This window comes from Coregonus clupeaformis, chromosome 40, assembly GCF_020615455.1.
Source record: "Coregonus clupeaformis isolate EN_2021a chromosome 40, ASM2061545v1, whole genome shotgun sequence".
Classification (NCBI taxonomy): Eukaryota; Metazoa; Chordata; class Actinopteri; order Salmoniformes; family Salmonidae; genus Coregonus; species Coregonus clupeaformis.
In genome coordinates, this window is record NC_059231.1 from 13,563,069 (window position 1) to 13,707,247 (window position 144,179).

Here is a 144,179-nt window from a genome sequence, read left to right on the forward strand (position 1 = left end):
GTTAGGTTAAGGGTTATGAAAAATAGGATTTTGAATGGGAATCAATTGTGTGTCCCCACAAGGTTATTAAAACAAGACTGTGTGTGTGTGTGCATGCCTGTGTAGTAGCTTATGAACAAAGATAATGCATACAGTGGAATCAGCGCTGAGGCAAGGTTAATTGACTTGGGCAGCACTAAATCTTGTGTAATGTTTACCCAGAAGGTTTTTAATGATGAGGAAATGGTGGGTGTGCTTTTAGACAGAATGTATTATTTCCCCAGCCTTCAACAGGAAGTTGATCCCTGCTCTTCCTGTTCTCACTGATTACCCACTTCCTGTCCAGGCCAGGGGTAGAGCACAGGCAGCATCTCAAATGGCACGCTACTCCCTATGTATTGCACTACTTTTTTTCAAAAGTAGTGCACTGATTAGGGAATAGGGTGCCATTTGGGATGCAAAACACAGTTTATCTTTTTTTTTTTAAACAAACCACAAGGACCACTAGCTAAATGGTGGTGGTGGTTGGTTTAGTTCAGGAAGCTGAAACCTTACCCCAGCCTTTTGCCCACCATGTCTCTCCTCTCCTCTCCAGTTCAAACCTCTCATCCCTAATGATCCTCTCCTCCTTCTCAGTCAGAACCCAGAGTCCAGGTCTGCATCCCAAATGACTCCCTATTCCCTGCATAGTGCACTACTTTTGACCAGGGCCCCTAAGGGAATAGGGAGCCATTTGGGGGACACACATCTCGTGGTTGTGGCCTAGTGAAACTGAGGCAGTGGATTGCCAAGGTTTTCCAATTAAGTTGCTGCTGTGTTTTGAGGTGACCTCATGCTTTGGCACGGCGCCACCGGATCCTCCAGTGTAGGAGACTAGGACTGCGTCTGAAATGGCACCCTCTTCTCTATATAGTGCACTACTCTTAACCAGGACCAATTGAGCTCTGGTCAAAAGTAGTACACTATATAGGGAATAGGGTGCCATTTCAGACACTGGATAGGGTGGCATTTTGGATACACCCTTGGCTGGGCGCTGCATGGCCTGGTTTGGCTGGTTACCTGCCAGTTGCTGGAAAAAGGAGGTGCCATGCAGATGTGTTTATAGTTTGATAACACTTTTAATCAGACTGGCGATTTGAGGAGAATGCCAGCTGGCCTAGTTGGCATAGGGTCAGGGTGGTCTCAACGGTTAATGCTGTCTTTTCTGGCAAGATTGATGTGTTTCTGGTCATGGATGATGTAGATGAAATTGTTGTCTATTGTACAGAAATGTTGTAGTAAAGGTTTAGTTATTGCTTATTACACTACTAACAGCTATATGGTTACAGTTTTCTATACCATATCGACCTGCTTCTATACTGCTTTACTGACTGTGACTGTACTTGATGTCAGACAACCTGAGTCGGTATAGAGGTCTGAAAGTATATAAAGGAATAATTAACTAACAGTTCCTCGTGGGTGAATTCAGAAGCTCTATACAGTAGTAGCATAACTTTGTAGTGAAATATGAATATGTTTTGAAACCTCTTCTAAATCTCTCTTTAACATTCCTGCATCGTTATCCTGCCACACTGATCTGTGTTCTGTGTGGAAAACTCATTATGGAGTCAAATGGGGATACGCCTAACCCTTTAAACTGGTGAGTAAGTTTTGATTTGTGAAGTGATCTTAACTTCCTTTCCCCGTTCATGTAGCTGTTTAATGATGTAGACTGACAAGTCCTTCCTGACTGCAGTAGTGTAGCCTGACTCTCAGGTAAAATAAAAAACAGGAGCCCACTACTGAGACTAACAAAAAACAGTGTTATAGAGCAGTGGGATAAAGATTTGTTTTACAATGGACATTTGTGTGAACTGGACAATAAAGTATTCTTCTTCTTCATAACTAATATAAGGAATATCCTCTGTCCTCACATTGTAGAGCATTGCATCATACATGCATGTGTTCATTTATGGTCTAATTCCTGTAACCGAAGCTAGTCTATTGGTTCATATTTATTATGTCAGAGACAGTAGTGTTGTCACTTCATCACAAAACACAATCTCTCTCCTTGTCTCTCTCTCTCCATTTCTCACTCTCGCTCTCGCTCTCTCTCTTCCTCTTTTCTCTCTCTCTCGTCTCTCCCGATCTTCATTTAAACCCTCTTCCAGATCGAACAGACATGAAGTTCCATAATGTGTTTCATGGTTTAGGTTGTAGGGCGTTAAAAAGGCTCACCCACATTTTTGAACAATGACAAAAAGAGAGAGTGGATCTTGAGATTAAGCACCACATCATCCCTTCCTATGAAGGGTCCTCCAATCAGAAAATCAGGGGCTCCTCCCAATGAACACTGTCCTGGCTGTGGTGACTGCTCAGTGCTCGGAGAGTCATCAAGGGTCATAAACACAGAAATACATTTAAAAGTGAATTATAGGATCTCCATGGTCTCCAGTCAGCACGTATGCCCTCACGCACAAGGTCTATTTACCTTTGGTCAGTGTGGGTGAATGAGAGGAGTGAGAAGAGCTCTGTCAGGTGAACTTGGTCAGTTTTAACACCATTAGGGTGGAGCTCATGGACACTGGGCTTGTGTCCCAAATGGCACCCTATTCCCTATATAGTGCACTACTTTTGACCAGAGCCTTATGGGGCTATAGGGAATAGGGTGGCCTTTGGAACACAACCTGCCTGGGCCTGTCTCTGTTCTATTGTACTTCAGTGACATTATCATTGTTTGGATAGAGGGAGGTCTCAGTGGGTCATGGAATGTACAATCATTTTGTGGCTATTGTTGCTGGAGCACAAGAGAGTGGTTTCCTCTAGTTACCACAACCACAAGTCAAAATTGGCTATATCTTAAAAATTCATGAAAACAAAAATGTGCTTTTTGGTCTTAATTTAAGGTTAAGCATAAGGTTAGCAGAGTGGTTAAGGTTAGGTAGAAATATAGGCAGGGTTTATGACTTTGTGGCTGTGGTAACTAGTGACGACCCAAAAGAGCTACGTTTTGAACTTTGTCCTTGTTATTATAGTTGCCAAAAGCGAGGTTGGTGTTTGGTTCATTCTGTGGTGTTGCTGCAGAGCTAAAATGAGAGTACATGAGGTGCCGCTCTCTCTCTGTTTCTTTCCCTGTTTCTCTTGCCTTCTCTGTTTCTCTGTTTCTCTCACTCTTTAGCTCTCTCTTTCTCTCTCTTTGTTTCTCTCTCTCTCCCTCTCCCTCTCTCTGTCTGTGTTTCTTTCTCTTGGACTTGGAACCAGCAGGGCTTCTGAAAAGGGTGGCGACTTCCTTTTGGATAAACATGTCATTATTCTGAGAGAACACATTCTTTCCCATCGCAAGATAACCAAGAGGGAAATGGTTCATGATCGTACATAGGCGGGTCCTTCAGATTTGACCCTCTAGATTAAACCTTTTAACTGCACCAGAAAATTGCTGCGTCCTAAATAGCATCCTATTCCCTATATAGTGCACTACATTGGGCCCTGGTCAAAGGTAGTGCACTATATAGGGAATAGGATGCTATTTGGGGCACATACTTTACAGTACCTCAACCTCAGGAAGAACCACATGAACTATGTACAAAGACTACAGGAATAGTTTCTTGCAGCTGAGGAGCTTGATTCATACACGCTTTTATTCATGGTCAGGACTTTATATTTTCCTGTGTTTTTGAATTGCTTGTAGGGTATTGTTTGTGTAGGCTGACTATTTACTCCACAGTTGTTGATATAGCTGTACTTCTTGCAGGCCTGCCTGCATATCATGACCAGTTATGTGCTCTGAAATCTAAACCATCCATACTCAACATGATGCCCCATGTTACATTTCATAACATGGTGTGAACAAATCATTTTTCATCTCCCATTTACTTTTCGTGCAAATGTTCATCCGGCACCAGTGTGAGGCTGCTTGTGTTTGTGAGTGAGCACACCCAGCTCAGCTCTCTCACTCTCTCTCGCTCTCTGTCTGTGTGTGTATGTCTGTCTCGCTCTCTCTCACCCCCTTTATAACCCCTCTCTCTCCCCCCTTTCCGTCTCTTTCTGTCTTTCTCTCTCTGTCAGAACCACAGTGCTGTTACAGCTAGCCTGCTAGTGCTATTGAACTTGGCAAGTGTTACTGTGAACTAGGTTCTGGCCCCCTGATTGCTAGCATCTAGGCGGGCGGATATGGTTCCTCTCCTTCTGGATAGTTACTTACGGGCCTGGGTTATGGTTAGGGTTGTAAGGGTCTGGGGTTGTCTGTCAGGATCTGAGCAGACACCTCTAGCTTGGTCCCGGGGGGGTTTGGGTGTTCTGGCAGTTCCGGACTCCAGTCTTACTTAACATTGCAGAAATTATGCTTTAAAACTTGTTATAAGCATGTATGAGCCTTAATAATGCATCTAAGGGGCTTGGGCTGTCAGGCTAAGAGCAGACAACTCTGGCTTGATCCCTGCGGGTCAGTGTTAGGCTTAGTCCGGTCCCCAGTCCAGCCCTGGCCTTTGTGGATGTTTTGTTGTTTCAGAGCATGGCTTCATTGGGTATTTAAAGGAACTGCTACGTAAGAACACTCTACCAGACTATAAGACAGGAGAAGGATACTTCACTGTGTTTGGAGTGTTCTTCCCAGCTGCTACAGATTAATTACTATTACTACAGATGTAGAATCTTAATTTGAGCCAGTTTGCTACAACAGGAAATGTGAATTATTATGTGGATTATAATTAATGGACATACAGTGGGGAAAAAAGTATTTAGTCAGCCACCAATTGTGCAAGTTCTCCCACTTAAAAAGATGAGAGAGGCCTGTAATTTTCATCATAGGTACACGTCAACTATGACAGACAAATATAGATTTTTTTTTCTCCAGACAATAACATTGTAGGATTTTTAATGAATTTATTTGCAAATTATGGTGGAAAATAAGTATTTGGTCACCTACAAACAAGCAAGATTTCTGGCTCTCACAGACCTGTAACTTCTTCTTTAAGAGGCTCCTCTGTCCTCCACTCGTTACCTGTATTAATGGCACCTGTTTGAACTTGTTATCAGTATAAAAGACACCTGTCCACAACCTCAAACAGTCACACTCCAAACTCCACTATGGCCAAGACCAAAGAGCTGTTTAAGGACACCAGAAACAAAATTGTAGACCTGCACCAGGCTGGGAAGACTGAATCTGCAATAGGTAAGCAGCTTGGTTTGAAGAAATCAACTGTGGGAGCAATTATTAGGAAATGGAAGACATACAAGACCACTGATAATCTCCCTCGATCTGGGGCTCCACGCAAGATCTCACCCCGTGGGGTCAAAATGATCACAAGAACGGTGAGCAAAAATCCCAGAACCACACGGGGGGACCTAGTGAATGACCTGCAGAGAGCTGGGACCAAAGTAACAAAGCCTACCATCAGTAACACACTACGCCGCCAGGGACTCAAATCCTGCAGTGCCAGACGTGTCCCCCTGCTTAAGCCAGTACATGTCCAGGCCCATCTGAAGTTTGCTAGAGTGTATTTGGATGATCCAGAAGAGGATTGGGAGAATGGCATATGGTCAGATGAAACCAAAATAGAACTTTTTGGTAAAAACTCAACTCGTTGTGTTTGGAGGACAAAGAATGCTGAGTTGCATCCAAAGAACACCATACCTACTGTGAAGCATGGGGGTGGAAACATCATGCTTTGGGGCTGTTTTTCTGCAAAGGGACCAGGATGACTGATCCGTGTAAAGGAAAGAATGAATGGGGCCATGTATCATGAGATTTTGAGTGAAAACCTCCTTCCATCAGCAAGGGCATTGAAGATGAAACGTGGCTGGGTCTTTCAACATGACAATGATCCCAAACACACCGCCCGGGCAACAAAGGAGTGGCTTCGTAAGAAGCATTTCAAGGTCCTGGAGTGGCCTAGCCAGTCTCCAGATCTCAACTCCATAGAAAATCTTTGGAGGGAGTTGAAAGTCTGTGTTGCCCAGCGACAGCCATAAAACATCACTGCTCTAGAGAAGATCTGCATGGAGGAATGGGCCAAAATACCAGCAACAGTGTGTGAAAGCCTTGTGAAGACTTACAGAAAAAGTTTGACCTGTGTCATTGCCAACAAAGGGTATATAACAAAGTATTGAGAAACTTTTGTTATTGACCAAATACTTATTTTCCACCATAATTTGCAAATAAATTCATAAAAAATCCTACAATGTGATTTTCTGGAGAAAAAAAATCTCTATTTGTCTGTCATAGTTGACGTGTACCTATGATGAAAATTACAGGCCTCTCGCATCTTTTTAATAGGCATATACATTACTCTGACTGAATTTCCACGTGGGCGAGGATATTGGAAATTTAATCAAAGCCTATTAGATGATAATTTATTTATAATTAGAACAAAGGAATTTATAACTGACTTTTTCCAACATAACATAGGTACAGCGAATCCCCTTATTGTATGGGACACCTTTAAATGTGCCTTTAGAGGCCATGCAATTCAGTACTCATCTCGAAAACAAAAGCAATTTAGGTCAAAAGAGTTTATACTAAGAAAGGAAATAGAAAGTCTAACAGAACAGATAGATGGCAATAAAAACTGTAACATAGAGGCTCAGAATAAATTAGAGGAAAAACAAAAAGAAATGGAAAAACTTATTCAAGAAAGATCAAGTGTAATATATTATAAAAAATAAAGCAAACTGGATGGAATATGGGGAAAAATGCACAAAATTCTTTTTTAATCTTCAACATAGGAATGCTACCAAAAAGAACTTAATGAAACTGGTTACAATTGACAGAGTCACCCATAATTCACCTAATGATATTTTGAAGGAAGAAACAAAGTATTTTAAGCATATGTTTTCTTTTCAGTCGCCTCCATCTCCTCTAACTGAAGCTAATTGTAGAGATTTTTTTCCTATTGATAATGTCAAATTAACAGCCACACAGAAAGACTCATGTGAAGGTGAAATTACAGAGGAGGAACTTCTGGATGCAATTAAAGACTTTAAGTCCGGGAAAACTCCAGGGTTGGATGGCATACCAATCGAGGTATACCAAACCTTTTTGATATACTAAGAGGACCGTTATTAGCATGTTTTAACCACTCCTATGTAAATGGTAGATTATCTGACACTCAAGAAGAAGGTCTGATCTCATTATTACTGAAACAGGATACAAGTGGAAAATATAAAGATCCAGTCCATTTACAAAATTGGAGGCCCCTTACACTTCAGTGTTGTGATGCAAAAATCCTAGCAAAATGTATAGCGCACAGAATTAAAAAGGTATTGTCGGATATTATTCATTCTAATCAGACAGGTTTTTTACATGGAAGATACATTGGAGATAATATAAGGCAAGTATTGGAAACAATAGAACACTATGGAAAATATGGGAAACCAGGCCTGCTATTCATAGCAGACTTCGAAAAGGCATTTGATAAAGTTCGACTGGAATTTATATATAAATGCCTGGAGCATTTCAATTTTGGAGAATCTCTTATAAAATGGGTCAAAATCATGTATAGTAACCCTAGGTGTAAAATAGTAAATAATGGCTATTTCTCAGAAAGTTTCAAACTGTCAAGAGGAGTGAAACAAGGTTGTCCACTATCGGCATATCTATTTATTGTGGCCATCGAGATGTTAGCTATTAAAATCAGATCCAATAATAATATCAGAGGATTAGAAATACAGGGCTTAAAAACAAAGGTGTCATTGTACGCAGATGATTCATGTTTTCTTTTAGATCCACAACTAGAATCCCTCCACAGCCTCATAGAGGATCTAGATACATTTTCTAACCTCTCTGGATTAAAACCAAATTATGACAAATGTACTATATTACGTATTGGATCACTAAAAAATACAATTTTTACATTACCATGTAGTTTACCAATAAAATGGTCTGATGGTGATGTGGATATACTCGAATACATATCCCAAAGGAAATAAATGATCTCACTTCAATAAATTTTAATAGAAAGTTAGCAAAAATAGATAAGATCTTACTACCATGGAAAGGAAAATACCTGTCAATTTGTGGAAAAATCACCCTGATTAACTCTTTAGTATTATCCCAGTTTACCTATTTGCTTATGGTCTTGCCTACGCCTAGCAAACAGTTTTTTAAATTATATGAGAAAAAAATATTCAATTTTATTTGGAACGGCAAGCCAGACAAAATTAAAAGAGCATATTTATATAATGAATATGAATTCGGAGGACAGAAATTATTAAATATTAAAGCATTAGACCTATCACTAAAATCTTCAGTCATCCAAAAGTTATACTTAAATCCGAACTGGTTCTCAAGCAAATTAGTAAGATTGTCTCACCCACTGTTCAAGAAAGGCCTTTTTCCCTTTATTCAGATTACAACCTCTCACTTTCAGTTATTTGAAAAGGAAATAATCTCCCAAATGTCACTATTTCTAAAACAAGCCATAGAAAGTTGGTTGCAATTTCAATTTAATCCTCCAGAAACGACAGAACAAATAATGCAACAAATATTGTGGTTAAATTCAAATATACTAATTGACAAAAAACCTTTATTTTTTGACAGAATGTTTAAAAAAGGTATAATCTTCGTAAATGATATCATCGGTAGGACTGGTGGAGTTATGTCGCACATGCAGCTAACAAAAACATATGGAAATGTCTGCTCTACCCAAAATTACAACCAAATAATTGCAGCCTTACCGCAAAAGTGGAAGAGGAAAGTTGAAGGGGGAGAAAGTAAGGAACTTGTCTGTCGGCCTTGCATTAAAGAACATAATTGGTTAAGGAAAACTGTGATGAATAAAAAGTATATCAGTTTCACTTAAGGACCAAAGGATTGACAGCAGTCCCATATAGATTGCAAAATAGTTGGGAAGAGATCTTTGACGTACCGATCCCATGGCATAGTGTTTATGAACTGACACGCAAAACGACACCGGATTCAAAAATTAGAATCTTTCAATTTAAATTATTATATAAAATTCTTGCTACCAATAGAATGTTATTTATATGGGGGGATACAATCTTCCCAGCTCTGCAGATTTTGCTGTGAAGAGATAGAATCATTAGATCATTTGTTTTGGTTCTGTCCATTTGTAGCTTGTTTTTGGACACAGGTCCAGGAATGGCTAAAGGATTGCAATATTTACCTGGAACTAACCTTGCAGATAGCATTACTGGGTGATCTGAAAAGTCATAGTCAATCAATCAATAATATAATAATACTTTTAGCAAAAATGTTTATTTTTAATTCACAATCTGTAGAAGCAATGAGAATAGAAAGGTTCAGAACTTTTGTAAAACATCACAGTATGGTTGAAATATATATGGCAAATAGAAATCCTATATGGATGGTGTTAAGAGATAGATGGGAGGTATTGAATAGAGTTGAAGGATGGGACTAATAACAAATAACAACAAATAATAACAAAGATAGCTAATAATGTAAGCATACTGTGTCCATAATAAGTATATAGGTTGTATGTTGGGAGCTTTTGGGAAAGAGCACAGTTAGAAAGATATGGCATTTAGAAGCAAACCGGATGGACATCATGAAAATGATCGGAGAGGTTGAGAGTAGAAGAAGTTCAGGAGCAAAATAAATAAATAAATATATATATATATATATATAGATATAGATATAGAATTATTGTAAAATTAACTCTGTCCATAAGGTGTAGATAGTAAGTATAGACCGGAAGTAGAGGCCTGGGCGTTGTTGTTCACTAATTTACTCCAAGTAGGGAAAGGATGGTGGGGTTGAAAAGTAATAAAGGGGAATATATATATAAAAAAATTTAAAAAAACATGGGGGGATTGGAAGTGATGCAGACAATTACATTGATAGAAGATACAATCTATCTGCAATATTAAGCTGATCCATCCCCCCGGAAAAAAAAAAAAAAAAAAATAGTATTGAGAAACTTTTGTTATTGACCAAATACTTATTTTCAGCCATAATTTGCAAATAAATTCATTAAAAATCCTACAATGTGATTTTCTGGAGAAAAAAAATCTCTATTTGTCTGTCATAGTTGACGTGTACCTATGATGAAAATTACAGGCCTCTCGCATCTTTTTAAGTGGGAGAACTTGCACAATTGGTGGCTGACTAAATACTTTTTTCCCCCACTGTATTTGTAAGGATTGATACATTTTTCATAAGGGAAATCAAGTCTGAAATTTCTAAGTGGAAATTACAAACTTCAGCAGCCTTTCTAAACCTCAAATAAAGTTACCCTGCAACAGGGTATAGCCGTATTTACAGCTGCTTACATTTTTACTAGGGCTGTCAAACAATATATTTTTTAAATTGTGTTAATCGCAGGATGTTGTGTGATTAATCGCGATGAATAGCAAATTCAGAATTTGATCAAATTAAGCTGTAATTTACTATTTTTCATTTTAAAAAACATTACAAAAATATTGACGTTTTGATGTTGATTTTATCTAAAGTAACAGTTGGCAAAATTAGGTAAATTAAGAGCACACTTTCTTTAACCAAAATGTCAACTTGTTTTTACATTGCATTGTTGGTTTTAGCTGTATAGATTGTATTTTTATTTTTTCAGTGTATTTTGAACGCTTTCAGACAATGCGATTAATCACGATAAAATTAAATATGCACTAAAATAAAATAAAAGTAAAATCGAGTAAACTGATTCACTCTGACAGCCTTAATTTTTACATTTTGTAATTTAGCAGACACTCTTAGCCAGTCAGTCAGTGCATTCATTGACACATGTCACGTTCTAGTGGTTGAAAGGACCGACTATAAGCCATACTGTAAAGGCACATCTGTAAGGTGTCCTGCTGTTCATTGGTCATTTAAATTATCACTGCTCCTTTTATAGCCATTGCCTTGTTAGGTGTGAGCTTCCACAATGCTTGAATACCTGTGTTTTATGTAATTCTAATAGTACTCCTGTCCGTGGTGTGTAGGTCTGACGGCTGGCTTCAACATGAGCTCTGATTTGCAGAGACCTGAACACAACATCCCTGTGGGTACTCTGGCTGCCGTCTGTACCTCGTACTTGTCTGTTACCTCAATTACCTCAACTAACCTGTGCCCCCGCACATTGACTCTGTACCGGTACCCCCTGTATATAGCCTCCCTACTGTTATTTTATTTTACTGCTGCTCTTTAAATATTGTTTATTTTTTACTTATCTATTTTTTACTTAATACTTATTTTTCTTAAAACTGCATTGTTGGTTAAGGGCTTGTAAGTAAGCATTTCACTGTAAGGTCTATACCTGTTGTATTTAGCGCATGTGGCAAATACAATTTGATTTGATTTGTTGTTACTACCAACTACTGTCTGTTTTTTCATATATTTTCCCCTAACCCTACCACTCAATCAATCAATCAATCAATCAATCAATCAATCAATTAATGAAATTTTATTTATAAAGCCCTTTTTACATCAGCAGATGTCACAAAGTGCTATACAGAAACCCAGCCTAAAACCCCAAACAGCAAGCAATGCAGATGTAGAAGCACGGTGGCAAGGAAAAACTCCCTAGAAAGGCAGAAATCTAGGAAGAAACCTAGAGAGGAACCAGGCTCTGAGGGGTGGCCAGTCCCCTTCTGGCTGTGCCGGATGGAGATTATAACAGTACATGGCCATTAAGGCCAGATTTTTCTCCAAGATGTTCAAACGTTCATAGATGACCAGCAGGGTCAAATAATAATCACAGTGGTTGTAGAGGTTGCAACAGGTCAGTACATCAGGAGTAAATGTCACTTGGCTTTTCATAGCCGGGCATTTAGAGGTTGAAATAGCAGGTGCGGTAGAGAGAGAGTTGAAAACAGCAGGTCTGGGACAAGGTAGCACGTCCGGTGAACAGGTCAGGGTTCCATAGCTGCAGGCAGAAGAGTGGAAACTGGAGCAGCAGCATGACCAGGTGGACTGGGGACAGCAAGGAGTCATCAGGCCAGGTAGTCCTGAGGCATGGTCCTAGGGCTCAGGTCCTCCGGGATGGGAGGGAGAGAGGGAGAGAGAAAGAATTAGAGGGAGCATACTTAAATTCACACAGGACACCAGATAAGACAGGAGAATAACACCAGATATAACAGACTGACCCTAGCCCCCCCCCGGCACATAGACTATTGCAGCATAGATACTGGAGGCTGAGACAGGGGGGGGTGGAGACACTGTGGCCCCATCCAACGATACCCCCAGACAGGGCCAACCAGGCAGGATATAACCCCACCCACTTTGCCAAAGCACAGCCCCCACACCACCAGAGGGATATCAACAGACCACCAACCTACTACCCTGAGACAAGGCTAAGTATAGCCCAAGAAGATCTCCTCCACTGCATAAGCCCGAGGGAGTGACAAACCGGACAGGAAGATCACGTCAGTGACTCAACCCATTCAAATCAAATGTTATTTGTCACTTGTGCCGAATACAACAGGTGTAGACCTTACAGTGAAATGCTTACTTACAAGCCCTTAACCAACAATGCAGTTTTAAGAAAGACTACCAAAAACAATCACAAAAAAATACTATATAAAATAATACAAAATAAAAGTAACAAATAACAATAGCGAGGCTATATAAAGGGGGTACCGGTACCGAGTCAATGTGCGGGGGCACCGGTTAGTCGAGGTAATTGAGGTAATATGTACATGTATGTAGAGTTATTAAAGTGACTATGCATAGATAATAAACTGAGAGTAGCAGCAGCGTAAAAGAGGGGTGGGGGGGCAATGCAAATAGTCTGGGTAGCCATTTGATTAGATGTTCAGGAGTCTTATGACTTGGGGGTAGAAGCTGTTTAGAAGCCTCTTGGACCTAGACTTGGCACTCTGGTACCGCTTGCCGTGCGGTAGCAGAGAGAACAGTCTATGACTAGGGTGGCTGGAGTCTTTGACAATTTTTAGGGCCTTCCTCTGACACCTCCTCCCCTAATTGGAGTAAACTAATGGACGACAATACGTTGACTTCTACTTCCAGCTTTTACATGCTATTTACAATTTATGGACACTGTATATTTTACATTAGTTATCTTTTTTTATTTGTTTTTAGTCCCACCCTTCAGCTACCCTCAACCCCAATCCAGTTTTGAACCTTTCTAATCTCATAGTTTCTACAGACTGTAAATTAAAGATTAGCATTTTTACTAAGAGTATTATTATATTATTTATCGATTGACTATGGCTTTTCAAGTCACCCAGCAGTGCTATTTGCAGAGTTGGCTCCAGGTAAATGTTGCAATTCTTCAGCCATTCCTGAACCTGCGACCAAAAACAAGCTACATATGGGTAGTACCAAAACAAGTGATCTAATGATTTTGTCTCTTCACTCCACTCTCTGGTGGAGTTATGTCGCACATGCAGCTAACAAAAACATATGGAAATGTCTGCTCTACCCAAAATTACAACCAAATAATTGCAGCATTACCGCAAAAATGAAAGAGGAAAGTGGAAGGGGGAAAAAGTAAGGAACTTGTCTGTCGGCCCTGCTTTAAAGAACATAATTGGTTAAAGAAAATTGTGATAAATAAAAAAGTATACCAGTTTCATTTAAGGACCAAAGGATTGACAGCCGTCCCATATAGATTGCAAAATAGTTGGGAAGAGATTTTTGACATACCGATTCCATGGCATAATGTTTATGAACTGATACGCAAAACGACGCCAGATTCAAAACTTAAAATTGTTCAATTTAAATTATTATACAAAATTCTTGCTACCAATAGAATATTATTTATATGGGGGATACAATCTTCCCAGCTCTGCAGATTTTGCTGCGAAGAGACAGAATCAGTAGATCATGTGTTTGTACTGTCCATTTGTAGCTTGTTTTTGGTCACAATCTGCAGAAACAATGAGAATAGAATGGTTCAGAACTTTTGTGAAACATCACAGTACAGTTGAAAAATATATGGCAAATAGAAATCCAATATGGATGGTGTTAAGAGATCGATGCAAGGTGTTGAATGGAGCTGAAAGATGGGACTAATAACAACTAACAACAACTAATAACAACAAGATAACTAATGTAAAGCATACTGTGTCCATAATAAGTATATAGGTTAAAGGTTGAGAGCTTTTGTGAAAGAGCACAGTTAGAAAGATATGGCATATAGAAGCAAACCGGATGGATCATGAAAATGATCGGCGAGGTTGAGGGTAGAGGACGTTCAGGACTAAAAACAAACAAAATATAATTATTGTAAAATTGACTGTGTCCATAAAATGTATACAGTATGTATAAGCTGGAAGTAGCGTTTCAAGTTAATTTATGGAATAAGAGTTTATATGCAGTTTCACGCCCGGTTTGAGGTGGGGATGTCTGCTTTACCTTTTTTAATTTTCTTGAAGAGTGATGTTGTTCACTAGTTTACTCCAATTAGGGAAGGGGTGGTGGGTTTGGAAAGTAATAAAGGGAATATATATATTTTTAAAGGATATATATATATATATATGTATATGTATGTACAGTGGGGAGAACAAGTATTTGATACACTGCCGATTTTGCAGGTTTTCCTACTTACAAAGCATGTAGAGGTCTGTAATTTTTATCATAGGTACACTTCAACTGTGAGAGACAGAATCTAAAACAAAAATCCAGAAAATCAAATGGTATGATTTTTAAGTAATTAATTTGCATTTTATTGCATGACATAAGTATTTGATACATCAGAAAAGCAGAACTTAATATTTGCTACAGAAACCTTTGTTTGCAATTACAGAGATCATACGTTTCCTGTAGGTCTTGACCAGGTTTGCACACACTGCAGCAGGGATTTTGGCCCACTCCTCCATACAGACCTTCTCCAGATCCTTCAGGTTTCGGGGCTGTCGCTGGGCAATACGGACTTTCAGCTCCCTCCAAAGATTTTATATTGGGTTCAGGTCTGGAGACTGGCTAGGCCACTCCAGGACCTTGAGATGCCTCTTACGGAGCCACTCCTTGGTTGCCCTGGCTGTGTGTTTCGGGTTGTTGTCATGCTGGAAGACCCAGCCACGACCCATCTTCAATGCTCTTACTGAGGGAAGGAGGTTGTTGGCCAAGATCTCGCGATACATGGCCCCATCCATCCTCCCCTCAATACGGTGCAGTCGTCCTGTCCCCTTTGCAGAAAAGCATCCCCAAAGAATGATGTTTCCACCTCCATGCTTCACGGTTGGGATGGTGTTCTTGGGGTTGTACTCATCCTTCTTCTTCCTCCAAACACGGCGAGTGAAGTTTAGACCAAAAAGCTATATTTTTGTCTCATCAGACCACATTACCTTATCCCATTCCTTCTCTGGATCATCCAGATGGTCATTGGCAAACTTCAGACGGGCCTGGACATGCGCTGGCTTGAGCAGGGGGACCTTGCATGCGCTGCAGGATTTTAATCCATGACGGCGTAGTGTGTTACTAATGGTTTTCTTTGAGACTGTGGTCCCAGCTCTCTTCAGGTCATTGACCAGGTCCTGCCGTGTAGTTCTGGGCTGATCCCTCACCTTCCTCATGATCATTGATGCCCCACGAGGTGAGATCTTGCATGGAGCCCCAGACCGGGGGTGATTGACCGTTATCTTGAACTTCTTCCATTTTCTAATAATTGCGCCAACAGTTGTTGCCTTCTCACCAAGCTGCTTGCCTATTGTCCTGTAGCCCATCCCAGCCTTGTGCAGGTCAACCATTTTATCCATGATGTCCTTACACAGCTCTCTGGTCTTGGCCATTGTGGAGAGGTTGGAGTCTGTTTGATTGAGTGTGTGGACAGGTGTATTTTATACAGGTAACGAGTTCAAACAGGTGCAGTTAATACAGGTAATGAGTGGAGAATAGGAGGGCTTCTTAAAGAAAAACTAACAGGTCTGTGAGAGCCGGAATTCGTACTGGTTGGTAGGTGAACAAATACTTATGTCATGCAATAAAATGCAAATTAATTACTAAAAAATCATACAATGTGATTTTCTGGATTTTTGTTTTAGATTCCGTCTCTCACAGTTGAAATGTACCTATGATAAAAATTACAGACCTCTACATGCTTTGTAAGTAGGAAAACCTGCAAAATCGGCAGTGTATCAAATACTTGTTCTCCCCACTGTATATGTATGTATGTGTATATGTATGTGTATGTATGTACACTACCGTTCAAAAGTTTGGGGTCACTTAGAAATGTCCTTGTTTTCAAAAGAAAATCAATTTTTTTTGTCCATTAAAATAACATCAAATTGATCAGAAATACAGTGTAGACATTGTTAATGTTGTAAATGGCTATTGTAGCTGGAAACGGCTGATTTTTTTATGGAATATCTACATAGTGTACAGAGGCCCATTATCAGCAACCATCAGTCCTGTGTTCCAATGGCACGTTGTGTTTGCTAATCCAAGTTTATCATTTTAAAAGGCTAATTGATCATTAGAAAACCCGTTTGCAATTATGTTAGCACAGCTGAAAACTGTTATGTGCTGATTAAAGAAGCAATAAAACTGGCCTTCTTGAGACTAGTTGAGTATCTGGAGCATCAGCAATTGTGGGTTTGATTACAAGCTCAAAATGGCCAGAAACAAATAACTTTCTTCTGAAACTCATCAGTCTATTCCAATGAAGGCTATTCCATGCGAGAAATTGCCAAGAAACTGAAGATCTCGTACAACGCTGTGTACTACTCCCTTCACAGAACAGCACAAACTGGCTCTAACCAGAATAGAAAGAGGAGTGGGAGGCCCCGGTGCACAACTGAGCATGAGGACAAATACTTTATAGAGTGTCTAGTTTGAGAAACAGATGCCTCACAGGTCCTCAACTGGCAGCTTCATTAAATAGTACCCGCAAAACACCAGTCTTAACGTCAACATTGAAGAGGGGACTCCGGGATGCTGACCTTCTAGGCAGAGTTACAAAGAAAAAGCCATATCTCAGACTGGCCAATAAAAAGAAAATGGGCAAAAGAACACAGACACTGGACAGAGGAAGATTGGAAAAAAGTGTTATGGACAGACGAATCGAAGTTTGAAGTGTTTGGATCACAAAGAAGAACATTTGTGAGACGCAGACCAAATGAAAAGATTCTGGAGGAGTGCTTGATGCCATCTGTCAAGCATGCTGGAGGCAATGTGATGGTCTGGGGGTGCTTTGGTGGTGGTAAAGTGGGAGATTTGTACAGGGTAAAAGGGATCTTGAAGAAGGAAGGCTATCACATCATTTTGCAACGCCATGCCATATCCTGTGGACGGCACTTGATTGGAGCCAATTTCCTCCTACAACAGGACAATGACCCAAAGCGCAGCTCCAAACTATGCAAGAACTATTTAGGGAAGAAGCAGTCAGCTGGTATTCTGTCTATAATGGAGTGGCCAGCACAGTCACCGGATCTCAACCCTATTGAGCTGTTGTGGGAGCAGCTTGACCGTATGGTACGTAAGAAGTGCCCATCAAGCCAATCCAACTTGTGGGAGGTGCTTCAGGAAGCATGGGGTGAAATCTCTTCAGATTACCTCAACAAATTGACAACTCGAATGCCAAAGGTCTGCAAGGCTGTAATTGCTGCAAAGGAGGATTCTTTGACGAAAGCAAAGTTTGAAGGACATAATTATTATTTCAATTAAAAATCATTATTTCTAACCTTGTCAATGACTACATTTCCTATGCATTTTGCTATATTTCCTATTCAAACTCATTTCATGTATGTTTTCATGGAAAACAAGGACATTTCTAAGTGACCCCAAACTTTTGAACGGTAGTGTATATATATGCGAGAATAAGTGATGCAGACAATTACATTGATGGAAGTTGCAATCTGCAATATTAAAGCTGATCTACCCCCCCAAAAAAAATGACAAAAAAATAAAAATGTATTATACTGTTCTTTTACATTTTTTCCAAAGATAATGTTATTTTATATCAATTAGTGTATTTGAGTTTAACCATAATATTTGTTCTGTCTTTTCTGGTTGTGTCACGATCGTTGAGAGACGGGTCAGACCAAGGTGCAGCGTGGTATGTGTACATGTTTATTAAGACGAATAAACACTTGACAAAATAACAACACAACTAAAACGTGAAGTCCTCTGGGCTATACACACAACAAGCCATACAGGAACACAAACAAGATCCCACAACTAAGGTAGGCAACATGGCTACTTAAGTATTACATTTACATTTACGTCATTTAGCAGACGCGCTTATCCAGAGCGACTTACAGTTAGTGAGTGCATACATCATTTTTTATACTGGCCCCCCATGGGAATCGAACCCACAACCCTGGCGTTGCAATCACCATGCTCTACCAACTGAGCTACATCCCTGCCGGCCAGTCCCTCCCCTACCCTACCCTGGACGACGCTGGGCCAATTGTGCACCGCCCCATGGGTCTCCCGGTCGCGGCCGGCTACGACAGAGCCTGGATAAGTATGATCCCCAATCAGAGACAACGAGCGACAGCTGCCTCTGATTGGGAATCACTCCCGGCCAAACATAGAAATACAAATACTAGATCATAAACATAGAATCTAATAACATAGATCTCAACTGAAACTCACACCCTGACCCAACCAACAAGAGTTCTCTAGATCAGGGCGTGACAGGTTGATAGAATTGAAATTGCAACCAGCTTTCTATGGCTTGTTTAAAAAATAGTTCATTTTCAAATAACCGAAAGTGAGAGGTTGTAATCTGAATAAATGGGAAAAGGCCATTTATTTTTACACAGGGTGAGCCAGTTTTACTAATCTGCTGGAAAACCAGTTCAGATTTAAGTACAACTTTTGTATGACTGAAGCCTTTAGTGAGAGGTTCAATGCTTTAATATTTAATAATTTCAGCCGTCTGAATTCATATTCATTATATAAATAGGCCCTTTTTCATTTTGTCTGGCTTGCTGTTCCAAATAAAGTGGAATATTTTTTGCTCATATAATTTTTTTTAAACAAGTCGTTTGATCTAGGCAGGGCCATGTCTGTTGTTAGTATCAACACTTATCACATTGAGGTGTTCCAGGACTTGTTCCTCTGGCTTTTTTTGCTGGGAGGTTGAATTAAAAAAAAATCTTGATTCCCACACCACTCCCAACACTTAAAAAAAAAACATTGTTACATAATCCTCTATTTATAGTGATGATAAACCACTGATGGTATTGTTGGCCACTACAGGTGGTTCCTGGATCTGGTCTTTGTGTTCCTTCTGGGAGTCATCTGCACCACAGAGGCACTGCGCTATGACTTCTTAATAGCGGAAAAAGTAAACTCTCTCTGTCTATCCTCCTGTCCTCCATACAAAAGGGCTGCCCCCTTTTTATAAGGGGCTTTCCTCATGTTAAACATAGTGACTATTTCCTTTTGAAAAGGTTACTCTCTTTCCTATGGTTGAAAGAGTTTAGAAGTATTCATGTCCAATGTAGGTCATACTTCCTACACATTCTTCAAAATATAGAAAATATACACAGACATAGGCTAAACAAGAATTGTCTGTGTATGCTTCCTTATATCCTAACTGTGTGATAGGCATAATGGGAATCAATCTGTAACTAGAAAAGTACATTTTCTGAAGAAATTCTGGTGTGCTTACTAGCTTGTTTGAAAGTATTTATGGCTGTGAAATACGAATTTTTTTATTAATACATTTTTATTTTACTTTGGTCTCTTTTCTCTCCTGTTCTCAAAAAAATCGGCCATCAAACTAGCTAATTTATTTTAAAATATATTTTGGAAAATTCACTCTCCCACGCTCCTCTGCCCCCACGCGAACTGCACTCGCCCTCCTGCTGCTTAAGCTACCGCTGAAGCAAAAGCAGAAGCTACCGGCGCTTAGTAGTAGTATGAGTAGTGGCACACTGGATACTTTTGAGTTGTATGTCGTCGCTCACTGTCAGAGACAGGGAAGAGTTCAATTCAACTGTTTTTAAATGGGCATACAACACAGATCATGCAGCAGAACAAACTCCAACCACAGTTAAAGAGTTGTTGTTTTTTAATACGGAGCACCTGCCAAGGTCTGTGCACGGCCCTGCTGTACAGCTAAGGGTCAATACCCTCGCACCCACAGCCCCACACTATCCCCAGTAACAGCTGTCCCTACACCAGATACAGAAGGGGGTGGTAGGGGGTGTGGGCACTTTGGGGTTGATTCACTGGACAGGGGGTGACACAGCTCAGCTCTCTGTGGTAGGGGTTGGGGGTTGGATTAGTGGGTGGTGGTGTGAGAGGAATGGGCTATCTGTTGCTGATGTATAGCTACACATTATCTACAGCAGAAATACTACAGCGCTCAGCACAAATATAAAGCACACACATTCTGTACACCAAGTTCTTTGCAAGCAGATAATTTTTTGTGATAAAAAACAATACAATTCATGGTAACACTTTATTTAAAGCCTGCAGGTAAAGTGTTACCAAATTAATATATGAAGTTGTTCTAATTTCCAAAATGCCTACATTGTCCAGTTTTTTTCAGTTTCTAACCTGTTTTCATAAGGGGCTGGTTGAGCAGAACTGAGCTGGGAGTAGTCAACTAATCTCTTTCCCGGTTTTGTTCCAACTTTCCAGGTCTCCTTGGTGGGTTTCCTGTTTTTGCTGGGCCTCTACATCTCCTCGCTGGCCTCCTGTACGTGGCACCCAGGATCCTCCAGGTCATCGCCAAGGAGAGGGTCATCCCAGCCCTGGCCTTCCTTGGACAAGGGTTGGATCTGCTTGGCAGGATGGATGGATGATCCATGAATCCCAAAATATTAAGATAAATGGATCAGGTGCTTTATGTTTCAAGCGTCTCAGTGTAGGAGTGCTGATTTAGGATCAGTTTAGCCTTGACATAGATAGGGGGGACCTGATCCTATATCAGCACTCCTACTCTGAGACAGTTGATACATACAGCTCCTGATAGTAATTCTCACATGAACAGAAATAACAGCCCACTTAAACCCCATATCAGCAAGCCACTTAAAGTACACTCCACTAACGTAAGTGCAAAAACATATTTTGCTGCTAACAGTTTTCTGTCACATAACTTAAACTGAAGTTTTTCTCTCTTGGCTATGAATCAGAACCATCAAACACAATATAGTCTGTATCGAGTGGGGGGGGGGTGGTACCAGTACGATTGGTGGGTTCCACATGAAACGGTGAGAGAAGGGCCTAAACTAACCTCACAGAGAGAGAGAGAGAAGTGAGGGAACTGAGGGGGCATCCCAAATGGCACCCTATTTCCTATATAGTGCACTACTTTTGACCAGAGCCCTATGGAGACGCTATAGGCTCTGGTCAAAAGTTGTGCAGTATGTAAGGAATAGGGTGCCATTTGGGATGCAGGTCGAGTGTAGCGTAGCGGTCTAAAGGTTGGTCGTGCCTTATGAAACGCAGCACACTGACCCCCCCCCGACTCCCCCCTTCCTCTCCTCGGCCCCCACGCCTCTCAGTACTGTTTGACCTGTAGTGTGTGTGTGTGTTTTCGCGCTGGAACCAGGCCCTAGACATCTCGCCCTGAATCAAAGCCTTAGGACAAATGCAGGAAGGGAGATGAAGGGAGACAGACAGGGCCGGCCCAGGTTGCCCTGGAACAGTGCCAGAGAGTCCCAGTGGTGGTTAAGGCAGGATGGTTGTAGTGTACAAGGCCTTCGGAAAGTATTCAGACCCCTTGACTTTATCCACATTTTGTTACGTTACAGCCTTATTCTAAAATGGATTCAATAAAATAATTTCCTCAGCAATCTACACACAATACCCAATAATGACAAAGCGAAAACAGATTTTTATTTTTATTTTGCAAATGTATTCAAAACAAAAAACAGAAATACCTTATTTACATAAGTATTCAGACCCTTTGCTATGAGACTCAAAATTGAGCTCAGGTGCTTCCTGTTTCCATTGATCATCATTGAGATATTTCTACAACTTGATTGGAGTCCACCTGTGGTAAATTCACTTGATTGGACATGATTTGGAAAGGCACACACCTGTCCATACAAGGTCCCACAGTTGACAGTGCATGTCAGAGCAAAAACCAAGCCATGAGGTCGAGGGAATTGTCCGTAGAGCTCAGAGACAGGATTGTGTCCAGGAACAGATATGGGGAAGGGTACCAAAAAATGTAGGCAGCATTGAAGGTCCCCAAGAACACAGTGGCCTCCATCATTCTTAAATGGAAGAAGTTTGGAACCACCAAGACTCTTCCTAGAGCTAGCCGCCCGGCCAAACTGAGCAATCGGGGGAGAAGGGCCTTGGTCAGGGAGGTGACCAAGAACTCAATGGTTACTCTGAAAGTGCTCTAGAGTCCCTCTATGGAGATGGAAGAACCTTCCAGAAGGACAACCATTTCTGCAGCACTCCACCAATCAGGCCTTTATGGTAGAGTGGCCAGACGGAAGACACTCCTCAGTAAAAGGCATATGACAGCCCGCTTGGAGTTTGCCAAAAGCCAGCTAATGACTCTCAGATCATGAGAAACAAGACTCTCTGGTCTGATGAAACCAAGATTGAACTCTTTGGCCTGAATGCCAAGCGTCACGTTTGAAGGAAACCTGGCACCATCCCTACGGTGAAGCATGGTGGTGGCAGCATCATGCTGTGGCGATGTTTTTCAGTGGCAGGGACTGGGAGACTAGTCAGAATCGAGGTAAAGATGAACGGAGCAAATTATAGAGACATCCTTGATGAAAACCTGATCCAGAGCGCTCAGGACCTCAGACTGGGGCGAAGGTTCACCGTCCAACAGGACAACGACCCTAAGCACACAGCCAAGACAACGCAGGAGTGGCTTTGGGACAAGTCTCTGAATGTCCTTGAGTGGCCAAGCCAGAGCCCAGACTTGAACCCGATCAAACATATCTGGAGAGACCTGAAAATAGCTGTGCAGCAACGTTCCCCATCCAACCTGACAGAGCTTGAGAGGATCTGCAGAGAAGAATGGGAGAAACTCCCCAAATACAGGTGTGCCAAGCTTGTAGCGTCATACCCAAGAAGACTTGAGGCTGTAATCGCTGCCAAAGGTGCTTCAACAAAGTACTGAGTAAAGGGTCTGAACACTTATGTAAATGTAATATTTCAGTTGTATATATTTTTTAATAAATTAGCAAAAAAAATCAGTTTTTACTTTGTCTTCATGGGGTATTGTATGTAGATTGATGAGGGGAAAAAACAATGTAATCAATTTTAGAATAAGGCTGTAACCTAACAAAATGTGGAAAATGTCAAGGGGTCTGAATACTTTCTGAATGCACTGTAGACTCAGCACAGCAGCAATGTATTGGTCAAAGTGTAGTAGGACAAATTTGATTGTTTTGTATTGTTTTAATTTAGTTATTACTGTGTTGCATAAAATATGTAACATATGTAGAATGCAGACACAATGATTAAGTTTGACTCCTGAGAACTATTAATATTAATTTTTTTCTGACTATTATTATTATTATTATGACTATGTTTTTATTTTCACACACTGCATCAATGCCCCCCAGCGTTTCTCTTGCTCTCTATCTCCAACTGATGTCTAATTCCTTCTATACTAAATTCTGCAACCACTGGATTGCACTGATTGGTGTAGGCCAGTTGAACATGTAGTGTCACATTTCTGCCCTATTGTATCTAGATGTATTTTCTTGATTTACAATGACCTGCTTGCTTCCCTAACTCAAGACTGTGACAGAGACATACTGTAGATCACACATGCGCACCACTTGTACCACAGGTGTCATGGGTAGTGAGATGGTTTTCATATTTTACAGGTCAAACAAAGATCTCCTACTGTATATTAGAGTAGATTTTTATTCTGGAGTGACACAGAGCGACACATCTTAACTCAAGTTTTGTGTTGAAATGTATGGTTTATAATATAGTAGTATACATTAAATTACAGTATGTTTTGTGAATTTACCTACAGGAGCTGCAGCTCGTTTCAGCTTTTTCAGATGGGTTAGGACCAACCTGAGTAGCTTGGGAAGGTATAAAGCTTCACTCCAAATGTTGTAATCTCGTGTATTCAGCTCTCTAATTGTATGATATTTATTAATGATGTCTTGCAGACCAAGTATGTAGATCATTGCTATATTCAATCATGTATGAAATAGAGCAGACTGAAGCAGTGAAATCAACGTCTTTGTAACCAAGTTCAGGAAAGATTCAGGAACTCAGGAAATGCTCGTTCAATATGAGCTCTGAGCAGCAACAACAACCGAGAGCCCTGAAACAACAGTATCTTTCCCTGCACAAGGTCAGGTCAGCTGCTTGCTTGTGATACAGTATGCACTGCAGTACCCTCTGGAGCTGTTTACCACTGGTTCTGGCATCAGAGTAGGAGTTACTGACATTGGTTACATCTCAAATGGCACCCTATTCCCTATATAGTGCACTACTTTTAATAATAATAATAATAATATACCATTTAGCAGACTTTTAACCAGGGCCCATAGGGCTATGGTCAAAAGTACTGCACTATATAGGGAATTAAGGTGCCATTTTGGACAGGGCCCTGGTCAAAAGTAGTGCACTATCTAGGGAATAAGGTGCCATTTAGGACACATCCATATTGTAGTGCAGTATGTTTGTAGAAGTGTCATAGGCCTGCCATTTATGTTGAACTGATCATGAGTACCAAGAACCATACCATAAAGGCTTGTAGTACATGCTTTTAACAAGTAATAACGCATCATACCTGCAGGCTTTATGTAAACTGTTGGTGTCATTAGTACCTAGCACAATTGCCTACATTACAAATGCTCATAATTCATGCTTATAACAAATAATAAAGCATCATAGCCTACTAGAAGGCATGGAAACTAAGCAGCTGACGGAATAAACCTGGACTTTGCCTCTCGGGACCGCTACCATCAGTCTTCTTTTATCGAACCAGACAGGATGGCACACCTACAACTCAAGTGTTCATCAAAGCTCTGGATGGCTGGTCCCATCACAGACCATAGTAGCCTGGTCCAAGATCTGTTTGTGCTGTCTTGCAATCTCGTGACAATGACCATAGGTGTTGGCAAAACAGCATTTAACAGATCTGGGACAAGGCTAAAGTAGTGTCTTCTTCTAGGCCTTATAGACAGATTATAAACAGTCAGACTGAAAGCTGAAGTTCTACTCTACTGACATCTGGATTTTTACAGGTCTCTGTGACTGAGTGAGGCAATCCATGGAATGTTTTCTTCCAGTCTGTTTGACCTCATTAGAATGTCTTTCTTCATCTGCTTGTATGTAGATGGTTGGGAATGTCCCCATTGCAAGCAACTGTAACAATTTGCAACTTTGTTAACTTGCAACAATGTAACATTTGTAGGCCTATCAAGTCGACGTGTCATCTGAGAGGTCTGCACTCCACACTTGTGGACATGCATGTAAAGTTTACTATAGTATCTTACATTGAAGAAATCAATGCAAAATAGCAGATTCAGAGATTGTTGATATTCTGAAGTGTAGTTGAGTGTAACAATAGCCCACATCCCGCGGAACCTCAGCCTACTAGGGCGGAATTGGGTGGAAACCACTATCGCTGATGTAGGTGGGAGGAGCTAGGCGCCTATGATGTGATAACAGGCTTCTGTTTCCAGCACCACTGCACCACTTTACGGTCTACAAACGTATTACCCGACATAGGGTCTCCGAAGGTATTTAAAATTATACATTTCTGAAAAATATAGTTTCCGATGGTGGCTGTGGGCGATTCGCCGCTACTTGTTTGGAATATACGCCTACCCGCCGCCGTTTTCGGGTCGTTTTAATAATGGAAACGTGTTATTTGAGTCACGTGGTCCTAGCCCGTCTTTCTCTGGTGGTCCTCTTGGTCGTTCTGAGACCCCTCAATGCGTGGACTTACACCTCCAGCAGCAACGATATGGATAGGACACTGGTATCGGGGGGATACTTTTCTCCCCGGGTTACTAACTCTGAAGAAATAACTGCCATAACTCCCTTACCAAAATACTTGTTTACTTCTCCGGCAACTTCAACGGACTTAAGAGAGATATCATCACCATCAACTGGAACAGAACTCCACCACAGAGTCAGGCATTCTGATGAGAGTGAGACACGGGCGTTGAGTGAAGACAAATTAGGTAAGGTGTAGTATGGTACAGACATATGGAAGAGTGCACCCTTGTGTTTCGAAAATGGGCAAGAGTTCTATACACTGTCCCATCCCGTGGCAAGGGTCGCGCGCGGTAACAATATTTAAACCTCAGTCATGATTTGATCATTGTATGTAAAAGCTATAACGGATGGTTTATTAAGTTTATAGGATTCTTGATCAACATTCCCTGGATCCACTTGGACTAATTAAAAATAACGGCATTTAGGCTGAAACCCCCAGAACAAAATAAGAAAAAACATAGATACATTTAAAAGATGGATACAATGATTGCGTAATTTGCTGACAGTCAGAAACCAACATTGAACTTTCTAAATCAGTAGGTTATATAAGGCCCTATCTGTGGGCTATCAGAGTTGTACTTGGAATTCCCCACCTGAACCTGGTGGTTTTTCCACACCGACACATGCTTCTAACCATGTTTTCCCCCTCCTGTTTGATGGTTTTTATAGGTTATTTTCTTGCAATCTAAGCGCAGCCATCCCCTCAAAGAAATCAACTTGGCCATGGACCCTGTCATTCACCTATAGGCTTATGGACATTTGATGTAGCCTAATCTAAGCCATAATAAGGTCTTCTGATAATAGTATAATTCATCATAGTGATCATTTGAGCCATTACACTAAAATATCCTAGGCAGCTGATAGCCTACAGTAGATTAGAATAATATACCTTGTATTGAACAACCAAGGTTGACCTTTCAAACCAATCAATGTATTTGTTGACTCATGTTTCATTACTCTGCCAGAAATGTTGTCTACCTCCATAAATTCGTATGAGGTATTGCCAGTGAGTGCATGTGGAGAAAGTGTTAACTCTTTCCGAGAATTATTTGCCCAGAGTTCATTAGTTATTATAGCTTCCTTGTAAGCGTACTACGGCCACTGCCAAGAGGTCTGAACCTTTATGGCACAGGGGGCAGTGTGCTTGCCTATTAACTGCAGGGTTGCTGGTTCAAGGCCAGTTCCCGTTGTCCCTTCTCAATCACTACATCGGTGGCATCAGCTGGGATAACCATAATGTCTCTCAGGCCTTAACTGGAAGTGTGCCTCAGTATGCATTGGGGTTTGTGAGAGAGGTCAATTTTCCGCATCTCCAGAAGGTGAATAGTGTCATGTATAGAAGTGTAACAGAGTGCATTCTCTTCTGTGCCGAGCAGGGCGCAAACCAGCAATCATCTGCACAACAACATGCACTAGGCCTACACAACTCAAAGCCAACCGCCTTAGCCAGCAGAGCAAGAGCCACTCCGTGAGTGACAGTTGGCTTTAGATCTCAGGGAAGGTGTGATGTCACAGATGTACTCCAGCCAACATGCTATGGGCAACTTTCACATCCACTTTATAAGTCACTGTCAAGAGGTCTGAGTCTGGACCTTTGTGGCACAGCCTGGAGACAGCATGCTTGCCCTGAAACCGCACGATCGACGGTTCAAGTATAGTTCTGATCTCAGCATTAGCTAGCCACACTAACTGGAACAGAGCTAGTTCAAACCAAGATTCATCATTAAATGGCCATTTGAATCAAATTACAGAGCAGACCTTATTTTATTTGTATCTTTATTTAACTAGGCATGTCAGTTAAGAACAAATTCTTATTTACAATGACGGTGGGCCAATTGTGTACCGCCCTATGGGACTCCCAATCATGGGCGGTTGTGATACAGCCTGGAATCGAACCAGGGGGTCTCTAGTGATGCCACAAGCACTGAGATGCAGTGCCTTAGACCGCTGCGCCACTCGGGAGTTTATGTTAACAGCTTCCCAATTACCACCAATAGCTTTACCAAAGTAGCCCTAATCTCAGGTTGTATTTTAAGTGGACTATCCCTTTAATCATTTGAGGATTCCCCACCAGTCAAGGAACAGAACATATCTGCGTCACAAATGGCACCCTATTCCCTATATAGTGCACTACTTTTGACCAGAGCCATCTAACTAAGGTGTTTGCTCCCGAGTGGTGCAGTGCTCTAAGGCACTGCATCGCAGTGCTAGCTGTGCCACTAGAGATCCTGGTTCGAATCCAGGCTCTGTCGTAGCCGGCCGTGACCGGGAGACCCATGGGGCGGCGCACAAGCCCAGCGTCGTCCAGGGTAGGGGAGGGAATGGCCGGCAGGGATGTAGCTCAGTTGGTAGAGCATGGCGTTTGCAACGCCAGGGTTGTGGGTTCAATTCCCACGGGGGGCCAGTATGAAAAATAAAAAAATAATGTATGCACTCACTAACTGTAAGTCACTCTGGATAAGAGCGTCTGCTAAATGACTAAAATGTAAAATGTAAATGTATTTCTCAATGAAAAAATGTGCATGAAAACGAGTCGTATCTCGTTGAATGACAACAAAGACTTTATTGAAGAATCCCTACTGTTGACCAATCACCGACGAAGGGGCGTAGACTTCTGCTCCGAACTTCGGTTTGCCTCCAGAATTGTTTGTGTGTTCACGAACAGCCGAAAACCCCCTCCAAAAAGAAACAAAAACGTCTCAAAATGCCATCATAATATATGCACAAACTCTTCCGAACTGTTTCGGCTGGGAAGCATGTAGGCGCCTTTACTGTCAGCCCTAGCTATGGAAACACAATTACAATAGAGTTTGTATTAACATAAAACACTGGCAACACACTGGTGTGGCGGTAAGTCTCCATGGAAATGTGGGACTAGTGCACTATAAAGGGAATAGGGTGCCATTTGGGACATCATCATCATGAACTGGGAGCCACAGAAGTTAAAAAAATTTAAAATAAACACACACAAGCTATCTTGTTGGTCCTGCCATCATCAATAGTGCTGCGTTCCAGTCTGCTTTTGATTACAGTGTACTAAATGCAGGGCTAGGCCAGCCAGCTAGGCCAGTGGACTCCATCCAGAGAGCTTTAGTGTAGAGGCAAATGGCCTAATTCTCTAAGAATGCGTCACATATGACACCCTATTCCCTATATATTGCACTACTTTTGACCGGGGCCCATACAGTGCCTTCAGAAAGTATTCACACCCCTTGACTTTTTACAGCCTGAATTTGAAATTGATTAAATTGAGATTATTTTGTCACTGGCCTACACACAATACCCCATAATGTCAAAGTGGAATTATGTTTTTAGAAATGTTTACAAATTAATTGAAAATGAAAAGCTGAAATGTCTTGAGTCAATAAGTACTCAACCCCTTTGTTATGGCAAGCCTAAATAAATTCAGGAGTAAAAACTTGCTTTACAAGTCACATAATAAGTTACATGAACTCACTCACTCTGTGCAATAATAGTATTTAACATGATTTTTGAATTAATACCTCATCTCTGTACCCCACACATACAATTATCTGTAAGGTCCCTCAGTCGAGCAGTGAATTTCAAACGCAGATTCAACCACAAAGACCAGGTAGGTTTTCCAATGCCTCGGAAAGAAGGGCACCTATTAGTAAACATTTAAAAAGCAGACAACGAATATCCCTTCCAGCATGGTGAAGTTATTAATTACACTTTGGATGGTGTATCAGTACACCCAGTCACTACAAAAATACAGGCGTCCTTCCTAACTCAGTTGCCGGAGAGGAAGGAAACTGCTCAGGGATTTCACCATAAGGCCAATGATGACTTTAAAACAGTTACAGAGTTTAATGGCTGTGATAGGAGAAAACTGAGGATGGATCAACAACATTGTAATTACTTCACAATACTAACCTAATTGACAGAGTGAAAAGAATGAAGCCTGTACAGAATACAAATATTCCAAAACATGCATCCGTGTGCCACAATGCACTAAAATAATACTGCAAAAAAAATGTGTCAAAGCAATTAACCTTTTGTCCTAAATACAAAGTGTTATGTTTGGGGCAAGTCCAATACAACACATTACTGAGTATCACTCTCCATATTTTCAAGCATAGTGGTGGCTTCATGATGTTATGGGTATGCTTGTAATCGTTAAGGACTGGGGAGTTTTTCAGGATAAAAAATAAATCCTAGATTTCCACCAGACACTGGCAGATGAATGCACCTTTTAGCAGGACAATAACCTAAAACACAAGGCCAAATCTACACTGGCGTTGCTTACCAAGAAGACAGTGAATGTTCCTGAGTGGCTGAGTTATAGTTTTGACTTAAATCTGCTTGAAGATTTTATTTTATTTTATCCAGTTGAGAACAAGTTCTCATTTACAACTGCGACCTGGCCAAGATAAAGCAAAGCAGTGCGGAAAAAACAACAACAACACAGAGTTACATATGGAATAAACAAAACGTACAGTCAATAACACAATAGAAAATCTATATACAGTGTGTGCAAATGTAGTAAGTTATGGAGGTAAGGCAATAAATAGGCCATAGTGCAAAATAATTACAATTATAATTTAGTATTAACACTGGAGTGATAGATGTGTAAGCTGCTCTGACAACTGATGCTTAAAGATAGTGAGGGAGATAAGTGTCTCCAGCTTCAGTGATTTTTGCAGTTAGTTCCAGTCATTTGCAGCAGAGAACTGGAAGGAATGGCGACCAAAGGAGGTGTTGGCTTTGGGGATAAGCAGTGAGTTATACCTGCTGGAACGCATACTACGGGTGGGTGTTGCTATGGTGACCAATGAGCTAAGATAAGGCGGGGATTTGCCTAGAAGAGATTTATAGATGACCTGGAGCCAGTGGGTTTGGCGACGAATATGTAGTGAGGGCCAGCCAACGAGAGCGTACAGGTCACAATGGTGGGTAGTATATGGGGATTTGGTGACAAAACAGATGGCACTGTGATAGACTACATCCAATTTGCTGAGTAGAGTGTTGGAAGCTATTTTGTAAATGACATCGCCAAAGTCAAGGATCGGTAGGATAGTCAGAGGGCATGTTTAGCAGCATGAGTGAAGGAGGCTTTGTTGCGAAATAGGAAGCCAATTCCAGATTTAACTTTGGATTGGAGATGCTTAATGTGAGTCTGGAAGGAGAGTTTACAGTCTAACCAGACACCTAGGTATTTGTAGTTGTCCACATATTCTAAGTCAGAGCCGCCGAGAGTAGTGATTCTAGTCGGGCAGGCGGGTGCAAGCAGTGTTTGATTGAAGAGCATGCATTTAGTTTTACTAGCGTTTAAGAGCAGTTGGAGGCCACGGAAGGAGTGTTGTATGGCATTGAAGCTCGTTTGGAGGTTTGTTAACACAGTGTCCAATGAAGGGCCAGATGTATACAAAATGGTGTCGTCTGCGTAGAGGTGGATCTGAGAGTCACCAGCAGCAAGAGCGACATCATTGATATACAGAGAGAATAGAGTCGGCCCGAGAATTGAACCCTGTGGCACCCCCATAGAGACTGCCAGAGGTCCAGACAACAGGCCCTCCAATTTGACACATTGCACTCTATCTGAGAAGTAGTTGATGAACCAGGCGAGGCAGTCATTTGAGAAACCAAGGCTATTTAGTCTGTCAATAAGAATGCGGTGATTGACACAGTCAAAAGCCTTGGCCAGGTCAACGAAGACGGCTGCACAGTACTGTCTTTTATCGATCGCGGTTATTATATCGTTTAGGACCTTGAGCGTGGCTGAGGTACACCCATGACCAGCTCGGAAACCAGATTGCATAGCGGAGAAGGTACGGTGGGATTCTAAATGGTCGGTGATCTGTTTGTTAACTTGGCTTTCAAATACTTTTGAAAGGCAGAGCAGGATGGATATAGGTCTGTAACAGTTTGGATCTAGAGTGTCACCCCCTTTGAAGAGGGAGATGACCGCGGCAGCTTTCCAATCTCTGGGGATCTCAGACGATACGAAAGAGAGGTTGAACAGGCTGGTGATAGGGGTTGCGACAATTTCGGCGGCTAATTTTAGAAAGAAAGGGTCCAGATTGTCCAGCCCAGCTGATTTGTAGGTGTCCAGATTTTGCAGCTCTTTCAGAACATCAGCTATTTGAATTTGGGTGAAGGAGAAGCAGGGGGGGGGGCATGGGCAAGTTGCAGCGGAGGGTGCAGAGCTGGTGGCCGGGGTAGGGGTAGCCAGGTGGAAAGCATGGCCAGCCGTAGCAAAATGCTTGTTGAAATTTTCGATTATCGTAGATTTATCAGTAGTGATAGTGTTTCCTAGCCTCAGTGCAGTGGGCAGCTGGGAGGAGGTGCTCTTATTCTCCATGGACTTTACAGTGTCCCAAAACCTTTTGGAGTTAGTGCTACAGGATGCACATTTCTGTATGAAAAAGTTAGCCTTTGCTTTCCTAACTGATTGTGTATATTGGTTCCTGACTTGCATATCGTGGGGGCTGTTCGATGCTAATGCTGTACGCCACAGGATGTTTTTATGCTGGTCAAGGGCAGTCAAGTCTGGGGTGAACCAGGGGCTATATCTGTTCTTAGTTCTGATAATTTTTGAATGGGGCATGCTTATTTAAGATGGAGAGGAAAGCACTTTTAAAGAACAACCAGGCATCCTCTACTGACGGAATGAGGTCAATATCCATCCAGGATACCCGGGCCAGGTCAATTAGAAAGGCCTGCTCGCTGAAGTGTTTTAGGGAGCGTTTGACAGTGATGAGGGGTGGTCGTTTGACCTCGGACCCATTACGGACGCAGGCAATGAGGCAGTGATCGCTGAGATCCTGGTTGAAGACAGCGGAGATGTATTTAGAGGGTAAATTAGTCAGGATGATATCTATGAGGGTGCCCATGTTAACGGATTTAGGGTTGTACCTGGTAGGTTCCTTGATAATTTGTGTGAGATTGAGGGCATCTAGTTTAGATTGTAGGTCGGCCGGGGTGTTAAGCATATCCCAGTTTAGGTCACCAAGCAATACGAACTCTGAGGATAGATGGGGGGCAATCAATTCACATATGGTGTTCAGGGCACAGCTGGGGGCTGAGGGAGGTCTGTAGCAAGCGGCAACAGTGAGAGACTTATTTCTGGAAAGGTGGATTTTTAGAAGTAGAAGCTCAAACTGTTTGGGCACAGACCTGGATAGTATGATAGAGCTCTGCAGGCTATCTCTACAGTAGATTGCAACTCCGCCCCCTTTGGCAGTTCTATCTAGACGGAAAATGTTGTAGTTGGGAATGGACATTTCAGAATCTTTGGTGGTCTTCCTAAGCCAGGATTCAGACACTGCTAAAACATCAGGGTTGGCTGAGTGTGCTAACGCAGTGAATAACTCAAACTTAGGGAGGAGGCTTCTGATGTTAACATGCAAGAAACCAAGGCTTTTGCGATTACAGAAGTCAACAAATGATAGCGCCTGGGGAGCAGGAGTGATACTGGGGGCTACAGGGCCTGGGTTAACCTCTACATCACCAGAGGAACAGAGGAGGAGGAGAATAAGGATACGGCTAAAGGCTTTAAGAACTGGTCTTCTAGTGCGTTGGGTACAGAGAAAACAAGGGGCCGATTTCCGGCCGTTGTAGAATAGATTCTTCGCATTATGTACGGACAAGGATATGGAAGGATATGAGTACAGTGGAGGTAAACCTAAGCGTTGGGTAAAGATGAAAGAGATAGCATCACTGGAGGCACCGATTGAGCCGGTCTCCGCGTGTGTTGGGGGTGGGACAAAGGATCTACCTGAGACAGGTTGAGCAGGACTAGGGGCTCTACATTGAAAAAGTACAGTTAGAACTAACCGAAACAGCAATAGGCAAGGCGATAGGAGATAGGTATAAAGCAGTCACAGGTTTTATTCGAGAGAGCTAAGACAACAGCTGGTAATGGCGACGAAAGTTTGAGCTGAGGCTATACAGATCAACAGGAAGGGGTACCGTATAAAGGAACAGTCCAGCAGGCATCAGCTGTGTAGCTGAGTGATCATAAGGTCCAGTGAACAGCAATAAGTAAGTCCAGGAGAAGTTCAGTGGCTGCTACGCTACAGGCACGGCTGTTGATTGCGTGTGCTAGCGGGCCGGGGCTAGCAGATGGATCTTCGTGGTCGTCGCAACGGGAAGCCTGTTGAAACCACATCAGACGATTATGTTGGCAGACCAGTCGTGATGGATCGGCGGGGCTCCATGTCAACACTAGGAGGTCCCGTCCGGTTGACAGAGAGGTAGATAGCCGGGAGATGTGCCTGGCTCGAGGCTAGCTCAAGGCTAACTGGGGTTAGCTTCAGGACAGTGGTGATTAGTGGTGATTAGCCAACAACGACAACAGCCATTCGGTTGCAGCTAGCTAGTTGCGATGATCCGGTGTTAAGGTCCAGTGATTCAGTGATTCCGGCAGAATCCAATATGCTCTGGCTTGATAGCGCGATGTGCAGACTGTGCAGGCTGGCCGATAATTGTCCAGGCTAGAGCTGGCTGGTAGGTAGTGCAGGCCACGGCCACGGCCACGGACAATGGTGCAGACCGCTAACGGTGGCTAATAGCAAGTAGCTAGTTAGCTGGCTAGCTGGCTAGTTTCAGCTAGAGGTTCTGGATAAAAATGTATAAAGAAATAATAGATTCCGTTCCACATTGGGTGAGGCGGGTTGCAGGAAAGTATATTTAGTTAAAGGATGGAAAGTGAGATTGAGAAATATATACAGTGGGGAAAAAAAGTATTTAGTCAGCCACCAATTGTGCAAGTTCTCCCACTTAAAAAGATGAGAGAGGCCTGTAATTTTCAACATAGGTACACGTCAACTATGACAGACAAAATGAGGAAAAAAATCCAGAAAATCACATTGTAGGATTTTTAATGAATTTATTTGCAAATTATGGTGGAAAATAAGTATTTGGTCAATAACAAAAGTTTCTCAATACTTTGTTATATACCCTTTGTTGGCAATGACACAGGTCAAACGTTTTCTGTAAGTCTTCACAAGGTTTTCACACACTGTTGCTGGTATTTTGGCCCATTCCTCCATGCAGATCTCCTCTAGAGCAGTGATGTTTTGGGGCTGTCGCTGGGCAACACAGACTTTCAACTCCCTCCAAAGATTTTCTATGGGGTTGAGATCAGGCGACTGGCTAGGCCACTCCAGGACCTTGAAATGCTTCTTACGAAGCCACTCCTTCATTGCCCGGGCGGTGTGTTTGGGATCATTGTCATGCTGAAAGACCCAGCCACGTTTCATCTTCAATGCCCTTGCTGATGGAAGGAGGTTTTCACTCAAAATCTCACGATACATGGCCCCATTCATTCGTTCCTTTACACGGATCAGTCGTCCTGGTCCCTTTGCAGAAAAACAGCCCCAAAGCATGATGTTTCCACCCCCATACTTCACAGTAGGTATGGTGTTCTTTGGATGCAACTCAGCATTCTTTGTCCTCCAAACACGACGAGTTGAGTTTTTACCAAAAAGTTCTATTTTGGTTTCATCTGACCATATGACATTCTCCCAATCCTCTTCTGGATCATCCAAATGCACTCTAGCAAACTTCAGACAGGCCTGGACATGTACTGGCTTAAGCAGGCGGACACGTCTTGCACTGCAGGATTTGAGTCCCTGGCGGCGTAGTGTGTTACTGATGGTAGGCTTTGTTACTTTGGTCACAGCTCTCTGCAGGTCATTCACTAGGTCCCCCCGTGTGGTTCTGGGATTTTTGCTCACCGTTCTTGTGATCATTTTGACCCTACGGGGTGAGATCTTGCGTGGAGCCCCAGATCGAGGGAGATTATCAGTGGTCTTGTATGTCTTCCATTTCCTAATAATTGCTCCCACAGTTGATTTCTTCAAACCAAGCTGCTTACCTATTGCAGATTCAGTCTTCCCAGCCTGGTGCAGGTCTACAATTTTGTTTCTGGTGTCCTTTGTCAGCTCTTTGGTCTTGGCCATGGTGGAGTTTGGAGTGTGACTGTTTGAGGTTGTGGACAGGTGTCTTTTATACTGATAACAAGTTCAAACAGATGCCATTAATACAGGTAACGAGTGGAGGACAGAGGAGCCTCTTCAAGAAGAAGTTACAGGTCTGTGAGAGCCAGAAATCTTGCTTGTTTGTAGGTGACCAAATACTTATTTTCCACCATAATTTGCAAATAAATTCATAAAAAATCCTACAATGTGATTTTCTGGATTTTTTTTTCTCAATTTGTCTTTCATAGTTGACGTGTACCTATGATGAAAATTACAGGCCTCTCTCATCTATTTAAGTGGGAGAACTTGCACAAATAGTGGCTGACTAAATACTTTTTTCCCCCACTGTATACGAAAAATACAAAAAACTGGCTATTTACATGAGGACACTACAGAAAACACGACCACACTGCTATGCCATCTTGGATAGAGTCACCTGAAACGCATGTCACAACTGCTTCAAGCCATCAATAAAAGAAAGACCTGTTTGTAGCTTTAGCATGACAGTTTACATCGCGTCACATGTAAACCGTGACGAATGGACTGACATTTCTTCTCACACAAAATATATGGCAAGACATGAAAATGTTTGTGTGTCGTTGCTATGTGTTACATTCAGGATGTTATCTAGCACAGACAGCGCTCAGCTCTTCCTTGGCAGTGGCAGTAGGTTATTGTTCCAAAGCCCCCAGCAGCGGTGTTGAGTTAGTGGAGACGTGCCAGGCTGACAGACAGACAAACAGGCAGGCAAGCAGGCTGCCGCAGAGTAGAGGGGTGAAGATTTCAGGCCCCAGACCAACTATAAACCCAGCTTTAGGCCTAGGTGGAGTTTGTAGGCCCTAGTAGTAGTGGTGATACGGACAGGAACACACCACAGCCTGTTTTGTTCTCATACCATGAAATAGGCTACATGTGCCAACTGCATGTGTAGGCCTAGAACTGCCATATATTAGTAGTAGGAGGCCTAGTCATGTATCTTTACAAACAGAAACTTAATTGGCAAAAAAATAAAGCAATGAACTTACCAATTAATTTTCAGATTTAAATGACTACAATGAGATATTAAAGATATTCTCCGGTAATTTTGTATACTTTTTAGCCAGAAGTTCTGAAAGCAGCGCCCAAAAGCCAAAAGTGGTCCCCGAAAACTGCGTACTTGTCATGAGCACTCTCTCTCCCTGGTAGCAACATTAATTGCATTCAATTATCTTCCACTCTGCTCACCTCCCTCTCTCTACTCAGCCTAACTAGCTCCACCTGCCCTGCTCTGCTCTTGTTACCTGGCCAGCTGCACTGCATTTCCCACTCACCATCCTCACCTTGCCTCACTCTGTTCTAATTACTCTGCCAGCTGAACTGCATTTCCCCACTACCTCTCCCAGTATATCAAGCCCTGTTTTTCAGCCAAGCCCTGTCAGATCGTCTTCAAACCCGGACCAGTAACCTGCCTGTCTGCGCTCTGACTCCTGTTTGTGATACCGATCCTTTCTTGACTGCCTCCTTGTTCTACTGCCCCGTCTATCCCAACCTGCCTTCTGGACCTCGACTACTCTCCGATCTTCAGCCCCTCCGGTAACTCGTTTCTGCCTTCTGTCTCTCACCACGATATTTGCCCAGCCCTGATCTGTACTTCTGCCTGCCATTCATATTGCTGTTGTGTGTGTGTTCCCCCAGGTCTCCGACCACCAGATGAGCGTGCCCAGACGTTTCACCACCCTCAGCCCGATACGCCGCTCCATCACTGGGGAACACACACACTAAGCACTTGGACTGGACACCCCCGGACATTTGGTGACCCCCGGAGCACAGGTACCCACAGGAGGACCCTGAAAGACCCCTGACACCCCTGGGACTCCTTTTCCCGCCTGTAACCTTGAATAAAGAACTCTGAATTTGAACTTGCGCTCTTGGGTCCTCTTCTGTTCGTGACAGAACGATCTGACCATCATGGACCCAGCGCACTCCCTGACCACGATGGAGGAAGAGCCAGAGAGGACTGCCCTACAGCGACTGGAACGCTCTGAGGGAGACATAAATCGGATGGCTGGCGACATCGCTTCCCTTCTCCAGCTATTCAACCAGCAGCAACAACAGTTCCAACTGCAGCAACAACAGCTAGCCCAAGCCCTGCAACTACTCTCAAGCCCGGCTACTCCACCTGCACCCCCCCTGGTCCTTTTGTTCCTGTACCACCGATACTCCTTCATCCCTCCGCTGGAGGTCCCAATGCTGCAGGCCCGGCAGTGCTGCCACCAGATCCCCACGCTCCTGAACCAAGGATTGGGAACCCGGAACGTTTTGATGGCAACCAGAAGCAAGTAAGACCATTCTTGAGCAGCTGCCGAATCCAGTTTGCACTACAGCCCAGGACTTTCTCAACAGAGGGAGCCAAGGTGGGGTATGTCATCACACATCTCACCGGTCGAGCTCGGTTGTGGGAACGGCGGAATTCGACCGGCAAACCCCAGCCTGTGCCTCCTTCAGTGCCTTTGAGGAGGAGATGTTAAAGGTCTTTGACCTAGGCTCGCCCACAGCCGAAGCGTCACAAGCTCTGCTCACCATCCGTCAGGGCAATCGGACAGTGGCAGACTTCTCCATTGACTTTCGTACCCTGGCCAGTCAAGGCTCGTTTAACCCAGAGGCACTGGTGCAAGCCTTCCTCCATAGCCTGGCGGACTATATCAAGGACGAGCTTGTTTCCCATGACCCGCCCTCAACGCTTGATGCCGCCATTGACCTTGCCGTTCGCATTGACCGCCGTATACAGACCCGGAGGAGGAGAAGGGGCCGTCTCAGTCAACCTGCCATCCGTACTCGGGTCGATACCGCTTCTGTCCAGCCCCTGCCTGTCAAGTCCCATAGCCAACTCAATCAGCCTGAGCCCATGGAGATTGGCCGTGCCTCTCTGACTCCCGAGGAGCGTCGGCGCCGTCTAAGCTCCAACCTTTGCCTCTACTGTGGTGGCGAGAATCACCGTGTCGCTACTTGTCCGGCAAAAGCCGCAGCTCACCAGGTGTAGGGGAGATCCGGGTGAGCTCAACAAGCCTTCAGTCTCCCTCCATCCGAAAGACCCTGCTTCATCTCCGCCTTCAGCTTTCTGACAAGACTCATACATTGGCCGCCCTTGTGGATTCCGGAGCGAAGCAAACATCATGGACCCTGAGCTTGCACAGCAACTGGGCGTGAACCATCATCAACTGACACAACCCATTCCTGCACGAGCCCTGGATGGGCATCATCTTGGCACTGTCACTCATATCTCCGCCCCTGTGACAATCCTGCTGTCAGGAAACCACCAGGAGTCCATCCAGTTTCACCTCCTACACTCACCTGGCCAACCACTCATTCTTGGATACCCGTGGCTCCGTCAGCACAACCCCCACATCGACTGGGGAGACAGGAACAGTCCGTGAGTGGGGAAGGAGTTGTCACCAGACCTGTTTAAGGGGGGCCACCCTGCCCGTTCACCGGGGAAGGATCTAGCGCTACCTCCGACATATCCAATGTTCCGGCCTGTTACCACAGCCTGAAAGAGGTGTTCAACAAATCCAAGGCGACATCTCTACCCCCACACAGACCCTATGACTGCGCGATTGATCTCCTGCCTGGCACAGCACCTCCCAAGGGTCGTCTGTATTCACTGTCAGCCCCGGAAAGAAAGGCCATGGAGGACTACATTAATGACTCTCTTGCCTCCGGGATAATTAGACCGTCGTCTTCCCCGCAGGAGCGGGATTCTTCTTTGTCGGCAAGAAGGACGGTTCTCTTCGTCCATGCATAGATTACCGGGGTCTGAAACGACATCACGGTTAAGAATCGCTACCCACTGCCCTTACTTTCGTCTGCCTTCGAACTGCTGCAGGGAGCCACTGTATTCACTAAGCTGGACCTTCGCAATGCCTACCATCTGGTGCGGATGAGGGAGGGAGACGAATGGAAGACAGCGTTCAACACACCAACCGGCCACTATGAATATCTCGTCATGCCCTTCGGCCTCACCAATGCCCCAGCAGTTTTTTCAAGCCCTAGTGAATGATATCCTCAGGGACATGCTAAATACGTTCGTATTTGTGTACCTTGACGATATTTTAATATTCTCAAAGACTCTGTCAGAACACACGCACCACGTCCGGTTGGTCCTGCGCCGCCTGCTGGAGAACTCTCTTTTCGTGAAGGCAGAGAAGTGCGAGTTCCATGCCAAGACCGTTTCATTCCTGGGGTATGTGGTGACCGAGGGCAGCATTCAGATGGATCTCACGAAGGTGTCGGCTGTCACTTCCTGGCCAGTTCCTGAGTCTCGGAAGAAGTTGCAACAGTTCCTGGGCTTTGCCAACTTTTATAGGAGATTCATCAGAAACTATAGCACAGTGGCTGCACCCCTCACGGCGCTAACCAGCACTAAACAACCGTACCAATGGACATCAGCTGCTGATAAGGCCTTCAATATCCTCAAGACATGTTTCACTTCTGCTCCCATCCTCCAGATGCCAGATGCAGCAAGGCAGTTTGTGGTGGAGGTAGATGCTTCGGACGTGGGAGTGGGTGCAGTGCTTTCTCAAAGAGCAGCTGAGGATGGCAAGATGCACCCCTGTGCCTTCTACTCCCGTCGGCTAACCCCTGCCGAATGCAACTACGACATTGGGAACCGCGAGCTGTTGGCTGTCAAGCTCGCCCTTGAAGAATGGCGGCACTGGTTAGAGGGGTCAAAGGAACCATTCGTAGTGTGGACAGACCACAAGAACCTGGAGTATATCCAAACAGCCAGGAGGCTGAACTCCCGTCAACAGCGGTGGTCTCTGTTCTTTACGCGCTTCAATTTCACGCTCTCCTACCGCCCGGGATCTCGCAACATCAAACCTGATGCTCTTTCCCGGATGTTTCAGAAGGACGAGACCACCGCCACGACAGCTCCCATTCTTCCCAGCCACTTGGTCGTAGCGGCCCTCACCTGGGAGATCGAGAAGCAGGTCATGGAGGCTCTTCGGGACCAGCCAGGTCCAAGCACCAGCGCCCCCAACCGTCTGTTTGTTCCAGCAAATCTCAGGTCACCTGTGATTCAGTGGGGGGCACGAATCCCGTCTGGCCTGTCATCCCGGCATCACTCGCACCCTTCATCTGGTCCGCCAGCGTTTCTGGTGGCGGGGGATGAGACGGGATGTCCGAGAATTCATCCGAGCTTGTCCCACTTGTAACCGAAACAAGACTCCCAACCAGCCTCCTGCTGGGTTGCTGCAACCCCTACTCATACCCAAGAGGCCCTGGTCCCACGTTTCACTGGACTTTGTTACGGGCCTTCCGCCCTCTGACGGACACACAGTCATCCTTACCATTGTTGACCGCTTTAGTAAGATGACCCACTTCGTGCCCCTTCCCAAACTACCCTCTGCTAAAGAGACCTCCCAGGTGGTCCTGGAACATGTGTTTCGTATCCATGGCCTACCCCAGGATATAGTGTCAGACCCGGGGCCCGCAATTCTCAGCAACCTTTTGGAAGGAGTTCTGTCATCTCCTTGGGGCCACCGCCAGCCTATCGTCTGGATTCCACCCGCAGTCAAACGGCCAGACTGAACGCATGAACCAGGAGCTGGAGAAGGCACTGAGGTGTGTGGCTTCCCAAAATCCCCCGGGCCTGGGCTCAACACCTGCTCTGGGTGGAATATGCCCATAATTCACTCACCAGTTCCTCCACCGGGCTCTCCCCCTTTCAGTGTGTCTACGGGTATCAACCTCCACTGTTTGCCAGCCAGGAGGCGGATGCCACCTGTCCGTCTGCTCTTGCGTATGCCCGCCGCTGCCGCCGCACTTGGGCCCAGGCTCGCACTGTGCTCCTGAAGTCTGGAACCAGCTACGCCGTCGGTGCCAACCGACGGAGGACCCCAGCACCTACTTACCGGGTTGGTCAGAAGGTCTGGCTGTCTGCCCGGGATCTGCCGCTGCGGGTTGTATCACGAAAGCTGGCCCCTCGCTTCATTGGTCCTTTTCCTGTGCAGAAAGTCATCAGTCCAACGGCGGTCCGACTTCAGTTGCCCGCTTCCATGCGGGTCCACCCCACCTTCCACGTCTCCAAGGTCAAGCCGGTCCATGAAAGTCCCCTGGTCCCTGCAGCTCCGGCGCCACCTCCTCCGCGCCTCGTAGATGGCGGTCCTGTCTTCACCGTCCGGCGGCTGCTCCGCTCTAGGCGAAGGGGTAGGGGTCTCCAGTACCTCGTTGATTGGGAGGGATATGGTCCAGAGGAGAGGACCTGGATCCCGGCCAGGAGGATAGTGGACCGGACCCTTATCACTGACTTCCACCGACTACATCCTGATCAGCCTGCAATCCGTAGGGGCCGTCCAAGAGGGGTTCCTAGCCGTCCGGCCCGCCCTGCTCCTGTCTCAGTGCCTGTCCTGTCTCCCGACCGTGACCCTCCAGCTCCTTCTGAGGATGAGGAGATTCACTCGGACCGCTCGGAGGAGTTCTGACCCGCCGCCTGCTCCCCTCCACCCTCCCGGCATGATGTTGTTCTTGGGACTTCTGGGGCCGTCCCTTGGAGGGGGGGTCCTGTCATGAGCACTCTCTCTCCCTGGTAGCAACATTAATTGCATTCAATTATCTTCCACTCTGCTCACCTCCCTCTCTCTACTCAGCCTAACTAGCTCCACCTGCCCTGCTCTGCTCTTGTTACCTGGCCAGCTGCACTGCATTTCCCACTCACCATCCTCACCTTGCCTCACTCTGTTCTAATTACTCTGCCAGCTGAACTGCATTTCCCCACTACCTCTCCCAGTATATCAAGCCCTGTTTTTCAGCCAAGCCCTGTCAGATCGTCTTCAAACCCGGACCAGTAACCTGCCTGTCTGCGCTCTGACTCCTGTTTGTGATACCGATCCTTTCTTGACTGCCTCCTTGTTCTACTGCCCCGTCTATCCCAACCTGCCTTCTGGACCTCGACTACTCTCCGATCTTCAGCCCCTCCGGTAACTCGTTTCTGCCTTCTGTCTCTCACCACGATATTTGCCCAGCCCTGATCTGTACTTCTGCCTGCCATTCATATTGCTGTTGTGTGTGTGTTCCCCCAGGTCTCCGACCACCAGATGAGCGTGCCCAGACGTTTCACCACCCTCAGCCCGATACGCCGCTCCATCACTGGGGAACACACACACTAAGCACTTGGACTGGACACCCCCGGACATTTGGTGACCCCCGGAGCACAGGTACCCACAGGAGGACCCTGAAAGACCCCTGACACCCCTGGGACTCCTTTTCCCGCCTGTAACCTTGAATAAAGAACTCTGAATTTGAACTTGCGCTCTTGGGTCCTCTTCTGTTCGTGACAGTACTACCTCACAAATGTTCATATATGTGACCGACCGGCTTGATTCGGTCTTATGTAGCAAAATTTGAAATGGTGTTTTTTTATATTGGATAAAAGTAGAGACTCAGAGCTAGAAATTGGTATATCATACACTACAGTTGAGGAACAATGGGAAAGTAATTCTGCTTTGAAAGTTGATAAACTTGGAACCTCACTTTTGAGAAAATGGCCCTTGAATGTTTTGGTAAAGCTACTGGAGAGCTCTTCTTTGTCTACACCCATTCAGCATATTTCACACCCTATTAAGCCTTAGCCCCACCCATCTCTTTAAGGATTCACGTGAGGCCATGTACTAAACAACCAAAGATTTCAAGACTAAAGGCTGGTTTATACTACAGGTGTATTCATAAATTCAATCTGGAGTGCCAGAGTGCACCCTGGGCGTTCGTAAACTCAGAGCGTTGTCAGATTGTCCAGTTTGTAAATTCAGAGCGTTTCGCTCTCGGAGCGTTCAGAGCACACACTGGACACTCTGGCCGAGGAGTAGGGTTGATCCGAGCGTTCTGACCTAACAACAGCAGTCAAGCGTCCAAGCTACAGTGGGGAGAACAAGTATTTGATACACTGCCGATTTGGCAGGTTTTCCTACTTACAAAGCATGTAGAGGTCTGTCATTTTTATCATAGGTACACTTCAACTGTGAGAGACGGAATCTAAACATTGTATGATTTTTAAGTAATTAATTTGCATTTTATTGCATGACATAAGTATTTGATCACCTACCAACCAGTAAGAATTCCGGCTCTCACAGACCTGTTAGTTTTTGTTTAAGAAGCCCTCCTGTTCTCCACTTATTACCTGTATTAACTGCACCTGTTTGAACTCGTTAACCTGTATAAAAGACACCTGTCCACACACTCAATCAAACAGACTCCAACCTCTCCACAATGGCCAAGACCAGAGAGCTGTGTAAGGACATCAGGGATACAATTGTAGACCTGCACAAGGCTGGGATGGGCTACAGGACAATAGGCAAGCAGCTTGGTTAGACGGCAACAACTGTTGGCGCAATTATTAGAAAATGGAAGAAGTTCAAGATGACGGTCAATCACCCTCAGTCTGGGGCTCCATGCAAGATCTCACCTCGGGGGGCATCAATGATCATGAGGAAGGTGAGGGATCAGCCCAGAACTACACGGCAGGACCTGGTCAATGACCTGAAGAGAGCTGGGACCACAGTCTCAAAGAAAACCATTAGTAATTAAAATCCTGCAGCGCACGCAAGGTCCCCCTGCTCAAGCCAGCGCATGTCCAGGCCCGTCTGAAGTTTGCCAATGACCATCTGGATGATCCAGAGGTCTGATGAGACAAAAATAGAGCTTTTTGGTCTAAACTCCACTCGCCATGTTTGGAGGAAGAAGAAGGATGAGTACAACCCCAAGAACACCATCCCAACCGTGAAGCATGGAGGTGTATGGGAAACGTATGATCTCTGTAATTGCAAACAAAGGTTTCTGTACCAAATATTAAGTTCTGCTTTTCTGATGTATCAAATACTTATGTCATGCAATAAAATGCAAATTAATTACTTAAAAATCATACAATGTGATTTTCTTGATTTTTGTTCTAGATTCCGTCTCTCACAGTTGAAGTGTACCTATGATAAAAAAAATTACAGACCTCTACATGCTTTGTAAGTAGGAAAACCTGCAAAATCGGCAGTGTATCAAATATTGTTCTCCCCACTGTAACTGGCTAACGTTGGCTTGCTTGCTAGCTACTTCCAGACACATGAGAAAACACCTCACTCTGACCATTTTACTCGCTCTAGCAGAGCTGGTTAGGCTGTTTTTTGTTAACCAGAGTGTTGGTGACTGTAACTGTGCTGCTGGCAACGATTTAATTCCGCTTTTCTGCTGACGTTTACTGACACCGGCCATATTCAACGGGTGTTGAGTGTTCGTAAATTTGTCTGTTATTCTGCACTCTGGCACACTCAGATGAAAGTGCGTAGATAGCCAGAGCGAATTTACCAGCTACGTCTATCGACATTTGTCGCAGTGACATCATGAACATTGTATTGAAATGGTTACTTGCATAGTGCAGTCTTTTGTTTAGACATGTACCTAGCTAGCTAAACAATTAACCATAATCCCAACTCATAACGTTACTACCCTGCATGCATCTGCATGTAGCTAACCAATCAGGTTCAATGTTAGCTAGCTAACATTAGGCTATAACTAGCAATGCAAATGGCTCTGAGATATGAATAATATTACTACACAAATCATACACGTAACATTAGCTAGCCAGGTAGTGTTAGCTAGCTACCTAACAGTACGCTTTAACTTGAAATAAAAACAACTTTCTGACTAAATTAGAAACGTGTAATATCTGAAAATGTAGCTTGCTAGACTATCTTACCCGTATACATGGATGGATGCTTCTCCCTCTCTGTCACGGATGCCATGGTTGCCCTTAGTATGAAGATGTAATCCGGAGACAGGTGTTTTATACAGCCTCCTGTGTGTTCTCTTTTCAACTCCCTCTGCATATTTGCAATCAAAGGCCAGAATTTTCTCCATCTCCTTAGCTATCATACTCTAATTCCACCGGGCCTTCCACTGATTTCAAAACTCAGTCCTCCAGAAAGTGGAGAGCAACACTTTGATATATAAAAAAAAAGCAGCGTTAGAAAGGATTACCTACAAATACTGACCAGCTCATGTTATAGACAGAAGCGTGCTACATGGCAGACCAATCCGAACTCATCTCTCGGCATGTCCAGCCCAACCATTATCTCAGCCAATCATGGCTCGCGGGAAGGTTCCTGTCTTTTTCCATGGCTAAACCAACTAGGCTCGTAATTTAACAATTGTATTTGTATTTACAGATAGCATACACGTTTGTTATTAAGGCACATGAAAGTTCACATGTTCCAGAAGGCATTTCTGCCAAAAAACGCATTTTGATTTTTAAAAAAAAGTTTACGTTCAAATGGCTCTCCTGTGAATTAGTGACGCGCGACATACGTCTAGTTTCCTGAAACGAGTCACATATGTGCACCCCGTCATTGCTCTCGCTCTACTGTGTGTGCGTCTTGCTAGCTGTCACTCAAATGGCGAAGGGCTGCCCACGTAGGGGTACATCTAGGGAAGATGACGCCGCACAGCTTCCAAAAACAGTCACTTTCAAACTAGGGATTTCGTGGCTAATTGTGGGAATACAGTAACTCTGCTCATAGATTATGCATGTATGAACTACACATTGACACATCCATCCCAAAGCGGGAGGTTTAAAAAATACTTACTAGTCGCCAAAGTAGTGGAGCATGTCTTTAACTGACTGTTTTCAAAAAGCCCCCAAAAACTGTGAGCCAGAGAGCAAACTCTGCTTCAAATGAACCCAGCCAACATCTGCAGTGTGACAGTATTATAACATCTATGGCTTCTGACATATCAGCTTTAGGAAGGAAATGGTAAAGTCCCAAAGGCCAGAGTCACCTCCATATTTAGGGCCCAGGCTTTTGTTAGGGTAGACAGGCCTGGCTGCCAATTGTTCTCCACCCAAAATCAGTACAGCTGCAGGCATTAAATCCTGCATTTGAAGAAAGATACAAACTCTCTGGGGCCATCTGGTGGTGCAGACATTTACATTTTTGTTTTGGATGTCTTTCTCCCCAACTCTTTATGTAGGCCTATGTTTCACATTGCTTTCCTTGAATACAGAAAACACATACCTGACATCCTTTTTTAATTTTATTTATATATTTATTATTCAAAGCCACTGAACAAAACACACATCTCTCCACGGACTCAACCAGCTGGACAGCAGAAGGAACCCTTGGTTTGTCGATGGAGCAGAGGAGCTCTACCATTGTAGTGTCCACAGAGGCTACCACACAGTGGAAGGACCAGACCAGACTAACACCAGACCACCTACCAGAGGCCTACTCTGGGCTCCCAGCACAACTCAGGGCTTTGACTGAAACCAAACGCTCAGTAGAGTTCAAGTCTGTGTCTGTTACTGAAGCCAGACTGCCTCAGGACAGCCCTGATGCTGACAGCAGTCTCAGGCAGGACCAGTCAACAGATGGAAACACAGTGGGTCTCAGAGAGGACCAGTCGACAAACCGAGGCACCATGGGTCTCAGAGAGGACCAGTCGACAAACCGAGGTACTGTGGGTCTCAGAGAGGACCAGTCGACAAACCGAGGTACCGTGGGTCTCAGCGAGGACCTGTCCACAAACCGAGGTACTGTGGGTCTCAGAGAGGACCAGTCCTCAAACCGAGGTACTGTGGGTCTCAGAGAGGACCAGTCCACAAACCGAGGAACTGTGGGTCTCAGAGAGGCCCAGTCCACAAACCGAGGTACTGTGGGTCTCAGAGAGGACCAGTCCACAAACCGAGGAACCATAGATCTCAGAGAGGACCAGTCCACAAACCGAGGTACTGTGGGTCTCAGAGAGGACCAGTCCACAAACCGAGGAACTGTGGGTCTCAGAGAGGACCAGTCCACAAACCGAGGTACCGTGGGTCTCAGAGAGGACCAGTCCACAAACCGAGGAACCATGGATCTCAGAGAGGACCAGTCCACAAACCGAGGTACTGTGGGTCTCAGAGAGGACCAGTCCACAAACCAAGGTATTGTGGGTCTCAGAGAGGACCAGTCCACAAACCGAGGCACCGTGGGTCTCAGAGAGGACCAGTCCACAAACCAAGGCACCGTGGGTCTCAGAGAGGACCAGTCCACAAACCGAGGCACAATGGGTCTCAGGCAAGGACAGTCAACAGATACTCTCAGGCAGGACCAGTGGACCGACCTAGGAACCATGGCTCTCCCCATCCCTGTCCACACTGACCGCACCTACATCTCCTCCACTATGAGTCGAGCGGGAGAGAGGACCTTACTGTCTGTGACCTCCAACAGCACCTCCATGTACCCTGAGGACTCTACCTGGGGCCTCCCGACCGGCCGCACCGGCGCCGGGGCTGGGGATGTCACCGACAGGATACCCTCCACCGGACCTGACCATGGGCATGACGCTACGTCTGGGTCTGACTCTCACCCCCACTCCAACACAAACTCTTCACAAGGTAAACAACCCTCTGAAATTCCCTCTCTGTGTATATGTATGTACAGTATGTATATGTCTACCGGGGAGAATGGGATATGCAAAATACGAATTTCCATTTCTCATGTAGTAAATGGACAATAAAGTTATCTTCTTCTTCTTCTCCCTCTTCCTCTTCTTCTACTTCTTCTAAACAGAGTGGCCTGGTAGTTTTTCCTCCAGAGGGACCAACCCGCTGACTGGACCCCCCAATGTGACGACCCAACAGCAGGACCTCACCTCTCTGGTTTCGGAGGGAACCCCCCACTCCACCCCCCCTCTCAGCGTGGTTGATAACCACAGCAGACGGGACACAGACACAACAGACTCCAGTCAGCCCTCCAGAGGCAGGACGTCCCAGACAGAAGATGGGGTCCCTGATTCTTCACAGCCCCCCATCCTGTTTTCAGAAGGACCCAGCCATCCCAGCACCAACACCTCTCAGGGAGGAGATAGAGATACTCCCTCCATCCTGGTCACCGGGTCTGGGACTTCCACAGAGTCCTCCACAGGTCCCCTCAGCACCCAGGGGGGCCAGGGTGAGACAGAAGGGGTCTCATCGCTCCACACAGAGGACACTACCATCGTAGGTCTGGGTCTAACTACTGCTCCCCCGACGCTACGAGAAAATGCCACCGCCCTGGACGACTCCCTGTCCCGGTTCCTCTCAAGCCAGCCTCCCTTTGTCCCCAAGACGGAGCGGCCATCGCCAGCGGTGACCACAGAGGTCCTGGTGTCCAGCACATCCATTACCGTGACGATGACGTCACAGGTCACTGAGGAGGAGCTCAACAGAGTTACTACGGCAACCAGCACCACACTGACCCCCCCTCTGGCTACGACGAGGATGGTTCAGCTTAGCACCGCCACCTCCGTCGAGGCCCAGACTCAACCCACCACCATCCCTACCACCATTACCACTGAGACTACTCTGGGTCTCCAGACCTCGGCTTCCACCCCCCAGTGCTCGCCTACCCTTCAGACCCAGACCCAGGAGCCCTCAACGGGGGTGAGCTTCACCGAAGTGACCAGCTCCACCGATGTAACCACCTTGCACCTGGAGACCAGCACTGCCACACCAGGGAACACCACGGCCCACAACGGCCAGGCCTTCACCACCACCACTACTACAGCCTCCTCTTCCTACAGCCACAGCACCACCAGGAGCACGGTGGAACTGCACACTACAGGGAAACACACTGACAGGGGGACCACTGAGGTAGAAGTGACCACAGCTCCAATGGACATCAGATCTACACCCCAGACACCAGGTTTGTCAACAAAGCTTTGATTCTGCTAAAGTTAGTTTTGCCCTGAATTTAGCTGGAAAATTGGAATTAAGATGTGTGTATTCCCAAAACCTAATGACTGTTGTTTGGAACAATGAAGAAAATCCTAAGCAACTATGAACTGCATTGATATGAGATGCAGTACATCAGTCTGAATCCATCTCTCTTCTTTAGGTAGTGCCTGTGAGCCCAACCCCTGTCTGAACGGAGGTGGGTGTGGAGGGACCTATGGAGGGAGGGAATTCACCTGTTACTGTCTGTCAGCATGGACAGGACCTACCTGCAGTGAGGGTGAGCTCAACCTACCATTCCCAGCCATATGTTAATATGTGCGACTATCCCAGAGTCCCGGTAAGAGGACTGATAATGACCAGCAGGAGACAGGAATACAATCCACACTTCATTGCCTCACACCAGACACACACACAGCAAACAGGGATAGAGGAGGAAACTAGTGGTAGTGAATAGGGTATGTAATATTCATATGTGCCAGCATACTGAATTGTAATTGGATGCATTCTACCGTCGTATCATACTGCGCTATGATTGGTTAAGACCACCCAGGTGGTGAGGTCATCTTCAAGATGATCATGGCTGGAGACACATGAACATAAATGTCCTGTGGGAGAGAGGCAGGTTGAGGTTTCCAGGGTAAGAGTAGTGAAGAAGTTGTAATATGCTAAGGCAGTGAAGAAAGTGGAGTAAGATGGGTCAAGGGGGAGGAGTGGTGAGAGTAGTAGGTATGTACCAGTACAGAGGGATAGGCCAACAAGTGATATGTTTCAGTAAGATTGGATTTTTAGCATTTATAGCAATGGTTATTAATTGTACTGCAGGGATGGAACCTAAGTCGAAGAAAATTGAGGTTGTGGTGGCAGCTGCAGAGAGGTATTTGGGTATGTAGTGTTAGATGGTAGGGTATTTCTTTATTTTATTTTTCAAGCAAAATATAAGGGAGTTGTACTCTAGTCTAGTAAGTGGCAGTAATGCAACAAATTGGATGCCAACCGCCGTTAAACCTCATCGAAGAAGAAGAACACATGAACATGCCAGTTATAGCTAGCTAATAAAGAGCTACATTTATAAAGATCCTGTCGTGCTGCATTTTATTATTTTGTACAAAGCATACAAAACAAGACATGGTGTCAGAGTAAAAGGACTAAAATATGGATTTTGCTGGAGTTCCTTCACCTCGAATGGATTGGGGGTCTACAAATCTACCCGATGCATGGCGTAAGTTCAAACAGCATGTGGAGCTAATGTTCACGGGTCCTCTGAAGGAAAGAGGAGAAGAGGAAAAGTGCAGCTACCTGCTCCTCTGGATCGGTGAAAAAGGGAGAGACATTAACAACACATGGACACTTACCGAGGCTGAATCAAAGGTACTGAAAACATACTACGATCGTTTTGAAGCATATGTGGTGCCAAAGACCAATACAATTTTCGCTAGGTACAAATTCCATGAGAAAGTACAGGGAGCTAGCGAATCGTTTGAACAGTTTTGTCACTGAGCTGCGTCTGCTTGTGAAAGACTGTGATTATGCAAACAAGGATGAGAGGGTCAGGGACCGTATTGTATTTGGAATACACTCACCGCGAGTGAGAGAGAAACTTTTGAATGTTGGGTCTGCGCTAACGCTGGACAAAGCTAAGATCTCACGAGCTAGCACAGGTTCAGATGAAAAGCATTTCGGGCGGCAGCACGAGCGCATCACGTGAACAATCAGTGCACGCAGTCAGGCAGACATCAAAGCACACCTCCGGTGCCCAGAGAGCATGTTTCAGAACAGAGCAACACAAACTCCAAACGCCCCAAAACATGTGGATATTGTGGATGCTAAGTGCATGGCGAACAGGGAAATTGCCCAGCTAAAGGCAAACAGTGTACTAAATGTGTAAAATGGAATCACTTCGCAAAAATGTGCAAAACAGTACATACAGTGAGTGAAGATGAAATGTCAATCAAAGAGTCAAATGCTGATGAACTGTTTATTGATTCAGTGACACAGAAAAGTCAGAGACAGAGCAAGCCTTTGTTGACATTGAGATAGGAACACAAGGCACAGAGCTAAAGTTCAAACTAGACACTGGTGCACAAGAAAACATTATTCCTCTGATTAAGTACCAAAGCGCATACTGACAGGTTATGGTGGTGAACAGCTCCCAGTAAAAGGCACATGCACTAGGAAAGTGACATGATGTTGGACTTTTACATTGTTGACACTCGAGCACCTGCAGTGCTAGGTCTTAAAGCATGTTTAGACATGGACCTCATCAAGCTAGTTTTATCAGTGACAGCACCAGTAGAGATAGAGAATGTCATGGAGGAGTTTGCTGATGTTTTTACAGGAATATGACTATTCCCAGGAGAATGTACCATTCACCTTGACCCAGACGCAACCCCTGTGGTCTACCCACTGAGAAAGATTCCCCTTGCTCTCCGCGCCTGTCTGAAGAAAGAGTTGGAGAGCATGGAGCAATCTGACATCGTCACCAAGGTTTTTTATTTTTTTATTTCACCTTTATTTAACCAGGTAAGCCAGTTGAGACAAGTTCTCATTTACAACTGCGACCTGGCCAAGATAAAGCAAAGCAGTGCGATAAAAACAACAACACAGAGTTACATATGGGGTAAAACAAAACATGAAGTCAAAAATACCACAGAAAAAATATATACAGTGTATGCAAATGTAGCAAGTTATGGAGGTAAGGCAATAAATAGGCCATAGTGCAAAATAATTACAATTAGTATTAACACTGGAATGATAGATGTGCAAGAGATGATGTGCAAATAGAGATACTGGGGTGCAAATGAGCAAAATAAATAACAATATGGGGATGAGGTAGTTGAGTGGGCTAATTTCAGAAGGGCTGTGTACAGGTGCAGTGATCGGTAAGGTGCTCTGACAACTGATGCTTAAAGTTAGTGAGGGAGATAAGAGTCTCCAGCTTCAGAGATTTTTGCAGTTCGTTCTAGTCATTGGCAGCAGAGAACTGGAAGGAATGGCGGCCAAAGGAGGTGTTGGCTTTGGGGATGACCAGTGAGATATACCTGCTGGAGCGCATACTACGGGTGGGTGTTGCTATGGTGACCAATGAGCTAAGATAAGGCGGAGATTTGCCTAGCAGTGATTTATAGATGACCAGGAGCCAGTGGGTTTGGCGACGAATATGTAGTGAGGACCAGCCAACAAGAGTGTACAGGTCACAGTGGTGGGTAGTATATGGGGCTTTGGTGACAAAACGGATGGCACTGTGATAGACTACATCCAATTTGCTGAGTAGAGTGTTGGAGGCTATTTTGTAAATGACATCGCCGAAGTCAAGGATCGGTAGGATAGTCAGTTTTACGAGGGCATGTTTGGCAGCATGAGTGAAGGAGGCTTTGTTGCGAAATAGGAAGCCGATTCTAGATTTAACTTTGGATTGGAGATGCTTAATGTGAGTCTGGAAGGAGAGTTTACAGTCTAACCAGACACCTAGGTATTTGTAGTTGTCCACATACTCTAGGTCAGACCTGTCGAGAGTAGTGATTCTAGTCGGGTGGGCGGGTGCCAGCAGCGTTCAATTGAAGAGCATGCATTTAGTTTTACTAGCGTTTAAGAGCAGTTGGATGCTACGGAAGGAGTGTTGTATGGCATTGAAGCTCGTTTGGAGGTTTGTTAACACAGTGTCCAATGAAGGGCCAGATGTATACAAAATGGTGTTGTCTGCGTAGAGGTGGATCTGAGAGTCACCAGCAGCAAGATCGACATCATTGATATACACAGAGAAAAGAGTTGATCCAAGAATTTAACCCTGTGGCACCCCCATAGAGACTGCCATAGGTCTAGACAACAGGCCCTCCGATTTGACACATTGAACTCTATCTGAGAAGTAGTTGGTGAACCAGGCGAGGCAGTCATTTGAGAAACCAAGGCTATTTAGTCTGCCAATAAGAATGCGGTGGTTGACAGAGTCGAAAGCCTTGGCCAGGTCGATGAAGACGGCTGCACAGTACTGTCTATTATCGATCGCGGTTATAATATTGTTTAGGACATTGAGCGTGGCTGAGGTGCACCCATGACCAGCTCGGAAACCGGATTGCATAGCGGAGAAGGTATGGTGGGATTCGAAATGGTCGGTGATCTGTTTGTTAACTTGGCTTTCAAAAACGTTCAAAAGGCAGGGCAGGATGGATATACAGTGGGGAGAACAAGTATTTGATACACTGCCGATTTTGCAGGTTTTCCTACTTACAAAGCATGTAGAGGTCTGTAATTTTTATCATAGGTACACTTCAACTGTGAGAGACAAGTTGCAGCGGAGGGTGCAGAGCTGGTGGCCGGGGTAGTGGTAGCCAGGTGAAAAGCATGGCCAGCCATAGCAAAATGCTTGTTGAAATTCTCGATTATTGTAGATTTATCGGTGGTGATAGTGTTTCCTAGCCTCAGTGCAGTGGGCAGCTGGGAGGAGGTGCTCTTATTCTCCAAAACTTTTTGGAGTTAGTGCTACAGGATGCACATTTCTGTTTGAAAAAGCTAGCCTTTGCTTTCCTAACTTCCCTGAAAAGTTGCATATCGCGGGGGCTATTCAATGCTAATGCAGTACGCCACAGGATGTTTTTGTGCTGGTCAAGGGCAGTCAAGTCTGAGGAGAACCAGGGGCTATATCTGTTCTTAGTTCTGAATTTTCTGAATGGGGCATGCTTATTTAAGATTGAAAGGAAAGCACTTTTAAAGAACAACCAGGCATCCTCTACTGACGGAATGAGATCGATATCCATCCACGATACCTAGGCCAGGTCAATTAGGAAGGCCTGCTCGCTAAAGTGTTTTAGGGAGCGTTTGACAGTGATGAGGGGTGGTTGTTTGACCGTGGACCCGTTACGGACGCAGGCAATAAGGCAGTGATCGCTGAGATCCTGGTTGAAGACAGCGGAGGTGTATTTAGAGGGTAAGTTAGTCAGGATGATATCTATGAGGGTGCCCATGTTTACGGCTTTAGGGTTGTACCTGGTAGATTCCTTGATAATTTGTGTGAGATTGAGGGCATCTAGTTTGGATTGTAGGATGGCCGGGGTGTTAAGCATATCCCAGTTTAGGTCACCAAGCAATACGAACTCTGAGGATAGATGGGGGGCAATCAATTCACATATGGTGTCCAGGGCACAGCTGGGGGCTGAGGGGGGTCTGTAGCAAGTGGCAACAGTGAGGGACTTATTTCTGGAAATGTGGATTTTTAGAAGTAGGAGCTCAAACTTTTTGGGCACAGACCTGGATAGTATGATAGAGCTCTGCAGGCTATCTCTACAGTAGATTGCAACTCCACCCCCTTTGGCAGTTCTATCTAGATGGAAAATGTTGTAGTTGGGGATGGACATTTCTGAATTTTTGATGGCCTTCCTAAGCCAGGATTCAGACACTGCTAGAACATCAGGGTTGGCGGAGTGTGCTAACCAGTGAATAACTCAAACTTAGGGAGGAGGCTTCTGATGTTAACGTGCAGAAAACCAAGGCTTTTACGGTTACAGAAGTCAACAAATGATAACTCCTGGGGAGTAGGAGTGATACTGGGGACTGCAGGGCCTGGGTTAGCCTCTACATCACCAGAGGAACAGAGGAGGACTAGAATAAGGATACGGCTAAAGGCTTTAAGAACTGGTCTTCTAGTGCGTTGGGTACAGAGAATAAAGGGGGCAGATTTCCGGGCGTTGTAGAATAGATTCAGGGCATTATGTACATGGAAGGATATGAGTACAGTGGAGGTAAACCTAAGCGTTGGGTAACAATGAAAGAGATAGCATCACTGGAGGCACCAATTGAGCCGGTCTCGGCGTGTATGGGGGGTGGAACAAAGGAGCTATTTGAAGCAGTTTGAGAATGACTTGGGGTTCTATATTGAAATTGTATAATAAGAACTAACTGGAACAGCAATAGGCAAGGCATATTGACATGGGAGAGAGGCATAAAGCAATCACAGGTGTTATTAGAGAAAGCTAAGACAACAACTGGTAATGGCGATGAAAGTTTGGGCTGAGGCTAAACAGATAAACAGGACAGGGTACCGTGTAAAGGAACAGTCCAGCAGGCATCAGCTGTGCAGCTGAGTGATCGTAAGGTCTAGTGAACAGCAATATGTGAGTCCGAGAGCAGTTCGAATTGGTGCTAAAGCACAGCGAGCAGGAAGCACGGCTGTTGTTGTTTTTTTTTTTTTTTTCTCGGGGGGAATGGATCAGCTTAATATTGCAGATAGATTGTATCTTCTATCAATGTAATTGTCTGCATCACTTCCAATCCCCCATGTTTATTTTTATTTTTTATATATATATTCCCCTTTATTACTTTTCAACCCCACCATCCTTTCCCTACTTGGAGTAAATTAGTGAACAACAACGCCCAGGCCTCTACTTCCGGTCTATACTTACTATCTACACCTTATGGACAGAGTTAATTTTACAATAATTCTATATATATATATATATATATATATATTTTTTTTTTGCTCCTGAACTTCTTCTACTCTCAACCTCTCTGATCATTTTCATGATGTCCATCCGGTTTGCTTCTAAATGCCATATCTTTCTAACTGTGCTCTTTCCCAAAAGCTCCCAACATACAACCTATATACTTATTATGGACACAGTATGCTTACATTATTAGCTATCTTTGTTATTATTTGTTTTTATTTGTTATTAGTCCCATCCTTCAACTCTATTTAATACCTCCCATCTATCTCTTAACACCATCCATATAGGATTTCTATTTGCCATATATATTTCAACTGTACTGTGATGTTTTACAAAAGTTCTGAACCTTTCTATTCTCATTGCTTCTACAGATTGTGAATTAAAAATAAACATTTTTGCTAAAAGTATTATTATATTATTGATTGATTGACTATGACTTTTCAGATCACCCAGTAATGTTATCTGCAAGGTTAGTTCCAGGTAAATATTGCACGGCTGTTGTTTGCGTGTGCTAGCGGGCCGGGGCTAGCAGATGGATCTTCGTGGTCGTCGCAACGGGAAGCCTGTTGAAACCATAGACGATTACATCGGCAGACCAGTCGTGATGGATCGGCGGGACTCCGTGTCGACTCTAGGAGGTCCTGTCCGGTTGATAGAGAGGTAGATAGCCAGGAGATATGCCTGACTCGAGGCTAGCTCCAGGCTGATTAGCCAACAACAACATTCATTTGGTTTCGGCTAGCTAGTTGCGATGATCAGGTGTTAAAGGTCCAGTGATTTAGTGATTCTGGCAGAAAATCCGATATGTTCTGGGTCGATAACGCGCTGTGCAGACAGTGCAGACTGGCCGATAATAGTCCAGGCTAGAGCTGGCTGGTAGGTAGTGCAGGCCACGGACAATGGTGAAAAACCGCTAACGGTGGCTAATAGCAAGTAGCTAGTTAGCTGGCTACTCCCGTCCGGTAGACAAAGAGGTAGATAACCGGGATATGGGCCTGGCTCAAGGCTAACTGGTGCTTGCTTCGGGGGCAGTGGTGATTAGCCTACAGCAACATCCATTCGGTTGCGGCTAGCTAGTTGCGATCCGGTGTTAGGGTCCAGTGATTCAGTTATTCCGGCAGAAAATCCGATGTTCTGGGTGAAAACCGCTAACAGTGGCTAATAGCAAGTAGCTAGTTGGCTGGCTAGCTAGTTTCAACTGGAGATTCTAGATAAAGGTGAGTAAATAATAGAATCCGTTCCACATTGAGTGAGGCGGGTTGCAGGAAAGTATATTTAGTAGAAGGATGAAAAGTGTGATAGGGAAATATGTTCAAAAAATAAAAAAAACTGGCTATTTACACGGACACACAACAAAGAACACAACCGCACTGCTACGCCATCTTGGAACAGAACCGACAGATTGGGTCTACGCATTAGCGGTGGTGGAGAAACCACGCACAGGCAAGCTCAGAGTATGTCTCGGCCCAAGAGACTTGAACAAGGTTATCAAACGGCCCCATTACCCCTTACCGACGCTAGATGGCATCACACACAAGCTAGCGGGAGCACGCTACTTCAGTGTCATGGACGCCAGATCAGGCTACTGAGCTATCAAGCTCACAGAAGAGTCATCTAAGCTCACAACGTTCAACACACCGTTTGGACGCTACAGGTTTCGTTGCCTGCCTTTTGGGATTATCTCAGCCCAAGACAAGTTTCAGCGAAAGATCGACGAGGTGTTACGAAGGCCTCGACGGAGTTGTGGCAATTGTGGACGACATCCTTGTCTATGGTCGAACCAAAGAGGAACACGACAGAAACCTCAGCGCGATGCTGCAAATGTCCCGCGAGAGAGGAGTCCGGCTCAACCCTGAGAAGAGCACAGTCTGCGCTACAAAGGTCAGCTACTTCGGACATCTTCTCACAGCGAATGGAATCAAGGCAGATCCGCAGAAGATCTCAGCCATAAAGGAAATGGAGCCACCCAAGAACCACGCAGAGCTGGAAACAGTGCTTGGCATGGTCAACACCTTAGCGAAGTTCGCACCCAGCCTCTCCAATGCTAATGCACCCCTGCGTCAGCTACTAAAGCAGTCCAGTGAGTTCCTCTGGGACAAGCAACACGACATGGCTTTCCCGAAAGTGAAAGACTTGATCACGAGAGAACCAGGACCAATCCTTGCCTACTACGACCCTATCAAAGAGCTCAGACTCCAGGTGGACGCGTCGAAGTATGGACTAGGTGCAGTGCTACTGCAAGAAGGAAAACCATTCGGCTACGCTTCCAAATCTCTCACAGACTGTGAAATCAACTACGCTCAAATCGAAAAGGAGCTGTATGCCATTCTGTTCGGATGTAAGCGTTTCCATGAGTATGTCTATGGACGACAAGTCATTGTGGAATCAGACCACATGCCCCTTGAGTCAATCATGAGGAAACCGTTAGCCGCAGCCCCGCCAAGGCTACAGAGAATGATCCTTCAACTACAAAAATACGACTTCACAATCACTCACCGTCCAGGCAAAGACATCCCTGTAGCAGACACAGAATCATTTTCAAAGGAGAGAAAATGATCATTCCTACCAGTCTCAGAGAAGAGATTTTGACAAAGATCCATGCTGGACACATGGGCATGGAAAAGTGCAAACAGAGAGCACAGGACATTTTGTTTTGGCCCAGAATGTGCAAACAAATAGAGGACATGGTTGGTAAATGCCCCACCTGTCTTGAACGACGCCCCTCAAACACCAAAGAGCCAATGTTACCTCACTGTATCCCAGACCGACCCTGGCAGGTCGTGGCAACTGATCTGTTCACCTGGAACAACGAGGACTACATTATAACAGTGGACTACTACAGCAGATACTTCGAACTAAACAAGCTTCACAGCACCACATCTGAAGCTGTGATACACAAGCTGAAAGCAGTCTTTGCCAGGCATGGCATTGTAGAGATTTTAATATCTGACAATTGCCCATGTTACAAATCAAATGAGTTTGAATCCTTCACAAAAGCATGGGAGTTCACACACTTCACCACAAGCCCACATTACCCTCAAAGTATTGGCCTTGCTGAAAAATCTGTGCAGATTGCTAAGTCACTCATGGACAAAGTAAAAGCAGACAAGCGAGACCCCTACCTCAGTCTCCTTGAATACCGCAACACTCCAGTTGACAACTTCAAATCACCAGCCCAGCTGTTGATGAGCCGCAGACTTCGCTCAAGCCTTCCCAGCACCAACCAGCAGCTGCAACCTGAGGTCGTCAGCTACAAGGAAATGCATGCAAAACTTGCACAGAGACAACAACACCAAAAGCGATACTACGACAGGTCAGCCAGACCACTGCCACCACTGAACGACGGAGAGTCAGTTAGAATCCAGGAGCATGGCCACTGGAAGCCAGCAGTCGTCATCCAACCAGCTGACACTGAACGTTCATATCACGTTCGCACCGCAGAAGGAGCGGTGTACCGCCGCAATTGTCGTCACCTACTGAACACAAAAGAACAACACACTTTCGAGATGAACTGTTCCCCTGAAAGAGAACGGGATGGACTAAACACAGACACAACACAACATACACCATACTTACCTGCAACACCACAAGAACTGTTGACTGACACAGAAGCTTGCTCAGCTTCATATCACACAAGGTCAGGAAGAGAGGTCAAGCCTAGAGCTGTCCTAGACCTGTGAAATGTAAAAGGGTGTAGGCGGATCGCTGCACTAAAAGAGTTCCGGACTGTAAACTTGTTATTGAAAAGTTAACTTGAAATGCTTTGGTATTGTATTTGAGTTGAGATGTCATTGCTACAGTGAAAAGCTGAGTTGCTGAGAAATATTTGTTCTAAAAGTAACAGTATGCTGAATCATTGTTTCAGTCTGTTATGTTGATGCAGTTGGTGCAGTATAAATGGTTACTTACCTCGAGTTCAAACTACAGAGCATGTATGCAAAAGAAACGCTTAAAATATGTAGAACAGGGGGATGTAATATTCATATTTGTCAGCATACTGAATTGTATTTGGATGCATTATACTGTCTTATCATACTGTGCTATGATTGGTTAAGACCACCCAGGTGGTGAGGTCATCTTCAAGATGATCATGGCCAGAGACACATGAACATGCCAGTTATAGCTAGCTAATAAAGAGCTACGTTTATAAAGATCCTGTCGTGCTGCATTTTATTATTTTATACAAAGCATACAAAACAAGACAGTGATAGTGGATTTCTGTAATGGAACAGAAAGGGTAATGTATTACACAACAGTAATAACGATGATGGCTAGAAGCGAGGTAGCATGTAGCATAGGCTAGAGGTAATAGCACAGGTATATAACAGTATAGCACCATTGAACATGGCATAGCAGGTAGCAGGTATTAGCATAGCATACCAATAGGCTTAACACAGTGCACAGTAAATACAAGGCAACTAGCGTTAGCAAGGCTAGCAGCATTTACTAGTATGGCTAACATAGCAGACAGGCTAGGCTACACAATATGCTAAGCTAGGCTAGTAGGTATGGGCCAATAGGTACAATATAAACAACACCATTAGCGGTAGTGGGTTAGCATGCTATGTGGCAAACAAGGCTAATATGTAAACAGAAGCCATGTTGGATAAGGCCATGGGGGCTGCCATCTTAAGTTGCGTGAAACAATAACAACAGGCCCATAAAGGTAATGAGCCTATGCTGTACTGCCTGACCTGAACATAAGCAAAATATTATATATTATATATTATTATATATTACACATGAAGGTTTCAATACACCCAAACCCAGTGAAGTCCACTTATTCTGTCATGTATGCGCTAACACAGGGAAAGTCCAGTGGAGAGAAGGGAGGGTCCAGAGGTCCTGCTGTGCGATGTGCAGGGCAGAGGTTTATGAGAGAGGTCCTCACTCTGCCACTGCTTTCTGGAGACTGAGTTCAGAGACAAAAGCAGATAGGGCCTGTGATTGGCTGGCCCCAGTCAGCTGACTTGTTCAGGCGAGTTAGATAAGGCGACCCTAGCAACCTGGCCTAGTAACAGAGGTGTGAACAGCCTGTTTACAACCCATAGGGGGATGGATGCCTATTGCAGCAGCTAGAGAGCCCTGAAGTTTGTCTCTTGTCCCAAGACCAGAGAGAGGTTTTAGTGAGGGTTTAATGATTAAAGTTTTGTACAGTTCAAATCAAACAGTTGTGTTGACCTGATCTCTGTCATCTGGCCTCTGTCAGTTGTCCTCTGTCAGTTGTCCTCTGTCAGTTGTCCTCTGTCCATGTCCTCTGTCAGCTGTCCTCTGTCTCTGTATCTTTGTTGCTTTGTTTGTCCAGATGTGAAAATATGTGTATATTGCTGATGGTATTCACTATAGTCATCTTGTCCTTTATGTTCACACTGCCCTCTCTGTCCTTTGTCTCTGCTGTGTCCAGATGTGGATGAGTGTGAGAGTGGCCCCGGCCCCTCGGGCCCCTGTCCCAGTGACTCTACGTGTGTTAACACCAGGGGCTCCTTCAGCTGTGAGTGTCCCCTGGGCCTTGACATTGAGAACGGACGAGACTGCACGCGAGGTACGGCTAAACAAACAGTACATACAGCCTTTATTTACAGTCTCATATGACGATAAAAATATAAACAATATTTAGGTATTTATTTTTGGGGTGATTTTAAAGTAAGACAGTTGCACTGCTAATCATACAACTAAACATACATACTTTATTTAGAAGTCTCATATCATATGACAATATAAACAATATGTAGGGCCTTATATTGTTATATTAGATCAGGTTATGGTTTAGGTTATGTCAGGGATCATCAACTAGATTCAGCCACGGGCCTATTTTTTTCATAAGCAGATGGTTGGGGGCGGAACATAATTACAAATAATTTGTTGACTGCAAATTGACCGCAAGAAGCCCAAACAGAAATAATATTTCACTAAAACATAATCATACTTGGGAACAGATTTCCAAAATTAAAATCACTTGGAGTTGATTTCCTGGTGTTTTTACAGTATTTTATGTCCAACAATGAAAATTATAAATAATGCAAAATATTTATTTTTAAAAATGTGCTCAGAAAACTTGTGGGCGGGGGGCAAATAAAACCGCCCACGGGCCAAATTCGACGCATGGGCCGCCAGTTGGGGGACCCTGGGTTATGTTATTAGGTAATGATAAGACACTACTGATCGTATTGATGTATTTATTCACAATAAAGGGTTAGCTATATTTAATTAGTTGAAAGAAACGACTGTAAACTTTAGAGACAGTGTCTTGAACCTTAGTTAACCACAGTGTCCGTTTATCTCTGCAGCAAAGACATTCTTAGGGACGTTCAGTGTCAACAACTCTTACTATGACCCACTGCTCTCCAGGAGCACCACACTGCATGAGATCCAGAGAGAGATCAACCAGCTGGTAAGGACAGGGACACGGTGGGAAGTAGAGTTGCAAAAGGAGGGAATATTCCCTGTAACCAGTAATTTTGGAATCTTTCAAGAATGTTGGTATGTTTGCTAGATTTCCGGGAGTTTTGCAACCCTAGTGTGGAGAGAGGTATGACTCTATCACTGACATTGTATATTGTGTATTTGTTGTAGTGAGGTAGCAAACCTCTTCAATCAATATAATAGATGTATTAGGAATATAATAATATTTAGCCCACACCCTTTTCTCCCCTATATTTTATTTATTTATTTTTTTTACAGCTCAACGCCTCACTATCAAATCTGCGTGGTTACCAGCGCTCTACTTTGAGTAAAAAGTGAGTTTCTTATTCCCCCGTATGATTGGCTTTGCACTTACCAATTTCTGAATGCATGACAACATGCATGACAACATTGTATGTAAAGTGTAATCAAAAATCAAGCAGGACCAAGGAATATATTTAAAATGTCTTTATTGTAATGGATGTTCAATATAACAACAACTCTGACGCTTTTCGGATTTTAAATCCAGTTTGCTGTGATGTGTGTTCCAGAGGGGAGGACGGGGCCCGTATCTCTGCTGTCAACATGTTCTCCCTCTCTACTGACGTGACCAGCTCTGAGGTCTACCACAGCATACAGAGATCTCTGAACAACTGTAACAGCACTGCTGGACACTGCAGAGTGGTGGTCACTCACCAGCTCTCTTATCAAGGTACAGCACTCTCTACCTCCCTCCGTCTTGCACTCTCATTTTCTTTTCATTTTTTCATTTAGCAGACGCTCTTATCCCGAGCGACTTACAGTAGCAATTAGGGTTAAGTGCCTTGCTCAAGGGCACATCGACAGATTTTTCATCTAGTCAACTCAGGGATTTGAACCAGCGACCTTGCGGTTAATTGCCCAGCACGCTTAACCACTAGGCTACCTGCCGCCCCTCTCATCCTCCTCCATACATCATCCTCAGTCCTCCTCCCTCGTCTTCATGACCAATCCTCTCCTCTTTACTCTAACCCTAACTCCAACCCTGAATGACTATAACAGCACCGCTGGTCACGGCAGAGTGGTGGTCACTCACCAGCTCACGGTAACAGCACTCTCTACCTCCGTCTTTCTCGCTCAACTTCCTCCATCCTCCGTCTTCCCCTCTCTTTCACCCTCAGCTTCATGACCCATCCTCACCTCTTTCCCCCTAACCCCAGTCTTAAAGGAGTAGTTCATCCTAATTTCAAAATTACATATTTGTTTTGTTACCTTGTAAGCAGCCTGTGGGGACAAAAGCAGAACGCAATCCATGCTTTGGGTTTGTGTACACCGTCATTGCCACCATCTGCTAACTTTAGCATTTTGTAGCCCAAAAAATGATGGAAGTCAATGTATGACATTAGCATGTTTTACATTTCATACCTGACCCTGCTACAACCATCCTAACCTACCCCTCTCCTAACTATGCCCCTCAGTTGAGAGTCTGTGTCTGGCCCAGAACACCCAGTGTCACCTAGAGCGTTCCTTCTGTACCGACTCCAATGGGACAGCCTACTGCCAGTGTCAACCAGGGTACTTCAAACTCAACCCTGAGGACCAGTCCTGCCTAGGTGAGGCCTGGAACGGGGATAAGGTGGAGGGTAGTCCTCCGTCTTGCATAGGTGAGGCCTGGAAGGGTGGAGCAAGCAGATGTTAGAGCAGGGGTGTCAAACTCATTTTAGCTCAGGGGCCACATGGAGGAAAATCTATTCCCAAGTGGGCCGGACCGGTAAAATCATGGTATATATAACTTAAAAACAACAACTTCAGATTGTTTTCTTTGTTTTAATACTATCAACATAAAACATAAAGCTGGAGCCTGAGGACAGTGTGTCCAAAATAGTACAAGCACAACATCACTATTAATCATAAAACACCTGAAGTTTATTTGAAAATTCTAAAGAAAAAGAACACACAAAAACACAATGCCTCAGTGATTCACATAACTGTTTCACAGATCACAGAACTATATCAGGGTGTCATTTCTCAGGCAGAAATGTAGATACAAATAATGAAATCCTGTTCCCCAAACAAGTGCAAGAACCACAGAGTCAAGAATAGGTTAAATATACAAATAAAATAAAAGCAATTAAAAACAATAGCACATCAACATAAAAACATACAAACATAAAGCTGGAGCCTGAGGACAGTGTGTCCAAAAGCACAACATCACTATTAATCATAAAACACCTCAAGTTATTTTAAATTCTGAGGACAAACAACACACAAACACACAATGCCTCAGTGATTCACAGAAGTATATCACAGATCACAGAACTATATCAGGGTGTCTCATGCAGCACTTTAAGTGGGGTTGCATAGTTTATTTGACTCCTGATACCTGGCATCTTTAGCTTTCACCAGCGCATCAATATCAGGCGTCACATCCTGAGTGGCAGCCAACTTCAGGATGTGATTCAAGTGCTTGTGCGTGAGCCTTGAGCGCAGCTTTGTTTTATTTATGCTCATTACAGAGAACTTGCTCACAAAGATATGTGGTTCCAAACATACACAACAGTTTTGCAGCGAGGGCTGTCAAGTTGGGGTAACCTGGCAAGAGATTCTGATAAAATGTGTCCAAGCCAGCTGCGGCAAATTTGCCCTTCAAATCCGAAAGTCACACTGCAAGTCTATTATTTCAAGTTGGATGCTGACGGGCAGATGAGAGGGATTCACGGTGAATGGCGAACAAAAAACTTTTAAGTCTTTCTCCAGTTCACCAAAAATCTGAAAGCGTTGCTCAAACTCCCTTAACAGTCCCGTTATTTTATCTTTGAACCGCTTCATGTCTGCCACATGTTGGGTCGCGCACATTTTTCAGACAGGGGAAGTGAGCTGCATCACCACCGGCGAGTTGCGTCTCCCACAATGACAGCTTCAACTTGAAAGAACGTATGCTGTCATAATACTGCGTGGCAACTTTGTTGCGCCCTTGCAGCTGTTTGTTCAAGTTATTCAGGTGCTCTGTAACATCCACCATAAATGCAAGGTCCTGCATCCATTCTGCGGAATTAAATTCTAACACTGGTTTGCCCTTTTCTTCCATGAACTGTTCAATTTCTTCTCGTAAATCAAAGAAACGCCTCAGCACAGCACCTCGGCTTAACCATCTTACCTCAGTGTGGTATGGCAGGCCATAGATGTGGTCTTTCTCTCTGAGAAGGCTGTCAAACTGACGGTGATTCAGGCTTCTGGATCGGATGAAATTAACAGTTTGGATGACCACCTTCATGACGTTATCCATCTTTAATGACTTGCAACACAAAGCCTCCTGGTGCAAAATACAGTGAAAAGTCCAAAAATCACATCCTCAATTTGCAGATTGCACTTTCTCTCTGAACTTTGTCACAACGCCTGCTTTTTTCCCGATAATTGAGGGCGCACCATCTGTAGCCAGGCTGACAGTGCGGGACCAGTCCACTCCGACCCTGTCCAGCGCGCCGACGAGTGCAGTGAAAATATCAGCTGCTGTCGTTGTATCTGTCATCGGCACCAACTCCACGAACTCCTCGGTGACGGTCAATGTGTCATCAACTCCGCGGATGAAAATGGCCAGTTGTGCAACATCTGTAATGTCCGTGCTTTCATCAATTGCAACCGAAAACGCAATAAATGACTTTACTTTTGCTTCAACTGGCTGTCCAAATCCACTGAAAGATCGGAAATCCTGTCTGCAACTGTGTTTCTTGTCAGGCTGATATTTGCAAAAGCCTGGTGCTTTTCAGGGCACACAATCTCTGCTGCCTTCATCATGCATGTTTTTACAAATTCACCCTCACTAAATGGTTTTGAAGCCACTGCGATTTCATTAGCAATGAGGTAGCTAGCTTTCACTGCAGCGTCACTGATGTCTCGGCTGTGAGTAAACACAGACTGCTGTTTCTTCAGACCCACCAACAGTTCATTCACCTTCTCTCTTCTCCTCTGTCCTTGAAAGTTGTCATATTTGTCGGCATTAAGACTCACATAGTGGCGACGAAGGTTATATTCTTTCAGCACTGCAACATGCTGTGAACACACCAAACATACAGCTTTCCCATTCAATTCCGTGAATAAATAGAAGGATGACAATTTTTCTTGGAACACTCTGCACTCTGCGTCCACTTTTCTCTTTTTTGACAGAGACATATTGGGGCAATGAGGGTGCCGAAGCACATAATGTTAAAAGTAGAAGCCGTAATAAATATCGCGGGCAAAACAAAGTAGCTCATCCGGACTGGCTGCACTTGCTTGACCTATTTGCTCTGCCCCGGTATAAACAGTTTGCTTGCTTAACACAATTGCTATTGCGCCATCCAGTGGACACAATTGGAACAGCAGTTTCTTTTATTGAAAAATTGCAGCTCATTTTTATACTTTACAAAATCATCTCGCGGGCCGGATTAAACCCGTTTGCGGGCCTGATCCGGCCCGCGGGCCGGACGTTTGACACCCCTGTGTTAGAGCATACCATAGCAAAACGCTTTGCAATGCAAAACAAATAACAGGTAGTCCCTCTCGGTTTCAGTGCATTTTCTTCCGTTTGGTGCCTAGTGAATATGACTCAGCCTCGGTCAAACGTATCTTATGTCAAATTCACTTTATTTATTTTTATGTCATTTGAGCAGGCAGCTTTTTCAAAAGAAAATGTATTATAAAACAAAAATGTTATTGCTTTGAAATGATTGTAAAATTACATTCCTCATCTTACAGAATGCGGTGATGGTCTGAAACGGGTAAATGGAACCTGTGTCAGGTAAGCAATGACAACTCTAATCATCTAATCCATTGGACCATTCCATTAATACATGTTATGAATGATTTATTGGTCTTATATTTGCTTGTTTATATCTTTCAGGTGCACATTTGGATTTGGAGGATTCAACTGTGGAAATTGTAAGTAATAGACTTGAATGACTTAAATGATCATTTAAAAAGTGTGAGAAATAGATACAGTGGAGAATCAAGACAACATTTGAATCACTTAACTCATTAGCTGTTGTCATGGTTATTCTTTTAGCACTCACAATCACAATGTAGACCTCCAGTTGAATCATAAAGTTTTGTTTTTCTACTAGTCTACAAGCTGATAGCTGTGGTGGTATCACCAGTAGGGGGTACCCTACTCCTTGTTCTCATCATCGCACTCATTGTCACCTGCTGCAAGTAAGACTCCATGACACTATTGCTGTAGTTATAACCATGTAATAACACAGTAGTAAGATGACAACCCCTAATTCCTTATTCTCTGTCCATGTTGTGCCATATTTGAAAAACGTTATTGTTCACACAATTTGTAATAACTGTTATAAGTGTTTATAACCATGTAATAAAATAAAACCAAATTCTTTCACTGTCAGTCAGCGAGCTGCCACATTGAGTGAACGTATAATACTTTGTGTATCTCTTTACAGGAAAGACAAGAATGACATCAACAAGATCATTTTCAAAAGTGGCGATTTTCAGATGTCGCCGTACGCAGAGTTCCCAAAGAGTAACCGTGTTTCTATGGAGTGGGGGAGAGAGACCATCGAGATGCAGGAAAACGGTAGCACCAAGAACCTGCTACAGATGACAGACATCTACTACTCTGTATGTATAGAAACTACTACTCTGTACGTATAGAAACTACTACTCTGTACATATAGAAACTACTACTCTGTACATATAGAAACTACTACTCTGTACATATAGAAACTACTACTCTGTACATATAGAAACTACCAACCTGTACATATACAAACTACTACTCTGTACATACAGTATACTTCTATGTACTGTATGTATAAACAGCCATTCTCTATAAGCACAGACATCTAGCGGTACATAAAGAAACACAACACAATGTTAACAAAAGACATAAACATATGACATTTCTCCAGAAGACAATAGACAAACCAATTAGACAGAAGGGCCACTACGTTTGTTATTTTTGGTCCACCACATCAGGTAAGGATTAGCATACACTTCTCTCTCTCTCTTCCCTCACTCCCCCCCTCCTCCTCCGTTGATACTGACCACCCCATCACATTTCCCTGTGTTGCAGCCTGCGTTGCGTAACTCTGACCTAGAGCGTAACGGCCTCTACCCATTCTCTGGCCTGCCAGGCTCCCGTCACTCCTGTATCTACCCCGCCCAATGGAACCCTTCATTCATCAACGACGACTCACGACGTCGGGACTACTTCTGACGCCCAGCTACCCCGCCTCTGGCCCTGTCTAGCCAGCCAACTCCGCCTCTGGCCCTGCCTAGCCAGCCAACCCCGCCTCTGGCCCTGCCTAGCCAGCCAACCCCGCCTCTGGCCCTGTCTAGCCAGCCAACTCCGCCTCTGGCCCTGTCTAGCCAGCCAACCCCGCCTCTGGTCCTGTCTAGCCAGCCAACTCCACCACTGGCCCTGTCTAGCCAGCCAACTCCACCACTGGCCCTGTCTAGCCAGCCAACTCCACCACTGGCCCTGTCTAACCAGCCAACTCCACCACTGGCCCTGTCTAGCCAGCCAACTCCACGTCTGCCGCTGCCATAAGCCTAATTTACACACCTTCCACTTCACTTCAACGTCCATACAAGGTCCGCATCCGCGTACCTCCTTGGAAAAGTGGCCTGCGGACGTGGAGATTTGTCCGTACGGACAAGAGTCAATTTTGCATCATTTCATTCGAGTGGACCTAGCGGATAGCTCAGAAGTGCAAGGTGTAAATAAGGCTTTAGCCTGGTCCCAGATCTGTTTGTGCTCTTGCGTACTCCATTGCTGTCCTTGTCAAGACAAACATGGCAATGAGTGATAAGGAGTTGGCATGGTAGCACAAACACACTGGCACGCAGGCTACCTCTGCCTGGCCTCCAGCCAACTACATCAATGATTAAGTGCACCAAAAATACATCACACTGATTTGATCAGTGCACATTTGATCATATGATTTGATCGTATGTCAAAAGCAATAATAAAAGCAATCCATAAATTATAAAAGTTACCATGTATACCATGTATTCATAATGTGTGGATGCATGTCTGTCTGTTCTGCGAAGTGTGTGTGTGTGTACTGAAAATACAGGTTGAAAAGAGAAAGCTGCAAAAACTTGTTTTGTGTGTGTCAAGTATTGTTACATTGTGTAAAGATATTTAACGGCATGTCAGATGGAAAAGAATACATGTCAAGAAATCAATGTGCTGTATTTGTCAGATGAGGAATAGATGCACGAAAGTGGTTTCATATGACATATTGAATGATGGTCAAGTTGCGGTCTGTTGATCGGAACAGTACAACAGTTTTTGTAATTTATTGAATGTATTTCAACGGTAAAAAATGTTTGAAGACATTTTCAACATGTTGCATTGTCAGAGGGACTCATACCCCACCCTATTCTGTAGGGACAAACATCTGAAGTTTGGAACACAAAAGGCTGCGTGTGCGTGTGTGGATGTGTTTACCTATACTTGTTGGGACACAATAATAGTAAACAAACAAAAATTTGACCAACTGGGGATATGTTGTTGGTCCCCACTAGGTCAAATGCTATTTCTAGGGGGTTTAGTGTTAGGGTTAGAATTAGGTTTAGGGTTAGGGTTAGCAGCTAGGGTTAGGGTTAAGGTTAGGTTTTCAGGTTAGGGTTAGGGTACGGGATAGGTTTAGGGTTAGGGTTAGGGGTTAGGGAAAATAGGATTTTGAATGGGACTGAATTGTGTGTCCCCACATGGTTAGTTGTGCAAGACTGTGTGTGTGTGTGAATCTAGGATGAATTCAGTTCAATAACCATGCTAAGTATCAGATCTCATTGATGGTTTGCATAGAGACGTACTATATTTGTAATTAAGCCTGCTATTTTTAGATAGAGTACCCTTTTATATCTTTGTTGTCTTCCTTCTAATATGAATGGTCTTTTACCTCTGGCGTTTTAGTCAGACATGCATATTTAAAAAATAAAATAACATTCTGTACAACTGCCTGTCTGTTGTCTCTTTAAATGCGATCATTGGGGGAAGTTGTGTTTGCATGATCACACTCAAGCTCAGGGCCCATATTTATAAAGCATCTGAGAGTTAGATTATAATGAATACGATTATATGGTTAGCTGGGACCTGATCCTAGATAAGCAATCCTACTCTGAGTCGGTTTATGAATACAGACTTCATGTGGACTATGTCCCAATTATCTGCTACTTCCTCCCAACGTGTACACTTGTTCACTTCCCTTCACTGATTTGAAAGGATGACTGGTATAAGAAATATGGTGTAAAAATTCCCACTAGCCCATGCCTCCACCAATCCACTGCACAGTCAGATGAGGGTCATCACTGGGATCCTGCAGGGAATTCTCTACTTCCTTTGTGCTCTGTGGATCTTCATTGATTTCTTCAGCTACCAATTCTCTATAGCCTTGACTATTATTATAGCCTGTCCATAATTATTGGCACCCTTGATAAAGATGAGCAAAAAAGACTATAAAATAAATAATGCAAATACTGAGCTATATTGTATGGTCTAAAATTGGGAAATTATATTATTTAATACTAATACAATTGTTCAGAGAAAGAGATTTTGTTTAAGAAGTAATTTTTGGCACCCATGTTTTCAAAACTCTAGCACCCTCCCCTTGCAAGGATAAGGACACTGAGCCTTTTTCTAAAATGTTTTATGAGATTGGGAGGGCTCTTAGACCATTCCTCCATACAGAATCTTTCCAGATCCTTGATATCCTTCGTCTGCTATTATGGACTGCCCTCTTCAATTCAAACCACATTGGGGTTCAAGTCAGGAGACTGAGATGGCCATTGCAAAATGTTGATTTTGTGGTCAATTAACAATTTCTTTGTGGATTTTGATTAGTGCTTGGTGTTATTGTCTTGCTGGAAGATAAACTTGGGGCCAAGTGTCAGCCTCCTGACAGGCAACCAGGTTTTTGGCTAAAATGTCCTGGTACTTTGTAAAGTTCATGATGCCGTTGTCCTTAACAAGGGCCCCAGGACCAGTGCAAGCAAAATAGCCCCATAACATCAAAGATCCACCACCATATTTTACCATAGGCATTAAGTTTTTGTTTGATGCTGCTGTTAATCTTTCAGTTGTTTTTCTCAACAATGTCTCCAGAAATAACAGCACTAACAGCACTGTAGGGTTGTTGAAGGTGCTGCAACGGCCCCTGATAAATCACCCCCAAAAAATATTAATGATTATTATTTATTTTCTATACAAAAATGAAATACAATTTCCACAAAATGATTGAACTAGGCCTTTATTACTAATGACCCCCCTCGTCGACAGCACCCCCAACCCCGCGGCCATAATTACACCTCAACGAATGGCACTGCTTCTGGCTCAAATGGACTGTATTACACTGGTTTCTGTGTCATGGTGGGTGAGCTGGGCCACTGCATAGACACATGTACAGTGAGGGAAAAAAGTATTTGATCCCCTGCTGATTTTGTACGTTTGCCCACTGACAAAGACATGATCAGTCTATAATTTTAATGGTAGGTTTATTTGAACAGTGAGAGACAGAATAACAACAACAAAATCCAGAAAAACGCATGTCAAAAATGTTATAAATTGATTTGCATTTTAATGAGGGAAATAAGTATTTGACCCCTCTGCAAAACATGACTTAGTACTTGTTGGCAAAACCCTTGTTGGCAATCATAGAGGTCAGACGTTTCTTGTAGTTGGCCACCAGGTTTGCACACATCTCAGGAGGGATTTTGTCCTACTCCTCTTTGCAGATCTTCTCCAAGTCATTAAGGTTTCGAGGCTGACGTTTGGAAACTCGAACCTTCAGCTCCCTCCACAGATTTTCTATGGGATTAAGGTCTGGAGACTGGCTAGGCCACTCCAGGACCTTAATGTGCTTCTTCTTGAGCCACTCCTTTGTTGCCTTGGCCGTGTGTTTTGGGTCATTGTCATGCTGGAATACCCATCCACGACCCATTTTCAATGCCCTGGCTGAGGGAAGGAGGTTCTCACCCAAGATTTGACGGTACATGGCCCTGTCCATCGTCCCTTTGAGGCGGTGAAGTTGTCCTGTCCCCTTAGCAGAAAAACACCCCCAAAGCATAATGTTTCCACCTCCATGTTTGATGGTGGGGATGGTGTTCTTGGGGTCATAGGCAGCATTCCTCCTCCTCCAAACACGGCGAGTTGAGTTGATGCCAAAGAGCTCCATTTTGGTCTCATCTGACCACAACACTTTCAGCCAGTTCTCCTCTGAATCATTCAGATGTTCATTGGCAAACTTCAGACGGGCCTGTATATGTGCTTTCTTGAGCAGGGGGACCTTGCGGGCGCTGCAGGATTTCAGTCCTTCACGGCGTAGTGTGTTACCAATTGTTTTCTTGGTGACTATGGTCCCAGCTGCCTTGAGATCATTGACAAGATCCTCCTGTGTAGTTCTGGGCTGATTCCTCACCGTTCTCATGATCATTGCAACTCCACGAGGTGAGATCTTGCATGGAGCCCCAGGCCGCGGGAGATTGACAGTTCTTTTGTGTTTCTTCCATTTGCGAATAATCGCACAAACTGTTGTCACCTTCTCACCAAGCTGCTTGGCGATGGTCTTGTAGCCCATTCCAGCCTTGTGTAGGTCTACAATCTTGTCCCTGACATCCTCTGAGAGCTCTTTGGTCTTGGCCATGGTGGAGAGTTTGGAATCTGATTGATTGATTGCTTCTGTGGACAGGTGTCTTTTATACAGGTAACAAACTGAGATTAGGAGCACTCCCTTTAAGAGTGTGCTCCTAATCTCAGCTCGTTACCTGTATAAAAGACACCTGGGAGCCAGAAGTCTTTCTGATTGAGAGGGGGTCAAATACTTATTTCCCTCATTAAAATGCAAATCAATTTATAACATTTTTGACATGCGTTTTTCTGGATTTTTTTGTTGTTATTCTGTCTCTCACTGTTCAAATAAACCTACCATTAAAATTATAGACTGATAATTTCTTTGTCAGTGGGCAAACGTACAAAATCAGCAGGGGATCAAATACTTTTTTCCCTCACTGACCCTTATACATTGTTAGATTAAGATGTCATGTCATGTTGTGATAAATAAGGAGATAAAGGGCCAGCTTCATGGACACAGATGTAGTCTATCTACCCCAGGACTACATTGGATTGAATGAATTCTATGATGATAACTTGACTTCATAGACATGGCCTAAACTTCCCTGGACTATGGTTAATAATCTTCATCTGAGAATACTAAATCACAATCTGGGTCTGTGAAACTGGTCCATTAAGTAGGCTTTAATGTGAAAATTATTCTTTCTCTTTTACAAATGAGTCATCATAGGCCTATATATATATATATATATATATATATAAAATGTAGCTATTTATTTAAATATCTATTTATTTTAACAATTATATATATATTGACTGTTTTTGGTTCATGTTTCTGAATTATGATTTATATCTACACGTATAGCCTATCTGAGATACAAACAGGTTACAGTGCATTTACCAAGCCATTAGGTCGAAGCAATTGTCCGTAGAGCTCTGAGACAGGATTGTGTTGAGGCACAAATCTGGGGAAGGGTACCAAAAAATTGCTGCAGCATTGAAGGTCCCCAAAAACACAGTGGCCTCCATCGTTCTTAAATGGAAGAAGTTTGGAACCACCAAGACTCTTCCTAGAGCTGGCCGCCCGGCCAAACTGAGCAATCCGGGGAGAAGGGGCCTTGGTCAGGGAGGTGACCAAGAACCCGATGGTCACGCTGACAGAGCTCCAGAGTTCCTCTGTAGAGATGGGAGAACCTTCCAGAAGGACAACCATCTCTGCAGCATTCCACCAATCAGGGCTTTATGGTTGAGTGGCCAGACGGAAGCTCTCCACAGTAAAAGGCACATGACAGCCCGCTTGGAGTTTGCCAAAAGGTACCTAAAGGACTCTCAGATCATGAGAAACAAGATTGTCTGGTCTGATGGAACCAATAATTTTTATCAATTTTAGAATAAGGCTGTAACGTAACAAAAAGTCAAGGGGTCTGAATACTTTCCGAATGCACTGTATGTACCTTTGAACATGTTTTCATACATCAGACCTGTGATATTCCTTTTAGTTTTTTCATCTTTATCCTTCTTCTGTGGACTATGATGTTAGCATAGATTTTACTTAAACAAATATTATCTGTTTAGCAATTATGAAGATAACATCAATTTTCTTGCTGTAAATTGACCTATATTACCATATATTATACATGATTGTGTGTTTGATTATAAATGTTAACTTGTTAAAAAAAACTTGTTTGAAATGTGTGACTTTTATTGCGTCATATTGTGCTTTTGGTTCATTTGCAACAAATGTATCTTAAAAAATGTAATGAAAAGAAGTTTGACTTTGTGTTTCTTTACTTTCTTTGTGTGCTCAATAAATAAATAATATAGAAGAGTGTAGGCTATGTTGCCAGGGGTGTAATCATTAGTCCAAACAGTTGCAAAACGGAACATTTTACAACTAAAACGAGAGTTTCTATTCGACAAATTCAGGTAGGTCACTAGGTCCCTCCCCGTTTCGTTCCGTTTGCTTCAGTTTAAGACACGTTTTGCAACAGAATCACTGTAATGAATATGCCCCTGTATTTTCATTTTGGGCTGATGGAGACTTAAGGCAAACAATAGATCTTAGTGACAAGGAGAACTATACTATCTTATATATAAGATAGTGGACCCTACAGTCTATGTCCGCGGGAAGGGAAGCATCAGGAGTCAGGCAGGATTCAGGTGCAAAATGGTGGTATTTATTTAAAAGTGTTGCGCGGAAGGAATAACGATGGATCCAAAATATGTAGCCTTACAAGACATTGACGAACACTGACATATACTTGACTTTCAAAATAATAAATGAATTCCTCACACAGCTGAGTTAAAGAGACCCCTGTACTGCAACAACATGTCACTTAAACCTAAACTCTACCTGACATCCAGGCTCTGTCGTAGCCGGCCGCGACCGGGAGACCCATGGGGCGGCGCACATATAGGCAGCCCATAAAGGCGTTTCCACCTCCATTTCTCGCATAATTATTTTACCTATACAAAAAGATCCCACCATGTCGAACGAACAAATTATCTGTCGGCATTTCCTGTTTCCGTCATGATTTTTTACATGGTATGATTTTACACAGCATAAAAACTGGATGAAAACTTGGTTAGAGCAGGGGGGTTTTCTGGATCAAACAGGGGCTTAGGTGGTGGGCGTGGAAGAGGGCGTGGCAATGGGCTCATTGGTCTATGCATGCAAAATTCTGTCTGGGCCTTGGCCATTTTTTTTGAGTCCCTCTAGAACATTTTGCAGTTTTAAAGCCAATTTCCTGCAATTCTATACATTTTGACATAGAGGTGAGAGAGAGTTTTGCAGTTTTCAAGTTAATTTCCTCCAATTCCATGCATTTTGATATGGCTAATGCTGTGTTCTTATGCTCAAGCATAACACAATCCATGGGGGCCTGATTGTCTAGCTTTTATTTTGGTGATTGTAAGTTCTCAAATTATTATAGGCTATTATTTAAACAAAATATTGGACCACTGCCTTTTCTACACACAAAAAAAATCACCCAGTGACCCACCTGGACCCCTGCAGCGACCCACAAGTGGATCCCGACCCACAGTTTGGAAACCACTGGGCTAGGCTATGAAAGAATCGAGGATTTGAAGCGAAATTGTGATTGATTGATTCTAGTTTTCTAGAAAGTAAAAACTGTTTAAACGTTTTCATACGACGGAATATTATTGGTCCTGAATGGAACGACATTTGCATAGACTTGCCCCCACGGAGGAATCCACGCCCCCCAACACTCACTCGCTTTCTCACAGCTCCTCAACACACAATCATTGCATCAAACGCAGATCAGCAGCAGCCGTTCCATGGCAGTTGGAAATAAATATGACCACGGAGAAGGGACTGTCAACCGAAAGATCTTCTTATAAACTATCTAGCCAGACTGTTGCGGTTAATGGTTTATATGTCAAATGAGGGAAAGGCTTAGCTTGTCACAACATAAATCAAGGCTTCAAGAAGAATCTTTTCGTGGATACTGTCAATTTTCATTCAAGGTGAATAGCAAAAAGATGGTCGATACGTTATTTTCATATTGACGTTCCGTGCCCATTTGTGTGTTCCAGGAAGCTTTTCAAGCTGTTTGATTTATGCTAGCAAACGGTCTTGTTAGTAAGTCGATTAGGTTTGATGTCTCTGACTGCAGTTAGACCATTTTAAATATCAGCACAGTTCCCACCTCGTCAGTTCATTGACTTGTTTGAGCTATCAATGAAGATAGCTAGCTAACGTTTAGTCTTCATTTTAGTCATTTAGCAGACGCTCTTATCCAGAGCGATTTACAGTTAGTGAGTGCATAAATTTTTCATACTGGCCCCCCGTGGGAATCGAACCCACAACCCTGGCGTTGCAAGCGCCATGCTCTACCAATTCAGCTACAGGAGGCCTTTGTCTCTAAGCTAATGTACCCAGCTGCCTAGCTACTGTCTGGATGTTTTCCTACCCATAATTTGCTGTTTTTATTTTCAGTTTGGTGGATGAAGTGCTGACAGTCTTTTATTTTTTGGTCTAGGGAAAGTCTGAGGCAGATCTGGAATCCTCTGGTGTGACAGAGAAGAACAGTGACATAATTGGCTGGAGGGAATGGCCCCAGCCCTGACCAAGCTCTCCAAAGAAGACCACGGAATCCACCTGGGGTCCAGCAACATGGATGCAGATGGGGCAATGCTCAATATCGAGTGTGATCCTCAGTTGAAACTGATGGAGGACAGTTATGCTCAGAGGGTGTGGCTGAACTTTTCCTCTCTACCCTTTCTGGACACTTGTTGCTCCAGCAAGAGTCCCCTTGACTTTCCCGAGTCGCTCCTGTCCCCTCTGCTACAGGCCTCGGCTGGCCAGTACAAAACTGTGCTTCTTTCCAGCCCCGGTTCCCTGCTCAGCCTCCTGGCCCTCAACAAAACCCTGAAGCATTCCCTGGTGGCCTGTCCAGGTGCACAAGACATATATTTTGTTCCCATCCCTGAACACAATAGCCAAGGTGTGGCTCAGCAGCAACAGCAGTGTCAACACAGTGGCCATGGACCAGATGGCTATGATATCCCCCAGTCCCCTTCAAAACACGGCCCGGGGGATCTCATGTCCCAGTACAACCCTGCTGTCCTCACACCCCTCATTGAGAGGCAGGAGGAACGGGGCTCCAGCAGCACAGTCACAGCTCCAGCCCAGCTGTGGGCCAGAGGGGCTAGGAGCCAGGTCCAGGAGCAGCCTGTGACTGCATTGGTGGAGGAGGTAGTGAGAGAGCAGACCCACTGGCATCTCTCCCAACAAGCGGCTCAGTTAGGACGGGCTGGGAGGCTCCAGAGGAGACTTCAAGCTCTACTAGGGGACCACGCCTCTCGCCACTGCAGCCTCCAGCTGGAGGGTCTGAAGGGGAGTCAGGGCAGGGAGACCCCAGGTCCCCCCTCACCCCCTGCTGACACCAAGCCCTTTGATACAGCCATGGGGCAGAGACAGACGGGTACACTGAGCCGCAGGACCCAGGGCCCTGCCCTACTGCAGACCTCCTTACCCCCATCTCCCTCCACAGACATCCAGGAGTTTACCCGCTATGCCCAGGTTGTGCTGCGCGGGGTGCAGGAGGCTGTAGACTCTGATGCCACAGAGAGCAGCTCAGATGAAGAGTTGGAGCCTCAGCAGAAATGGGGGACCACATCTCGATCAGTGTGAGTACAGACATTCTGGTAATGTGCTGTAATAATGTTGTAGACCTGTTAATTACTTATGAGAAACAGGAAGTATGTTGTTCAGTTGAATAAGAATGATAGGGAATTTTATTTCATGCTTGAGTGGGATGCTAAAACATTGTTGAAGTCCTAACTGTATGCAACAGGAACCAAGGATTTTCATAGTTAACTGTGTCTCTGGATGAGGTTTGTTAAAAGCTGTTAGCTGAACCTGGAGCTGGCATATTTTAAAGAGCTGTGGTGTTTTCCTGGATACCACAGTGGGTTATCACAGCTAAATAAACAGGGTTAAGGGGAGAGTTAGGCTATGAAAAACACATGCCATATGTGTGTCAGTGAGTGAATTATAAATGGAAAAACAGACCTGGGTCTGGCATCATCCTAGCATCATCCTGCTGGGTAGAACACAGAGCTAGAATGATTCCAAGTCTATGCTATTCATTCTATTTCTATGGGGTAGAATGGTCTCTGTGGCCTTTCATTAGCTCCTCCATGGAGAGAGGTTATGGCATGCACCTCCCCCGGGAATATCTCTCCTCTTCCGAGACTGAATGGGCCATTCTTGGCCCCTCTTTCTGGAAAATGTGATAACAATGGTTACAACGCTAAAATTGGGAAGTCGTACTCACTCTTGATTTCTGTCCTCTTTCAGTTTCTTATATGTTCATAATTTGACGTGGAATTACTGTGGCAGAATAGGATAATTCCTTGAAAGTGAAATGAGGGGCACACCCTGTAATACAGGGATGGGCAACTTTGATGGGAGCGGGGGCCACAACAAATCTGAACTCCTCCTGAGGGGCCGCAGTGGCTTGCGGGTCTGTGTACCCCCATCCATACCCACACATGCAGTCAGTGTTGGCCCTAGCCTTTTGGGGGCCCTAAGCAACATTTCCTGCAATTCCATTTTTTTCTCCATAGAGAATTGTGAGAGTGACTAACAAAATCAATGGTGGACCCCCGGTCAATAATTGGACAATGATTACTATAAGTTTAGATATCTGGCCGCTAGACCAGGAAAAAAAAGTCATGTTAGCTGACATGGGCTAATTGAGTAACTGTCATAACAAAAGAAAAACTGCTGATGCACAACCACCATTTTTAAATTGCATCTTGTAGTGTATTCTGCTATTCTAACTCTGAACAGTAAATTGAGACCTAAAAAAAATGTGTATATATTATTTAAAAAAACAAAAACAACTGAGGGGGAATTGATCCATCCCAGCTGTAGGCTTTACTTTATGCCCCGACCTACAACTAGAGGAATAACAGTGTTTAAGAAAGCAGAGCTTAGTTAATACATACAGGCTGGCTTTTTCCTCAGTTGGGATCAGGGCTGAAAACGTGTGTGTAACTGCAAGAATAATGAAATGCACCACCAGTATAGAACAGCTCCAGTGCCACTGTGTATTTAGCTTTGTTGAGCTGGCCTGGCAGAGAGTGGATGGTTGGTGTTTTCCATTGGGCGGCAGCAGTGTCTCTGGAGAATGGAGATAGTGCCCAGGTCCTGTGGGCTGTTTGTTTATGTTGCAACCCGGGAGGGAGTGCTGCTCCTCAGCAAGAGATAGAGCCTCTCCTCTCCTCTTAGACTGCTTGACTGGGGATGGGGGTGGCTGCTTTTTACACTTTAGCGGTGTGGAAAGGTTCCACCACCTAGCTTACAACTCAAAGGATATCAAAAGTCATTTTTCACTTTCCTTATTGTGAAATGAAACCAAACTTGAAGTGGTTTTAGTTTGAGAGGCGACAGTGTTACAGAATTGAGCCTGTGTTTGTTAGTGTGGGGGTCTATCTATATCTATGCCCCACCAGTCACCAGCCGACCCAGCCGCCCTTTAGTTGTCCACTCTGTTTGAAGTGGCTTGCTCCTGGCATTCTCAGGGCCGCTACATAGAGCCATGGTAACTAACCTAACTGGACTGTGGAACTGCCTGCCAGAAACCAACGTCTAGCCCTGCACTACAGTAATAGTGGAATGCAGTCAGAAGCTCCATGGAAACCTACACACAGTTTTCTAATTATTTATTTGTGGCCTAGATATACTTTCTACTCATCTCAACAGAATAAAAATAATGCTCCCTCATTATCTGCCGTGTAATATGAAAAGGCTGATATGCAAAAGTAGCATTTTCATCTAGTGCTTTAAAATGTAGGTCATAGTGTAGGCTATTTGTTGACGGTACTGTGTAAACATGAACCATATGTCCTCAGCCTCTGTACTCTTGTTGTGCTGGCCTATCTATGTTTTAAAGGTCAGTAAACATACACACACTCCAACCGTTCAACCTGTTTCAAGGAAAAGGTTGTATTTTATTAGATGAAGAAAAAACCTACAGAAATGAATAATCTAGAAAAATATGGAAGTGTTTAGGGCAAACATCCCTATTAAGCCCACAAAATCCGCTTTTCAGACATTCTTTAAATATACTGCCCCAATTTAAGTGAGAACATTTTAGTTAAAATGATAATCTCTCATTTGAAGTGTCAATAATTCATTTATACCAATTTCTAATGTTTTTATTGTTTAATTTGTCAAAATATGTTGAAAGTCTGGCATTGACTTAATGGGTACCTAATGTAACCTTTAAGCCCATGGGTGTTCCAAATAAGCCCACTTCAGATTTGTTGATGAATAAATATATAATTTATATTTAAAAAATCTTAACAATACAAACTTGTTCTTGCCAAATCTGTAATCTCTTAGCTCTCAATAGCTATTTTCATTTAGTCTCCACTCCTATCCTGCCTGTAAATGGCATTTGAAATGGGCGTACCAGCCTTTTTGCTGTGTTGTCAACGCAGAAAAAGCTAAACTTCTTTGGAATGTAGCCAAAAAATCAAAACTATAGTGGAAATGACTCTTAAATACTTCATCTTTCAATATGTGTTGTCATTTAGTCTGTATCTCTATCCTATGGTGTGCTGTTGGCATTTGAAATTGGCCAAAATTGTAGATGAAGATTTCTGAAGACCGACTGACTAAAAGAAAAACAGTTTGCAGGTTCAATACTAATGTTCAAAGGATTGTAAATGAGTCAATTTCAGGATTTACATTTAAACAATAACTTTAATTGATTTTCAAATGTTAATCACATTTAGGCTAGTAGTTTGAAAACGTTGTAAAAACACATTTTAAAACCATTCAGTTCATTGTGGAGTAACATTAAAACATACAGTTCATTGTGAGGAGACATCTGTCAAAACATCTTGAAGCTCATGTATCATTAGCCTATAACTTAAGCAAAATAAAGAAGAAACATTTCTGCAATTTCTACTTTCTCCTAGGCTAAACGTAGGCCTATGCTCTTTGATGTGATTTTATCGTTTTAGTTATCTTAGTAGTGTAACAAAACAGGTTATAGGGTGGTCTAAGCTTTATTTTGTTTGTTTGTTTCAATCTTTTGCCCATGTTGTGGTTGTCTTTGCTTGCCAGTCTTATGCAAACAAGTCTTTGATGGCTTTTATCTTGTTTTTGTACAGATTTTCAATGACCTCATGATTGAGCAAATATAATGGTCCAGGTCCCTCCAGCTCTGCTTTGCAGAGGATGAAATTGAGGTCTACATCCTCAATCTTGTCCCTGGATGGGAGGAAGTTGTTTGGCCCTCTGTCTAGGAACTTCATCACGTACCGTTCACCCTCTGGTGGTGCTGACTCGTTAAGTGATCGTGCGATGTAATATGCCGCTGATTTCGTGAACATGACAGCATAGTACACATCGCTCTCCACTGTGAAGGTTGTGGTACAGGTTTCTGTATTCTCATTTGCCTCTTTGCTCGCTGCCTTATTGCCCACTGCCTCCGATGCATTTGCCTTCTCCAGAAGAGCCTTCTTGGTCTTGCCATCCTTTGGTTGTTTCTTTTTTGCTGCCTTCTTTTTCTCACTTTCCCCTAGCTGCGACAAGGCTTGTTCAGATGTTAGACTCCATATTTTAGAGTGTTGATTCTCTGTCTTTTGGCAGGATTGCTCTTCTTGGTTGGCATGATGCATTGCAGGAAGAAATCTTTGATGCCAATGCCTGATGAGGGTGAAGGGCTTGAAGTTGCAGACTATGCAGACGTTGATGGCTGTGGTTGTGACATTTCATCATTTGCAGGCATTGCAACCTCAGTATTGGTGATGTTGAGAATGTTGGACCCAGCAAGAGTTCCTACACTGAGGATAATCTGGGACATGGATTCTTCGCCCACAGATGTTGCGCATGGGCATGGTTGTGCAGTTGGAGATATAGAGGTGGCACGGGGTCCCACTGGAAAGTTTAGTGCTGTTTTCCTGGCTGGGCGAAGTTGTGCAGGTGGAGACAGAGCGATCACATGGGGTCCCAGAGGAGTATCGTTGCTTGTCATAGTTTCTGCCAGATGCTGTGGTTATGATTGGCCATCTTCCATGGTGAACGGTGTGTAGTCTTCTGTGATAACCCTGTCTGGACAGTAAGGATAAATGACAGTGCTTTTAAACCCACTCTTCAGATTCTCATCCTTTAGACCTATCTCCAACACCGCCTTCAGTTCGGATGGGAAATCCTATTTTCGGATCTTGTCCCTGGTCACATGAGAGTGCCACCGCAGCTTTGTTCTCCACTGCCTCTTCACCTCCCCAAAAACAGCTCTGTCGAGTGGCAGAAGAATGTGGGTTAGGTGAGACGGCAGTCTCAGCAATACCACATTGTTCTGTTTCGCCTTTAAGGCAAAGCTGAGGGAGATGTGGGAAACATGTCCGTCAAATATTAGCATTCGTGGAAATGCTAAGTTAGACCACCTCTCAGAATCCTTGAGGAAGAGGTGTGAGAAGTAGTCCTCGAATACAACCCTCTCCATCCATCCATATTTTCAGGCTTATCCATGACATCGGCTTTAACCATCTCCTTTTCAAGGAGTGCAAACCAGCTTCTGAGAATGGCTGGGTCGGATGTGGCTTTTGCCCTTGCCTCTGGGAACTGTTCCGACTTCCTTATGGTCAGTTCCGGATGGTCCCGCATGAAGCGTTCTAACCATTTTCGGCCGGGTCTTTGGTCCTTGAAGGGGGTTTGAAGTTCCTTTGCTATCACAAGCTCTTGAACGAGATGGAGAAGATCTGTCCGGGTAAAGCCCCAACGCCACTGGCAAAGGACCTGAAGAGATGGAGAAGATCCGTCCGGGTAAAGCCCCAACGCCACTGGCAAAGGACCTGAAGAGATGGAGAATGACAAAGCATTAGTCCTGGACGCACGTGTAAGCGCACACACACACACACACACACACACACACACGTTTGCATGCACACACACACACACACACACACACACTTATTTATGTGTGCACACACACGTTGCACACACACTTATGCACGCACACACAAACACGTCACAGGCACAGATTGAGAACCACTGGATTAGGCAAAATCACATTTTTCATGACCTCATATTGGGCTACCCACTGTTTCATGTTATCTTTTTCTTAGCCTATCAGTCACTACAGTATAACCCTACCCGAAGACACTCTGAAATCCCTGCTCTACCGCTGGACTCAGGTAGATCACATGTCCCTATTGTGCATCAATGCTCAGCTGCTCCTTCACTCTCTGCCTCAACGACTTCCTGTCTACTCCATAACGTTTTGCCAGAAATTAGAGATTTTGCATTGTTCCCTTCCCTGTACAGATGGCATGCTTCTATCATGCGTGGGCATGAACTGGAGTTTTTTCGTGTTTTAGTCATCTCAAACTAAAACTCATCTGAAAAGTAGGCCTAAAGATAAAACAATTGTTGTTAATGTTAGGATAGAATATAGGCCTATCCAGAATGAATTGACCTATGTAATATGACTGATATTTAAATATGGGTATTAATTATCTGAATTATGGAGCTGATTTATCAGGTGAGGTCAAAATTAGGGAGGTATATGGTTCAAAGGTCAAAAGGAAGAAAATCCCCATTGAAACACAGTCAAGTGGCCTTAATGGGAGCAGGTGGGCTTAAAGGGAACATCAGTCAATTTATGGTTAAAAGACAGAATATGTTATTCTACGCACATGACAATAAAAAAACAACTATATGAAATAAATCTATATACAGTGGGGAAAAAAAGTATTTAGTCAGCCACCAATTGTGCAAGTTCTCCCACTTAAAAAGATGAGAGAGGCCTGTAATTTTCATCATAGGTACACGTCAACTATGACCGACAAAATGAGGAAAAAAATCCAGAAAATCACATTGTAGGATTTTTAATGAATTTATTTGCAAATTATGGTGGAAAATAAGTATTTGGTCAATAACAAAAGTTTCTCAATACTTTGTTATATACCATTTGTTGGCAATGACACAGGTCAAACGTTTTCTGTAAGTCTTCACAAGGTTTTCACACACTGTTGCTGGTATTTTGGCCCATTCCTCCATTCAGATCTCCTCTAGAGCAGTGATGTTTTGGGGCTGTCGCTGTGCAACACGGACTTTCAACTCCCTCCAAAGATTTTCTATGGGGTTGAGATCTGGAGACTGGCTAGGCCACTCCAGGACCTTGAAATGCTTCTTACGAAGCCACTCCTTCGTTGCCCGGGCGGTGTGTTTGGGATCATTGTCATGCTGAAAGACCCAGCCATGTTTCATCTTCAATGCCCTTGCTGATGGAAGGAGGTTTTCACTCAAAATCTCACGATACATGGCCCCATTCATTCTTTCCTTTACACGGATCAGTCGTCCTGGTCCCTTTGCAGAAAAACAGCCCCAAAGCATGATGTTTCCACCCCCATGCTTCACAGTAGGTATGGTGTTCTTTGGATGCAACTCAGCATTCTTTGTCCTCCAAACACGACGAGTTGAGTTTTTACCAAAAAGTTCTATTTTGGTTTCATCTGACCATATGACATTCTCCCAATCCTCTTCTGGATCATCCAAATGCACTCTAGCAAACTTCAGATGGGCCTGGACATGTACTGGCTTAAGCAGGGGGACATGGCTGGCACTGCAGGATTTGAGTCCCTGGCGGCGTAGTGTGTTACTGATGGTAGGCTTTGTTACTTTGGTCCCAGCTCTCTGCAGGTCATTCACTAGGTCCCCCCGTGTGGTTCTGGGATTTTTGCTCACCGTTCTTGTGATCATTTTGACCCCATGGGGTGAGATCTTGCGTGGAGCCCCAGATCGAGGGAGATTATCAGTGGTCTTGTATGTCTTCCATTTCCTAATAATTGCTCCAACATTTGATTTATTCAAACCAAGCTGCTTACCTATTGCAGATTCAGTCTTCCCAGCCTGGTGCAGGTCTACAATTTTGTTTCTGGTGTCCTTTGACAGCTCTTTGGTCTTGGCCATAGTGGAGTTTGGAGTGTGACTGTTTGAGGTTGTGGACAGGTGTCTTTTATACTGATAACAAGTTCAAACAGGTGCCATTAATACAGGTAACGAGTGGAGGACAGAGGAGCCTCTTAAAGAAGAAGTTACAGGTCTGTGAGAGCCAGAAATCTTGCTTGTTTGTAGGTGACCAAATACTTATTTTCCACCATAATTTGCAAATAAATTCATTAAAAATCCTACAATGTGATTTTCTGGATTTTTTTTTCTCAATTTGTCTGTCATAGTTGACGTGTACCTATGATGAAAATTACAGGCCTCTCTCATCTTTTTAAGTGGGAGAACTTGCACAATTGGTGGCTGACTAAATACTTTTTTCCCCCACTGTATGGTGCACTAACATAACATGAAAAGTATAAATGTATCATGCAGAGAAGTAATTGGCTATACTCATTTACATCCACCCCAGACAGTGTGATATTTTTGCTAGCGTCCCCTTTAAGCCCACCAGGTAAATATTTTAATTTAAAAAAAAATAAAGATAAACATACACATTTATTGTCTATTTAACAGTATAATAATATAAACTGCATACAAAAATGTAAACTATACCTGCTTATCATGCTTTGTCATTGCAATGAACCATACTATGCACCTACTGTATTGATGCTGCATGTGGTATGTTTGCTAGCATGCTAAAAGTCATATTTTGAATTTTTTTTTTTTTACTGTCTTTATAATTTAAGTAATATTGTAACATATGTCTTATTCAAAACACTAATCACTTACATTTGTATAAGACATGAGTACTTACCAAAAACAGGAGTAGAAATATGCAAAAATAATTATCTTCTGAGGGTACCAAAATCACCTAGGTTTTTTTGCAACTTCTTCTGGGATCAGCAGGCATATGTCACACATATGCTTTGATAACTCAATATTGACAAATCGGATTGGCTTACAATAATAAGTGTCATTTATGTAACAAGCAGCTTCTTTGGAAGAAACATCACAGCAAATAATTATTATGTGTTTGTTTAGTTTTTTGACTCAGAAGTTGGAAGTGGGCTTATATGGTACGTGGGCTAATAGGGACGTTTACCTTATGTCTGGTCATAGGCTCTGTCTGTCTCTCTCACTCCTCTCGCTCTCTCTCTCTCTGTCTGTCTGTCTGGCTGTCTCTCTCACTCCTCTTGCTCTCTCTGTCTGTCTGTCTGTCTGTCTGTCTCTCTCACTCCTCTCTCTCACTCCTCTCGCTCGCTCTCTCTCTCTCTGTCTGTCTCTCTCACTCCTCTCGCTGTCTGTCTGTCTGTCTCTCTCACTCCTCTCGCTGTCTGTCTGTCTGTCTGTCTGTCTGTCTGTCTGTCTGTCTGTCTCTCTCACTCCTCTCTCTCACTCCTCTTGCTCGCTCTCTCTCTGTCTGTCTGTCTGTCTGTCTCTCTCACTCCTCTCGCTCTCTCTGTCTGTCTGTCTGTCTGTCTGTCTGTCTGTCTGTCTCTCTCACTCCTCTCGCTCTCTGTCTGTCTGTCTCTCTCACTCCTCTCACTCTCTCTCTGTCTGTCTGTCTGTCTCTCTCACTCCTCTCGCTCTCTCTCTGTCTGTATGTCTGTTTCTCTCACTCCTCTCGCTCTCTCTCTGTCTGTCTGTCTCTCTCTCTCTGTCTGTCTGTCTGTCTGTCTGTCTGTCTGTCTGTCTGTCTGTCTCTCTCACTCCTCTCGCTCTCTCTCTCTCTGTCTGTCTGTCTGTCTGTCTCTCTCACTCCTCTCGCTCTCTCTCTGTCTGTCTGTCTGTCTCTCTCACTCCTCTCGCTCTCTCTGTCTGTCTGTCTGTCTGTCTCTCTCACTCCTCTCGCTCTCTCTCTGTCTGTATGTCTCTCTCACTCCTCTCGCTCTCTCTCTGTCTGTCTGTCTGTCTCTCTCACTCCTCTCTCTCACTCCTCTCGCTCGCTCTCTCTCTGTCTGTCTGTCTGTCTGTCTCTCTCACTCCTCTCGCTCTCTCTGTCTGTCTGTCTGTCTGTCTGTCTGTCTGTCTGTCGTCTGTCTGTCTCTCTCACTCCTCTCGCTCTCTGTCTGTCTGTCTCTCTCACTCCTCTCACTCTCTCTCTGTCTGTCTGTCTGTCTCTCTCACTCCTCTCGCTCTCTCTCTGTCTGTATGTCTGTTTCTCTCACTCCTCTCGCTCTCTCTCTGTCTGTCTGTCTCTCTCTCGCTCTCTCTCTGTCTGTCTGTCTGTCTGTCTGTCTGTCTGTCTGTCTCTCTCACTCCTCTCGCTCTCTCTCTGTCTGTCTGTCTGTCTGTCTCTCTCACTCCTCTCGCTCTCTCTCTGTCTGTCTGTCTGTCTCTCTCACTCCTCTCGCTCTCTCTGTCTGTCTGTCTGTCTGTCTCTCTCACTCCTCTCGCTCTCTCTCTGTCTGTATGTCTCTCTCACTCCTCTCGCTCTCTCTCTGTCTGTCTGTCTGTCTCTCACTCCTCTCGCTCTCTCTCTGTCTGTATGTCTGTCTCTCTCTCACTCCTCTCTCTCTGTCTGTCTGTCTGTCTGTCTGTCTGTCTGTCTCTCTCACTCCTCTCGCTCTCTCTCTCTCTCTCTGTCTGTCTGTCTGTCTGTCTCTCTCACTCCTCTCGCTCTCTCTCTGTCTGTCTGTCTGTCTGTCTCTCTCACTCCTCTCGCTCTCTCTCTGTCTGTCTGTCTGTCTGTCTCTCTCACTCCTCTCGCTCTCTCTGTCTGTCTGTCTGTCTGTCTGTCTGTCTGTCTGTCTGTCTGTCTGTCTCTCACTCCTCTCGCTCTCTCGCTGTCTGTCTGTCTCTCTCACTCCTCTCGCTCTCTCGCTGTCTGTCTGTCTGTCTCTCTCACTCCTCTCTCTCTCTCGCTGTCTGTCTGTCTGTCTCTCTCGCTCTCTCGCTGTCTGTCAGTCTGTCTCTCTCACTCCTCTCGCTCTCTCTGTCTGTCTGTCTCTCTCACTCCTCTCGCTCTCTCTCTGTCTGTCTGTCTCTGTCTCTGGCTCTCTCTGGCTCTCTTTCTTTGTCTCTCTCTCTGTCTGTCTCTCTCCCTTCTCCCGCTCCAGTAGGCATGGGTGTGAGTGGAGGTGGCAGAGGGAGAGGGCTGAGGTGGGCAGCAGGTGGACCTGGCTACAGCTGTATGTCGCAAAGCTTGAGGGACGCATCCAACAGCTGGGGGACCTGCACAAACATATCACCTCCACCAAGGTAAGGCCCAGGTCCATAGGCCCCTAATGGACCCTGGCCCCTACACACACACACAAACACACAGACACACACCCCCCTCATTCCCCACAGATCCCCTAGGCTCTAGACCAGGTAGAGTGAGGTTGTCATATACAGTTGAAGTCGGAAGTTTACATACACTTAGGTTGGAGTCATTAAAACTCCTTTTTCAACCACTCCACAAATGTCTTGTTAACAAACTATAGTTTTGCAAGTTGGTTATGACATCTACTTTGTGCATGACACAAGTAATTATTCCAACAATTGTTTACTGACAGATTATTTCCCTTATAATTCACTGTATGACAATTCCAGTGGGTCAGAAGTTTACATACACTAAGTTGACTGTGCCTTTAAACAGCTTGGAAAATTCCAGAAAATGATATCATGGCTTTAGAAGCTTCTGATAGGCTAATTGGCATCATTTCAGTCAATTGGAGGTGTACCTGTGGATGTATTTCAAGGCCTACCTTCAAACTCAGTGCCTCTTTGCTTGACATCATGGGAAAATCAAAAGAAATCAGCCAAGACCTCAGAAGAAAATTGTAGACCTCCACAAGTCTGGTTCATCCTTGGGAGCAATTTCCAAACGCCTGAAGGTACCACGTTCATCTGTACAAACAATAGTACACAAGTATAAACACCATGGGACCACGCAGCCATCATACCGCTCAGGAAGGAGCGTTCTGTCTCCTAGAGATGAACGCACTTTGGTGCGAAAAAAGTGCAAATCAATCCCAGAACAACAGCAAAGGACCTTGTGAAGATGCTGGAGGAAACAGGTACAAAAGTATCTATATCCACAGTAAAACGAGTCCTATATCGACATAACCTGAAAGACCGCTCAGCAAGGAAGAAGCCACTGCTCCAAAACCACCATAAAAAAAGCCAGACTACGGTTTGCAACTGCACATGGGGACAAACATTGTACTTTTTGGAGAAATGTCCTCTGGTCTGATGAAACAAAAATAGAACTGTTTGGCCATAATGACCGTTGTTATGTTTGGAGGAAAAAGGGGGTAGCTTGCAAGCCGAAGAACACCATCCCAACCGTGAAGCACGGGGGTGGCAGCATCATGTTGTGGGGGTGCTTTGCTGCAGGAGGGACTGGTGCACTTCACAAAATAGATGGCATCATGAGGAAGGAAATTTGTGTGGATATATTGAAGCAACATCTCAAGACATCAGTCAGGAAGTTAAAGCTTGGTCGCAAATGGGTCTTCCAAATGGACAGACCCCAAGCATACTTCCAAAGTTGTAGCAAAATGGCTTAAGGACAACAAAGTCAAGGTATTGGAGTGGCCATCACAAAGCCCTGACCTCAATCCTATAGAACATTTTTGGGCAGAACTGAAAAAGCGTGTGCGAGCAAGGAGGCCTACAAACCTGACTCAGTTACACCATCTCTGTCAGGAGGAATGGGCCAAAATTCACCCAATTTATTGTGGGAAGCTTGTGGAAGGCTACCCGAAACGTTTGACCCAAGTTAAACAATTTAAAGGCAATGCTACCAAATACTAATTGAGTGTATATAAACTTCTGACCCACTGGGAATGTGATGAAAGAAAGAAATTTCACATTCTTAGAATAAAGTGGTGATCCTAACTGACCTAAGACAGGGAATTTTTACTAGGATTAAACGTCAGGAATTGGGAAAAACTGAGTTTAAATGTGTTTGGCTAAGGTGTATGTAAACTTCCGACTTCAACTCTACCTGTCTGTCACTTGACTGTGTTTTATATCTTCTGTACAAAGCCTTCTGAGGTTCATTAAAATTGTGTGTTTTAGATAAGGATGTGCATGATTCCTCCTCTAGTCAGCCTCTGCCCTTGTGGAATTAGATACGCCTTTGTGTGTATGTGTGGTGTGTGTGCGTGTGTATGTCTGTATTGTGTGTGTGTGTGTCACATCACAGTATGGACCTCTTCTTGTAAAGTGCCTGTGGTGTTTTTAATCGCTCATTAATTTCCCCAAATCTAATTCACTCATTGTCACTCAGATATCATCAGCAGTCATGACAGCCGCTTCCTCCTGCTGTCTCCAGACAGCTCTAAACACCATGACCTTCCTCACGACCTTTCCTATGAACATGTGTGAATCAGTGGTGGCTGGTGGCACTTCATGGGGTCATAGTAATGGCTGGAATGGTTTCAAACACATGGTTTGCATAAGCCATATGAGCCGTCCTCCCATCACCAGCCTCCTTTGGTGTGTGAATATGCCCTTGTTGTGGAGTTGATAGTAGTGTGTGTGTGTGTGTGTTCGTGCGTGTGTGTGGTCCCAGGGGGGGGTGGTCTTGGCGGATTCCCAGCCGATGACAGACGGGCAGATTCAGCAGACGTTACTAACGGAGACGGCAGGGCTGTCATTCACGTCAAGGGGCAGCGCTAGAGACCCTCCCTCTGACATGGAGAACGAACCCAGCAGCCCCACACGCCTTCTCAGGAACATACAGAGACAGGTATATTTTTAAAATGTTATTTAACCTTTACTTCGACAGTAACATCTAATGATTTAGCATTAGTTATGTCACAAAGATCAGAGGGCTTTTTACCCAGCAAATAATCAAACCAATAATTGTTATTCGTCAAAAGGGCCAAAAGTAGCCATTACTGCTGTTTCCTGGGTTAGTGGTTAATCACACACAACAATCTGTGAGAGTCCTGCTGCTGTTGATAGGACAGCTCCACTCCCAGTACATCTCTGGTTGTTATGTAGGGGGAAGTCTGGTTGTAGCACTGCTGAGGGGTTGTGACAGGTCATTCTCCAACCAGAAAGCCTCACATCACATTAGATTACAGGTCTGCGGAGTCAGGACTTGTATACCATACTGCTTAGTAGGTGGGACTGGGGGGGGCTATGTAGACATATAGGCCTATATGTTTCAGTTCAGTAGATACTGTATATAGAGGATGATCTGTTGTTGTCCTTGTCCCCACAGAGTGTCCAGCTGAGCCAGATTGTCAACAGCCTGATGCCTCCTCTGAACCTCTCTCCTTCCTCCTCTCTCATCTCATGCCGGTGGAAAGGACAGAACAAGAGAGCCTTCAGCAGGTAGACTCAATAAGCCCCATCAGCCCACATTGTCCTCTCCTGTGCAGTTTAGTTTAGTTTATTAGGATCCCCATTAGTTATTGCTCATGCAGCAGCTACTCTTCCTGGGTTCCAGCACCTATGGTAGATGCGTAGCCAAGCCAGCCCAGTACAGTACGGCACGGTTTGGCCCAGTAGTGTGAAAAGGGTAATGGTGACCTTGACCCACGATGATGTCAAAACAGATACAGTACCAGTCAAAAGTTTGGATACACCTACTCATTCCAGGGTTTTTCTTTATTTTTACTATTTTCTACATTGTAGAATAATAGTGAAGACATCAAAACTATGAAATAACACATATGGAATCATGTACTAACCAAAAAAGTGTTCAACAAATCAAAATATATTTGATATTTGAGATTCTTCAAAGTAGCCACCATTTGCCTTGATGACAGCTTTGCACACCATTTTCTGTAATTAATTGGCTGCACTTAGCTAATGACAATCTTTCTACTGTAATAATTATAAAAACTGCTCCCAGTTCCACTGTTGCTTAACACGTCAGAGGAGCCAAGAAAATACAAATTAGGCATAAGCTGTCAATCAAAAGCCAGAACAAATGGTATTATATAAAGAATAGAAAGACTTTGTGGAATTTCAGTCACTGTCAAACTAGATCCTGTAGGCAGGCCTGTTTTATTTGTATTTAAAATGGAAGTGATGGGACATTCATTGACATTATGGTTCCTAGACAGCGCTGTTTTTAGGCACAACCACTCCCTCGAACAGGCTGGGGTAGTGGGGTTCTTTGGGTGGTATTAACTACCCCCAAGAAGGCTGTACTGTAGGACTTCACAGAGCTGCTGTTTTGTATTTCTGTCACAGGCAGCACAGCAGAGTATGTTTGTTTAGTATTTATCCAAGCCATTTAAAGCCTGTTCCAGAGGACAGGGAGGTGTGGTCGAGGAGGGCCAGGGAGGTTACTGTGATCTGGCAGGATAATGAACAAAATCAGTTCACTTCCTGTAACCAAGGGAAACATATCCCACCAGAGCTGGAAATGACAGGCCCCTAGTGAGTGTTGGACCAGCAATGTTCTAAAGCCAGTATCTGCTAGTCTAGGCTCAGTCCCAAATGGCACCCTATTCCCTAAATACAGTGGTGCACTACTTTTGACCAGGGCCCATAGGGTAGGAAATATATAGGGAATAGGATGCCATTTGTGCCGAAGCCCTACTCTACAGCCCAGAGAGGACCACAGATCTCCTATCCATCACTAGTGATATTAAACATGCTCTAGCTATCCTTAAAACAACCCATGGAAAAGTTTCATTATGTCCGGCTGTGATTTGGATCAAAGTCATTAAGCTCAAGTTCTAACTTCCTCTTGCCTCCTTTTTACTCTCAATAATAAAGTCTTCACCTCCCTTGTTCTGAACTGACTCCCACGCTGCCATGGATGTCATGGAATACGGATTATATCTGACTGGGACCGCTGGGTTGGATTGTTTGTGTTTTGAATCGTTGTGATTCGTTTTAAGGGCGTCTGTACACTGAATGTTCAATGTAAAATCTGGGCAGCTCTCTACCTATAGGACTGTTGCATTTGTGTGTTGAGTGAATAAAGTGGTGTGTGTTTAGTGACTTAGGTTGCGTTTCAAATGGCACCATATTCCCTGTAGTGCACTACTTTTCACCAGAGCACTATGGGTGCCATTTGGGTCATATACTAAGTGTCTCTTCTGTTGTCCCCTGCAGTGGCCTGGCCCTGGGAGGATGTGACCCTTTCTCCCAGAAGGGACTCAAGAGGAGGAGAGTGAACCGCAGGAGACAACGCCTCCTCCAAATGGACGCCACCTGTGTCTCAGCCCGCACCCGACCCCTGGTGACCTATCACAAACCACAACTCTTCATCAACACCAGCCACAGACAGCAGGTAGCCACCCTCAACACCATGCGCGCACACACACACACACACACACACACACACACACACCTGCTGCCAATAATGAAATGTTAGATGACTGAAGTATACTAAATTAAAGAAGGATAAGAGAGTAAATCAAAGTGGCTTTCTTTTTTATGCAGAGGGACTCATCTTGACATTTGAGAATGACATATAGAATCTCTTGCATATTAGTGTTTTTGTCAAAGTGCAAATATAATCAAGTGCTGATATTAACTCTTTGTGAACGAAGATTTACTAATCTGTGAACTGCTGTCTTATTTAAAGTGGAGTATTAATTGTAGCTGTAGTCTTTGGAAAGGGACCCTGTGCTGTGTGTCATGATGTCCGCTGTGTCCCTGGCTGCTCCTCCAGGTCACAGTGACTCACACAGCAACTGCATAGTAAGGCTACATGTTAGCAGAGCTGAGAAACCAGCTGAGGTGGGGTTAAGTCACAACTCTATGTTTAAACATGTACACACATTCACCTGGGTCCTTCCTTTGCTAATGGGTTTATGAGGTAGTCTTTGGTAACTGTCTCTGACAGTAGCCTATTGCTATCTTCAAGAGCCAAAGGTGGTTTGAGTTAATAAAAATGTCCTGCATTAAATCAGTGGTATCCACACCTGGTCCTGGACGTGTAGAGAGTAAGTTATTCTAGTACCTGTAAATGTCTAGGCTTTATTCCCTCCTCCTTTCTCTCTCCTGTAGGACCTAGCCTCCCTCTCCTCCTCCTCCTCCTCCTTCTGTCTCACCTGTGCCTCCTGTGATCCCCTGGCACTGTGTTCTGACCCAGCCTGCTCCTCCAGCAGCGCCCTGACCTCCAGGACCAGTCACACTGTGCCACACCCTGCTCTCTCTCTCACCTCAGGTAGGCACATCTCTCACTGTGCTGGACAGACATGATGATACTGTATGTGTTCTTGTGTTAGGCTAACTGTACTGTGCCACACCCTGTTCTCTCAAACCTCAGGTAGGCGCCTCTCTCCTAAAACCCCACATCTATAGAAATATGTCTGCTTGGGTTAACTGATGCCAGTGATTACTGTTGTGTTGTAATTACTGTGTTGTTCATCATATTGAGCTGTATGCTTCAACTCTTTTGTCTGGAAATAGCTATAATATTCTGTTGATGGTAGGTAGCTGAGGGTGGAAGGTACGATACAAAACATTATATTGTTCATTTACATTGACCAAGATAGGTGTGAAAAATAGAATACAGTACAGTGTATTCTGAGAAACATTCTGTTACCCTGCCCTCATCTAGACAAGCCCTGTAAACAACTTTCCCAGGTCTGTGTTTTCCTGTAACTATTCATTGTACTGAGGAGATGACATCCCACGCACCCTGACTCTCAGAGCAGCTCTCTCCCTGTTGCCTGAGGAATGTAGACTGTAGGGTTATTAAGACCTGACAGGACTGTCAACTCAACAATGCAGCTGTCAGCTGAGCTCCACACAACTGTACTGTACTGTGAGGGAGTTATTACTAGGAACTGACTAGGAGAAGGTGTATTGGCTCTAGTATGTAGTGAGGTAAATGGAGAGATTGTCATGCTCATTGTTAGATCCATATTCTTCTAGAATATTCTAGTCTATATTCTTCTTCTCTAACCTAATCTAGACCTGATCAGACCAAACTAAAGCTGGGCAGAGTGAATAGCATCTAACCTGCTGGCTGACTGTGTCTCCTCTCCCTATCTAGTGTAAAGACTCCTACTGATCTGCTAGTTGAGATGATTTGGCAGTAATTCTCTTTGGCATCTCACTGGGGGACATTCACAGCAGCATGCTCTGAGTCAGCCAGTCTAATAATGAATCTCCTGTTGCTGCTCCTCGCTGCTTGCTCTGTTGGCTGTTGCCTGCACAGAGGTTAATGATCCTAAACAATCCCAATGATTCTCGCTGGGCTGAAGGGAGGGGTTCTGAGGCAGTGGGCCGTGGCTGGAGTGATGGGCTGGCTAGAGGGGCTGAGGAGAGCGGTTGAGGGGCTGGGGCACTGGGCTGTGGCTGATGAGGAGAGCGCTGGGTCAGTCTTAGAGATGTAACTCACAATGCTCCACTCGATTTCCTGTCAGCCTGAATCACACCCCACGGACAAAGATTGAGCTAAAAACAAACAGCACAAACACCATAAGGAATATTCTACTGACAATTATTATGTGGAAGATCACCATTTCTCTTTTTCTCTTTCTGCCTCTCTTTCTCTTTCTCTCCCTCTCTTTCTCTCTCCTTCTCTTCTTCTCTTGAGAAGAGAAGGGAGGAGATGTGTGAGAGGGAGTGGAGGGGGAGATGTTTTGAGCGGGAGAGATGAGAGAGCTGCAGGTATTGTCCTGCTAATCTGGCCCTGACAAGCAGGAAGCACAGTGGTGGCAGTTTGAGGTGAGACTCATGATTCAGCACCACTAGTCATGTTCAGCCCTGCAACCTTACAGCTCACACTGCAGATTACCATAGCATCTGTGTCATTATCAACCCCCCCCCAACCCAAACCACAACATATCTGTTCTCCTAACAATGAAACAGGCCCATGACAAATATGTTGATTGTCTGTAGAGCTGGGGAGGAAGCATTAAGAAGGAATATGTCTAACCTATTGGGACTGATAGTTAAACATTATGCTGGCTTGTTATTATAGGCAAGTCTCTAACCAAGCCTTGTAATCCCATGGGGGGTTTGGCGGATGGTTTCAGACGAGGGGAAGCCCTCGCTGTTGAGTTAAAGTGGAACTGACAGCATTTTAACTACTTTGCAGATATGAAACAGACAATCATAATATCAGTCAAAAATATAACATTCCCAGTTTATGCTACAAAACCAACTTTATAAGAGGTTTTAAAAATAGGTTATATTTGACTCAACATTCCATGATCTACACTAAGGCATTGTTGGCAGAATAGATGGATGCAGTTCACTGCATGATTAATATAATTCACCAATACATTTCTTGGTAGTCCAAAAAATATTGCTATTAGGTTGTGAATCACAGCTCGCCTGGTACATTGTTTGCTGCCTCCATTCGCGATGCACTGTTTCAGTTTCAACGACTCAATATTTTGGACAAAAAAGGACGAATGTAACTAAGGCTGGGAATGTCAATACAATCAAACTAGTAAGGGCAATGACCACAAGTCAGTCATAACGTGGCTAATAGGCTAGTGCAGGGGTGTCAAACGTCCGGCCCGCGGGCCGGATCAGGCCCGCAAACGGGTTTAATCCGGCCCGCGAGATGATAAAAAAAAAAAAAAAATTATAATAATTTGGTAAAGTATAAAAATGCGCTGCAATTTTTCAATAAAATAAACTGCTGTTCCAATTGCGTCCACTGGATGGCGCAATAGCAAGTGTTAGAATTTCATTCCGCAGAATGGATGCAGGACCTTGCATTTATGGTGGATGTTACAGAGCACCTGAATAACTTGAACAAACAGCTGCAAGGGCGCAACAAAGTTGTCACGCAGTATTATGACAGCATACGTTCTTTCAAGTTGAAGCTGTCATTGTGGGAGACGCAACTTGCCGGTGGTGATGCAGCTCACTTCCCCTGTCTGAAAAATGTGTGTGCGACCCAACATGTGGCAGACATGAAGCGGTTCAAAGATAAAATAACGGGACTGTTACGGGAGTTTGAGCAACGCTTTCAGATTTATGTTTATATGTTTTTATGTTGATGTGCTATTGTTTTTAATTGATTTTATTTTATTTGTATATTTAACCTATTCTTGACTCTGTGGTTCTTGCACTTGTTTGGGGAACAGGATTTCATTATTTGTATCTACATTTCTGCCTGAGAAATGACACCCTGATATAGTTCTGTGATCTGTGATATACTTCTGTGAATCACTGAGGCATTGTGTGTTTGTGTGTTCTTTGTCCTCAGAACTTTCAAATAACTTGAGGTGTTTTATGATTAATAGTGATGTTGTGCTTTTGGACACTGTCCTCAGGCTCCAGCTTTATGTTTAGATGTTTTTATGTTGATGTGCTATTGTTTTTAATTGATTTTATTTTATTTTATTTGTATATTTAACCTATTCTTGACTCTGTGGTTCTTGCACTTGTTTGGGGAACAGGATTTCATTATTTTTATCTACATTTCTGCCTGAGAAATGACACCCTGATATAGTTCTGTGATCTGTGAAACAGTTCTGTTAATCACTGAGGCATTGTGTGTTTGTGTGTTCTTTTTCTTTAGAATTTTCAAATAAACTTGACTTGTTTTATGATTAATAGTGATGTTGTGCTTGTACTATTTTGGACACACTGTCCTCAGGCTCCAGCTTTATGTTGTATGTTGATCGTATTAAAACAAAGAAAACAATCTGAAGTTGTTGTTTTTAAGTTATATATATACCATGATTTTTCCGGTCCGGCCCACTTGGGAATAGATTTTCCTCCATGTGGCCCCTGAGCTAAAATGAGTTTGACACCCCTGGGCTAGTGTATCTATTTATGTAGCAAGCTAAAAACACGGAGCCTAACGCTAGCTAGATCGCTAGCTGCAAGGAGGATGTCATGTAATGTAATTGAAGGAGTGAGTGAGTGACTGACTTTTTCCCCTCATATCGTTTTCCGGTGGCTATACACAGCTAGAGATGCAGGTGTCATTTGGTTAGCTAGCAAGAACGTGAACAACTGTTATCCAGTTAGCATATCTCTTGCATTCGCAAATTCACTCTCGCTATCTACTCTGATTTTAGAGCACTCTCGTCTGAGTGTGCCAGAGCGCAGAATAACTGATGAATTTACTAACGTGCAACACCCGCTGAATATGACCGGTGTCAGTAAACGTAGGCAAAAAAAGTTATAGTTTGTCACGAACGCTCTAGATAACATGTAAAGTATGAAAACATGTATGCACTCACTAACTGTAAGTCGCTCTGGATAAAAGCGTCTGCTAAATGACTAAAGTGTAAATGTAAATGTAAACAGCCTAACCAGCTCTGCTAATAAAATGGTCTGAGTGAGGTGTTCTCTCATTTGTGTCTGGAAGTAGCTAGCTAGCAAGCTAGCCAACTTTAGCCAGTTAGCTTGGGTGCTTGGTTGGGACAAGAATTAATGCATTTGCAGGCAAGCTGCAGAAGCACTAGTAGGCTACAATCCCCCATCATTTATCAGTGCAATTTTGACAGGCAACTAAACTCAACTGTGTTTATTTTCAGCAAACTTAACATGTGTAAATATTTGTATGAGCATTACAAGATTCAACAACTGAGACATAAACTGAACAAGTTCCACAGACATGTGACTAACAGATTGAATAATGTGTCCCTGTATAGGGGGGGGGGTCAAAATCAAAAGTAGTCAGTATCTGGTGTGGCCACCAGCTGCATTAAGTACTGCAGTGCATCTCCTCATGGACTGCACTAGATTTGCCAGTTCTTGCTGTGAGATGTTACCCCACTCTTCCACCAAGGCACCTGCAAGTTCCCGGACATTTCTGGGGGGAATGGCCCTAGCCCTCACCCTCCGATCCAACAGGTCCCAGACGTGCTCAATGGGATTGAGATCCCATTGGCACAACACTGACAGGAATGTCTTGCATGAAATCACGCACAGAACGAGCAGTATGTCTGGTGGCATTGTCATGCTGGAGGGTCATGTCAGGATTAGCCTGCAGGAAGGGTACCACATGAGGGAGGAGGATGTCTTCCCTGTAACACACAGCGTTGAGATTGCCTGCAATGACAACAAGCTCAGTCCGATGATGCTGTGACACACCGCCCCAGACCATGAAGGACCCTCCACCTCCAAATCGATCCCGCTCCAGAGTACAGGCCTCGGTGTAACACTCATTCCTTCGACAATAAAGCAAATCCGACCATCACCCCGGTGAGACAAAACTGCGACTCGTCAGTGAAGAGCACTTTTTGCCAGTCCTGTCTGGTCGAGCGACGGTGGACTTGTGCCCATAGGCAACATTGTTGCCAGTGATGTCTGGTGAGGACCTACCTTACAACAGGGCTACAAGCCCTCAGTCCAGCCTCTCTCAGCCTATTGCGGACAGTCTGAGCACTGATGGAGGGATTGTGCGTTCCTGGTGTAACTCGGGCAGTTGTTGTTGCCATCCTGTACCTGTCCCTCAGGTGTGATGTTCGGATGTACCGATCCTGTGCAGGTGTTGTTACACGTGGTCTGCCACTGCGAGGACGATCAGCTGTCCATCCTGTCTCCCTGTAGCGCTGTCTTAGGTGTCTCACAGTACGGACATTGCAATTTATTGCCCTGGCCACATCTGCAGTCCTCATGCCTCCTTGCAGCATGCCTAAGGCACATTCACACAGATGAGCAGGGACCCTGGGCATCTTTCTTTTGGTGTTTTTCAGAGTCAGTAGAAAGGCCTCTTTAGTGTCCTATGTTTTCATAACTGTGACCTTAATTGCCTACTGTCTGTAAGCTGTTAGTGTCTTAACGACCGTTCCACAGGTGCATGTTCATTAATTGTTTATGGTTCATTGAACAGTGTTTAAACCCTTTACAATGAAGATCTGTGAAGTTATTTGGATTTTTACGAATTATCTTTGAAAGACAGGGTCCTGAAAAAGGGACGTTTCTTTTTTTGCTGAGTTTATTTGAAAATGTTGGAGGATTTATCTAATGTTCCTTCGTTAGATTTTACCTCATCTTGGTCTGGCTAGCATTAGTTGTTGATCTTGTTGTTGTTGATGTACATAACTGATGGAGAGAGAGCCTACCTTTTCATGGTTGTTTGATCAATAGGACTGTTAAGTTCCCAAATGTAAGAGGATTCCTGCGGTGTTTACATATTTGCAGAAATCCATTCAGTTGTATTTTGTGGCTTTTGGCAAATGCGTTCAAATAATCTAAAGTCGCACAGTTGGTACTGCCTGTAAACACACAGTCCAGTTCAAAGTGATTGATGGCAGGCCCATGTGGCAAATGGCTTGTTTGCATAAAGGCCTACTTATTGGCTATGGCGCACCGGTCTGCGTAGACTCCTGTCTTTGGACGAAACAGATGTTTTTGTTAGGTTTTATTTACTGCAGTGTCTAATTGTCCAAACCCACGGCCGCTTTCCCACTGTACAGTGGGGAAAAAATGTATTTAGTCAGCCACCAATTGTGCAAGTTCTCCCACTTAAAAAGATGAGAGAGGCCTGTAATTTTCATCATAGGTACACGTCAACTATGACAGACAAAATGAGGAAAAAATTGTCAGATGAAACCAAAATAGAACTTTTTGGTAAAAACTCAACTCGTCGTGTTTGGAGGACAAAGAATGCTGAGTTGCATCCAAAGAACACCATACCTACTGTGAAGCATGGGGGTGGAAACATCATGCTTTGGGGCTGTTTTTCTGCAAAGGGACCAGGACGACTGATCCGTGTAAAGGAAAGAATGAATGGGGTCATGTATCGTGAGATTTTGAGTGAAAACCTCCTTCCATCAGCAAGGGCATTGAAGATGAAACGTGGCTGGGTCTTTCAACATGACAATGATCCCAAACACACCGCCCGGGCAACGAAGGAGTGGCTTCGTAAGAAGCATTTCAAGGTCCTGGAGTGGCCTAGCCAGTCTCCAGATCTCAACTCCATAGAAAATCTTTGGAGGGAGTTGAAAGTCCGTGTTGCCCAGCGACAGCCCCAAAACATCACTGCTCTAGAGGAGATCTGCATGGAGGAATGGGCCAAAATACCAGCAACAGTGTGTGAAAACCTTGTGAAGACTTACAGAAAACGTTTGACCTGTGTCATTGCCAACAAATGGTATATAACAAAGTATTGAGAAACTTTTGTTATTGACCAAATACTTATTTTCCACCATAATTTGCAAATAAATTCATTAAAAATCCTACAATGGGATTTTCTGGATTTTTTTTTCTCATTTTGTCTGTCATAGTTGACCTGTACCTATGATGAAAATTACAGGCCTCTCTCATCTTTTTAAGTGGGAGAATTGCACAATTGGTGGCTGACTAAATACTTTTTTCCCCCACTATATATTGCTGTAGAATTTTCACAAATGCCTTACTACGTAAATCCCAAACATTATATGAATTTATGAAAATGTCCATATCTAAGTGCTCGCTTAATTTAATGTTGCTAAAATGCTGTCAGTTCCACTTTAACATGGGTGCTGTGTGTTTCCAGGTTGCCGCCACAGCCACAAGCAGCATGGGAGGCACCTGAGGGGAGGGGCCAGGGGCATGTCAACTATCAGGTGGGTGGGCTCTGCTCAGACCCCACACAGGAGAGCCTATCGCGGGGGGAGGAAGAGGAAACATACCCACAGGACCATGGAAGGTATGTATGATCCCTGGGATGGGATTTTTCCCCAGTAATCAGGAATTCCTGCTTTTCTGACATTTATCCTACATTAATTTAAATTAGAAACAGACTTAACCCCTAGCCAAATCCTGATTTCCTATGTTGTCCTAAACATATCCAACTAGTTATTACATACATGTAGCCTGCGAGTGTAGTTATGTAGTCATTACATGTATGCTATGTAGCTTGTTACAGAGCGACGCATGGCGTTAACAGTTAGGTGTTGTTGGTCTCTAGATGAGGAGGACCTCCTGTCTCAGCTGTCAGACCCTGAGGACAGTCCAGAGGATAGCCTGGAGGATGCCGTTACACCCCAGACCTCACACACACGCAAACGGGTACCCCCCCATAACCCCCCCCCCACCACACACACACACACACACACACACAGGTAGTTAATCAACCAAGCTACTATAGCTTCATAGTCTGCACATCTGTGCATTATAGCTCCAATACTGCCTGGCTACCTGGACTAACAGCTTGAGAATTGCCTTGTAATGCATACTAACGTCTAGTGGAGAAGTTTATAACAAACGGTGTGCATTACAGGCATATAGCCCACTTGTTGATTAGTGAGCTATGCTACAGTATTTTTTTATACTTTGCTGTTCTCAGGGCCCAATCCGCAGACGTCAGGGAGAGAGTGTTTACAACATTGACAACATCGTCATCCCTATGTCCCTGGCTGCCACTACCAAGGTGGAGAGACTTCAGTACAGAGATATTATAACGCCCAGGTATGGCTTCTGGTGCTTGTTCTTTGGCTTGAGTTACTTATGGCTGCAGTTACTTCTCAACAAAAGCTAAAGCCACCATTTTTTGCTTAACTGTATTTTGAGTTTGATCAAACTTCCCAAGAAAATAGTCTGTTCTTTGATGTCCTATGATGTGTGTTACACTACATGGCCAAAAGTATGTGGGACACACTGTCAAATTTGTCGGTTCAACTATTTCAGTCACACTAGTTGCTGTGACAGGTGTATAACATCGAACACACAGCCATGCAATCTCCATAGACAAACATTGGCAGTAGAATGGCCCGTACTGAAGAGCTCAGACTTTCAACGTGGCACCATCATAGGATGCCACCTTTCCAACAAGTCAGTTGGTCAAATTTCTGCCCTGCTAGAGCTGCCCCGGTCAACTGTAAGGGCTGTTATTGTGAAATGGAAATGTCTAGGAGCAACAACGGCTCAGCCGCGAAGTGGTAGGCCACACAAGCTCATAGAACGGGACCACCGAGTGCTGAAGTGCGTAGCGCGTAAAAATAGTCTGTACTCGGTTGCAACACTCAGTACCAAGTTCCAAACTGCCCCTGGAAGCAACATCAGCACAAGAACTGTTCGTCGGGAGCTTCATAAAATGGGTTTCCATGGCCGATCAGCCTAAGATCATCATGCGCAAAGCCAAGCGTCGGCTGGAGTGGTATAAAGCTCGCCGCCATTGGACTCTGGAGCAGTGGAAACGCTCCAGAGTGATGAATCACACTTCACCATCTGGCAGTCCGACTGACAAATTTAGGTTTGGCGGATGCCAGGAGAACGCTACCTGCCCGAAAGCATAGTGCCAACTGTAAAGTTTGATCTGGGTCTGTTTTTCATGGTTCGGGCTAGGCCCCTTAGTTCTAGTGAAGGGAAATTTTAACGCTACAGCATACAATGACATTCTAGACGATTCTGGGCTTTCAACTTTGTGGCAACAGTTTGGGGAAGGCCCTTTCCTGTTTCAGCATGAAAATGCCCCCGTGCACAAAGCAAGGTCCGTACAGAAATGGTTTGTCGAGATTGATGTGGAAGAACTTGACTGGCCTGCACAGAGCCCTGACCTCAACCCCATCAAACACCTTTGGGATGAATAGGATCACCGACTGCGAGCCAGGCCTAATCGTCCCAACATCAGTGCCCGACCTCACTAATGTTCTTGTGGCTAAATGGAAGCAAGTCCCCGCAGCAATGTTCCAACATCTAGTGGAAAGCCTTCTCAGAACTCTATATTAATGCCCATGATTTTGGAATGAGATGTTCGACGAGCAGTGTCCACATACTTTTGACCATGTAGTGTATTCCGTCACCTTCCACATTGCTCTGCTCCTCCCTCCTTCCCTGCAGCTGGAGAGTGATTGATAACCCACCCCTGGAGGAGGGGAGGGGAGGAGGAGGAGGAAGAGGAGCTGCTCTGTGACGAGACATTTTCTCAGAGGCACCTGGGGTGTGAGCAGAGAGAGAAACTCCGCTGGACCTCCTGGGACAAGACCAGACACTACAGACGCACCACCAGGTGGGCACTGGGCACACCACACATCACCTTGCTGTTGCTGATTGATCCTGCAGTAAAGCTTCTTACCTCACTGGATCTCAATTCAATATACAGTGTCTGTTTTTTTCCTTCGAGAATGAAGTGTGGCATTCTCTTGTACCGATGCAGTAGTTTTGATTTAAAATCACCTGTCTCTGTAGGTCTGGCAGTAGGAACGATGGAGCAGGTGGTTCTGTATGGGACTGTGCTGTCAGGGGTGACACCAGGGGTGGCACCAGAGGTGACATGAGCACTCACGTGGACTGGAGCTGCAGTCATCTGGACACGGACGCAGATGGAGCCTTAGAGGAGTGGGTGGTAAGAAAGGACATTCATTGTCTAGTCTCTACCAACCTAAAGTCTGGATCCCGGTTCAGCTCTTTGTTACATTCTGAGTATGACGTCTTGGTACTACCATCTATTAACCCTGCCGCTAACTGAGGAACATTCTAGTCAATAAGCTATTAAGTTGAATGCAGATGAGTTGCTAGCAGAAACAATGCTAGTTTATGTTATACACAAGTCTTCTAATGATCAAGCTGAAATAGTTAGACATTTTACTTCAGAATATGACTCACTGAGACTGAAAAACAGTTTCTGATTGGGTGAGATGAATATTGGGCATTAAATCTAAGATATTTACACTGGCTATCATAAGGTGAATGCACCAATTTGTAAGTCGCTCTTGTCACGCCCTGGCTCTGGGACTCTGTTATGTTGAGCCAGGGTGTGTAGTTTCTATGGGTTTGTTTTCTAGGTTCATTATCTAGCTCATGTGTTTCTGTGTTGGCCGGGGTGGTTCTCAATCAGAGGCAACGAGTATCAGCTGTTGCTTGTTGTCTCTGATTGGGAACCATACTTAGGCAGCCTGTTTTCCCACAGTGTATTGTGGGATCTTGTTCCGTGTATGGTTTGTGTCTGTTACCAAGGACTTCACGTGTCGTTTTGTTGTTTTGTTCGTGTGGTGATTTAATAAAATAAGTATGTTCGCATATCACGCTGCGCATTGGTCCACTTCCTCCAACGATCGTGACAGAAGATCCCACCAAAACAGGACCAAGCAGCGTGTCCAGGAGCAAGCGTCGGGTAAGGAGCTGGAGAGGTTGGCGATGGCCCAGGTGGGCCAATGGTGGTCCTGGGAGGACATGCTCGCGGGAAAAGGGCCATGGGCTAAAGTTAAGGCCCTGGCGAGAGAGGAGGTACGGCGCCAACAGTGCCGTCGTCAGACAGGCGAGAGGCAACCCCAAGACATTTTTAGGGGGGGGCACACGGCATGGATGACGGGGCAGCAGGAGGCAGCTACAGGGCTTTTCGGGAGAATAGGAGAGGAGGCCACCAGGTTAAGGGGGCTATTGGTCCAGAGGGAGCAGGAGTTAGTGGGTCAGAGGGAGGAGCTACTGGAGGCGATAAGGGAGAAGGAGAGAGTAGAGGCACGGCGAGAGGAACTGTGTAGGCAGCTGAGGGAGCGGAGGGTTATGAAGAAACCCAGTCCCGCTCCTCACACAAAGCAAGTGGTGTGTGTCACCAGTCCGGTCCGGCCCGTTCCTGCTCCCTGCACTAAGTTAGTGGTGCGTGTTCCCAGTCCGGCCCGACCCGTTCCTGCTCCCCGCACTAAGTTAGTGGTGCGTGTTCCCAGTCCGGCCCGACCCGTTCCTGCTCCCCGCACTAAGTTAGTGGTGCGTGTTCCCAGTACGGCCCGACCCGTTCCTGCTCCCCGCACTAAGTTAGTGGTGCGTGTTCCCAGTCCGGCCCGACCCGTACCTGTTCCCCGCACCAAGCTAATGGTGCGCGTCGCCAGCCCGGCCCGACCCGTTCCTGCTCCCCGCACCAAGCCAATGGTGCGCGTCGCCAGCCCGGCCCGGCCTGTTCCTGCTCCCCGCACCAAGCCAATGGTGCGCGTCGCCAGCCCGGCCCGGCCTGTTCCTGCTCCCCGCACCAAGCCAATGGTGCGCGTCGCCAGCCCGGCCCGGCCTGTTCCTGCTCCCCGCACCAAGCCAATGGTGCGCGTCGCCAGCCCGGCCCGGCCTGTTCCTGCTCCCCGCACCAAGCCAATGGTGCGCGTCGTCAGCCCGGTCCGGCCCGTTCCTGCTCCCCGCACCAAGCCAGGGGTGCGCGTCGTCAGCCGGTCCGGCCCGTTCCTGCTCCCGCACCAAGCCAGGGGTGCGGCGTCGTCAGCCCGGTCCGGCCCGTTCCTGCTCCCCGCACCAAGCCTGTGGTGCGGCGTCGTCAGCCGGTCCGGCCCGTTCCTGCTCCCCGCACCAAGCCTGTGGTGCGGCGTCGTCAGCCCGGTCCGGCCCGTTCCTGCTCTCCGCACCAAGCCTGTGGTGCGCGTCGTCAGTCCGGTCTGGCCCGTTCCTGCTCCCCGCACCAAGCCTGTGGTGCGCGTCGTCAGTCCGGTCCGGCCCTTTCCTGCTCCCCGCACCAAGCCTGTGGTGCGCGTCGTCAGTCCGGCACAGCCCGTGCCTGGGTCACCGGTGCCTGGTCAGGTACCGGTCAGCTGCTCCACACCGGAGCCTAAGCAATCCGCTCCACCGATGTCCAGTCCAGCTCCAGCCAGCGGGGCCAGACCGGACCAGGGGCGCTACGGGGGGGATTGTTGGAGGGTGGTGGTCAATCCCGAGCCGGAACCGCCTCCGAGGAGGAATGCCCACCCGGCCCTCCCCTGTTCGGTTTATGTTTGGCGCGGTCGCAGTCCGCGCCTTTGGGGGGTACTGTCACGCCCTGGCTCTGGGACTCTGTTATGTTGAGCCAGAGTGTGTAGTTTCTATGGGTTTGTTTTCTAGGTTCATTATCTAGCTCATGTGTTTCTGTGTTGGCCGGGGTGGTTCTCAATCAGAGGCAACGAGTATCAGCTGTTGCTTGTTGTCTCTGATTGGGAACCATACTTAGGCAGCCTGTTTTCCACAGTGTATTGTGGGATCTTGTTCCGTGTATGGTTTGTGTCTGTTACCAAGGACTTCACGTATCGTTTTGTTGTTTTGTTCGTGTGGTGATTTAATAAAATAAGTATGTTCGCATATCACACTGCGCATTGGTCCACTTCCTCCAACGATCGTGACAGCTCTGGATAAGAGCGTCTGCTAAATGACGTAAATGTAAATATTTTAAATAAGAGGTTTTAGTACAGAACCCATAAGTGGTGACCATGAAACATCCCTGGAATAAAAAGCCTATCAGATATCTTCTGTGTATATCTGCAGTAGGACGGTTTGTGGGTAGTGGGCTAGTTGAGGAGCTCTTGAGCCTACAAAGATGCACTGTGGTTGATTAGACATGGCTGATTGGAGTGGGTTCTGACTGGACTGAATCAAGCAGAGACACTGAAACAGGAGGTCTCAATCAACACTCTCAGTAATGGCGTCTTAACAGGAGAAAGCAGAGCAGAACATTTACATCTCTTTATGTTTACCATACAAAACCCATAAAGTATGCTGAATTTATCCAAATCACTTGGGTTCAGATCTTAGTATTGGCAGATAAATGATGCACGTATAATTTGTTCCAAATGCATGACTCCTACAGAAAGAGAGAGACTGTAATGTCTAACTGGTTCTTTGGTGACACTGGATATTTTTACCTCAGTGGTGCTGTACAGCTCTATGAAGTCAGAGACAGGGTTGGGTAGGTTACTTTATACATGTAATCCATTACAGTTACGCGTTACCTGTTCAAAATTGTAATCCGTAACGTAACTTTTGGATTACCCAAACTCAGAAACATAATCTGATTTACTTTCAGTTACTTTTAGATTACTTTCACCTTAAGAGGCACTAGAAGAAGACAAAAGTGAATATTACCAATTGAACGACATCTATTGCAGGATAAATCAATGTTTAGCGTTTACATAGATAAATGGAAGTTGCATTTTAATTTATAGGTTTGTTATGTAGGCTTCTTCTAACGCATTGGTTTCTACTAAAGATAATAATACGATTAAGCTATTAATTTACATAAAAAAATCAAAGTCTGACAAATTTCCGGTCATTCCGTTTAATTTAATACCTCTTCTTTTACCTGAGCATAACCCAAAATTGAAGGACATATTTAGCCTACTGTTGTCTATGATTCTGTTGTCATGGAGGACCGATTGGGTCATTGCTTCGAGTTGAAAAATAAATGCTCTCATGGAATAGCATGCTTTGAGCACTACCGAAAAAGGCTATTTGCATGTGAAAAATGTATGCCATATGCTGCATTTGCTATAGGCCTATTGTTTACAGTGCATTCGGAAAGTATTCAGACCCCTTCCCTTTTTCCACAATTTGTTACGTTACAGCCTTATTCTAAAATGGATTAAATAAAATAAAATCCTCATCAATCTACACACAATACCCCATAATGACAAAGTGAAAACAGTTTTTTTTTTTTTTTTTAATAATAAATACGTTATTTGCATAAGTATTCGTACCCTTTGCTATAAGACTCGAAATTGAGCTCAGGTGCATCCTGTTTCCATTGATCATCCTTGAGATGTTTCTACAACTTGATTGGAGTCTACCTGTGGTAAATTAAATTGATTGGACATGATTTGGAAAGGCACACACCTGTCTATATAAGGTCCCACAGTTGACAGTGCATGTCAGAGCAAAAACCAAGCCATGAGGTCGAAGGAATTGTCCGTAGAGCTCCGAGACAGGATTGTGTCGAGGCACAGATCTTGGGAAGGGTACCAAAAAAATTATGCAGTGTTGATGGTCCTAAAGAACACAGTGGCCTCCATTATTATTAAGATGTTTGGAACCACCAAGACTCTTCCTAGAGCTGGCCGCCTGGCCAAACTGAGCAATCGGGGGAGAAGGGCGTTGGTCAGGGAGGTGACCAAGAAGCCGATGGTCACTCTGACAGAGCTCCAGAGTTCCTCTGTCGTGATGGGAGAACCTTCCAGAAGGACAACCATCTCTGCAGCACTCCACCAATCAGGCCTTTATGGTAGAGTGGCCAGACGGAAGCCACTCCTCAGTAAAAGGCACATGACAGCCCGCTTGGAGTTTGCTAAAAGGCACCTAAAGGACTCTCAGACCATGAGAAACAAGATTCTCTGGTTTAATAATGTTTTTGCTTTGTTATTATGGGGTATTGTGTGTAGGTTGATGAAAATGTTTTGTTTACTTTAATCCATTTTAGAATAAGGCTGTGACGTAACAAAATGTGGGAAAAGGGAAGGGGTCTGAATACTTTCCGAATGCACTGTATGTTTTTGTTGGAGGCACTTTGATATCTTGATAATTTGCAGCTGTTTAAGTCTATCAAAAGTGTGTGAGTTTGAGCATGTGTCCGTTAGGCTGGATTTTAAAAATGTAATCAGCATGAATTAGATTGAGCAATTAAAGCCCCACTCGTGGTCTTCCTAATTTAAACTTGTTTTTGACAGTATGGAGCACAATACCACAGAGGAGTTTAGAAGGGAGGAACCACCTCAAACTTTTATTCCATGGGCTGGGATCTGCACTATGCAGCTGTTGCAAGAGCCAGCTCAAGAGTGCATTTTTCACTGGCTCTCCACAGGTTGCAAAAACAATGATTGATAGGCGGTTTAAACTTTTTCAATTAACCCGTTATAGGGTTGAAATACACATATACATTTGTGAACAGCCGTCCACAACAACCACAATCCGTAAGGTGCAAATAGCTAAATGAGAGAGCAGCAGTGTGAGTCACACCATTGCGCTATGTAGACATCAATAATAAATGATATCTGTATAGCCTGTAGGCTACACCACTGCTGTCATCCTTAGCTCCAAGTGTTTATTCAAGTTGGATAATCTTTGGATGCCGACAGCAGTCGCACCATTGGAAGACATACTGTAGCTTGGACTGTAGCCTACAAAAGCCTATCCCTTCTCTTTTCCCGCGATCCATCAAACACATTAGGTGTGTCATCATAGTGGTCTCTGACTTGTGGTCAGACTCGCTCAGGCGGAACAAACTTAAACTTGCGCCTTTTTTCAATGCTGATTTGAATGTCATTGAGAAAACAGAAAGGTGTCAAATATTCTTAGAAGTAATCATCTAGTTTTTCAATATATCTGTAATCCGATTACACTTTTTGCTGGTAACGTAATGGATTACCGTTTTTAAAAAATCCATTACTTGTCATCCGTTACTCCCCAACCCTGCTACTAATGATAGCCTAGGGGTGGTGTCTGTCAGTTCGGTGGTCGTCAGGAGGTAGGGAGAGTGCCCACTCTCAGTCACACATTCAGATGGAAGGCTGCAGGCTCCCTGATGCGCAGGGTGTGGGTGTGAAGGTCACAGGGACCATACTCACCTCCCATGAATTATGGTTTTTAAACGAACCCTTTATCACAGGAGAATAATGATGTACAGTGAGTATTATACTAGCTCAATGTCATTTTTGACATTCAGTTGCCCATGCTGTGTTACCCACATATGAAAGTGATAAATATAATGTAATCGTATGTAGCCCTGATTATTCCCTCCTCCCCTCTCTGTCTGCAGCCCCGTTTCCCGTGGAAGAGCCGTGTGTTTCCGCTGTGTGAGGATGAGGAGACGGCTCTGAGGTGTGATGAAGAGGAGCAGGAGGAGCCTCGCTGGGAGGAGAGAGCGAAGGCAGAGCCCACCAGCAGCACAGACGAGAGCAGTATCTCTGTCCAGTCACACCCATTCTCAGCCCTGTCCCTGTCCAGTACAACAGCACCACCTGCTGGAGATGATGGGAACAACAGTGTTACAGCAGAGTCTCCTCAGATGACTTTGCTTTACCACTGCACAGCACAGGTAGCATGTACAGTTACTTATGGAAGTGTGTATTTTGTGTTGTTGAATGCATGTATCAACCAGTTTGTTGATGTGGGCTGGGTAAGTCATAAATCAGTAGTGTTACAGAGAGCACCGCCACGCCTAACTGCCTTTCACTGATCCATTGCTTAAGTGTGTTCCACACGCCTTTAAGTGCCTGTTTTCTGTCTTCAACAGGTCTCCACAGGAGATGAGGATACCCGAGGGACAGCGATACAAGAGGAGGCCTGAACTCCCTGGAGGAGATGACTTCACACCAAATGTGTACCTCATTTTAACGTTTGCTACATTTCCTGAACACAGTGATGTTTTAATTTGGTTGTAAAAAAGTAGGGGAGTGTTTATATTTATTTTAATTTCTCCCCTGTATTGTAAGATATTGGATATTCAACATTTTAAATGTGTACTTTTTTTAAGTAACCCTGACCTGCATTCTTATTGAAGATCTGTGTACTAGTGCACAACCGATCATAACCACTGTATGTACATAGTTGTTACCTGATATTTATTTATGTTTCAAGACGTGTCTGAAAATGCAAAGTCTATATGTGTGTATATATAAGTATATGTGTACGTACGTATTTTTAGATTTTCACCAGTTTTACTCTTGGTTAGCAGATTGTATTTTTCCATAAGTGATGATCTTTATATAGACAAAAAAACAGGTGAAGTATTTTCATTGTTTTTTTAGTTGGTGTACTTCTCGTCTGACAGTGTAATCTCTGTTGATGACAACAGTCATTAAAAATATTCAGGCCACTGTCTGACTATTGTCACATTATTAAGGACGAACCAGACCGTGCCAACGAATGGTTAAAGGCCGTGTGGTGGTCGTTCTATTGCCTCTGACCACAGAACATCGGCCACCATTCTGTTCATTTCCCGACGATTCTACATGTTGAATCACTACTGTTCGTCGACACCCAGCAGGTGATCTATTGCACACGACCGCCGTTCGTGTCTTGTCCTTTATTATAGTATTGAGCGGTCAAACCAGTTACTTTGAAATCACTGCTATAACACCCATTACCTGGCCAGCTTGAATTACCCACACGCAACACAGTGTGACACTGTTGTCTTTTATTAGCAAATATTAATTTAGTGAGATACATACTTGTTAGGTTAGAGGCCCTAAAAATGTGGTATGAGTGCATGCCATGGCCTGAGAGAGGCCTAAGCATTTAGTTACCCTTCTTAAATAGGCCTAGCCTCTGTTTATAGGGTGATTATTCCACTCTACATATCATTACTATTTCTCTTGCTGTCATTGTCAAACTTATCTTTTACACACTCAGAGCTTAGTTTCCTAAACCCAAAGGTCCAGTCAGTTCTTTCACTGTTTAACTTTGATCTTGTCCTCAGTGTTGAGCTGCTCTGTCCATCAGCATCACACTCAAAGACAGGCCCATTTTATCCTACAGTAGCATCATCAGGGTTTGCATTCCAAATGGTACCCTATTCCCTATATAGTGCGCTGGTCAAACGTAGTGCACTATGTAGGGAATAGGGTGCCATTTGGAAGGCTAATTGCAGGCAAGTAGCGGTCAAGGTTATCAGCTCCATCCGAAGCAGGCTTGGAGAACAAGAGGGGTGGAGAAGCCTCTCCCCCTCTTTCATTAACCCAGGCCTGTAGCCTATGCTCTAGGAGCCATTCCCCTTGTACCTCCCTTGAAGTGTGCTTAAACCTTCAACCAGCACACATCACAAAACAGCACGAGGCAAGGCCAAGGAAAGGGTCACTGTGAAGTATCTGTTTTGCAGTTTATTATAATATGTACAGTAGAACGGTTTAAAGTGTTGCAACAATAGGCCTAGTATGTATGACCAGCTAAAAAACATCAACAACATGACCTAACCAGCCTGATGGACTAGGCTTGCGTCCCAAGTGGCACCATATTCACTTTTTGCACTATTTTACACTATTGCACACTGGAGTTTTATCAAATGTAATGCACTATATACGAAAAAAGGGTGCCATTTGGGACAAAGCCCAGGTTACTAACTATTGTATGTAGTAGTAGGTGACCCTGACTACCCTTTCACTGCGTGGCTGTGTTGCTGTTTATGAGGGTTGACCTGGAACAGGGTTGGGGTATTGATCTGTCATGATGTGAAAAGCCATAACGAACATCATAGTTGCATACCAAAGGGCACCGTATTCCCTATATAAGCCTATGGCCCAATAAGCTATTTGTATTTATTTAAAACATTGCCTATGGGCCCTGGTCAAAATATGGTGCCATTTGGGACATATCCCATGCCACCTCTGATGCTCCACTCTGGCCTCATATTATTCATCCCCTACCTGGGATGAGTTTATCTGTGCTCTCTCTTACAGTATGAAAAATGTATGCACTCACTAACTGTAAGTCGCTCTGGATAAGAGCGTCTGCTAAATGACTAAAATGTTAAAATGTTAAATGTTACTGCTCGGCCCCCTGGGGAGTCCTGCTGGGTGATTTAACTCTGCCTGGGGATGAAATACAGCAGTCATTCTTCTCACTGGCCTTGACATGCATACAGACGTAGGATCTTAATTTGAGCCAGTTTGCTAGAGCAGGAAAATAATCCTGCAGTAGCAGGAAATCGGAATTATTATGTGGATTATAATATTGGAGAAAAAAATGTGTAGGGGTTGATACATTTTTCGTTAGAGCAAATCAAGTGTAACATTTTAAAGTGGAAATTATAAACTTTAGATGCCTTTTAAACCATGAATACACTATAAATGTGCATTTCCTGCTGTGGGCAAATTCTCAGCAACAAAATAGTGATCAAATTAAGATCCGACATCTGTAAACTGTTTGACTGCATGCTATGTGCTAAATGGTAGCCAACTTAAAGAACTGATGTGTTGAGCACTATCTTGAATGTCTAGCCCCTATAAAATAAAATACAATTGTATTTGTCACATGCACCGAATACAACAGGTGTAGTAGACCTTACAGTGAAATGCTTACTTACAAGCCCTTTACCAACATTGCAGTTTTAAGAAAAATAAGTGTTAAGTAAAAAATAGATAACAAAAAAATAAAAACAACAAATAATTAAAGAGCACCAGTAAAATAACAGTATCGCATTAATAATAACAAAATAATCGCCTAACCAACTGCCATTGTGATTAATTTTGTTTTTTATAATCATTTGCTTTTTAAAGTCAATTAATGAGGGTCAGAATGGTTTATGGAATAGTAATGGGCTTGTTATCGTTGAGTGTGAATTCCGAAGCGCCCCTGTTGAAATACTTACGGTAGTCGGGAAGTAGCGGGAGGGGCTAAGTGGGCCCAGGATTCGGTTGCCAGTCACTGCGCTCCGACTAGAGCGAGTTCTACTGCGAAGCCACTGCACCGAACAGGTAAAGATTACATTATTTTTTTTATATTGATTAAAAACAGAATGTAGCCTAAGTGGAAATGGTCGGGTGTTTTTGCATGTATCGCCCAGTATTTTATTAATCCATATCACCATGTTTGTTTTATGAAGTTTTCTAATTGTGTGCATCAGTGCATGAGCAGAAATAATGTGAGCTACCCCAATGAATCGATTAAGAGAAAGGATTCATTGTTCATTGCCACGGTAGGAACTACTGAATAATGCCGGACAGCTAGACATATTTTGTCACTTCCAATGCCACCTAAATCTTAGCATTTTGTTTCATTTAAAAGGTCACATTTGAAGATGGGGACTCGCAAACCTTGCCCATAATGGATCACCTAGAATGGTTTATTGGTAGTTTGTTGGCGGCTGTAGCATATTGAACCAATAAATAATCTTATCTTGGTAGGCTACATGAAATAACATATTATTGATAGAATTTGTATGCTGTTATAGGCTATTTATGTGAATTGCTGATCTGCGGTGAACGCATAGTCGGCGCGGCAGGGAGAACGGTCGGTGTCACAACCAGCTGGTCTGCAGAACGCTGGTGAATTTGACGCGCTGCTTCTATTAGGTCCAGCACTTATGGTGCTGAAGCATCGGCAGTTCCGGTTAACTCATGACCGATTCTGTAAGCTATCAAATCCTTCTCCCCAGTTTCGTTCAAAAAGCCTACAGGATATGTTTTGAATTGGTTTAGCCTACTTGTTTCTATTGTTAAGACAAAGGGGCCTGTTGTTTGATTTAGACAGATATCATCTTCATTATCTATGCATAGGCTACAGTTGAATCGTTTTATACTAGGAGAGCTATAGTAGAGCTTAGCAGGTAGGTAGGCTATAGTTTATCAATGATTCGTGACGGTGGAAGCTATAGAAGGGATGGTGCTTGAGGCTAGGCGAGATTGGTCCCCCCCCTCTCAATTCAATTCAATTTAAGGGCTTTATTGGCATGGGAAACGTATGTTAACATTGCCAAGCAAGTGAAGTAGATAGTAAACAAAAGTGAAATAAACAATAAATATTAACAGTAAATATTACACTCAGAGGTTCCAAAAGAATAAAGACATTTCAAATGTCATATTATGTGTATATACAGTGTTGTAACAATGTGCAAATAGTTAAAGTATAAATGGGAAAATAAATAAACATAAATATGGGTTGTATTTACAATGGTGTTTGTTCATCACTGGTTGCGCTTTTCTTGTGGCAACAGGTCACAAATCTTGCTGCTGTGATGGCACACTGTGGTATTTCACCCAGTAGATAAGGGAGTTCATCAAAATTGGGTTTGTTTTCGAATTCTTTGTGGATCTGTGCAATCTGAGGGAAATATGTGTCTCTAATATGGTCATACATTTGGCAGGAGGTTAGGAAGTGCAGCTCAGTTTCCACCTCATTTTGTGGGCAGTGTGCACATAGCCTGTCTTCTCTTGAGAGCCAGGTCTGCCTATGGCGTCCTTTCTCAATAGCAAGGCTCTCTCTGTATTTCTGTCGTCCTGTCCGTCTGTGTGTGACTCACTCACTCACTCACTCACTCACTCACTCACTCACTCACTCACTCACTCACTCACTCACACACACACACACACACACACACACACACACACACACACACACACACACACACACACACACACACACACACACACACACACACACACACACACACACACACACACACACACACACGATGCTGAGTCATAAGATGTTCTTGGTTAATTCTGAAATAACCTACCCCACTGCATATGTAGGAGCTTTATGTTTGATATACAGTGAGGGTAAAAAGTATTTGATCCCCTGCTGATTTTGTACGTTTGCCCACTGACAAATAAATTATCAGTCTATAATTTTAATGGTAGGTTTATTTGAACAGTGAGAGACAGAATAACAAGAAAAAAAATCCAGAAAAACGCATGTCAAAAATGTTATAAATTGATTTGCATTTTAATGAGGGAAATAAGTATTTGACCCCCTCTCAATCAGATAGATTTCTGGCTCCCAGGTGTCTTTTATACAGGTAACGAGCTGAGATGATTAATCCAAGATGGCGTAGTAGTGCTGTCCTGTTTTTGTCGTGTGTCTGTAAATAGCCTGTTTTTTTTGTATTTTTCGTACATATTTCCTTATCAGACTTTTCATCCTTCTACAAAATATACTTTCCTGCAACCCGCCTCACTCAATGTGGAACGGATTCTATTATTGACTTACCTTTATCTAGAATATCCAGTTGAAACTAGCTAGCCAGCTAACTAGCTACTTGCTATTAGCCACAGTTAGCGGTATTTCACCCAGAACATTGGATTTTCTGCCGGAATAATTTAATCACTGGACATTAATCATCGGATCGCAACTAGCTAGCCGCAACCGAATGGATGTTGCTGTTTGGCTAATCACCACTGCCCCGATGCAAGCACCAGTTAGCCTCGAGCTAGCCTAGAGCCAGGCCCATATCCCGGCTATCTACCTCTCGGTCTACCGGACGGGAGTAGCCAGCTAACTAGCTACTTGCTATCAGCTACGGTTAGCGGTTTTTCACCATTGTCCGTGGCCTGCACCACCTACCAGCCAGCTCTAGCCTGGACTATTATTCGGCCAGTCTGCACTGTCTGCACAGCGCGTTATCGACCCAGAACATATCAGTTTTTCTGCCGGAATCACTGAATCACTGGACCTTTAACTCCGGATTCATCGCTACCTGCTAGCTGCAACAAAATGGACGTTGTGGTTTGGCTAATCATCCTGAGCTAGGCCCATCTCCCGGCTATCTACCTCTCTGTCAACCGGACGGGACCACCTAGTGTTGACACGGAGCCCCGCCGATCCTACACGACTGGTCTGCCGACGGAATCGTCTGATGTGGTTACAACAGGCTTCCCGTTACGACGTCGAACACGAAGATTCCATCTGCTAGCCCCGGCCCGCTAGCATACACTAGCCGTGGCCTTTTGCTCGCTAGTGCTTTAGCAGCCCCCGAACTACCTCCGAACTATCCTATTGCTGTTCACCGGACCTTATGATAACTCAGCTATACAGCTGATGCCTGCTGGACTGTTCCTTTTTACGGTACTGCATCCTGTTTATGTTTAGCCTCAGCCCAAACTGTGTCGTCATTACCAGCTGTTGTCTTAGCTCTCTCAAATTACACATGTGACTGCTTTATGCCTCTCTCCCATGTCAATATGGTTAGCTTATTGTTGTTTCGGTTATTTCTAATTGTACTATTTCACTGTAGATCCCCCAGCCCAGCTAAACCTGCCTTAGATAGCTCCTTTGTCCCACCCCGCATACACGTGGAGACCGACTCAATTGGTGCCTCCAGTGATGCTATCTCTTTCATTGTTACCCAACGCTTAGGTTTACCTCCACTTTACTCATATCCTTCCATATCCTTGTCTGTACATAATGCCCTGAATCTTTTCTACAACGCCCGGAAATCTGCCCCCTTTATTCTATGTACCCAACGCACTAGAAGACCAGTTCTTAAAGCCTTTAGCCGTATCCTTATTCTAGTCCTCCTCTGTTCCTCTGGTGATGTAGAGGCTAACCCAGGCCCTGCAGCCCTCAGTATCACTCCTACTCCTCAGGCGCTATCATTTGTTGACTTCTGTAATCGCAAAAGCCTTGGTTTCTTGCATGTTAATATCAGAAGTCTACTTCCTAAGTTTGAGTTATTCAATGCGTTAGCACACTCTGCCAACCCTGATGTTCTAGCAGTGTCTGAATCCTGGCTTAGGAAGGCCACCAAAAATTCTGAAATTTCCATCCCCAACTATAACATTTTCCGTCTAGATAGAACTGCCAAAGGGGGTGGAGTTGCAATCTACTGTAGAGATGGCCTGCAGAGCTCTATCATACTATCCAGGTCTGTGCCCAAACAGTTTGAGCTTCTACTTTTAAAAATCCACCTTTCCAGAAATAAGTCTCTCACTGTTGCCGCTTGCTACAGACCCCCCTCAACCAATATGGATTATGCTTTGGGGGTGTTTTTCTGCTAAGGGGACAGGACAACTTCACTGCATCAAAGGGACGATGGACGGAGCCATGTACCGTAAATCTTGGGTGAGAACCTCCTTCCCTCAGCCAGGGCATTGAAAATGGGTTGTGGATGGGTATTCCAGCATGACAATGACCCAAAACACACGGCCAAGGCAACAAAGGAGTGGCTCAAGAAGAAGCACATTAAGGTCCTGGAGTGGCCTAGCCAGTCTCCAGACCTTAATCCCATAGAAAATCTGTGGAGGGAGCTGAAGGTTCGAGTTGCCAAACGTCAGCCTCGAAACCTTAATGACTTGGAGAAGATCTGCAAAGAGGAGTGGGACAAAATCCCTCCTGAGATGTGTGCAAACCTGGTGGCCAACTACAAGAAACGTCTGACCTCTGTGATTGCCAACAAGGGTTTTGCCACCAAGTACTAAGTCATGTTTTGCAGAGGGGTCAAATACTTATTTCCCTCATTAAAAAGCAAATCAATTGATAACATTTTTGACATGCGTTTTTCTGGATTTTTTTGTTGTTATTCTGTCTCTCACTGTTCAAATAAACCTATCATTAAAATTATAGACTGATCATTTCTTTGTCAGTGGGCAAACGTACAAAATCAGCAGGGGATCAAATACTTTTTTCCCTCTGTACATGTTGTTTTTCTCCATGGAGGTCTTCACTATGGATCAGTCAATAATAATTAATGCATGTTATTATCATTATGTTACAATGGGATTACATATATAGCAAATTGGCCAGGTTACCTAGTGTTGATTTTTCAGAGTAACATTTCTAGTGTTGATTCAGGTGTTAAATGAACTCTAAGTGTTCAATTTAACACTGTGTTGATTTAACACTGGATAATTTAGATTGCGTCGTACATTCGCTCTGGCTATCTACTCCGATTTCAGAGCACTCTCATCTGAGTGTGCCAGAGCGCAGAATAACTGATGGATTTACGAACGCTCAACACCAGTTGAATATGGCCAGTGTCAGTAAACGTCGGCAAAAAAGCGTAATTAAATTGTTTCCAGCAGCACAGTTACAGTCACCAACGCTCTAGATAAAATGAAAACCGCCTAACCAGCTCTGCTAGGGGGAGTAAAATGGTCAAAGTGATGTGTTCTCATTTGTGTCTGGAAGTAGCTTGCAAGCTAGCCAACGTTGCTTGACTGCCGTTGTGACTGCCGTTGTGAGGTCAGAATGCTCAGATCAACCCTACTCCTCGGCCAGAGCGTCCAGTGTGCGCTCTGAACGCAAAGAGAGCGAAGCGTTCAGAATTTACGAACGGGCAATCTGACAACTCTCTGAATTTCCGAACACCCTGAGCGCACTCTGGCACTCCAGATTTAATTTATGAACACACCCTTAATGTGTACAATCTCTTGTAGAAAACATTGCTCGAATGAATCCCCCTTGACAACAGAGACGATGAATATTGTGACATATGATGTACTCTATTTCTTCCCTTGTCATACAGCCTTTACAATACAGTAGCTTGAGCAGAGGAGAGCTCTTATGAGTTAGCCTGCATGCCATTCTGTTTCTGCTTTCTTGCGAACTCCTCATGGAATTGAGGTGTGACAATGTCAATGAGAGACAAGGAGTTGGCAAGAGAGCAGAAACAGACTGGCATCCAGGCTAGCTATGAGTGTGCTTCCACTGCCTCTGTGCAACACAGCTACTGGGAGTGGAGTGTCCTTTATGTTCATCTCGAAAGCCTTTATTGAGAGAGAATTAGAACACTGCTGACTAATACTGAGGGGCTCTTTAGATGCTGAAGCGGCCATCGTCCATTTTAGAGGCCTGTACTGTATTTGTACTGTATGTGACAACAAGGTATCAGGCTGAAGGTAAACCCTTGAGAGACTTTATTCAAATTCTAAACAGATATTGATTGGAACGTAGATACTCTCCAGTCTAATCAGATTTACATGATATTAAAGCTATATTGATTTCTTTCTTCCATGATGGTTATGGTCTTGTCTGTAGGTCCAGGTACTAATGGCCTGATACTTTCAGGGTCTCTCTCTCTCTCAATTCAATTCAATTTAAATTCAATTTAAGGGCTTTATTGACATGGGAAACGTGTGTTAACATTGCCAAAACAAGTGAAGTAGATAGTAAACAAAAGTGAAATAAACAATTACACTCAGAAGTTCTCTGTCTCTCCCTCTCTCTCTCTGTCTCTCGTCTCTGGGGAGTGGTGGTTGGTGGTCAGTCAGGCTTTCTTATTGTCAGGTCCTGTCTCTTGCATGAGACCTCTTGAAGACTCTAGATGTTGTAGTCTTCCTGCTGGTTTCATCTGCTCTAGCTCTCTACTGACTGATAGACATCTGTTATCTGGGATCTGAGCCTGTCTGCCTTTGGTCTGTGTGAACATCTCTCTGTTACTAGCCAGCCATAGCAAGACATGAAAGTATTTATTCTCCCCTTGGTACATGAGGAGAAATGTGACTGAAGTGAAGCATCAAGTTGCAACACTTGTGGATTATACAGTGGGGAGAACAAGTATTTGATACACTGGCGATTTTGCAGGTTTTCCTACTTACAAAGCATGTAGAGGTCTGTAATTTTTATCATAGGTACACTTAAACTGTGAGAGACGGAATCTAAAACAAAAATCCAGAAAATCACATTGGATGATTTTTAAGTAATTAATTTGCATTTTATTGCATGACATAAGTATTTGATCACCTACCAACCAGTAAGAATTACGGCTCTCACAGACCTGTTAGTTTTTCTTGAAGAAGCCCTCCTGTTCTCCACTCATTACCTGTATTAACTGCACCTGTTTGAACTCGTTACCTGTATAAAAGACACCTGTCCACACACTCAATCAAACAGACTCCAACCTCTCCACAATGGCCAAGACCAGAGAGCTGTGTAAGGACATCAGGGATAAATTGTAGACCTGCACAAGGCTGGGATGGGCTACAGGACAATAGGCAAGCAGCTTGGTGAGAAGGCAACAACTGTTGGCGCAATTATTAGAAAATGGAAGAAGTTCAAGATGACGGTCAATCACCCTCGGTCTGGGGCTCCATGCAAGATCTCACCTCGTGGGGCATCAATGATCATGAGGAAGGTGAAGGATCAGCCCAGAACTACACGGCAGGACCTGGTCAATGACCTGAAGAGAGCTGGGACCACAGTCTCAAAGAAAACCATTAGTAACACACTATGCCGTCATGGATTAAAATCCTGCAGCGCACGCAAGGTCCCCCTGCTCAAGCCAGCGCATGTCCAGGCCCGTCTGAAGTTTACCAATGACCATCTGGATGATCCAGAGGAGGAATGGGAGAAGGTCATGTGGTCTGATGAGACAAAAATAGAGCTTTTTAGTCTAAACTCCACTCGCCGTGTTTGGAGGAAGAAGAAGGATGAGTACAACCCCAAGAACACCATCCCAACCGTGAAGCATGGAGGTGGAAACATCATTATTTGGGAAAGCTTTTCTGCAAAGGGGAAAGGACGACTGCACCGTATTGAGGGGAGGATGGATGGGGCCATGTATCGCGAGATCTTGGCCAACAACCTCCTTCCCTCAGTAAGAGCATTGAAGATGGGTCGTGGCTGGGTCTTCCAGCATGACAACGACCCGAAACATACAGCCAGGGCAACTAAGGAGTGGCTCCGTAAGAAGCATCTCAAGGTCCTGGAGTGGCCTAGCCAGTCTCCAGACCTGAACCCAATAGAAAATCTTTGGAGGGAGCTGAAATTCCGTATTGCCCAGCGACAGCCCCGAAACCTGAAGGATCTGGAGAAGGTCTGTATGGAGGTGTGGGCCAAAATCCCTGCTGCAGTGTGTCAAGACCTACAGCAAACGTATGATCTCTTTAATTGCAAACAAAGGTTTCTGTAGCAAATATTAAGTTCTGCTTTTCTGATGTATCAAATACTTATGTCATGCAATAAAATGCAAATTAATTACTTAAAAATCATACAATGTGATTTTCTGGATTTTTGTTTTAGAATCCGTCTCTCACAGTTGAAGTGTACCTATGATAAAAATTACAGACCTCTACATGCTTTGTAAGTAGGAAAACCTGCAAAATCGGCAGTGTATCAAATACTTGTTCTCCCCAGTGTATATAGCTACACCTATTTTGATGTGCATGCATGTGTAAGTTATTGTGTGTGAGTGTGTGTGTGTCTTATGCATTCTGTCCACAAGGACTGTGTACTTAGTGAACCAGGTCACTAGGGTTAATGGCATCTGCTTTGGAGGGTCCCATGTGGCTCAGTTGTTAGAGCATGGCGCTTGCAACGCCAGGATTGTAGGTTCAATTCCCACAGGGGACCAGTACGAAAATGTATGCACTCACTACTGTAAGTCGCTCTGGATAAGAGCGTCTGATAAATGACTAAATTGTGAAAATTTTTAAAAATGAGATATTACAGTAATGTCTGTAGTCCCCTGTAGCTCAGTTGGTAGAGCATGGCGCTTGCAACACCAGGGTTGTGGGTTCGTTTCCCACGGGGGGCCAGTATGAAAAAATTTATGCACTCACTAACTGTAAGTCGCTCTGGATAAGAGCGTCTGCTAAATGACTAAAATGTCAATGTAAATGTAATGTCTGTTTATGTGGTATACATAGTCAAATAAGACACTCTGATATGCAAAGGCTATGTTGCAATGAAAAACCCACAGGTGAATACCAGTTCCAGCTCTTTTAAATGGCTAGCAAGTGCTGCGGAGGAGCTAGCCCCTCTCTGCTCACTGTTTTCTGTTCTGGCTGTCTGTTAAAAGCAGGTCACTTCTGGCCCAGTGTGTGTGCTATATTCAGTAGGACAAACTGAAGGTTCCCTATGGGCTCTGGTCAAAAGTAGTGCACTGCAGGGGTCAATTACAATGATATTTTAATTTAATTGGAATTGTAAAAACATGAATTATTTGGAATTGAATTGGAATTCAATAGTTTTACATTTTCCAGTTAATGGAATGAAATTGACTGTAGGATTTGTTTTTAATCATTTCAACCTGTATCCCTATATTTCCAGTATAGCTAGGCTGTCAGAACTGTGGCATGATCAGCCTGAAAGCCTGAGGGAAATGAATTGGAATTGTTGGTGATAATATTAAATTGGTAATTTAATTCTTGGAATGTACCTATCATTGGAATTCAGAGGAATTGAATTGAATGAAATGGAATTTACAGGGAGAGAGAATTTAATTTGAAGTGAATTTGTGGAATTGACCCCAAGCCTGGTGCACTAAACAATTTGAGATATGTACAGTGCCTTCAGAAAGTATTCACACCCCTTGACTTTTTTCCAAATTGTGTTGTGTTACAGCCTGGATTTTAAATGGATTAAATTGAGATGTTGTGTCACTGGCCTTCACACAATACCCCATAATGTCAAAGTGGAATTGTGTTTTTAGACATTTTTACAAATTAATACAAAATGAAAAGCTGAAATGTCTTGTAGTATTCAACCCCTTTGTCATGGCAAGTCTAAATAAGTTCAGGAGTAAAAATGTGCTTAATTTAAAGACCGCTATTCAGTCTTCATTTATCTCTCTTGATAAGTCTACTTTAATATTTCTAATGGATTGATTTATGCAAACTACTACCCTACCATATTTGTTTGTCGTCAATATATGCATTTGCCATTGTAAATGTGCATGCTTTCAATGCTTTCAATGAAAGCGTTTTTAGAGTGTGTTACAGCAGAACTGTTTCATTGGAGAATAACTTGCATAGAAATGCTCTCATATAATTTGCATGACAATTGAGGTAGATCATTGTAATACATACAGTACCTTCAGAAAGTGTTCACACCCCTTGGCTTATTCCACATTTTGTTGTGTTACAAAGTGGAATTCAAATGCCTTTAATTGTAATTTTTTGGTCAATAATCTACAGAAAATACTATGTAATGTCAGTGGATGAAAAATTCTAACATTTGTTTTAAAAAATATGAAAAATAAAACACATTGATTAGATAAGTATTCAACCCCCTGAGTCAATACATGTTAGAATCACCTTTGGCAGCGATTACAGAAAAACTGTAACTAGGCCACTCAGGAACATTCAATGTTGTCTTGGTAAGCAACTCCAATGTTATTGTCCTGCTGAAAGGTGAATATGCCTCCCAGTGTCTGCTGGAAAGCAGACTGAACCAGATTTTCCTCTAGGATTTTGCCTGTGCTTAGCTCTATTCCGTTTATTTTTATCCCCCCAAAAAAACTCCATAGTCCTTGCCGATGACAAGCATACCCACAACATGATGCAGCCACCACTATTCTTGTGGTATGAAGAATAGTAGTCAGTGATGTGTTGTGATGGATTTGCCCCAAACATAACTGTATTCAGGGCATAAAGTTCATTTCTTTGCAATTTTCTGGGCTGTTTTACTTTAGTGCCTTATTGCAAACAGGATGCATGTTTTGGAATATCTTTATTCTGTACAGGCTTCCTTCTTTTCCCTCTGTCATTTAGGTTAGTATTGTGGAGTAACTACAATGTTATTGATCGGTCCTCCGTTTTCTCCTATCACAGCCAGTAAACTCTGTAACTGTTTTAAAGTCACCTTTGGCCTCATGGTGAAATCCCTGGGCAGTTTCCTTCCTCTCCGGCAACTGAGTTAGGAAGGACGCCTGTATCTTTGTATTGACTTGGTGTATTGATACACCATCCAAAGTGTAATTAATAACTTCACCATGCTCAAAGGGATATTCAATGTCTGATTATTTTAGTTTTTTTTACCCATCCTCCAATAGGTGCCCTTCTGTGTGAGTCTGTGCCCTTCTGTGTGAAATTCACTGCTCGACTGAGGGACCTAACAGATAATTGTATGTGTGGGGTACAGAGATGAGGTAGTCATTCAAAAATCATGTTAAACACTACTATTGCACACAGAGTGAGTCCATGCAACTTATTATGTGACTTGTTAAGCAAATTTTTACTCCTGCAGTTATTTAGGCTTGCCATAACAAAGGGATTGAGTACATTTCAGCTTTTTATTTTTAAGTCATTTGTAAAATGTTCCACTTTGACATTATGGGGTATTGTGTGTAGGCCAGTGACTTCCACAGTCTACACCCTGTCTAAGCCAGGGAGGGGGTTCTACTAAGCTATATGGAATTGTTTTAAGAAAGTCATACCAAGGATCATTTATCTGTTTGATTTGGAATTTTAAGAACCCTTGAAGTATTAAAAAAAAAAGTAGCTGTGCATTGTGTTTGGTTGATCTATACCTGAGAGTCAATGAATCAGTCATTGTGTAAGTAATCAATATAGAGGGGAGGGTGCATTAACAAACAGTCACAATCCTTGTGGGGACCAAACAATTGATTACCATTCCAAATCCAGTTTTCCCTAACCCCTAACCTTAACCCTGAGCCTAACCTTAACTCCAAACCCCTAAACCTGACCCTGACTCCTAAACCTCACTCCTGACCGTAATTCTAACCCTAATTGTAACCCTAACCCTAAACCCTAAGCCTAAAACAGCTTTTTCCTTGTGGGGACGGGCGAAATGTCCCCACTTGTCCGAATGTTCCTTGTTTTACTATCCTTGTGAGCATGAATGGGCAAATATTCCAAAATACAATTACAAAATACAACCAAGATCAATGTATCAAAATAAACTACAAAATACTTTTAAACTACAAAATCATTTTAAATGTATTTAATTAAAATACAGAAATACATTTCCAAGTAGCCGGCGAAAACAGCAATAACATTCTCAGTAACGTTTACATAAACGTTTTACTTGCTATGACTGTGATATCTTGTTGTTTAACTACTTTAGTTGAATGCACTTACTGTAAGTCACTCTGTATAAGAGTGTCTGCTAAATTAACAAAATGTACAGTACCAGTCAAAAGTTTGGACACACCTACTCATTCAAGGGTTTTTCTTTATTTGTACTATTTTGTACTAATTATAGTGAAGACATCAAAACTATGAAATAACACATATGGAATCATGTAGTAACCAAAAAAGTGTTAAACAAATCAAAATATATCTTATATTTGAGATTCTTCAAATTGCCACCCTTTGCCTTGATGACAGATTTGCACACTCTTGGCATTCTCTCAACCAGCTTCACCTGGAATGCTTTTCCAACAGTCTTGAAAGAGTTCCTACATATGCAGAGCACTTGTTGGCTGCTTTTCCTTCACTCTGCGGTCCAACTCATCCCAAACCATCTCAATTGGGTTGAGGTCGGGGGATTGTGGAGGCCAGGTCATCTGATGCAGCACTCCATTTTTATTTTTATTTTTTATTTAACCTTTATTTAACCAGGTAAGCCAGTTGAGAACAAATTCTCATTTACAACTGCGACCTGGCCAAGATAAAGCAAAGCAGTGCGATAAAAACAACAACACAGAGTTACATATGGGGTAAAACAAAACATAAAGTCCATCACTCTCCTTCTTGGTAAAATAGCCCTTACACAGCCTGGAGGTGTGTTGGGTCATTGTCCTGTTGAAAAACAAATGATAGTTCCACTAAGCCCAAACCAGATGGGATGGTGTATCGCTGCAGAATGCTGCGGTAGCCATGCTGGTTAAGTGTGCCTTGAATTCTAAATAAATCACAGACAGTGTCACCAGCAAAGCACCCCCACACCATAACACCTCCTCCTCCATGCTTTACAATGGGAACTACACATGTGGAGATCATCCGTTCACCCACACCGCTTCTCACAAAGACACGGCGGTTGGAACCAAAAATCTAATGTCCATTGCTCGTGTTTCTTGGCCCAAGCAGGTCTGTTCTTCTTATTGGTATCCTTTAGTAGTGGTTTCTTTGCAGTAATTCGATCATTAAGGCCTGATTCACGCATTCCCCTCTGAACAGTTGATGTTGAGATGTGTCTGTGACTTGAACTCTGTGAAACATTTATTTGGGCTGCAATTTCTGAGGCTGGTAACTCTAATGAACTTATCCTCTGCAGCAGAGGTAACTCTGGTTCTTCCATTCCTGTGGCGGTCCTCATGAGAGCCAGTTTCATCATAGCACTTGCTGGTTTTTGCGACTGCACAAAGTTCTTGAAATGTTCCATATTGACTGACCTTCATGTCATAAAGTAACGATGGACTGTTGTTTCTCTTTGCTTATTTGAGCTGTTCTTGCCATAATATGGACTTGGTCTTTTACCAAATATGGCTATCTTCTGTATACCCCCCCTACCTTGTCACAACACAACTGATTGGCTCAAACGCATTAAGAAGGAAAGAAATTCCACAAATTAACTTTTAAGAAGGCACACCTGTTAATTGAAATGGATTCCAGGTGACTACCTCATGAAGTTGGTTGAGAGAATGCCAAGATTGTGCAAAGCTGTCATCAAGGCAAAGGGTGGCTATTTGAAGAATCTCAAATATAAAATACATTTTTATTTGTTTAACACTTTTTGGGTTACTACATGATTCCATATGTGTTATTTCATAGTTTTGATGTCTTCACTATTATTGTACAATGGAGAAAATAGTGAAAATAAAGAAAAACCCTTGAATGAGTAGGTGTGTCCAAACTTTTGACTGGTAGTGTATATGTCAAAACGAACATACCAAAATGAACTGCAAAGCACACTGGGTATTATTATTGGCCTTGTTTCAGGGTCATGTCTAGATGGGATATACAGTGGGGGAAAAAAGTATTTAGTCAGCCACCAATTGTGCAAGTTCTCCCACTTAAAAATATGAGAGAGGCCTGTAATTTTCATCATAGGTACACGTCAACTATGACAGACAAATTGAGATTTTTTTTCTCCAGAAAATCACATTGTAGGATTTTTAATGAATTTATTTGCAAATTATGGTGGAAAATAAGTATTTGGTCACCTACAAACAAGCAAGATTTCTGGCTCTCACAGACCTGTAACTTCTTCTTTAAGAGGCTCCTCTGTCCTCCACTCGTTACCTGTATTAATGGCACCTGTTTGAACTTGTTATCAGTATAAAAGACACCTGTCCACAACCTCAAACAGTCACACTCCAAACTCCACTATGGCCAAGACCAAAGAGCTGTCAAAGGACACCAGAAACAAAATTGTAGACCTGCACCAGGCTGGGAAGACTGAATCTGCAATAGGTAAGCAGCTTGGTTTGAAGAAATCAACTGTGGGAGCAATTATTAGGAAATGGAAGACATACAAGACCACTGATAATCTCCCTCGATCTGGGGCTCCACGCAAGATCTCACCCCGTGGGGTCAAAATGATCACAAGAACGGTGAGCAAAAATCCCAGAACCACACGGGGGGACCTAGTGAATGACCTGCAGAGAGCTGGGACCAAAGTAAGAAAGCCTACCATCAGTAACACACTACGCCGCCAGGGACTCAAATCCTGCAGTGCCAGACGTGTCCCCCTGCTTAAGCCAGTACATGTCCTGGCCCGTCTGAAGTTTGCTAGAGTGCATTTGGATGATCCAGAAGAGGATTGGGAGAATGTCATATGGTCAGATGAAACCAAAATATAACTTTTTGGTAAAAACTCAACTCGTCGTGTTTGGAGGACAATGAATGCTGAGTTGCATCCAAAGAACACCACACCTACTGTGAAGCATGGGGGTGGAAACATGATGCTTTGGGGCTGTTTTTCTGCAAAGGGACCAGGACGACTGATCCGTGTAAAGGAAAGAATGAATGGGGCCATGTATCGTGAGATTTTGAGTGAAAACCTCCTTTCATCAGCAAGGGCATTGAAGATGAAACGTGGCTGGGTCTTTCAGCATGACAATGATCCCAAACACACCGCCCGGGCAACATGGCCTCTCCTATCATTGCTACGCTGACGATACACAACTAATCTTCTCCTTTCCCCCTTCTGATAACCAGGTGGCGAATCGCATCTCTGCATGTCTGGCAGACATATCAGTATGGATGACGGATCACCACCTCAAGCTGAACCCTGGCAAGACGGAGCTGCTCTTCCTCCCGGGGAAGGACTGCCCGTTCCATGATCTCGCCATCACGGTTGACAACTCCGTTGTGTCCTCCTCCCAGAATGCGAAGAGCCTTGGCGTGACCCTGGACAACACCCTGTCGTTCTCCACTAACATCAAGGCGGTGACCCGATCCTGCAGGTTCATGCTCTACAACATTCGGAGAGTACGACCCTGCTTTACACAGGAAGCGGCACAGGTCCTAATCCAGGCACTTGTCATCTCCCGTCTGGATTACTGCAACTCACTGTTGGCTGGGCTCCCTGCCTGTGCCATTAAACCCCTACAACTCATCCAGAATGCCGCAGCCCGTCTGGTGTTCAACCTTCCCAAGTTCTCTCACGTCACCCCGCTCCTCCGCACACTCCACTGGCTTCCAGTTGAAGCTCGCATCTGTTACAAGACCATGGTGCTTGCCTATGGAGCTGTGAGGGGAACGGCACCTCCGTACCTTCAGGCTCTGATCAGTCCCTACACCCAAACGAGGGCATTGCGTTCATCCACCTCTGGCCTGCTGGCTCCCCTTCCTCTGCGGAAGCATAGTTCCCGCTCAGCCCAGTCAAAACTGTTCGCTGCTCTGGCACCCCAATGGTGGAACAAGCTCCCTCACGACGCCAGGACAGCGGAGTCACTCACCACCTTCCGGAGACATTTGAAACCCCACCTCTTTAAGGAATACCTGGGATAGGATAAAGTAATCCTTCTACCCCCCCAAAAAAATAAATAAATAAATAAATAAATAAATATTGTAAAGTGGTTATCCCACTGGCTATAGGGTGAATGCACCAATTTGTAAGTCTCCAGATCTCAACCCCATAGAAAATCTTTGGAGGGAGTTGAAAGTCTGTGTTGCCCAGCGACAGCCCCAAAACATCACTGCTCTAGAGGAGATCTACATGGAGGAATGGGCCAAAATACCAGCAACAGTGTGTGAAAACCTTGTGAAGACTTACAGAAAACGTTTGACCTGTGTCATTGCCAACAAAGGGTATATAACAAAGTATTGAGAAACTTTTGTTATTGACCAAATACTTATTTTCCACCATAATTTGCAAATAAATTCATAAAAAATCCTACAATGTGATTTTCTGGATTTTTTTTTCTTATTTTGTCTGTCATAGTTGACGTGTACCTATGATGAAAATTACAGGCCTCTCTCATATTTTTAAGTGGGAGAACTTGCACAATTGGTGGCTGACTAAATACATTTTTTCCCCACTGTAGCTTCTGATTCTCCTAATGTGCAAAGTTAATTATCCTAACCTGCTGCGTAAATTCTCCTAAATGTCCTACGAAAAATCAATTTTGACAAAAGCTGTATTCCTGCTAGACAAAACCTTGTTTCGGGGCGGAGCTCATTAGTATAATACTCTGCATGCTTTGCAATTGTCCATTTTTATATATACATTCATATTTAGTTAATTTAGCAGATTCTCTTATAACACCATAGTATTATTAGACTTCTGATACCAATGCAGGAGGAAAGGGGGCCACAAAATGGTGAACCGCTATAAAAAATTGTATTGAAAGTATTTTGAAAATACAAAATACAGCTCTTGAAAGTATCTTGTTTCAAAATACGTTGTAGTGTAGTTTAGCCCAGTGTAATAGAAATTAAAAAACACTCAGAAGTAATTGAAATACATAAATACTGCCCATCTCTGCTTTTGAAGAGTTCTGGTCCCTACAAGGATAGTAAAACCAAACAAACACACACACACACACACACACACACACACACACACACACACACACACACACACACACACACACAGAAAGTAGGTCCCTGAGAGAGCTCCAACGGACCACAGACAGACTTCTGTTTCATTCAAAGTGAAAAGGTCTTGATCACTCTTTTGCCTGCTATGTTCCTGAGATAATATGTTTGAATCAGTACCACTTTGCTACTGATTTGCCTGGAGGAGAGAGTTGTTTTAATGAATGAAAAGTTCTGTGGAGTCCACGTTTATATAGACACTATCCAGTGTGAAGCTGGGCTGGTGTCAGGTTAGGGAATGCCTAATCTCTAGTGACAGATCGAGGTCACTAACATACATGCTAGCTAGCTAGCGCACACAAGATTTTGGATGCTTCCCAAATGGCACCCCATTCCCTATGTAGTGCACTACTTTTGACCAGGGGTGTGTCCCAAATGGCACCCTATTTCCTATATGGTGCACTACATCAAAGCCCTATAGGTCCTGGTCCGAAGTAGAGCACTACATAGGGAATAGGATGCCATTTGAGGTGCAGCCGTGGTTGTGGGTTGTGGGATGAGGTAATGCCAGGCAGCAGGTTATGTCAGATAGATAGTGGTGCAGCAGCAGTTTTACATAACCTGACTGTCTGCCTGTAACAGTGCTGCTACAGCCAGCCATAATCCTCACCCTGACTCTGTCTCTCTCCCTGACATTGTGTGTGTGTGTGTGTGTGTGTGTGTGAATCCCATCAGAATCCTCTCACAGAGCAGCTGCCACAGGCTAGTGCTCCCCATTCACTATGGCCAAAGCCTGACATAATGCCCTGTGTGTGTGTGTGTGTGAGATGTCCCGTGCGTGTTCCAGGTCTTATTTCGGGAAGCCGAGTCTTAAAGCTCAGCTCCAGAATAGAGTGGACTAAGAGGCCTACTGCAGGGAGGAGGGGAACCACATCACTAGACTAGTAGCACCATCATACAGAACATAGAGCTTTACAGAGGAACCAGCTACCAGCAGACCTCCCTGGCATCTACATCATTGGCCTCTTAGTTTGGACCCTATAACTCATACATGTACTTCCCTTTACTCAAAAATAAGAGTACGGTTACGGTACAGTGTTGTTCCCTGGTGTTCAAAAAGGTCAAAAGGTACACATAAGGTACCTTTAGAGGCACACATAGGAACTCACATGGTACTGGTCGGTACCTTTTAGGGTACATGTGAGGATAATCTAGTATAATGGTAAATTTTTCTGTCCAATATATTAAATATAAAGCAGCGTTCGTAACCATGTGGTAGGTGGGAATTTACCAGTTGTGAAGTCGTAAATACCAGTTGGATGCATTCACTTGCTTTGAAATTGTTGGGAAATGCCAATTGGCTAATGGCCAACAAGCTGCGTTAACCATAAACTAAAAGTACAGCTATCATGCTTGTAAACAAAATATAGACTTCAAAAAACATATTAATAGATTACTTTTAATAAATAATGTTTTGTTACATTTAAATGGTTAAAATGCTGTTATTATCTATTTCTTCTGCATCCATAGATACCAACCATTAGTCTGTGTGATTAACGGGGGCTGAGCTCGAACAGTGTTTGTGAGACAAGGGTCGATCCCAAAGGGGCCCGAGGCCGGGTCTTTTTACAAAAATGTCTGTAGAGCCCGAATGGTTTGCTACAAACTCTCACGAATATGTAACATGTTTTGCTCTACGACGCTCACAAGCTACACAAGAGTCGTTAGAAGGTAAGGGGTTCTCCTTCATAGAAGATCATAGGAAATCCCAGGACATAGTGTCTATAATACTGTAATAAGCTCACATAGTTGCTGTCACAAACACCAAACTCCACACAGTTGTCACTGACTAGTTGGATATTCATTTCCCATTTCTGTACTTACAGCATTCATATAAAAAATTAATTTAATCAGGTTTTTACTTGGGCGAATCTTAGTTTTTTATTGACATTTCTCAATTAAAGTCATGAATGCAGCTATTTATGTGAAATTGTTTTGTGTTCTACTTGTCGCCCTGGTTATCCTGAAAAGAAAATAGCAAAACACCTCATTGTGAGGCTAAATATAAGGGCTGGACTTGCAGATAAATGAAGATCAGATAAATGAACAGCTGGTTTTAGCTAGGGTCTCAAGACTGACAGGGTTAACAAGGCTGTATAACTGACAGTGTACAAGCTGAATGTTTATGAACAGACCACATTAACTGGAATGACTTTCCCTCTTATGGGAGATCAAAAAGCGCTAGCTGAAAGCCACGCCTTGAATAAGCCACGCCTGCACTTTTCTGATAGGCTGCTGCTTTTACAGTATGCTGCCAATCAGCAATTATTTTTTTAGAATATAGTGTGAATAAATATCAGCCTGGTGGCACTACAGAAACATCGATGCCCTCCCAACCAAGCGGTTGCAAGTTCAAATCCCTAAATAATTAATTTATACTCTACGTCAAGTATCCTTTAGCACTGCTAGTTTTACATTGATGTTACATTGGTGGTAATAATTGATTTACTTGGTTCTGGGCAGCTTTTAGCAAAGTGCAGAAATGCATTCTTGCCAATAAGTCTGTGGCCATATCTCTTTCATGCTCACAGATCTGGTGGTGTAGCTGCACTGTAGCAGAACATTTCAGGTTGTTAGCGACCAAGAGGTTATGAGTTCAAATCCCATTTATGGCTGAGTCCCAAGTGTTGTCACAGTAACAAATTATAGAACATATTTTACACTAATTGAAATCAGAATACAGAAGCATACTGTCATTTTATAGAAATAACACCTTTGAATTGTTGTATATATTTACTTAGTGTTTACTGCAACTCTAGGCAAAGTGTAGAAATGTATTCTTGCCAATCTCCATTATGTTCACAGACGTGCTGGCACAGCAGGAACTTAAGGTAGCTAGCAACTGAGAAGTTGTGAGTTTAAATCCCAAGTGAGGTTGAGTCTTAAATCAGAAGCATACTGTCCTTTAACACCTGAATTTAGTTGTAAAAATACAGTAACTAGTTGTAGATTTACTGTATTTTCACCGCAACTAGACACAAACTTCCAGGGGACCATGACACAATGTTCGAAGAACGTCCTAAAAACATCCTTGGGGTCATCCCTGGAACAAACCTGGAACTAGACAAAATCTGCAGGGGACCATTACTGTTTAAATGTGATTAATGCCAATTATGCCTTTCAAAGTAAAATATTGTAAATTATATTTGAAAGCTGGGTTTTCACGTGCTCAAATGTTGTCACGTGTAGTGTCATGGTATCACATGTTGAGATTTTGCATCCCCATGGTGTCACATTTATTTCACATGACACTACTGAGTGGCGCAGTGGTCTAAGGATCCTGGTTCAAATCCAGGCTCTGTTGTAGCCGGCCGCGACCGGGAGACCCATGGGGCGGCGCACAATTGGCTCAGGGTAGGGGAGGGAATGGCCGGCAGGGATGTAGCTCAGTTGGTAGAGCATGGCGTTTGCAACGCCAGGGTTGTGGGTTCAATTCCCACAGGGGGCCAGTATGAAAAATACATTTACAAAATAATGTATGCACTCACTAACTGTAAGTCGCTCTGGATAAGAGCGTCTGCTAAATGACGAAAATGTAAATTGTGTTTTCACACAGGGGACCATGACAAAATGTTCTAAAAACGTCCTTGGGGGTCATCCCTGGAACAAACCGGGACCTAGACAAAACCTGCAGGGGACCATGACTGTTTACAGTTTTTCTCAGTCGCTTTGGTGCATTTTTCACATCATCCCTAACATGTGCAAAATAATAAGTGCATTTCTCAGAACAATTTGTACAAACTGCAATATACAATAGATATGTTTCTAAAGCTAGTCAGTCACTAAAAATCCTTAGTACATCTCTCAAAAGTAAATATTCATGCCAATGATCATGTCAGTGTCATCAGAATGATAAGTCATTGAGTCATTGTTCACGAACAAGGTTGTCAAAATGTTTAGGCATGTTGTCAATGGAACTGTGTACTTTGACAGTATTACCTGATGTAAACTTAGGCTACAGTTTGGATGACAGTTACTGTATTGAAAATGCACAAGGCTGCACTTCTATGGCATATATCAATTTCAACAGTACTATTTTCATATTACTGTATGTGGGTTATTGATTGAAAGAGACTGGACAACCCAAGGGGCACAAAGGAAAAAAAACTAAATTAGAAAGAAACACAGGAAACGACCCCTAAGGCACAACTTTGCCCACAGCACTGTTCTAGTGCTGTCTCTACACATCCAGACGTTCCTGTCTGTCAGCCCACATATTCTCATCCACATCACACCGGATATTTTCCCTTCCAATGCAACGTGGAAAGAATCTTTTGGAATGCCTTATCCATCCTCTGCAGGCGTCTACTGTGGTGTCCTCACATGCTGCATCCATTGCAGCCAGCAGGGTCATCTGTGTGTGTGGCTGACGATCGTACACCTTCCACCTCCATGCTGAAAAGAACTCCTCAATTGGGTTAAGGGAATGGTGAATAAGGTGGGAGGAATTCTATGAGCATCCTCGGGTGGGTCACAAACCATTGCCTTATGATGTTTGATCGATGGAAACTCACATTATCACAAATGACCACATACTTTGGCAAATCCTCTCTAAACAGACCCCTCTCATCATCAGGGATGAGAGCCCTGTAGAGAGTCTCTAAAAAGTTGAGTAGATGCTGGGTGTTGTATGGCCCTAAAAGGGGGATATGGGTTAGGACACCATGCTCCGAAATAGCAGCACACATGGTGATATTTCCTCCCCGTTGGCCTGGCAAATCCACAGTAGCTCTGTGACCGATGATATTCCGACCCCGCCTTCTGCATTTGGTCAGGTTGAAGCCAGCCTCATCCACGTATACAAAGTTGTGAGAGGGTTCACTTGATTCCAACTCCATTATACGCTATATCCCAGAACACACAGTTGAATTTGTTTTGGTAAGGAAGAGTGACATAAAATGTACATATATTGCATGTTCCTTCCACAGCAATGGAAATGTGTGCAGTTTATGCTTACTGTACTATGTAACACTATAAAATGTTGCTGTAAAGTAGTTACATAGATATATGTTTTACCTGTACATACTGGTACCGTAGCTCCTTAACTCTGTCCTCATTCCTTTGGAATGGTACACGGTACAGCTGTTTCATACTCATCTGGTTTCTATGCAGCACCCTGTCGATGGTTGAGATGCTAACCGTATGGATGTTTTCAAAGACATCGTTGTCTTCTATAATGGTCCTTTGTATTTCCCTGAGTCTCATGGCATTGTTTGCTCGGACCATGGTGCAAATAGCCTCCTCCTGTTGAGGTGTGAAAAGGCGTCCTCTGCCACCGGTTTGAGGTAATCTTGCAGTCCTATGTGTGGAAAAATGCAGTGATGCATCGCACACTTTCACATAGACAAAAACTATGCGAACACACATTTTACTGTAAAACATACAGGTGGGTGCATGTAAGGTGCAGTATGTATCTGTATAGAGTATATTTCTGTATGCTGTGAAATACAAGTGGACTACTGTAATATGAAGCATTGTAGGAAGTATACAGTATACTGCTTATATACAGTAACAGTGCACTGTACATTGGTGGACATACCTGTTCTCTCTTGAAACGTTTGTACTATTGAGGACACGGTTGATCTCCCAATATTCGGCTGCACCCTTCGACCCGCCTCAGCCATTGTAAGGCCATGATTGACAACATGGTCTACAATAGTGGCCCTTATGTCATCAGATATGCGCCTATGTCCTCTTCTGCCTCTTCCTCTGTTTTGCCTTCCACCACGCATCCTTGCTCCTCTTCTTCCTCCTCTTGGCTGTTGACCCTGTTCGTTTCCTGGTCCATCCATTATTGGAAAATTGCAACTCTGTGTTGTGGTCTGTCTATATATGCTTGCCAATTGATTCTTCATGAGATGCACCTTTGAGCAATTTAGACAACTGGTTGATTGTTGGTTGAACTAACACTTTACATTCCTTCATGAGTGAGGGTTAATTTCACCTGCACGATTCAGCAATTTAGATTTTTGTACAAAAGGTCTAATAGAAATGTGTAAAACTATGCTTGACAGTTTATGACAAATAGTTCAACAATTTTGCATGTAATGGCTTATGCAAGGAACTAATGCCTAGATGTTTTGAGGGGTAAGACTATTCAACAGAGAACCATCTACTATATTTTGATCAACATGACATGAGCAATTGAAAATGTGGAAAAAAGCTGACACTTGTACATTATCAATTGCAATATGTACAAAAGCAATTGCAATTTGTTCAAAGGAATAAGAAATTGCTTTAATGATGTGCACAAGTGACTAGATGATTTGGAATTTGTACAAGTAGTATCAAGAATTGCACTTTTGATCTAAGAAATACACCAAAGCGACTGAGAAAAACTGTAAATGTAATTAATGCCAATGATGCCTTTCAAAGTAAAATATTGTAAATTACATATGAAAGCTGGGTTTTCACATGTGCTCACATGTTGTCTTTTGTAGTTTCATGTTATCACATTAAATTCTGCATCCCCATGTTGTCACATTTATTTATCTCTCTCTCTCTCTCACACACACCTCATCTCTCTGTTCTGCCTCCCTTCTCCTCCTCCTCCTTTCTCCTTAGTGGGGTCATCAGTGTCTTTGATTTGTCTGAGGATGAGGGGATAGGGGGATGGAGGGATGGTTGAAGGGGACACAACAGCCTTGTGTGTGTGGGCGCTAACTGCCTGTGTGTATCATTACAGAGCCAGAGGGCCCCTGAGATGGTGCCTCACTCTCTTACAGGGAAGGAGGGATCCCACCCACCCATCTACCCACCCACAGTGATACACACAGGGGACAGATGCCATGGTGATGATGGGTATCAGTCACCTTATACTCTATACACCTTATTCCCACATGGCTCTGGTCAAAAGTAGTGCACTATAAAGGGAATAGGGTGCCATTTGGAACTTAAAGGGAGGGAGCAGACCTCTTCCCCCTTAACTCATCCCTGAGAATCTATTGTTTTACTATGGTGTATTATTTTATTCCTGTTCGGACCCCAGGAAGAGTAGCTGGTGCCTTGTCAGCAGCAAATGGGTATCCTAATAAATACTAATTATGCACTCAATGTACTATAAGTTGTTTTGGATAAAAACCATCTTGTGACACTCTCTCTGTGAAACCGTTTTAAATGTAAGTGTTTTTGTTAAAGACTTCTAGAGTATATATTGTTTAATTCAGCATAGACCTCTGGTATTTAATTGTGCATACTAAACTACGACAGTCAGTGTTGTTCTTTATGTTTTCACAGATGTGTGTGCGTGTGTGTGTCAGGGTTTCCATTAGGAAAATGTGGCGCCGGACAACGTGACCGAGGAGATTTTAATTTACCGACCATTTAAGAAATTTACCGGATCCATACCCATTAGGGCGTCCACCCACAATGCTCGGGCTGGCAGAAATCATATTTAGATTATGGTAATTCATTGTAGCCCTTTCCTGCAGTCAAATTACCTAGTAGCCTCATGGGTGGAATGTTATTAATATTTTTCATAATTTCATGATTAATAAACTGTTTGTATTTTTTACTCCGAAAATCCGGTGTTTCTTTGTCAAACGGTTTTGTTATATTTCAGTCTTCTGTGATGTATATAAAGTGTAATATTGGGATGCAAACTCAAAATTGAATACATTTCAACTCTATACCTGACATGGTACAGGTGTATTCTTTTTTCTAAGCCCATAACCATGTGTGTGAGGTGTATACTTTTGTTTCAAAGTAGATTTGTTTAAGACCAAGAAACACTCTTTGTGACCCTGATTTAGCCCACTGCAGTAAAAGTTTAACTCTTGTAATGAACCGCCAATAAAACTTTATTTTCAAACATTTGCCAAAATGCAATTTGCGGCAAAACACCATTCTAAACAGCGCTCCTGATGCATGTGGTATATGACAGCGATTAAAATCTCAGTTAGAAAACTTAGAAAGAGGGTGAATCTAAAGCTGCAACAACTAGGATTGTGCCTTTGGCTTCTGGACAATTAAATAAAGTTTGCATGAAAACCAATAGAACAGAAGAGAAATGGCATATGAGGAAGTCTTTCATAGGCAGCGCGCGTGGCAAAAGGCCTAGCTGATTATTGAGTTGCGGCTGTCAGTGAAAAGCATCTAAAATATATGTGAAGATAATGTGTCCTGAGTATAATTTAAAATTGAGACAAGAAGAAGGGGAGGAGTGTGTGGCGAAGATAGCGGATAGGCGCATCTCTCTCCAGAATGCATGTGCTCAGCTCTCCAGAATGCATGTGCTCAGCTCTCCAGAATGCATGTGCTCAGCTCTCCAGAATGCATGTGCTCAGCTCTCCAGAATGCATGTGCTCAGCTCTCCAGAATGCATGTGCTCATCTCTCCAGAATGCATGTGCTCAGCTCTCCAGAATGCATGTGCTCAGCTCTCCAGAATGCATGTGCTCAGCTCTCCAGAATGCATGTGCTCAGCTCTCCAGAATGCATGTGCTCAGCTCTCCAGAATGCATTTGCTCAGCTCTCCAGAATGCACTCAGCTGTCTCCCGCCAGTTCTTGCGCAATCATTGTTTCATTGTGTGAATTGTTTGCCCTTTTGATTGTTAATTTTTTTATCAATTCCCCATTACATGTCACCAGTAGTAAAAATACCGTTAATCCCCGTCATTTAGTTACATTAATTTATGTTACTGCATTGTATTACTAATTCGGCCTACAGTAATGTATCGTTCTCATTCTTGGACTGGAAACATTGTGAGAAACAAGTTTTGGTTTATTTTATAACATTTACGAGTTGTGATTTTTTTTCATAGTCTTTTTTGGAGTGTTCCATGTGAGCAATGAGCATGGGTCTTGTTTCTCTGTCTTGTTAATGTTGAGGGAGCGCTTGCGTGCCTGAACAGGCATAGAAGTAGCCTACCTGGCCTGCTGCGCGCAAATGTTGGAAAGTGCCCATTTGGGGATGTTTGATTTCTGATTGTCTTAACTCACCAGTCCACCACTAATAAGCTGAGCTTCTTAGTCATTTTTTTCTTCACCTCACACAGTAAGTCAACTAAGTCCGTTATTATATTTATTTTTTTACATCCATTGTGAATGATAGTCTAGTACTTCCTCACAGTAGTATCTTTCCAACAATCTCCCCGTCGATAATCACCAGGCCTCGGTGTGAAAGAGCAAAATATCATCATCTGATGATCCCATATATCCAGTGGAAAGGTCATAAAATACATTTACCTTGCCCAAAAACAGCTGTCTGTCCTGAGCTCACTGGGATCTGGAATAGGCTAGTCGATACATTGTTGCAAGTTCGCAAGAGACAGCTTCCAGCCAGATCCAGTTGATTGATTTGATACAATGTTGCACTTCACTAGGGATAGCTCAAGTCAAGACGGATAGAAAGGGAGGCAGACAGGTTGAGTAGAGAGATGAATGTGATTGAAAGAACCGGAATTTATTAGTATATTTTCTACTGTTTTTATTTGTTGGCTTTATGTATTTTTACTTAGTTGACAATGGAAGTTATAGGCCACCGGCTGCATTGGCCATCTCTGAGTTCAATATGCTCATTTAGGCTATTTAGCAGCCAATTATCACGGTGTATCAATGTGTCCATATGGCAGAGACTGGCGCTCTCGCATTAGTTGAATTTTAACTTTTATATTTTTATCGTTTTAATTAAGATTTTTATGATTAACCATGTGACGATGATTTTGAGAAGCAAAAACGTTATTATTGAAATTAAACTGTTCCACAAAAATCCACATATGAAAATCATAACTGGCACACAGATTGGTAGAAAAGGTAGGATAAATTGTATGCGTCCCCAAACTTGAAACTCATGGGCCGCCTATGAAGTCTTTATAAAATAATTGCCTCCATCTTTCTATGGTTGGGTATGACATGCCTCATAATATAAAATTATTCATGTTTCAAACAATTAAGTATGTTTTCAAAATGCATACATCTCACATTGTGGTGGGTGACATACTGATAGCCTGCCTACCATTGTTTTTTCTTCTGGTCAATTTGGCCAGCAACAATTTAATTGATTGGCTTTTCTTTATTTTTATCAGCCAAAAGCCAGCAATTACCGGCTAACAGAAACCCTGGGTGTGTGTGTGTGTGTGTGTGTGTGTGTGTGTGTGTGTGTGTTTGTCCGTGGCCATGCGTGCGCGTCCTTCCATCCATGTGTTATTCTTGGCTTGCCATAACAAAGGGGTTGACTACTTATTGACTCAAGACATTTCAGCTTTTCATTTAGATGTAAAAAAAAAAAAAACATAATAATAATTATGGGGTATTGTGCCAGTGACAAAAAAAAAATCAGGCTGTAACACAACAAAATGTGGAAAAAGTCAAGGGGTGTGAATACTTTCTGAAGACACTGTAGAAAGATGATGGAGTAAAAGACAATACGATCATTAAGGATTAACAGTATTAAACCTTTTTTGATCACGTAACATACCATATCCTTTTTCGAACTTCAAACATCTTTATTCTCCACGGTTCTTGTCTGAAAGTCTATTGATTTTCAAATTAATTTGATGTTACATGTATTACATGGACTGTAGCATATTGGGTAGTAAATGGCATGGTTTTTTAATCCTGGCTTTGTTCACCTTCACATTACTTTCCAAACCCTAAAATGTACTTGAGTTTGATAGGCGTCTCAAATGGCACCCTCTTCCCTACATAGTCCACTACTTTTGACCAAAGCCCTATGGCCCATGGTCAAAAGTAGTGCACTAAAAAGGGAATAGGGTGCCATTTGGGATGCAGGTTTTTGCTATTCCGCCAGTACTGTCATTTGAAAATAATTGTGTTTATATTTGGGCTTCCCTCCTCTTTCTGGGGCCAAGTGGCCATAGAGTGTGTGTGTGTGGTGTGTGTGTGTGGTGTGTGTGTGTGTGTGTGGGGTGGCCGTAGTGTGTGTGTGTGTGTGTGTGTGTGTGTGTGTGTGTGTGTGTGTGTGTGTGTGTGTGTGTGTGTGTGTGTGTGTGTGTGTGTGAGAGGCGGTCACATAAGGTGACAATGATGAGGTCAGGGTTGGTGTGTGCGTGTGTGTGTGTGTATATACAGTGGGGAGAAAAAGTATTTGATACACTGCCGATTTTGCAGGTTTTCCTACTTACAAAGCATGTAGAGGTCTGTCATTTTTATCATAGGTACACTTCAACTGTGAGACGGAATCTAAAACAAAATTCCAGAAAATCACATTGTATGATTTTTAAGTAATTAATTTGCATTTTATTGCATGACATAAGTATTTGATCACCTACCAACCAGTAAGAATTCCAGCTCTCACAGACCTGTTAGTTTTTCTTTAAGAAGCCCTCCTGTTCTCCACTCATTACCTGTATTAACTGCACCTGTTTGAACTCGTTACCTGTATAAAAGACACCTGTCCACACACTCAATCAAACAGACTCCAACCTCTCCACAGTGGCCAAGACCAGAGAGCTGTGTAAGGACATCAGGGATAAAATTGTAGACCTGCACAAGGCTGGGATGGGCTACAGGACAATAGGCAAGCAGCTTGGTGAGAAGGCAACAACTGTTGGCGCAATTATTAGAACATGGAAGAAGTTCAAGATGACGTTCAATCACACTCGGTCTCGGGCTCCATGCAAGATCTCACCTCGTGGGGCATCAATGATCATGAGGAAGGTAAGGGATCAGCCCAGAACTACACGGCAGGACCTGGTCAATGACCTGAAGAGAGCTGGGACCACAGTCTCAAAGAAAACCATTAGTAACACACTATGCCGTCATGGATTAAAACCTGCAGCGCACGCAAGGTCCCCCTGCTCAAGCCAGCGCATGTCCAGGCCCATCTGAAGTTTACCAATGACCATCTGGATGATCCAGAGGAGGAATGGGAGAAGCTCATGTGGTCTGATGAGACAAAAATAGAGCTTTTTGGTCTAAACTCCACTCGCCGTGTTTGGAGGAAGAAGAAGGATGAGTACAACCCCAAGAACACCATCCCAACCGTGAAGCATGGAGGTGGAAACATCATTCTTTGGGGATGCTTTTCTGCAAAGGGGACAGGACGACTGCACCGTATTGAGGGGAGGATGGATGGGGCCATGTATCGCGAGATCTTGGCCAACAACCTCCTTCCCTCAGAAAGAGCATTGAAGATGGGTCGTGGCTGGGTCTTCCAGCATGACAACGACCCAAACACACAGCCAGGGCAACTAAGGAGTGGCTCCGTAGAAGCATCTCAAGGTCCTGGAGTGGCCTAGCCAGTCTCCAGACCTGAACCCAATAGAAAATCTTTGGAGGGAGCTGAAAGTCCGTATTGCCCAGCGACAGCCCCGAAACCTGAAGGATCTGGAGAAGGTCTGTATGGAGGAGTGGGCCAAAATCCCTGCTGCAGTGTGTGCAAACCTGGTCAAGACCTACAGCAAACGTATGATCTCTGTAATTGCAAACAAAGGTTTCTGTAGCAAATATTAAGTTCTGCTTTTCTGATGTATCAAATACTTATGTCTTGCTATAAAATGCAAATAAATTACTTAAAAATCATACAATGTGATTTTCTGGATTTTTGTTTTAGATTCCATCTCTCACAGTTGACGTGTACCTATGATAAAAATTACAGACCTCTACATGCTTTGTAAGTAGGAAAACCTGCAAAATCGGCAGTGTATCAAATACTTGTTCTCCCCATTGTATGTGCACGTGCGTGTGTGTGTGCGTGCGTGTCCAGAGCCCCTCCTCATTTTCCTGTGCTGCTATTCCCTGGTCACCTCATTACAGAACCATTACAACAGAAGGAATGGCTACAACACATTATTACACAGGTAGCAAGTAGGTGTGAAGAGAGCACTGTGTTATGAAACAACCTCACTGACAAACAATAAACCTAAGCCTTGGGCTAACACATTACAGTAAGCTGGGGTGTGTGATTCCGAGGCTTTACGGAGGCCCACACTCACACGCACACTGTATTCTCCATGTCGTGTCATTCTGCATGTTGGGATGCTTTTTTAGCTTTAGCATTTAAAAACAGCCAGGGGGGGTGTAAGGCAGGTGTTAATCAGCTTGGATCAGTTCATGTTACTTTATGGACCAGGATCACTCGAGTCTGGAGGCTACATCACTCAGTCAGTCGCAGTAATTATACCAACCCCAAATTATTGGTAAATATAAGCACTGGATATGAAAATGGTGCTTATCTTTTCCATTCATTTTGGGTTGTGAGTGTGACATATACACTTAGTGTATAAAACATTAGGAACACATTCCTAATATTGAGTTGCATTCCCTTTTGCCCTCAGAACATCCTCAATTTGTCAGGGCATGGACTCTATAAGGTGTCGAACATGTTCCACAGGGATGCTGGCCCATGTTGACACATGCTTTCCACAGTTGTGTCAAGTTGGCTGGATGTCCTATGGGTGGTGGACTATTC

General features: G+C 43.8%; 2 protein-coding genes across 5 annotated transcripts; both read left to right on the top strand.

Annotated features, from left to right (window-relative positions):
- Window positions 1-25,391: 25,391 nt before the first annotated feature.
- On the top strand, window positions 25,392-69,755 carry LOC121555167 (protein HEG). 3 transcript variants are annotated; one of them, XM_041868989.2, is made up of 14 exons: window positions 25,392-25,926; window positions 46,763-48,076; window positions 48,252-49,364; window positions 49,557-49,673; window positions 61,235-61,372; window positions 62,118-62,221; window positions 62,512-62,567; window positions 62,784-62,944; window positions 63,690-63,875; window positions 66,946-66,988; window positions 67,091-67,128; window positions 67,311-67,398; window positions 67,647-67,824; window positions 68,279-69,755. In XM_041868989.2, the coding sequence occupies exons 1-14, from the start codon at window positions 25,596-25,598 to the stop codon at window positions 68,420-68,422; spliced, it is 4,011 nt and encodes a 1,336-aa protein (XP_041724923.1). In that variant the 5' UTR covers window positions 25,392-25,595; the 3' UTR covers window positions 68,423-69,755. The 3 variants fall into 3 exon arrangements, with proteins under 3 accessions (XP_041724923.1, XP_041724924.1, XP_041724925.1); XM_041868990.2 differs by having other exon boundaries at window positions 63,690-63,824; XM_041868991.2 differs by lacking the exon at window positions 25,392-25,926 and adding an exon at window positions 42,856-42,878.
- A 6,283-nt stretch (window positions 69,756-76,038) lies between these two features.
- Window positions 76,039-110,551, top strand: LOC121554869 (KAT8 regulatory NSL complex subunit 1-like protein). Of its 2 annotated transcripts, none has more exons than XM_041868586.2 (13): window positions 76,039-76,270; window positions 76,786-77,935; window positions 88,280-88,421; window positions 90,724-90,900; window positions 91,381-91,493; window positions 93,234-93,411; window positions 94,134-94,293; window positions 101,533-101,685; window positions 101,947-102,047; window positions 102,325-102,446; window positions 103,818-103,986; window positions 104,166-104,322; window positions 110,464-110,551. In XM_041868586.2, exons 2-11 carry the CDS (start codon window positions 76,857-76,859, stop codon window positions 103,888-103,890), a joined length of 2,298 nt encoding a protein of 765 aa, XP_041724520.2. In that variant the 5' UTR covers window positions 76,039-76,270; window positions 76,786-76,856; the 3' UTR covers window positions 103,891-103,986; window positions 104,166-104,322; window positions 110,464-110,551. The 2 variants fall into 2 exon arrangements, with proteins under 2 accessions (XP_041724520.2, XP_041724522.2); XM_041868588.2 differs by having other exon boundaries at window positions 88,283-88,421.
- The last annotated feature ends 33,628 nt before the right edge of the window (window positions 110,552-144,179 follow it).

Excerpts from the sequence above, each read along its gene's own strand:
- LOC121555167 (XM_041868989.2), top strand. The coding sequence starts at position 25,596 with ATGGAAACGTGTTATTTGAGTCACGTGGTCCTAGCCCGTCTTTCTCTG. Across the intron at positions 67,399-67,646 it reads CTCATTGTCACCTGCTGCAA|GAAAGACAAGAATGACATCA; the intron begins GTAAGACTCCAT and ends ATCTCTTTACAG. Across the intron at positions 67,825-68,278 it reads TGACAGACATCTACTACTCT|CCTGCGTTGCGTAACTCTGA; the intron begins GTATGTATAGAA and ends CCTGTGTTGCAG.
- LOC121554869 (XM_041868586.2), top strand. The coding sequence starts at position 76,857 with ATGGCCCCAGCCCTGACCAAGCTCTCCAAAGAAGACCACGGAATCCAC. Across the intron at positions 93,412-94,133 it reads ACACCAGCCACAGACAGCAG|GACCTAGCCTCCCTCTCCTC; the intron begins GTAGCCACCCTC and ends TCTCTCCTGTAG. Across the intron at positions 102,048-102,324 it reads CCTCACACACACGCAAACGG|GGCCCAATCCGCAGACGTCA; the intron begins GTACCCCCCCAT and ends TGCTGTTCTCAG.